The 103358-nt window shown below is 36.8% G+C and overlaps 3 protein-coding genes across 7 annotated transcripts; all 3 read right to left on the reverse strand.

The window, feature by feature from the left end:
* Positions 1–17732: 17732 nt before the first annotated feature.
* On the reverse strand, positions 17733–66286 carry LOC140158760 (uncharacterized). 5 transcript variants are annotated; one of them, XM_072181969.1, is made up of 13 exons: positions 66095–66286; positions 55807–55995; positions 48188–48242; positions 46896–47119; positions 39640–39849; positions 31106–31296; positions 30227–30261; positions 29445–29729; positions 28764–28843; positions 27781–27835; positions 24853–24894; positions 19152–19286; positions 17733–17968 (listed from the first exon to the last, which is right to left on the reverse strand). In XM_072181969.1, the coding sequence occupies exons 1-13, from the start codon at positions 66269–66271 to the stop codon at positions 17859–17861; spliced, it is 1788 nt and encodes a 595-aa protein (XP_072038070.1). In that variant the 5' UTR covers positions 66272–66286; the 3' UTR covers positions 17733–17858. The 5 variants fall into 5 exon arrangements, with proteins under 5 accessions (XP_072038070.1, XP_072038069.1, XP_072038071.1 ...); XM_072181968.1 differs by lacking the exon at positions 19152–19286 and adding an exon at positions 20371–20523; XM_072181970.1 differs by lacking the exons at positions 19152–19286; positions 24853–24894 and adding an exon at positions 20371–20523.
* Positions 66287–80187: 13901 nt separating this feature from the next.
* On the reverse strand, positions 80188–83186 carry LOC140158237 (uncharacterized). Its single transcript, XM_072181351.1, has 2 exons — positions 82565–83186; positions 80188–80597 (listed from the first exon to the last, which is right to left on the reverse strand). The coding sequence occupies exons 1-2, from the start codon at positions 83087–83089 to the stop codon at positions 80574–80576; spliced, it is 549 nt and encodes a 182-aa protein (XP_072037452.1). The 5' UTR covers positions 83090–83186; the 3' UTR covers positions 80188–80573.
* A 10717-nt stretch (positions 83187–93903) lies between these two features.
* LOC140158763 (uncharacterized) lies at positions 93904–99127 on the reverse strand. The gene is made up of 3 exons (XM_072181974.1): positions 98559–99127; positions 97931–97977; positions 93904–95970 (listed from the first exon to the last, which is right to left on the reverse strand). The coding sequence occupies exons 1-3, from the start codon at positions 98943–98945 to the stop codon at positions 95799–95801; spliced, it is 606 nt and encodes a 201-aa protein (XP_072038075.1). The 5' UTR covers positions 98946–99127; the 3' UTR covers positions 93904–95798.
* Between the last annotated feature and the right edge of the window lie 4231 nt (positions 99128–103358).

Here is a 103358-nt window from a genome sequence, read left to right on the forward strand (position 1 = left end):
GCTATTTTAATACCTATAATAACCAAGGTTGTTAACAGTTCTCTGTTTTCTGGAACATTCCCTGACACTCTTAAGCAATCTATAATAACACCTGTTCTAAAGAAATCAAACCTTGATCATAACATTCTTAAGCACTATAGGCCCGTGGCCAATATCAAGTTCTTGTCAAAGGTCATCGAGAAAGCGGCGTCATGTCAAGTAGGTAGCCATATAGACAGGAATGATCTGGGCGAAAGAAATCAGTCTTCCTACAAAAAGTTTCATAGCACGGAAACTGCTCTGCTAAAGGTGAAGAACGACCTTCTTCAGTACGTTGACGACAGCAAGACTGTACTGTTGGTGCTACTTGACATGTCGGCCGCTTTCGATCTGGTTGACCACCCCATTCTCCTTCAGAGGCTTAGAGATAGGTTTGGAATGTGTGATTCCGTTGTTTCCTGGTTTCGATCTTATTTTGAAAACCGTACCACCAGGGTGTCCATAAAGAATGCCTTATCCAATGAACACGTCCTCACTTATTCTCTGCCTCAAGGGTCTATCATAGGTCCTCAAGGTTTTATATTGTATATTTCACCAATACGGGATATAATTAGCCGTCATAATATTAGTTTTCACTGCTATGCAGATGACATCCAATTATATGCTGCTTTTGATCATAAAGTCCCGGGGAGCGTGAGCGGACCATGGATCGTATTACCAATTGCATATCTGATCTTAATATGTGGATGTTGCGCAACAAACTGCAATTGAACCAAGAAAAAACTGAGTTTTTTGTTGTTGCGGGCCCAAGAGTGTTAAATTTAGTGTCTGATATCCAACTGAAGCTCGATGGTAAAACAATTGAGCCTTCAATCTCTGTTAAGAACCTGGGTGTAACCTTTGACGGTGTAATGAACATGTCCATCCATATTAGTACCCTGTGTAAAACTATCAATTTCCACATTCGCAATCTGTGGCGCATACGTCGTTTTATTTCTCAGGAAGCCTGTCATCATGCCGTTAGAGCACTTGTCCTGTCCCGCATAGACTATGCTAATTCTCTTTTGTTTGGTGCTCGCGAGGCCGACCTCAAACGGCTACAACGTGTCCAAAATAAAAGGCGGCCAGGCTAGTTTTTGCTTGTGGACGGGACAGGTGCTCTCATGGATCTCCTGAACTCCTTGCATTGGCTTCAAGTGAAGGATAGAATACAGTTTAAAATATTGTTGTATGTCTATAAGTGTTTGATGAATGTCGCTCCACCATATTTATGTGACCTGCTTACCTTGCTCAGCGACACGTAGCATTATTTAAAATAGGCCCAGACTCCGCTCCTCTTCAGATACCACAAGGCTCTTGGTTCCACGATCAAATAAGAGAGCTGGTGATCATTAGTTTGCTGTTGCCTCTCCACGGCTCTGGAATGAGTTGCCTATCCAGTTGAGGGAGGCGGTGTCTGTGCCTGCTTTCAAGCGGTTGCTTAAAACACATTTGTATTAATGTTGGTTGTATTTATTTCTTGCTTCATTTTGCCTGTATATTTTGTAAGGCGCTGTGCTCTTTGTTAGAGCGCCATATAAGTGTTGATTAATAATAATAATAATAATAATAATAATTAAAAACAAGAAGTATTTCCATTTAAATTCAGTCCAGAAACGCACAATTTTCAAACTGTAGGGAAAATGGAGGAAGAGCCCATGAAAAAAAAATAGGATCAACCTACCGACCCTCCCGAATTTTTGTCCTGGAAGGGCAACCAAACAATTTGTTTTTGGGCTTAGGTACTGAGCAAGTTAGTAATGGTAATTAACTCAGATTTCCTACTTTGGTCCAAGTGGATCAGATTCAGAGAATTTAATGCATTGCTCCCATTTTAATTTCCTGTACTGATTCTAGTACAACATGGGTCGATAGTAATGAAATGTACCTCGATGAACAGAGCACATTAATATCTTGCAAATATGTTTATTTCTTGACTATCAACCCATTTTAAGCAGCATACTCTCAAATTGAAAACAAAGGGAAACTGTACAAAGTAATGGGATGAAATGTCTCGTCCAGGGGATGTCTAGTAAATTATGCCCAATTCAATTTTAGCAGCTTCTTATATTTATTACAATATATCATACTGATAGGTCTTATTTGTGTGTGAATGTTTGTGTCTTTTATGTTTTTTATTTATTTATGTTGTTCTCCTGTTTGTTCTTCTTTCATTTAATTCTAATTCTCGCATTTCACAATACGATGCGCCGCCAGCGGTTGCTCTTGGCAGTCAAATTTTTGACTCCAGAGTTGACATTGTTGTTCTAGTTGCTATTGAATTTTCACGCAAGTGTGATAATAATATTGTTGAAAACAGCTCCACGAAGGATTCCCTGTGATCAATAGATAGAATATGGATCTACTAGTACTATAATTGTAAATTGTTGTTTTAGTGAGCATTCGCATGTAACATCATTATAATGACATTTAAACCCACAATGATGTATGTTCCTGTATTGTATTTGTATTACGCGGGCTTTGGATGTCGACATTTTCCCATGATGCACTGTGTATTCTGGCCTCAACCCAGCAGGCGCATCGTATTGTGAAACGTGAGAATTGGTCATATCTCTAAATATTCAATTATTGTTGTTGAGGAGACAGCACTTCAGGTTCAACACTTTTGGAGAAGTATCACATCATTTTTGTGTATGTTGTATAACTTGTATATTAATAGCCATCATGTTTTATAATATTTTGATACCATTTGTACAAAGAGTAGTATTATCCCTGTACAGTTAGAATCTGTAAACCATAATCTTCATTTATTTCTGCAAGCAACGAATGAGCTCATCAAGCATATAACTTTCTTCAATAGCTATCATCTCTGATGCATTGCATATATTTGACTCTTTCTATAAACAGTATTGCTGACAATTTGTCTGGAGTGAATGTTAATGCTCTGCATGCTAGCCTAGGCTTCAACATAAAAAAGTCAAAATTTTGAGGTATTTTCTGAAAATATCAAGAGCTATCCAAAGAACCACTGAACCAATACTAGGCTTGTTTGTACTGTTTTAATGCATTTTGCATGCTGATTCCAAATATGGCCATGGGCGCATGGAGAGTTAATTAATTACCAGCAAACCATAATTATATGTACCTTGCTAATTACCATTTATGACTCTGTGGTACAGGTTGTCCCTGAAAGAAATGTGCCGTCAGAAACTTATTTTGGGGCCAAAATCAAACATGACCCAATACTTTATGCATTTGCAAAGTAAAACAGCTTTCATAATAATGAATAATGAAATATGCAAAAACAAGGGGGGAAAAACAGTAAAAACCTTTGAAAAGTGGGCATTATATAAAGTTTGTTACTTTGCAACCAAGTATGCCAGCCTAACAGAGACTAACATGACTAAAGGATTTCAACATCAGTAAGCTTATGCAAAAAAAAAAAGAAGTTTGGTTGCCCTCAGAGTCCGACCCAAAATGTTAGAAACCTTGGGTCATTTTATTTCCCAATCACTTTTTTAGAAGAAACCTTAAATTTGAACAGAATCAAGGATACTTTGTAGGCCTACTTGTTTTTCACTCATCTTTTCACTCATATTTGATTAAAAACAAGAAGTATTTCCATTTAAATTCAGTCCAGAAACGCACAATTTTCAAACTGTAGGGAAAATGGAGGAAGAGCCCATGAAAAAAAAAATAGGATCAACCTACCGACCCTCCCGAATTTTTGTCCTGGAAGGGCAACCAAACAATTTGTTTTTGGCCTTAGGTACTGAGCAAGTTAGTAATGGTAATTAACTCAGATTTCCTACTTTGGTCCAAGTGGATCAGATTCAGAGAATTTAATGCATTGCTCCCATTTTAATTTCCTGTACTGATTCTAGTACAACATGGGTCGATAGTAATGAAATGTACCTCGATGAACAGAGCACATTAATATCTTGCAAATATGTTTATTTCTTGACTATCGACCCATTTTAAGCAGCATACTCTCAAATTGAAAACAAAGGGAAACTGTACAAAGTAATGGGATGAAATGAGGTGATATATCATGTTGCAAGGGATTCTGGGAAGGGTAAGATATCTTTTCTCGATCAGATCATGTCTCGTCCAGGGGATGTCTAGTAAATTATGCCCAATTCAATTTTAGCAGCTTCTTATATTTATTACAATATATCATACTGATAGGTCTTATTTGTGTGTGAATGTTTGTGTCTTTTATGTTTTTTATTTATTTATGTTGTTCTCCTGTTTGTTCTTCTTTCATTTAATTCTAATTCTCGCATTTCACAATACGATGCGCCGCCAGCGGTTGCTCTTGGCAGTCAAATTTTTGACTCCCGAGTTGACATTGTTGTTCTAGTTGCTATTGAATTTTCACATAAGTGTGATAATAATATTGTTGAAAACAGCTCCACGAAGGATTCCCTGTGATCAATAGATAGAATATGGATCTACTAGTACTATAATTGTAAATTGTTGTTTTAGTGAGCATTCGCATGTAACATCATTATAATGACATTTAAACCCACAATGATGTATGTTCCTGTATTGTATTTGTATTACGCGGGCTTTGGATGTCGACATTTTCCCATGATGCACTGTGTATTCTGGCCTCAACCCAGCAGGCGCATCGTATTGTGAAACGTGAGAATTGGTCATATCTCTAAATATTCAATTATTGTTGTTGAGGAGACAGCACTTCAGGTTCAACACTTTTGGAGAAGTATCACATCATTTTTGTGTATGTTGTATAACTTGTATATTAATAGCCATCATGTTTTATAATATTTTGATACCATTTGTACAGTAGTATTATCCCTGTATGTGCAGTTAGAATCTGTGCAAACCATATTATCTTTTTTATTTCTGCATGCAACGAATGAGCTCATCAAGCATATAACTTTCTTCAATAGCTATCATCTCTGATGCATTGCATATATTTGACTCTTTCTATAAACAGTATTGCTGACAATTTGTCTGGAGTGAATGTTAATGCTCTGCATGCTAGCCTAGGCTTCAACATAAAAAAAGTCAAAATTTTGAGGTATTTTCTGAAAATATCAAGAGCTATCCAAAGAACCACTGAACCAATACTAGGCTTGTTTGTACTCGTTTTAATGCATTTTGCATGCTGATTCCAAATATGGCCATGGGCGCATGGAGAGTTAATTAATTACCAGCAAACCATAATTATATGTACCTTGCTAATTACCATTTATGACTCTGTGGTACAGGTTGTCCCTGAAAGAAATGTGCCATCAGAAACTTATTTTGGGGCCAAAATCAAACATGACCCAATACTTTATGCATTTGCAAAGTAAAACAGCTTTCATAATACTTTTTAAGTTTTATAAATTGATTGTTTCAATCTTGAAATATAATACTGGTAGGAAACACCTGTTTTCAGTCCGTTCCATGGATTCAAATATCAACCAAGCATTGAGTATGAGGCATCTATTGTCATGATGGCTCAATATAGTTTGTTGTACTCATGGAATGGATTATAAAAATGAGGTGTGATTTGCAAATTGTTAAAATTCAAGAGCAGTGTGGCCATATGTGACACAATCAAGGGAAATGCTAATATTGATTTTGAGATATTGGCAAAGAAATTGTTAAAAATTCTTTTGTTTTATATTGTTTTCACCGGTTGATTAATTGACGTAACTTCGTAAAGAGAAGTCAAATCAACATAGGGTTTTCAGTTTCTGAAAGCTTTAAAAGGGTACTACACCTCTGCCCAATTTTGTGCCTATTTTTTTATTTTTCTCAAAAATTATAGCACATTGGTGACAAGTAAGATATGTATATTATAGGGGCAAGGGCTAAAACTACTGCACTGAAAATTTTATTTCAGCACAGACAACAGTTGTGGAGTTACAGTCAAAAATGAGGGAAACCCAATATTTGATCAATAAATCAATAACTACTTGTCTTGACAGTAGTTGTAATCCTTGCCCCTATGATATACATATCTTACTTGTCACCAATGCGCTATTATTTTTGAGAAAAATGCAAAAATAGGCACAGTCCTCTATAGAATAAAATGTAAAACTCATTTTCGACCAGGGTCGACATGTGACTCATTCCCCTTGATCATGTCACAAAAATCAGAAGTTCCTTCAGGGACACCCTGCAGTGTGTGCATTATTGATTTAGGCAACAATCTCATGTTTAATTTGCCATAATATTGCATGTATAAATACTTCCATATTAGCAGTGCATCATTGAGGGCAATCTCATCTACAGTAAGCCAAATAATTAAGGTACCAGTTATGTTCACCCCTTGTATATACACCAGGCACAAAAAGAAACTCGTCAGTTATATTCATCCTCGCTGTTCAATAACTTGATAATGTTGGATTATTCTGAAATATACATTTTGTTAATTGGACTTTTCTTTCTCATTTGACACCCTGTTAAGTGAACATTGAGCAAGAATTGACCAAGATATGCGCCTCAAACTCTCAAACCCCAAAATGAAAAGTTGCAATTTAACGATTCAATTGTGCCTGTTACACTGTGTGCTTTATTGATTGGCCCGTGGTGCTTGTGTGCAATACAACGATGCGTTCCCATTGAAAATCGTTGAAAATGCAACTTTTGATTTTGGGGTTTTAAGCTTTGGAGGCGCATATCTTGGTCAATTCTTGGTCGTTTTTCACGAACAGGGTGTCAAATGAGAAAGCAAAGTCCAATTAACAAAATGTTTATTTCAGAATAATCCAAAATTATCAAGTTATTGAACAGCAAGGATGAATATAACTGACGAGTTTCTTTTTGTGCCTGGTGTATATCCTAAACAAAGACAGATATGTCATAATTGGAACCAGCAGCCAATAGCTACATCTTTTAGCTCGAATTTAAGACCTCATTTGTTGAAATTGTTCAAGAAATAAACACACGACAATGCCAATTTAAAAGTTGCAGTTTGTCTATATGATGCCCTATTGATTTGTACACAGCGCGTTCGTGAGCAAGCGAACCGCGCCGTGCTTCCATTGATTAGCATGTTAAAACTAGCGTTGTGCTTTTGTGATTAGAACACAAAAGTGCAACTTTTGATTTCGTTTCTTCATTAGGTTTTAGATCACTTTAACTTTAATTCTCAACCAATTTCAACAAATAAGGTCTTAAATCAGAGCTAAAGAGTACAGGTATTGGCGGCTTGTTTTAATTTTGACATATTTGTCTTTATATAGTATATACAGGGGTGAACACAACAGGTACCATAATTTTTTGGCTTACTGTATAGTATACAGTGTATACCACCCACGATGTCTTACAAACTAGTCACTGGGTAAAGATGTATGTACATTATTACAAGTTGCATTTTCTTCCATAAGCTAGGGAGTCAAAGTAAACAGGGCATATAAGATGAGATTGCCTAATTTAGTTTGGAATTATTGAGTAGCAAACAACTAACATATTATAAGAACTAGAATAGAACCCACATTTTATAGGAAATAATAGCACTTTGCTGTACCATGCCAGCATTATTATTATTATGCCCTGCATGTTTTGTAATGATTGTTGCAACATATACCGTATTCATTCCAATAAGCGCCCAGGGCGCTTATCAAAGTCATTTTGTGTGGGCGCTTATTTTTTACTTGGTTTACCAAATTTTTTCATACGGGGCGTTTATTAGAGACAAATTGACGTAGGTTATAAAAGGGTCCCGAGACGTTCTAGTAGCTTTTCTGATGCAGAAAATGTATTGCAAGTTTACACAGGACTTGTAGTCCTGTATCGGACCTGTATCGACGTCTATCTGTGGGTGGGCGCTTATTGGGGCATGGGCGCTTATTGGAATGAATACGGAGTAATGAGTACATTGAAATATACATATTTAGGTAATTGTTTCTGGATTGCTATTGTACCACTATTGAACCTCTTAATACCGACACTTTTAGCATAAATAGCACATATCAAAAACACCTTGAACCATTTTGAACAGGGTTGGAATACTTTGTAATATTTGGTTTTAGGGATTATTTATGCATATATACTGCATGGGACTGCATGCCTGTAGTGTTACCAATCACCCCATTAATTCTCATAATGGCATTAATCAATTTGTACTTAAAGGTGAAATCAGAGTAAAAAGTCCACTTTTTAGCAACTTAAGCACATTTTTGCATCATGTGTTTAGATTCTTTTGTATGATACCAGCCTATCATGTCATTGCAACCATAACAGATTTATAATAATCTGTAAATATGATCATGCATGCCAAATGTAAACTGAAGTAAATCAATTTGCAATGGAGCTAGCCACCCATCATATTTTGATGCTGGGATGGCCAAAATAATGTCCTTGACAGATGCTAAATTTTAATTATAGCTTAGAAACATATTTATCTACCTCGGATTTATTTTGTTTTGAAATGGGAGGACATAACAAGACATTTGAATGCATTGAAACCCAAGTACAGTAGGCAGGTGATGCATGGTTAATGATGGTTTCATACTTTCTGCCGCTTGCAGCTGAGTGGTGCGACGTTTCATCATGCTGCTTGTACTTTTCTGCAAGTGGAGCGCCACACCATCAACGAGCAGCAGCGGCATGACTATGAAAGCCAATGTTGCCACTTAGCACTGCGGTTATCTGTTCCCAGCTGTGATTTTCCACTCAAGTAAATAGCAAGACATGAACAAAACATCAAGAAATTCATCACATCAAGACCAGTCTTCTGGCCGTTTCATCAACCATCGGTTGACTTAATCAGCAGTGTTGCTCTTTTGATGTGCAGTATTGATCCGGCAACCCTCAGAGCATCATTGCCTGTGTCAAAGTTCTTGTGCAACATAATGATTGTACAGTATCACTGCTGATGAAGTCAACTGATTGGAGATGAAACGGCCAGAAACGCAAGTTTTGACTGGTCTCGATGTGATGAGTTTCTTGATGTTTGTTTGTTTTATTTCTTATTTTGCCTGGGTTACTTACTCGGATGTTTTAAGGTATCCTCTGTTCTTCCATGAGGTTTATGTTAATATAAACTATAGACCTGATGAATTTAAATGCAAGTAAATCTATTATATTATTCAAGTATGTTTGAACATAAATAAACAAGTAAACATCAACTTTTCTTAGAGTGAGACTCTTCTGTTTTATTATGACAAGCAATACAAGTACAGAATTATAAAGGTGATGAAAAAAATCATTAACTAATTTCCCAATAACCAAAAGAATGTTCAAAATCTATAGCAATTTACAGATATGATTTGTTTTAAATATTTATAGTATAATTATATTAACAGCCCTAACTTGCCCTCAAGGTTACCAATTTATTATCCTAGATATTACAGATTCTATTAATATATCATATTGGTCTGTTATATCATACACTAACTGCCTGACCCCATCATAGCTCTCAAACCAAACATTTTGTTGGTTGTGCAAGCTTATGGTTAGGGTTTGAATGTATTTCATATCTTAATTCAAATCTTAACTGAAAAAAAAACCCTTGTATTACAAAAATAAACACTACCCAGTCAGATAAAATATGAACGTCATTAATCGGACATCCACCCATCAATATTTTTTATACAAAATGATCGCATAAACATAATTGCACCACGAATCAACACATAATTACTGAACTGTCAAACAAATAAATTATAATTTAGACTGATCACTCCTGAAAAAGCATTTAATACATTTATGATTACACTGGTAACAGTGCTATGCATTCCCATTTTAATTGACTGGATAGTATATTAGATTTTGCAAAGAGACAAATCTCGTCCAAGTACAGGTTCGGTTAGCAAGATACCATCCTGAATGCTTTGAAAAGTATACATAGAGGCTATTACTATGATGTATGATGTTGAAAACCCAATTTAAATAACCTCTTTATGGGAATGCTTACATTCATTGTGTGATAGTCTTTTCCCAATCTTTAAATCACCTATGAGCATTCCCATAATGCATCTTGATCACAAGTTACTATTTCCAGACCCCCGATTGGTTGCTACTATGTTGGTATCCACCTACTTTTGTAAACATAGCTTTCTGGCATAACAAGTGTTACTTATGGAACACATGCATATTTGCACATGCCAATCAAAATTCATCCTTGTGAGTTTTGTCACTTTGCAAAAATCGGATGATATGATTATTAACAACATATTATGCATACAACGATAAACTGAATCGCATGCTGAGCTGAATATTCTCAGAATTCTAATTCTTATTATCCCATATCATATTATTGGTATATAAAAAGACAACATTCACTGGTATCCAGCAGAACAAGTTAGACATTATTTATAAGTTATTTACAAGAAAGAGGATTTTCATTAAATCCACTTTTTAACATACTCATTACTTATTACTGCTTGCACAGGGTCAATAATGTAACATTTTTTGCAAGAAAGCTAGGACCAATTTGTGACAAGGATTTTGAATGAACTTTATAGGTGGCCATATGAGTTGTGTATTTCTGACTGCAAAATTGAGACTCCTAGCCCTTACACTGCAACTGAGGGAAAAGAAAGAAGGATGAAAGAAAGGAGATGAAGGGCAAGGTTGGTTGCCCCAGTCCAGTTTCAAATCACAGACCCCTAAGTGTCACAGACAACATAGTAAACCACAAGTGTTGACATGGGCTGACTTCAAGTGGACAATATCCACTTCCCATTTCTATGTATTATTTCATTTCTCTAAAAAATTTCAATAACATACTTGTCACAAATTTATCATAGTTTTCAAATAACCATTAAAACATTGCAATATCGCCCTTCAATACACACATGCAGTAATACTACTCCCAGCAAGCACAAAACGATTTACACAAGCATTTAAATGTCAGGTTATAAAGAGGGTACAAAAATGTTGTAATAACATTCAAAAACATTTGTTTGAAATCTTCTAAAATTTTTTTAAAGTGTTGCCCAAATATATTTGCCAATAATAATTTGACATTTTTCAAATGATGTTGTGTTTTTTCACTATATAAAATGTCTTAAAAACATTTTCATGACCTTTATATAACTTGCCATTTAAATGTTATTAAAACATTGTGACCAAAACAAAAATATGTTTATAACATTTATCAACATTTTTGTGTTTGCTGGGACTATTATCTATTCAGTAGAACATCTCACAAGAATAAAATAAATTGCACTCAATAAGTAGCCACCTACAAATTACTACAATGACAAAATAGCGAAAACTACACCTGTTTTCCCATGTTTCCAAACATGCGCTATTCCAGGGGGTCCCATCACTATAACTACATGTATCATTCTCATCTTCATAAAATTGATGAAAATACAATAGTAATAGATTAATAGTAAGGATATATGACAGAAGCATGTCCCTGGAATAGTGCAGGATAGGATGTATGTAAAACGGTATAAAATAATCAAATCTGCCGTTTCCTGATAAATAAAAAATCAATACTGTGACCTTGCTGTGACACAGTTGTGAGTTTCATTCACTACACAATGTGTCTGTGCCAATGGGCTATTCCAGTTGACATCCATACACCCCTATGGAAGACATGGCCTTAATCTTCCACATAGGGAGTGTGAGTTTCAAATTGGGTTACCTGAATGTGTGACTCCATAAGAAATCTACAACCCCTGTGTGGGAGACCAAGGTCATGGTTTCCATAGGAATAGCCTAATGTTCAAGGAGGATGCATGATTGAATCAAAAGCTCATCCCCATTTTCCATCAATGGAAAGCACATATTTTTGCCAAGCGCCATTGGTACCTATCAGGGTACCAATAGCGCTATAGAACCAAACTGCAAACGGTACCTAGTTATGGATTCCAACACGTCTTTTAACCCTGACTGTGTTCTGTGGCTGATGATAGCATTGCCTTTACAGGCACCCCTTATTTTTTAAGTAGAATTTGGACCAGGAAAGATGTGTCTATATACAGGGACAAGCTGAGAAGCGTTCTAGACAAACACACACTATAAAGTCCAAAAAAAATTAAATTTAGAACTTTAAATTAAATAGGACAAAACTTTAGATAAATTCAGATATGGACCAATTTACAGAATAACATGGTTAACTTAAATATTATCTTGTGTTGTTAAAAAAGAAGTTACAATATCAGTTGAAGGAATAACAGATTTTGGAACACTTCACTGTGTTTGAAAGTGACTTCACAGTTCAATGCCATTCCACCCTACAGAATTATTCATGTCTAGCAGGTGTATCAGCAAGTAGGCTTGTTCAGGCGGGCATAGAGTTAAGTTTGTGTTAGGCTAACACTTAATGCTGGTGCCTGTCTGCACAAGTATTGTGTTATGAAACGCAAGCTTAATATGAAAGATATATCACAAAAAATCTTGGCGGTAGGGCGCAAGACATGTTCAGTGTTACCGGAGTGCTCAGAGTTAATGACTGTGTGGAGGGACCATGTGGACACGTATCTGTGTTAATGATGACCTTACACTACCTCTGTGTTAAGGTAACACGGAGGTATTAGCTCCCATCTGAACAAGCCTAGAATCATATAGCCAAAGCAACACTGTAATTATTTATCAATCCTGTAATAAAGCCATATATGACAGCAATGGAAGTACAAGAGCTTAGTCTCACACATATTCACATGTCAGTGGTGTGCAACATAAACACATACAGTGACATACTTGAGCAATTCACTGATAATTAATGTTCGTTCTAATGGTCCCCATACAACTGCTACAGGAAATTGTTGATAAATACTATTAAAATAATACATTCAAATCAAAAACACACATACAATGAATTATAAGAAACAATTTTACATCTCATTACAATAATTTCACAATTTCCTACTAGTTCTGAGCACCAACTATATGAAAATGGTTACACAATGTTCCAAAATGGAGCATACTTCATATATCTGCAGCAGCACTATAGCTCACCTCACTCCCACATATACACTTCCCATCATGCACCAATTATATTAATGCATCATGGGAAGTATAAACTTTTCATATATTTCTGACAGATCAACCTCCATATTTTTTGTAGCTCAACCATAAATCCAGTAGGTGTAATACTAGTATGCTTTTTCATATTTTTCATTTTTTTTTTCAATTTTATTTTGTTAATATATATTGCTAAGAACTATACCCTCTACTTCATTAATTTATTTCATAAATTCTCTCACACTCTCATGTTCCAACATTTTCTTCAGCAGTTCAATCAGTATATTCTTCAGGTGAAGCTGCATCACTGATTCACACATTCATTACTTCATTCAACCTTATTATTCTAAAGACTAGTTATTCCGGATATTCTTAAAGAAGAAGCCCCGCCAGAGTAGTTCTTCTGGGTTGAACCAAACCTGCCTGGCTATCAGATTAATCCGTGACAAGGTTATCTCTGAATTTGACAGGTGTTAATTAATGCAATGACATTATAATATCAATTAGCACCTGTCAAATTCAGAGATAACCTGTCACTGATTAATGTGATAACCAGGCAGGTTTGTTTCACCCCAGAAAACTGCTCTGGTGGGGCTTCCTCTTTAATTTTAAATTACATAAAGGTTTCGTCATTCTGAAAGTTAATATTCTAATCATCTACCAGATTTTCAGAATTGCAAATTTTGTAAAGTTAAACCAAATGTAAATATGTGACCATCCTCCACAACTGAGCCCGGATGTCGCCAGTGCCACTATTGAAATGTGCTCCATCGAACTTAACAATAAACAATAGGAAACAAAGGATTTATTGACTGTTTTATTGATTTTTCACTACTTAAATGTCAAGTACTATAGATATGATATACATCATTTTAAAGCTAATTTCAAGCAGAATATTTTGGTTGAATATCTCAAAAATGATGATTGGCGACTTCAGGGCTCAGTTGTGCTGAGGGTCACATATCATAATTATGACCCTCTGGAATAATGAATCTTTAAAATTGCATCAACATCTCTGAATCACTCAGCTCTCAAACAGAAAGACAAATTTGTCAAAGTAATAAAGCAAACTAATTGCCCATAATTTTTCATAATACAAGTGCAACTTTAAAAATTATACCATATTCTTAATTTCTCTGTGCAAATTATGAAAGTTATATAATGCTCCCGGGGGTGCCACTCATATACCATTGCATGTTGTCATCACTGACCAGACACTTTTATTTTTCACCCAAAACACTGACATGCCCAAGGGCTGAAAGGTAACCCTTACCACTGACCTGCTATGAAAAAGGATACCCAAATCACTGACCACAGCCATGGTGCAAACAAAGGTACCCATATCACTGACCTTACATGTCCCAATGACCCTTTTCACTGACGAAGGTAGAAAGCAATATTTACCTAGTGTATTTCCAATCCCTTTACATACAATTTCTGTTATAATATGAAATAGCCTGGAATATCATCCTTAACACAAAATTGTGGTCATACACAACAAGCTGCAATCATTTCATTGGTATCCAATTAGTACAAGTACATCCCGCGCTAAGCTCTGAAATCTGAAATATAAAGCACTTTTTTTCCCCGTTTAACTTCGGTTTTGCGCGGTGACAAACAGCGATGGCAAATGTCACTTCACGATTTCCAAAAGGCATGGTTCCTGTCATATCTGGTTCAGCAGTCAAACGTATGTCGTAATCCATTCCGATTACACAGTATCTGTACCTTGTACAAAATTAAGTAGTCTCTACGCCCGTCTCTCACGCAGCCCGCTTCGGCAGCATGCACAAACATCACCGAGTTTTAATCATGGTACAAGACCGGGCACAAGACTAATATATTACACTTACAGACCCGAAGTAAGAAGTTGTTTACAAGCAGGAACTAAACCAGCGGCTGACGTCAAATGCTGGACTTTGATTTTTCATGAACCCAAAACGCCGACATATCTATTGTAAAAAAGGTACCCTTTTTTCCAGAAAACACCAAAATTGAGACCCTTTTAGCGCGTCCCAGCGGGCGTAGCCTATGCTTAAAAAGATACCCTTTTACCGCTGAAATTTTGGTCGGTGATGACTTCATTGACGGTTCAACTGGCACCCCCGGGATAATGCCACAATGATAGCAATTCTCATCGTAAATCTTGCTCAAGCCATGTATGCTTACTTTAGATATCCCCAGCTCTGAGGAGTTGCCATTGTGTATATATATAAATTAGGCAACACTTGGTTTATTGCTCAACAAGGACAAATTATAATTTCACGACTGCAGATTCCTGAATGAAATGAAATCATAGTCTTACTCATTCATCATAGCACCGAGTACTAACATACAATACTTCATAACTCACTATTGGATGGAATTTTATGAAAATGCAACACATATTATAATACTCTCCATTTTATAATGCTTCTTTTTATGATCATTTGTGATCACTTCCTCAGTTGGCCACATCGTTGTAAAAATGAGACTGGTTCAAGCATATATCTGCAACCATTGGGCTATTCCATTTGATATCCACACTACCCCTGTGGAAGATTTTGGAAATATCTTTCACAGGGGGAGTATGAATTGCAAATGGAATTAACATATAAACAGCTCCATTTGAATTTCATACACCCTCTGAGAAAGATTCAATGTGAATCTTCCACTGAGGGAGAGCGAGATTCAAATGGAGCTGTTTATATGTTCATTCTATTTGAAATTCATACTCCCCCTGTGGAAGGTATTTCCAAAATCTTCCACAGGGGTAGTATGGATTTTAAATGGAATAGCCCATTGTGGTTCTTAATCAATTTCATAAAATATGCACTATTGCACTATTCCAGTTATAATCCATACATCCCCCTATATGGAAGAAATGACCTTAATCTTCTACAATCTACACAGGGAGTGTGAATTTCAAATGGATTGACCTTAATTTCAACTGGAATACCCCAATAGCAAAATACATCTCACTTAATGTAATATTCATATTCATCCTGGCATCTGGCCAGATTCTATTCTACTAAATGTGATGTGAATATTGTGTACTACCTTACTGTAAGCCAACTCATAGTTAGCCTTAGACAGGGATTCTATACAGCTTACATAAAAAAGCTGTCTAATGGCTTGGATTACAAATGCCTCATTCCCCATTAGGCGACGAAAAAAAGAAACCCTGTTCTACGGACGGACAGACCTTTCAAGTAGGGTCGGTCGGTTGGCCTTTTTTTGTTGTTGAAATGATCCAAAAAATCACCAAAATCTGTAAATAATTTACAATTTGAGAAAAAAAAAAATTTATTCTTGAAATTTCTGAAATTTGGGTCGGCAGTCATTTGTACAGGAAATTTGTTTTCCCAATTTGTTCAAAATCTGGGTCGATCGGGCCTGTAGAACAGGGTTCTCTTTTTTCATCACCTTATGTTGCCTTTCAACTCCATAAACATGCAAATATACAAAAAAAGAGCTGTGAGACACCAGATTACATATTTCTTTTATCCATGCCAACCATTTGTTTGAGAAACATACTAACAGAAAACACAGAATTTGTCTGCTGGATATTTCACATGAACCAGATATAGTACGTAAGTAGTTACTTTAGTTTGGCAATAGCTACATTTCATACATTCATTAATTGATAATAATGGTACACTTTGGTATCAGAAAACATAATAACCAAATTAAGTTAGAAATTGTATAGGGGAAATAATCAAATTATTTAGTCAATCTCACAGCCAATTCACAAATTATTTGACTATTTTTCAAGAATCTTTCTTCCTATTCAGATTCTCATTAACTATATCATGATGGAATTTGTTTGTATGAGTGATAGTGTGTGTTGCTGTTGTGTATGCATTTGTATGCATGTTTGCACAATCTTGTCAGTCGGGTTATGTGTGTGAGGGGGTGGGGAGAGTGTGTACATACTGTGTATGGATGTACATGTATTTGAAGTCGTCTACAACTTAGTACTTTGTCACAGATGTAAATAGGAGATGCTATCACATGCTGTAGGCTATACCGCAGGTTAAAATGGCTCTCCTTTTCATCACTATGCAGAAAAGGTTCAAAACAGGAACTATTAATTCAGCAATGTAATGGATAACCACGGATGAAACAGGGAACTTTTGTACAGGGAAGATCCAAGCAAAATTTCCTGGAATCAGGAAATTTTCTGAAGATTTACATCCCTGGATAGCAGAAACCTGAATGTAAGGCATGCTTGTTGTACACCAGTAAAATATGTCAAAATATGTCACTCTTAAGAGTTCATTCAGGTTAATTTTGCCCATACTATTTCTGAACAATGATTGTCTGTTGTACATTATAACCTTTTCTTACTTACATCAGTACTACAGGTTGGTGTTAAATTGTTGAGATTTAACCTGATTATTACCAGCTTAATGCAGCCGTGGGGGAAATTAGGGGCCTACAGGAATGTTTGGAATAGATGTCAATTTGCTCAATAGCTAAGAGTTAAAATAGTCCCATTTTCCCCCAATAGCAATGTATACATTGTCCTTTTATTTCATTTATGTATACATTGACATACGAAATAAAAGGACAAGGAACCATTAACCTCCTTTCTAAAGCTGTGACCAAGGGATGATTTAATTACTACCCAGCACCTGCTGGTAAACTGTGTTGCAAGCTCAATGCAGTCAACCAGATAAGAAAAGTCACTTGTACGCCCGGCATAAATATGCATGGTTGAAATTGAATTACTGTGTAAACATCAGTCATAAGAATTTATCTGATCCATAGTGTGCAGTATCATCCATTGTTCTATCAATTGCATGGGCACACTGTGACAATTCCAAAATATTCAATCAAATTCAATCTGATAGTTGAAATCCTGGTGATAACATTTTTGCAGTGCATTATGGGTAGTTCTTAAATCATCCTCTGATCTGTGACATACAACAGTCAATACAGAATCATAGCGATTCCTTAACATAAGAAACCATTAATAATGTACCAGTAGTAGCCCCCAGCTTACTGACTCATCACTTGTAATGTTGCTTCAAGTTCTCGTCCTCCTCTTCTTCGTCATCATCTGCTTCGTCATCCTCATTGTTGCCGTTTTGGTAGTTCTGGTTCTGGTCTAAATCATTAGCTGATGATTCCAATGAAGGTGATAATGATGATGTGAAAGAAATGATGGAGAGGGGGAGGAAGGATGGTTGGGTATAGAGAAAATGAAGGTATGAGAGGGGGAAATAAGAAAACAGGAAGTGCATGTTAGTTAAAGACAATTATACCATCACCACTTTTTAATAACATTTACACCACTATCATTTCCCAAACATGAAACTAATACAATGCAACATTAAAAGTTGGAACCTGAAAGTCGTTCAACTGTGCACAATGATATTGAAGTGTCATTTTGATAGTTGTGAGTACTAGTTATGAGACATCTGTGAGCCCAAGGTTTCACATAAATATGAAGACATGTGGTGCCTATACTTTTAACATTTTCACTACAGCTGCAATAGACAAACAATGTCAGTAATAATCAATATTATAATGGATTTTATATTACATTGGGGCATTGGAAAAAGGTTAAGAGTCACCGGACCTGATCATCATGCATCACTTCTGATCAACATGGAGATAACAAGTCCCTCAATTGATTTGTGAAAGCCTTCCTACACTTCCAATGACAAGGACAGAGTAATTTCAAGGAAAAGTGGGGCAGGTGTATTTTTAAACGGTCACCTCGTTCGGAGACACACTTTGGTCCTGATGGGACCACGCTCAAACAAAATGCACAAGACAAACAAAAAAGACTATACTATGATCAGCTCGTAATAGGAGAGAATTATTTGTTTTTTGTTATTGCGCGAGTCAATGAAGTTCCAATTTACGCCCACGTAAATTCACGCAGCGCATGTCAGTCACGCAATATGCAAAGTGCAATTCGTGTAGCCGCTGCACCCAGCTGTGTGCACACCTTTGTATTACGAGCTGATTAGAGTGTTCAACATGGCTTGTTACTGACCTGGAACTTGTGGATGGGACTTTCAGTCTTTTAAAATGCTTAGTCTAAACTGATAGACATGCACAATCCCCCCTCCCCTACCAAACAAGGTGAATTTAATTCAATACCAAATCCTAGCCTGCAGCAGTATGAATCTATAATGTCTATCAAACACCTAACATGACCAACAAATAGCTCCAGCCATCTTTTTGTTAAAAACTTCCAGTAATTAATCATGGAATTAAATGATTCTACTGCTGATTTTGATATTCTGACTAACTAACTACAAGAGTCATGCATGTGTACATCTACTTATTACTGGTAGGTCCAATAGGAAGGGGTTGTACATCAGCGATTCCAGCTGGAGGACCACCATACTGGGGAGTATCTCTGCCAACATTCTGTTGCTCCAAACTGATGTTGTCAATCTTTTCATCAGTGGGTTTGCTTTTATCTAGAGGAGTTTCAATAAGGAAATAAGTGGGTGATGAGTTTCAGTGCAGGATTTGGTGCAGTTTGATGTACCGTAGTGCCACACATGCATCACTTCAGTTTCATACAAATCACGGTAATCACTCGTACCGATTTGTAAGTTGGTATCACTTACTACAAGGGTTAGTTTGGTATGTGCACAAACTGTTAATACTGCCACACATGCATCACATGCTTTGCGATAACACATTTTGCTTTCTACACATACATGTAGCTCAATGATGGTTATATAGTCTCTGCTCTTACTTAAATCTAATGGCAGTATATAAACAGCTTTTGTAGAAAAGTATGTTAGACTGGTATGAGCACATTGGGTTACAGAAATGATAAGAAAAGTGGTCAAAATCATAAATCCAATGTAGAACACAACAACAACAAATACTATGACAAAAGGGAACCATTTGATTAGATTGGATCAATATTATGAAAGAATTTAGCTGATACCCAGTGACATGACATGATAAGGGGCCATTGGAATGTTGTAGAAATGGTCTGGTCATCAAACATTTGAAATAAACATTTTACACTATTGGTCATCCATGGGAAAGAATCAGAATGAAACATAAAGGAAACAAAAATTACAAAAGTAAGTACAAAACATGAGAAATTGTAAGTGCCTTGTTGCCGTGAATGATTTGATTTAACATGTATCAATGCAGTGATGATCACATCAGGGTTGATTTTAATCATTAAATTTAGATACCAAGCAATTATTACTGTTATATCAGTTTTAGATTCAGAGCACCATCAAATCAGATGAGTCCAAATATTAATATGCATATCTGTGTAATTAACTAAACATGATTAAAACAATGGTTAAAAAATTAATATCAGAAGCGTTTGTTATCACTATATCCTTTACCATTAACATTGAAAGACTGTTCACAATTACAATTAATTAGGGATACGATTGCTTCATATCTTCATATCCAGATTTTGCAATGCAGCATATTTTTTATCATTCCTCTCATTTGATGATGATAAAAACTAAAACTGATCATCATAATGACTAGGTATTGGATTCCTCTCAAAATCATGATCCTGACCCATATCATATTGCTGACGTAAATTATCGGCGACTTTGTTTGAATCGAGTTGCTGGGCATCCTCCTCCTCCTCGTCATCGGCATCTCTATCATAGTCCTGACTACCAGGACCTTTGTCAGCTCCTCCGTCACCATCTTCTCCTTCGTCTTGAGCTAACATGCAAAGAGAAAAACATATGACTAACTAATGCAGGCTTGGATGTCATCTACTTGTGTGTCCAGTTAGTAGGAGAAAGTACTAGTTGATGTTCAAAGGCTGTTTTTATGTAGTAAGTAGCAATTTCACCGCAAAACTATAGAAAAATTAAAGAGATGATTAGTAAGGGATGATGTTACAAGACTTCAAGCTATTTGTCCAATCAATATTTTCCAACCAAACTATAATCATGATAATATATTATAAGTGATTGATATTAGCATGCTTATTAGTATATTAAGCAACTTTTGTTGTGAGCCAAGTAAAAGGAGGAAACAGTACATGTAGAACTGAAATATACATCCCAACAGTTTCCCACATAAACTACAACTACCCAGTACTACCAATGAGTGCATTCAGTTTCCAAATCACCAATGAAAAATCAATCTACTTATAGTATGTCCATACGTTTAGCTAAAATATCACCAAAGAAACTGAAAGTAGTTAGTCAAACAGACACCGCTTTATTGTTTTTTTTCATGCATATTCATTTAAAATTTTGTAATAACTTTTCAAAAATAATGTGAACCTATGCACTTGCTTAAATCTCTTTAGGATTCTCAAACTATACAATGAGTATCTTTTGTTGGAAGTACTGTATTCAACATAATTAACACCCCTCCACTAATAAGCATGCCGATTTTCTTAACTTGCATTTATTCAAATGCCCCTTCTGTGCACTTTTATCATCAAAAATGGTAAAAATGCATAGACAGGTGTGACATGGGTATTCTTTATTCTTGACCGACAACAATGCATGAAAAATATCTAATTGATATTCAAAATGTGATAAGTTCCCTTCAAATGACTAACTGCACTAATTAGGTCAGATATCTAGTAAGAATAAGATTTCTAGCATGCTAACTCAAACAATATCACACATGCAAATCAGTAATTCAAACAGCAATCCCAATAGTGCAGGTACAAAAAGATAGGAGTTGCTCGGCTTGAGGGATGAGTGCAATATATTTAATTTAAAATGACTACTTCAAACTTGTCCTTATTCTGCTCGATAGGCTCACATTTGTATTCAATTAGTAGGCTGAAAGGACGTTTGAATCATTTTTTAAAGATAAAAAAGAAGAAAACCTGAAACAGAAAATGTTGTTATTAAAGAATGGAGTGAAAATAAAAAGTTTGAAAGGATGAGATGTTGGAATGCCTTTGGAATAAGAAAGTAAGGAAAGGAATTCTCTGTTAGTATACTGTTTATAAACTATGCTATGTATAACTCTATGTGTATTTTGTAGTACCTTGAGCTCCATCTAATGTGTCGACAATTATACTTTGTCCCATGCGAGTTGAGAGCGATGTACATGTCTATTTTGCTGGTCGCTGTATCGAATCATGTGTGGATACACAGAGCCTATACAAATGCGTACCAGAACAGCTGTTGGCAAGCTTGCGACATAAAAGCGTAAAAGCACTGACGTCACTCTTAACTCCCAGTGGGACAAAGTATAGAAATGTGCACTTCATGAAGGAGTTAATTCTGATTGATAACAATTATTTAAAAACTAGAGATAGACCAGGTACTACTTGTAACTTTAAAACAGTGAATTACAACAAGACGGGGAAGGAAAAGCTGTTTAACGCGGCTGTGTACTATAGACATTGTTTCTTTCGCGAAATTGAGTTTTTTTGATATGTTTGTATTTTGTTATGTTTTTTATAAATACAAGGAATGAAAATCCAGATTTGTAAACGCCAACTGCAATATTTTAAGGATTTAGTTCACTATTCCACTCGTGTTTGAAATTGAAAAGAAAAGAAAATCTTTGTTGTACCAGCCAAGGTACACGCGCGCAACAGCGCATCGCGTCGCGGATCGCGCAATTTGTTAACGCACAAATCGCTTTCACGCATACTGCGACGCTTATCTGCATCTTGGGCGCATCTTATGGAAACACCACGGAAGCACTGATTTCACAAAAACCTAGTGGTCAAATGGCTCCGTTTTAGTTGATAAAATGTGGGTTTATTCAAGCAGTCCCACGATTTAAATATCAAGTTATGAATGGTTTTAGCTAAAACTTCTCAAGGGGCAGTGGATTTACCCGATGTTCATGTAATGTAAGGTAGAAAACGAAAACTGCCGCATTCTCCTGTGAGATTCGATGAAAGTGCAAAATGTGACCACTTTAAACTTCAACGGCCATTATTTCAATGTTCATTTTCTCGGTAAAATGACGATTTAGGTACTACGATAACTCAATAAATACAGCATCTATAGGTAAGCAAATATGATCATTGTAAAAGCATGATCGACTCAAGAAACGGTTTTCTCATTTTTTTATATTTTGGTCTATTTCCGATTTTAGGCATCACTTTGTGCAAATAGGCGTTTGTGAATTTTAAAAGTTCAATTTGATGCCTTATATGGTCAATATCTCAAAAAATAAGGCCAATATCAAAAAAATAAAAAAACCGTTTTTTGGAATGGAGCCTCAAGATTGAGCTAAAAACAAAATAAAATATTTTGGAAAGAGTGTTTTTTGTTATGATGTACCTAACAAATATTGCCAAAAACTCACTTTTTGTGATTTTCTTCAGAATTGTTGTTTTTACCCCAAATCTGTATTTATATTAAGATTTATTGATGTCTTGCCTTCATAAAATGTATACTTTTATATGTCTTATGCGATGAATTACAAAGTTATTGCACTTTTGCTACATGCATGTCTGAGAGTACACAGCCACCTTAAATCTAATTCTGTTCTAATTCTTGTTTATACTTACATCATTGATTAACTTTGAGCAATATAAACTTTTTAAGCACACTTTGTTTTAGTATTTTTAATAGTATGGATATTGGTAGGCCAGTTGACGGCTAACTACTGCTCAGCTACTGTGGCATCTTGCTACACCTGCTTGAGTTGTTGAGTGCTGAAACTAGCAACTATATAAGTGTTACTGGCCTGAGCTCCATCCATAGCATTAGTGTGTAAGGATGATTGGTATAAGTCTTATATAATGTAACTTGTATGTATGCCAAGGGAAGCAGGTACAATGTTACTGGCATTATGCATTGTTCACTATATCCTAGCATGATTGATATAATATATACTATTATATTGCTACCTATAGATAGAGGAATTCAGTTAGTAGTGACTTTCGATCTTGTGGTTAGTACAAGTACACTCTGCATCAGCCAAGTGATTTCTTCACAGGAAAGTCATGAAGTATCATGGGAAACAAATTTGATAAGAGCACATAAAGGCTCCTATATGGTCAAATTCGCGTGCGTTTTTGTTTCTTGTATCTGATCTTGTTTTTACGTTAATTCATAAGAATTCAAGTACTTAATTTTGTGGGTTTTATCCCTTGCTTTTATATTAATTCATAAAGATCCAGCATGTGGTTATGATGGGCTGTGGCACATCAAATAGGATTGGGTAAAAGATACTGCATAACAGTTTGTGAACTCCAGACCCAAACTGAGTAAACTAATAATAACCAGGACATTTGTTTCCCCTGATATCTTCAGGACTTGTGTGTGATAGAAGTCAACCAATCAATCAGTCAAGCAGCCAGCTAGCCAAGATGCTGCAAGGGGATTTTTGAAGGTTAAGATAGATCCTAAGAACAACATAATGGTGTCATTAAATTTCTGACAAGCCAACGTTATGCAAGGAAGTAAGCAGGTTTCAGACAAATTGCCTGTAATGGTCAAAACATGTATCTTATTAGATTTTGAAGAATATCTCAATAAAATCAGAACAAACTTGGAACACAAATGAAATTGTATAAATATGAAAGTTTTTCATCATCATTATGCGATTATTTGTGAACCATGATATTTTTTGTACCTTCATGAGTTTCTTCTACATACTGTTGTACATTGTTGAATACATTATCCACCATTCCAGTAATTGATTAAAAAATAAATATTTAGTGCCCTCCCCAAATAAGCTCACTACTGAATTTAAAGTGAGAACCCTTTTCAATGCACCTATAAAACTAAATTCCATAAGATTTCGAAATAAGATTACCATCTAAGCCTTCCAACTTTGGATCATGATGATTATGACTTCAGATACATTGTATTTTTAATGGTTATGTGTGAAAATGCCCAATTTTGATTTTCATATCATCACTTTAAGAAGCACTCCTCACAGAAAGTGACCGACTTCTTTCCATGAGATCTAATGATCAAGTGTCATACCTGCTTATATTTAAATGAATCATGGCCTAAAGATTCAACCACATGTATTATGTTGTTCTTTGAACCACTAGGGGGCAATGTTAAGTATCAAGCTAGGAGTATAAAACAGAAATGCATTTACAGAATGAGTCTCCATCTTGGTTCTGCACAGATGACGGTTGATCTGTAACAAAGAAACACAGCAATCAATAACACACCATCAACGCAAGTTATCACATCAATAGTTTTTCAAGTGTTTCTAGATTTATATTCACTGACCTCATGTAAAGTAAAATTCCTCACTCCTTACATAAAAGTGACAGTAACTTTTGCATTTTAATCCGAGATCCAATTGCATATAGCAAAATGCACTGAAGCTATCCACACACCCTATGTTAGACATTACTTTAATCTCCCACACAGAGGGTGTAGATTTCAAAGAGTCACCCATTCAGGTAACCCCATTTGAAATTTCCACTCCCTGTGCATGTGTGTGAAAGATTAATGTCATGTCTTCCATAGGAGGTATATGGATTTCAACTGGGATAGCCCAATATTGTGCTGGATATCAAGACTTCCATAAAATTTAATTTGATATCGAAGTATATAATGTCATCTGTAATTTACCAATTTTGTTGCACATTAATTTGTATTTACTTGTCGTAAGTTTCTTCACCTGAAAGTTGCTTTAGTGATGATGTTGAGTTCACTCTCTCCATACTGGCATATATGAAACATAAACATACACAAATGCCTGCATCCACCCCTACACACATATATATTCAGTGTGCACCGGCAGAGTCTTAGCCAGAAATCAGAAACCACCCGTCCAAGCAGATAGCAAAATTTGACCCTCAAATATAAAACAACTTGTCTATACCCATGGAAAGGTCACTAGGGTCAAATATGTTCTGATTTGGCCTTTACATGTCACTCTGAATTAGTCTCAAGTTCATACAACCTTAAAATCATCTGTTTTAGAGCTATCACATCTGTAAAATCCATTAAATCCACCCGTCTAAAATTAGATTAGGCCGTCTTAAAGACAGGTGGACGCATGGCTGGCTAAGACCTTGTGCACCGGTACTTGTGGACCATGTGTAATGCTATCCAAATAAGGATGTTTGAATTGGTTTTTCATTAACATACCAAAGACAAATGGTGGGTTTTGTGTCTATGGCTGTGTATGATACACAATACGATATATGCTCAGCAACTGCAGTCGCTAGTTAAGCTGTGACAAGTATGCAGAACTCTTGCCACATTAATGACTTCACATAATCACTACTTGATAGATTTGAAAATGTGTAAACATGAATGACAAAGGGGGGGGGGGCAAATATCAAATCCATTTCAAAAGAAAAGCAGACCGAAATATATGCCAATCTGCTAAAGATCACTATATCCTTTGAAGGATCCAAGTACTTACAACTGCTGTGTGCTAAGCTGCACAAACTGTTAAACAATTGATGTTCAATCTCTTAGTAAGCCTCAAATGTTTGAAATATCTTTAAGAGGCACATTTATGCAAGACCTTTGTGTTTCACAGATATTGCACTTTTTGTTCCATAATATTTGAAAATTAACATTTGAAATAATTCCTCCAGCATAGTTAGGGAGAGCCACATGAATCAATACCACAACTGCACCTGTTATCTGTCATGATGATGTAAAAATAAGTGTTGTGTTGACCCTACATGAACAGTTTTGATAGGATTGGGCATTTTCCTTTTGCACACACTCTATCTCTCTTTTTGTATACCAACTCAACCACCTACAATGAGAAGTCAATATGTTTTTTAAACTGTAACAAATAGAGGAAAACACATTGTTGGCTGCATTTTCTATTCAGGTTGTTTCAGCAACAAATATTTGATCAGATTGTGGCACTTTAGCCATGCATTAGTGATTTTTCTCAATTTTGTTGCTGAATTTTTAAAATTTCTTTTAACCAAAACTATATTTTTTAACTGCCGACCCATTGGTTTTCAAAAATCAGGTCAGTCAGGTAAGGGCAACACAGCAATATTTTGTTGTTACCTAAATTAAGTAGTCATGCAATCACACTTGTTTTTCACCTTTAATTGTTATAACAATAAAACTATAATCCATGCACTAGGTACCACACCATACATCCACCTCCCATAAGATGAAATCTAGTTGATGCTAATCAAAATAATACAATTTACACTGAAGGTATACCACAGTTAACTCTGCAAAAGCATTTAATTTTAGTCTCGCCTGTTTTAGTTGTGGATAAATTATTGGCAATATGAAAAAAGTAACTGCAGAAGTTAGTGCCATGGTGACCGAAGACAGAGTAATAAATATTCTTGAAGAGTAATGTAACTTGAGTTTTACTGTAAATGAGATTATACCCAACTTGAGTACCGGCTCAAAACTGCCCTTGTGTAATGCTATAGTAATCCGCCATTTTAGTTTGTTGCTCATGGAGGGCAAAGATTGTACCTCCTTTGGCCTGAAACCAAGCAATAATTTGTGTCTTTAAGCTAGAGTATTGCAAAAAAAGTTTGCGTATATAGCACTTGCATATTTGGCACAACATGTTACACACAGACCCCATACAATAACACACTTAAATTTGAATCAAAGCTTGCCGGAGGTACACTATTTGCCCTCCATGAGCGACAAGCAAACACGGCAGTCGATACTCTTTGATTGTACCTCATTGGGAGGTACACTATTTGCCCTCCATGAGTGACATGCAAATACGGCAATTGGTACTCTTTGGTTCTACCTCATTGGGAGGTACACTATTTGCCCTCCATGAGCAACAATCATTGGCAGGTACACACTATTTGCCCTCCATGAGCAACAAACAAACATTGCAGTTGGTACTCTTTGGTGCTACCTCATTGGGAGGTACATTATTTGCCCTCCATAAGCGACATGCAAATACGGCAGTTGGTACTCCTTGGTTCTACTTCATTAGATTGAAGAGTAATAATAACTTGATTGTCTTTTGAAGTAATTAGAATGGCAAGTTCTTAGCATCACATCTGCTTTTAATGGCTAATGATGCCTGAAACAGTACATTGGTACTACTTACCGTTTCCTCCATCAATATTGTTTTCTCTCATTATTGGAATGTGTTTGCCTGGTTCCTAAAAAGAGGGAAAAATACATCAAAACACATCAATGATTAACAGTGCTTGCCGTAAGGATTTTTTTGTATAGCAATATTGCTATGCAAATGGGCATACCGTACCATGTCCTTTTTTGACTTCAGATTTTGGTCTTCATCATATTATTTCATGTTTGCAATGTGTCTGTTATGCTTGTTCCAAAAATGCACACAAATCTGTATGTTCTGCTTCAGCAAGTCACTGATAGTCCCTTTATTCAGGAAAAAATAAGTTGCAAAACTTACGGTCATGAAAACTCCCCTTATATTAAAATGAACGAAACCTTGTTTACCAATTCACTTGCGCGTAGTGTGTGGCTTATTACGCACTACGCTTACAACACACAAGTTATGCACAGCTAGTGCACAGCTAGCCTCGACAAGCGTGTTCCGTAACAATGTGGACCATATTCTCTTCCGCGTGATAGACGACATGCAAGAGCTAATGAAATTCAGCACCTGCAGTCTAAACCACAGCCACTGACTAATGAAAGCTAAACAGAATCCACAAATTGTTCAATCGGGATAATTTCTAAATAATTATCAAGCCAGCAAAATGATGTAATCATGTGCTAGTACAGGGTACACTATATGACTGATATTGGCAGATTGCCTCAAAGGCTACTCTGGGACTTGTGGTCACAAACCCTCACACCTCCACCTACAACTAGAATGTATTGACCTTCTGCGCAGTCATCTCTAAACAAGCTTCTACCCACAAATTGTGTTATGTGTGCGTACACCTGCCAAACATGTGCTTTAATTACCACTTTGCAAAAGCCTTCTGACACGTTGCTAGAAAAGCGTGAGAAATTAAAATGTACTTTTTGTGCATGCATTAGCAGGGAGAACCTCGTTTTGGTAGCAAGGTGGCGGATCCGTGCAAAGGGCGAATAGTTTTAACTTACATCATTTTGTGTGTCATCACCCTCTGGGCCCTCCTCTTCCTCGTCATTGCCAGCATCACCATATTGCCCTTCACCTTGACCTAAGTAAAAATGATTACACAACTGTTAAGAATGGCTTGTGTTTAAGTTTGTTCGGCTTATAATATGCGCAAAATATAAGACAAGTAACATCCGTGTATCGATATAGAATGACATGCACACAATTGGTATGCACTTATGCTAGTTGGGCGTTGCATAATGCATGACTGGCGCACGCTTTTGCAAGCCTGAGTTGGGACTTTATTCAGGTGTGCAGTAACATAAACCTAATCATTTTCCACTATTATAAGCCGAACAAACTTTAGACTTGTTATAAACATTGCAAGTAATGGATACTGCCAGTGCCAACTTCTCATGTCAGTAATACTATGTTTAAAACCATAGTTTCCAATTTTGACAGCCTCACGCATTTGTGAATTAAAGTATGATACACTTCTATTCTCCCTTCAGGTTAAATGTCAGATTATGTGTTTATTGTATTTTATTTCACTTAAATTATTTGTACGGTTTAACATATTTAGCCATGTTCCAAAAAAGGCCACATTCTGAATATTAATTATAGGGTACTCTGGTTGATCACATCACAGACTGTCCCTTAAGTTTTTGATTTTTCCAACCAACAATATCACTCTTATAACTCACCAGGGGCATGCACCTGTGCACCCACATCTTCCTCATCTTCCCCGTCATCCAATGGCTCCTCTATCTGGACCCTCTGTTCTTCATCCTGTTCTTTTTGAAAGAACTCCTTCTGCTCCTGTCCAATGCCATCATCTAAGTCGTGTCCATCATTTTCACCTCCATGCCCACCATCTGTCTCCTCATCACCATTCTCTTCTTGGTTTTCTTGTTGTCCGCCTTCTTGATTACCATCCTTTGGCTGCTGCTCCTCGTCAGCTTCCATCTGGAGAATGCCGGGATCTTGATCTGTACAAAATTACCACAAACTTGAAATGTATTTTAAGGTAAATAACTCTTTTAAATGTCTTTTAGAAATATCAAAAGAAAGTGGAATAAAATACCATGATATATCACACAATGTCCCACTACTGCTGTGTTTAATCAAAACTGAACTCGAAACCAACTTTACGCTGAGTTCGTGGTAGCAGGTCACATGTGTTGCACTTTTGTTTTCCCTTTTCTTGTTTGTGGTATAGGCAGGTGAACACATTAAGATTTCCTGCACCAACAAGTTTACCATCCTCATAGTACAGTCATTCTGACCAGTGCATCGCCAATCTTTTGGCTCCTTCATTAATGCTCTATCTACCTTGGAATACGTTTGGAACTTGGGGGAGGGGAGGGGAGGGGAAGTTATCTAACATGCAGCATGTTTTGCCCTTTGCTAAACTTCAACAAGTCCTTATTATATTTATGATCAGTTGTAACGACAAGTGGAAATAGAAAAATGCTGCAATACATACCTTTAACTACTTCGTCATTCCCTCCTTCTGCCTCTCTGTAAAACAAAAATAAAATTACATGATATCAAAACAAAAAACAAAATTACAAAATATCAAAAAAAAATCCACCTTCAAAATGAAAGGTGCTTTTAATGCTTATTTTGGAAACCACACCCACTGGGATAACCTAGAGTCCGAAGTTTTCCGTTTTACAGAAAACAGAAAAAAATCACGGAATCGGAGGTACAACACTGAAAATGACATTTTTGTATGATGTGACAAAAATTGTTAAAAGATAAGAGAAATAAATGTTAAAAACAATCATGAGTTGTGTGGCTCAATTTTTATTATAAAAATACTGTTTAATGATACCGAAATAAAGGTATATTACCAAATCATGAGCCCCCTATATCCCTCCAAATATCGTAATAGTCGGCCTATTATCGTGAGAATATTCCAATCAGAGCATATTGATCACAATATTGAACACTTTATTATGACATTAATATCACTGTTTATACATTTTAAGCTTTATTCATGACGAAATTTTACAACATGGATTACAACACGGAAAATGGATTTTAGAAAACGGTAAACTTAGGACTCTAGGATAACCTGTTTATAATGTAAGGTCAAAATTAAACTTAAAGAAGAAAAACACGAATCAGATAGATAACAACTAAAAATAATTAACTTTTAAGCTGATAATTGACCAAAGATTAAAATACAACTTAAATTACCAGCAAGTCATTAGAAAAGATTAGGATTGCAAAAACAGAATAACGTGGTTTTCATTTTTTTAATATAGTGCTGCAGTTTCCTAACATCTTGACTAATACCAATACATGTACTTTGTAAAATAAACAAACAAACATAGAACAAACATAATTCTTCACTTACTGCTTTGCTCCTTCTTGATCTCCTTCCTGTAAAAAGTTTTGCTGTTCTTGCTGTTCCTGATTTGAGTTTACAACTTGCTGTTGCTGGAATCTTTGATTTTGTTGCTGTTGCTGTACATCCAGTCCTTGCTGTCTAAACTGTGGCTGTTGCTGACCTTGTTGATATTGTAGTCTGTTTCCTTGCTGCTGACCCTAGGTATTAGAACATAAATTGGTATAAAGAATTATTACGATAATTATACAATGTACTGTTTTTGAAGAAAATGGTTACTTAGATGTCAAAAACCCTGTTCTACATGCCAAGATTAACCAAATTTTGCTTTTGGAGGATTTTATTAGTTACATACAATTAAAAGCAGCCATTTTTGGCCAAAGTGGATTGCTTTTGAGTGAAATGTTTTGAAAAAAAAATTGCAAAACATATTTTCAAATTTTTCCAGCCTTCTTTATACCAGCTGACTGACCTTACTTGGCATGTCTGTCTGTAGAACAGGTTTTTTTTTCTAAATGTAATTTTCACAAATCTTTTGCACTGCATTACACTACACTGCACTACAATAAGCCAAAGAATTAAGGTACCAGTTATGTTCTCCCCCTGTATATCCAAAACAAAGACAGATATGGTATAATTGAAACCAGCAGCTAGCCAATAGCTGCATCTTTTAGCTCGAATTCAAGACCTTGTTTGTTGAAATTGTTCAAGAAATAAAGACACAACAAGCCAAAAATCCAAGGAAGATGCCAATTTAAAAGTTGCAGTTTGCTCCATTGCATGCCCTTTTGATTTGTACACAAAGCGATCGCGAACGAGAGAACTAGCGTCGTACTTCCATTGATAAGTACATTAAAACTATGGTTGTGCTTTCATTGATTAGAACACAAAAGTGAAACTTTTGATTTCGTTTATTCATTAGGTTTTAGATCAACATTTCTTTAATTCTCAACCAATTTCAACAAATAAGGTCTTAAATCAGAGCTAAAGACTACAGGTATTGGCTGCTTGTTTTAATTTTGACATATTTGTCTTTATACAGGATATACAGGGGTGAACACAACTGGTACCTTAATTCTTTGGCTTACTGTATGTTGATGATATATCAGGAGAATGCAAATCAAAGAACTTAGATTCATAGGCCTACTCAGCCATGTTTGTGTGTCACTCATGGAGGAGACAATAGTGTAGCTCAGATTTATTTTGACATGCCAAAACCAATTTTTAGTGTATGCTTGTTTAAATTGATAACCATTTGTAATCTTTGTAATGATATTGCACTTTACTGGGTCAATTTTAAGTTTAGGAGAAAATCAGTCAGGAAGTTAAACTGATTTAAAAGGTTATTAAGGAATTCATGGTCCACAGGAATTGCACAGACAAACAGATATCACATCTTTCGACAGTTTACCTGCTGAACAAAAAACAAACACCACATAGGGCTAGTCATTGTATTGTGAAATCATGCTGATTTCTTTGCCTTAAAGCCATATTTATTATAACATTTCTGTAAAAATAGATTAGTATTTATTTTCCATAAAAATGTTAGCTTTTACTGTCAGATATGTCCCCTTTTAATTTTGAGCTGAACAAGTGAGGTAAAGCATAGAAAATTGGAATTTACTACTACCGCCCGTGCACGTTACTCCCGCGGTTGTAATACGGTACAATCCTCTGGGTGTGTGTGTATGTATCCTGCACGCCCGTGTGTAATGCGTACTGTGCATACGTGTTCGACTAATATTTCCATCGTAATAATAAAATCCCGGTTCCAGCGTTTTATTCAAAATCTCGGATTTTAACAAAACTACAGCACCTAAAGTCTTGATTTTTGCAGAGTATCTTTATTGACTAAAGTACATTACAATCGTGTAAAAACAGAATTAAAAAATAATTGAGGGCATTCTCCTCGGCAAATGTTATAATATGGCTTTAAATGCAAGAAGTTCTTGATGTTGTCATTCTAATCAAATTGTAGATGATATTGAATCGTATTAAACAAAACATAAGTACAGTTGAAGAGATGGTATTAATAGTTCATTTGATAGAATTGAAGAAAACGGAATTGGCAATCATATGTATGGGTTACTTTGTATGAAGATTTTTGCCTACATGATTACAAAATGCTATGTGGACATTCATGAGTGAATGTGTATGTGACATGGATGACCTGATGGGTGTGAAGCAATGTTTTGAAATGCCCTTCTAATGTTTTAGGTGTTGTGCCTCATTTTTTAATTGTTTTACAGTAAGAATTCCAAATGAATTTGCCATTTCTGATGAACACATACAGTTTGATCAGCGCTTGTGATTGGCGGGCCTCATAACATCGCAGATTAATATATCAATTGATATATTTTATTTTCAGAATTGTCTTGTTATATCTTGCCAGAAGTATCACAAGTTATTCATTGAAGTCATAAACTTTGTCTACTTTAACACGCAAAATATACACCATACAGGTCAACTATCTCACTTTAAACATCGGTCTACTTTTCGGCATAGTGGTAAAAGCCTAACAATTCCCGCCGATTAAGAGCTGATCAAAGTATAAGTACATGTGTCCAGTAAGCATTCGGTAACCTTCCTGTGGGTTTATTGACATGGTTGAGTTGCGGAAACGCAGGCCTTTGTCATGTTGCATTCATTCATTTGAAATTCTTCCTGTAATTTCATGTACATCAGAGAGAATGAGAGAGGGTGTATGTAGCATGCATGCAAACATGCAGGGGGGTGTACATGTGTGCATGCATGGTATGTGTGCAGATAGCAAGGCTCAAAGAACTTAGACCATTTACTACATGAAAGAAACAATACAATATAGGTAGGCTTAGAGAAAAAATTTTGACCAGAAATGGGAGATGGCAACAAAATTGGCGAAAATCATTTCTTTCTTTTTTGGTTTTTGACTCCATAACCAAAACAAATACCTAACCGGACTGTCATCAAAAATACACAAATATCGTCCTCATAAATCAGCTTAAAAGGTCAATATACTGAAAGGTTTGAGTAGTAAATAAAAAATATTACTTGTGTTGTTGCTTGGATGTGCCACAAATTGGACCATTTTTGTAAATTCAGGCTGGAAAGTCAGGTCAAAGCTTAAGCTTTTTTAGTTGCAATGATTTTCAAATTCGGTAACCATGCGCCACAGAAATCTTTTAAACGCGAGAAAAGCACTAAAATGCAAGATTCATGGCGAGAAAAGCGAGATTGCATTTTCTCTCGAAGCCTAAATATAGGCCATTTGTGAATTCATATGTTTACAGGTGCTACTTCAATTTAAAGAGTGTCTCATTTTGGTGATTAAATAATTAATGATTTTAACAGGGTTAATTATGTCATTTTTCATTTTTTTTTTCTTGCCAATGACACACATTTTGCCTACAGGTTATTAAATCAAAATATGGCACAAAGCACCCTAATGCCCCATGTTCTTTCACTCTTGGTGTGGTGTGTGTCTAGTTTACAAATGTGAAAAATAATCATGTGTTGTAAGTAAAGTAAAGGTAAAGGTAAAGGAGGCGATCCTGTATATAAACAGCGATTGAAGTGCCCATCTCTCATTCATGGCGATTGGGCCAGACTCCTCCATGTATTATGTTGCTCCTCCACATTACCTTCCCAGCATTTAAGAATGCCGGTACCCATTTATACACCTGGGTGGAGAGGAGTAATTGAGATAAAGTGCCTTACTCAATGGCACAACACGATGGCATCGCCAGGGTTCAAACCCGCAACCTTAGGATTATGAGTCGGAGCCCGTTCCGCTCGACCACCATGCTCCCATGCGTTCAACATATTGATAAAATTACATAATAGCATACTTAGGATTAAGTATACTAATTACCTGTAAATTTGCCAAAAAAAACCACCATTTTTATGTTGAAAGAAGTTCTCTTCCCTAAAGGTAGGACCAAGTAAAGAATGTGCAACTCTTATCAGCGTTGGTCATAGCCGATATCGCGGAGCAAAATGCTACTCAATTTTGATCACTTTGCTACACAATTTGGAAATGTGTAGCAATTTTATACCATAGAATATACAGTGAAGTATGCAAATGTAACAAAAATCAAGAAGTGCAAGCTGATAATGCTACACGTAAAAAAGTCTAATGTCCAACGCTGACCATTATGTTGGAGTAGTTTTCTCCCAAAATAGATCAAGGGCACCTCTCAGAGAGTACTTGTAAACATGATTATAATTGGAGACTGAATTAACAAGACTAAATCTGAGGATCTAGTACCTACAAAGATTCCCATAAAGCACACACGTATGCACCTCCACCGCTGTTCCTCCACCGCTGTTCCGCCACCACTGAATACTTATTAACTGTTGCATGGCTATTTACGAATAATATTTTTAATGGAGTTAAAAAACAGAATTTACTACCAACTTAGTCAGGGTTCAAAATACACAGGGCTAAGTATGATTTGACCCTCTATATAGCTCCACCGCTGAATACTTTGTTTCTGATATTAACTGTTGCATGGCTATTTACGAATAATATTTTTAATGGAGTTAAAAAACAGAATTTTCTACCAACTGAGTCAGGGCTCAAAATACACAGGGGTAAGTATGATTCAACCCTCTATATAGCTCCACCGCCGTTCCTCCATCGCTGAATACTGATATTAACTGTTGCATTACTATTTACGAATAATATTTTTAATAAACAGAATTTTCTACCCACTTAAGCAGGGCTCAAAATACACAGGGCTAATTATGATTCGACCCTCTATATAGCTGCCATGAAATATAGCTGTCAACAGGAAAGATTACAAACAAGGGCTACTTTTCAAAGTTTAGGCCAAAAAAAAGGTTTGATTGCCCTTTGGAAATGTAGCTTTTTTAACATTTGGAAGGAGTTCTCAGCACTAAATATTGGTGAAATTTGGATCTGAAAAGGTGTAAACACCCAATATATTAACCTATAAACATCAATGAATGCTGTATATTTAAAACAAATACTATATTATTTTCTTGAACTGCATGAAATTTTAGTCATACAGTTCATGTACATACTGTTAAAGTTGCCTCAGTGTTACTGACCAAGACCAAGATCTGTTTGCTGAAAGTCTTACACAACAGCCTGTGCCTGCAAACAAGCTAGAATTAAATACTGTAAATGTTTCTCATTGACCAAATGGTCCATGGCAAGCTGTAGATACCACAGAATACTTTGGGATCTTAAACTTGGGACCTACTGAATCAAATAAATTTTGTGCTGAAAGGGCAAACAGACATTATATTTTGGCCTTATGTTCAAAATAGCCTTCATAATCACCAAGATTTATTTTGAGCACGGGTCCTTTAAAGTTTCTATACTTAAAGTTTGTAGATAAAGTAAAACAAACACTATGTTCTGCTGATTTTGATCCATACAAATTGTATTTGGACATTATATCTTTTCAAGCTGTCCAAGTTTGTGATTGCCGATCTCAAGCACGGGAGAACAAGTCGCTGGCTAAGCCCTTGCTGCACAATGAATTTGTTTCATTCTCAGCTTACACGGTTACCCATTTATGCTCCTAATTAAGCAAACACAAAATAGAGAGCATGTATCAGGCCCTGTACTGTGAAGTATACAAATTAAGTCAGCACTGCAAAAATACTGATATTTACTGCTTGTCAAATTATGTGACAAACAAATACCGACTTATACGAGCCTCAAACATGTTTGTTTCACTTTCCTTACACTATACAATATACACCATACAAACATGAACAAAAACAATGAAAACATTATGTTATCACCCAGAAGTCATGAAAAATTGAGGTGTTACTTTGTATACAAATAAGGCAGGCAGTATAGTATACCTGAACCGCTCAACTTGTTACCTGCACTCGTTTAAAACAATTTCCCTCAAAATTGTTTCATGAATTCTATACCATTTTCATACAATTTTCTAAAAATGTTCTAAAAAATGTTCTAAAAATGTTCTAAAAATTTTTTCTAAAACATTTTCTAAAACATTTTCTGAACAATTTTCTAAAAACATTTTCTAAAAATTTTTTAAAATTTTTTTTCTAAAGCAAGGAAAGGGGAAAGAATAAGGTAAAGCCAAGAATTCTCCATTGCAGGAAATTCCAAAATCGCGAATTCAGAGGTAAAGCGGAAAACCCATTTCTGAGAAAAAAATATACAAAATAAGCAAAAATTACCTAGAAAAAGAAAAAAAATACAATTGAAAAGAAATAAATAAAATACTAAATGAAATGGGTCTTCAAAATTCATCAAAATAAAGTAAAATCCGTCATAGATTTACCGATAACGCTTTCGAGTATCCCACAATCCTTTATGCTACCCGACTAAAAAGTAAGATGCTTGTGAAATTTTATTATGTCAGAAATGTGCTAAAATTACAAAGCGGAGAAAAGCGGAATTTAGCATTTGTAAAGCAGAAAATTCTTGGCTTTAGAATAAGGATGTAACGAAAAAAAAAAAAATGAGATGAAGTGAAAGACTTGGCACCATTATCTTTATCATGAAGTAAATGTAAGCTACATGCTGCTGTGTCACCCAAATTTTGGGCATTTCTATACCTCATCGGGATTTTCAGTAACGTTACTTTGCGTAACTATACTTGTCGTTTTGCCACCCGTGCTACTTTGCGTAACTACACTTGTCGTTTTGCCACCCGTGCATTTTCTATGCGTAACTACACTTGTCGTTTGCCACCTGTACTTTGCGTGAACTACACTTGTCGTTTGCCACCCGCATTTTGCGTAATTTTACTTGCCGCTTTGCCACTTGGTGTAATGTTACTTGATGTTTTGTTGCTTGTCTCTTTATCTGCCTTGGCTGCTGTCGTATTGGTTACCACCTGGTTCATATTAAAATATATTGGATTGATTGTCTCATTTGATTGATTGATTGGTTATTGATTGCTTGACTATTGATTGTACTGATTTTAAAATTGAGAACCCGCACTGATTTCAATGATTGCAATGATTTGATTGAATGCAATGACATGACTGAGTGGCATTGATTTCAATGGCTGCTATTATTTCAATGAATTGATTGCACAGCTTTTAATGATCACACAGATTCAAATTGATCCACTGCAGCTACTCAATTGGCTTGACTTGTTTGTTTGTTTGTTTGTTTATTTCTTCTTTATACTGGGTCCATATTCAGGGGAAAATTTAAGTGTTACCCTGTTCTTCCATATGGCCCAGTTAAAAGTAAAAGTTTGACTTGGTTTAACCCCATGAGAACTACCTTCATTATCAATTGGCCCAATCAGCAATTGTTAGAATAATTTCACCACACAAAAAAATTGGGGTGAATTCTTTGCAAAGCTCCATTCTGATTGGTGATTAAAGTGAAGATATCATGTAATTGACCAATCAGAGGCAATGTTAGATCGGCAGGTAGTGCTCAGTGATTGATGATGATCACAACTGATTAACTGAATGATTGGCCTAACTGGTTTGACAGATTTCTTCCAAAAATTGAACTTACCCATTCCCCTTCTTGGGCAAACTTGTACAAATTATAGTGTTGATCCATCCCTTGTTGCTGTATTAATATTGCAATCAATCCATTGAAATACAACATAAATGTTTTCTTACTACTTGACAATTTACACAAACACTTGAAAAATATTACTTAGAATTACAATTTTGCTTTGGGTTGCTTAAATCGGAAAGATATTACCCAGGGGGCCATTCAATTTTCACAGTGTACACATGGACAGCGTTCAAATTTTGGTTGTCCGCCGTTGCCGGGACAACTAAAAAGTCACCGGACAACCAAAAATATGATTCGGTTGTCCATCGGACAACCATAAATCTAGCCAAAAGTCACATTTGTAGGCCTACAGACAACCAAAAACTTAGACGGACAACCAGAAATTGTAAATCTGGTTGTCCGTGGGACAACCATATATTTTTCCTAAATTCGAACACTGCACATGGATGGCCAGATATTTTCAAAACATACCCAAAACAGGATTTACCCTTTTGAGCAAAATGCACCCCTAAACAGGAATTTAGGGAAGTTTCATAACAAATTTGTGGCAAATTTTACCCCCTGAACAGGATACGATTGTACATACCTAAAAGATACCCAAAGCATTATTTTATCTGTGAGGTACCCTTACAGGTTTTTGATAAAATAAACCCTTACAGTACTTTTTTTTCCTCTAATTTTCTAATATTTATGTTTAGGTGATGGTATTGATGCAAAACATGCCAGGGAAACAAGCTTTGAGAAAAAGCGGGATCCTTAAAATTACCCCTAAATGCACCAACTAGAGGTTTAAAAATAACCCTTTTCTTGAAAACAGGCATTTTAGACCCCCTACATGTGATTCCCACGATTCACATTCATTCTCTGAGACGGACCTTTTATTCACATTTGCTGGCCACGTATGTGTACACTTTGAAACTTGAGTGGTCCGCCCCGGACCGGGAGATATTATAACATTTTATCACCATTTTGTGAGATATCCAAGTTGACAGATTTAACTTTAACTCTGTAAAAAAACCAAGACAATTAATGTAAATTATTGAAACCAATAAACATGTTGTCTTACCCCTTGCTGCTGGGCCAATAGTTGCTGGCGTTGACGTTCTTGCATGAGCTGATATAGATGCTGCTGCTGTTGTGGATCCTGTTGTTGCTGTATTCCTTGACCCTGCTGTTGCTGCCAGCGATTTTGGAATGGCTGTTGCTGTTGTTGTTGCTGCTGTTGTTGTTGCTGTTGTTGTTGCCCCTGTGGTTGTCTCTGTTGACCATAATAATTCTGAAATTACAATAACAAATAAGGACGTTTAAATCAAAGTGCAGATTACATTACCTATTTACTGTCAACTAAAAATGGAGAAATTGCAGCTCCCCATCAAGAGGGATCTATAACAATTATATATAGGCTGATTAAATAGTTGGGTGTAAATTGCTATTCTCTGTGTCTACTGCTAGTGCTGTATCATGTCAAATTCAACAGCCTTGTTGTTTGCCATTGTCTGCTTCAATAGCAAATAGATTTTATACTTGTTTCAAAAATCTGGGTTTTTGATGAATTTTGGAGTGTTCTTTTTCACTGAATAAGCTAATAAGCTTTCTCATCATTTTGCAGCATTTTCTTTTACCAGCGCCTGTGGTTCATTTAGCACAATTCATTCTTTTGCAAACAATTAGACATGGATTATGACCTGCTCTACAGTTTATTATGTTGTGAAGTGTTGAGCACAGGAGTCCTGCTTAAGATTATTAGAGAACATTTTACGCAATTCTTTTTAATAATTTTAGATTTGGTTAAGATTCCCTCCCTCCCTATTTAACAAACCAAATTCAGAAATTAGTTAATAAAGGTTCATTAACACAAATCAATTTACGCATGGAAACCCCAACCAAGGCAATGTAAAATGTTTTAAATCAGTCTTGCATGAGTGATTTTCACAGATTTTGCATGAGTGATTTTCACAAATTTTGCATTGACTTTCACTGATTTTGCATGAGTGATATCACAGATTTTGCATGAGTGATTTTCACAAATTTGCATTGACTTTCACTGATTTTGCATGAGTGATTTTCACAGATTTTGCATGAGTGATTTTCACAGATTTTGCATGAGTGATTTTCACAAATTTTGCATGAGTGATTTTCACAAATTTTGCATTGACTTTCACTGATTTTGCATGAGTGATCGCAGATTTTGCATGAGTGGTTTTCACAGATTTTGCATGAGTGATTTTCACAGATTTTGCATTGACTTTCACTGATTTTGCATGAGTGATATCACAGATATTGCATGAGTGGTTTTCACAAATTTTGCATTGACTTTCACTGATTTTGCATGAGTGATATCACAGATTTTGCATGAGTGATTTTCACAGATTTTGCATTGACTTTCACTGATTTTGCATGAGTGATATCACAGATTTTGCATGAGCGATTATCACAGATATTGCATGGGTGATTTTCACAGATTTTGCACGTTCATGTTGGTAGCAATTATAACTCACAATTGCTAAAAGTACAACTCCTTATGACTTGAAAATGTTGCTTGATAATGCATGGATAAATTTATGGTTGCTTTTATTATAATCATTTGCAGTAAACCTTTGACGAGCGCATATTTTAAGCATACATCGCGTACTGACTGCGTTGGACGCACTTGTCTCTGATTGGCTGCTGAGGCGATCTGCCGTTGCCGAGTGGAAATTTATGAATGAACTACGCGTTGTTAGCTCAGAATTTACAACATCACGGTAGTCGCGCTTGTCAAAGGTTTACTGCAAAATATTATACCGTATTCATTCCAATAAGCACCCAGGGCGCTTAACAAAGTCATTTTGCGTGGGCGCTTATTTTTTACCTGGTTTACCTAATTTTTTTCGTAAGGGGCGTTTATTAGAGACAAATTGACGTAGGTTATAAAAGGGTCCTGAGACGTTCTAGTAGCTTTTCTGATACAGAAAATGTATTGCAAGTTTACACAGGACTTGTAGTCCTCCAGCTATTTCACTGTATCAACGTCTACCTGTCACTTCAACATAAATGGTACCCTTTAGCAAATTGAAAATACCCTGGGTGGGCGCTTATTGGGGCATGGGCGCTTATTGGAATGAATACGGTACTTTATTTTCATTCAACTTCATTCTGCAACTAAAATTAGAACTTTTGGCTCCTTTTCCAAACTTCTATAAGTTAAATGCACATAATGGAGAGTCTAGATGTGAATGTATGTATTGCAAAAATATGGCCAATGTTATGGCAAACAGCTATGTTTAAATGCTGCATATTGTATTTACATACATGTATGTTGGCCCTCTCATGTAAATATCCAGTATTTACTTTGTTCATTACCAGCACACAGTTCAGTTTATTGAGTTGGGAGTACGTGTAGACCAAAAACTAACAGTAACACTTGGATTTTTTCACTGAACACAGACACAATCCAATATACAAACAATGGATGGAAAACTGCAATTTATCAATTGTGTTACATGCTGTTGCAACATAAAAATGTAATGCTAACAAAAAAATACAAAATAAATTATAGATTGAGAATAAATATTATGCAATAGCTATGGAAGGCTTCTATGAAAGATGATATCTTGACGCAACTAACTCTCATTCTGGATGTAGTATATCACTACTATACGAGTGACAAACAATCTGCTCCAGTGGCACAGACCAAGACAGACAGGCACCCATACTCATGCAGGTATATTTGTGTGTCTGTGAGACTTGGGTGACTTTTCTTGTGTCTTTTTGACCCGACCGACATGTGACGGACGCCTGACGGACCTCTTGTGTGTCTTTTTTTCCCATCTTGTGTGTCTTTGTTGTTGTTGTCACTGGTTGTTGCTTGTGTGCCTTTTTCAATGCCCTTGAAAATGACCTCTACACCCCCTCTATACCCCCCTGCAAGATCTTACTTCTGTGCCTAGACACACAAGAAAAAATTGACACACAAGCTAGTATTGTACACAAAAAAAGGCACACAAGCATGCCCTCGTGAGAACAGGTAGACAGACAGAGTGATAGAGCCACAGACACAAAGCCAGAGAATCCTTGACATAAGCTTTTGGTACATCCTGGTAAGTGGTTGTATGGCGTGTTTGGATTTGGCTTTTCACTTCATAACAACATGATCTTGATGTAAATACACCCTGGATCTCCATTCATACTTGCCGGAATCAAGCAACCTCTTCGCAAAATATGCAGACAGAGATAAACATTGCTTACTTGCTGCTTAACCCCATGAGAACTACCTGCCTATTGGTCAAAAAGAAGTTTTCATTATCAATTGGACCAATCAGCAACATTGTTAGAATAATATCACTAACCAAAAAATAAGGGGTGAATTATTTGCAATGCTCCATTCTGATTGGTGATTAAAATGAAGATATTATGTAATTGACCAATCAGAGGCAATGTTAGATCGGCAGGTAGTGCTCAGGAGATTAATGAAATGTTTGAATGAACAACTTATACAATGTATACACATTAGGCAAAACTTGTAATGACATCTGATTCAATGTTGCTTGCTACATCGTTAGCAGTGAGGAATGACTTCATATTAAGTCTGGTAATGATGCATGATTGCATGACCTTTCACATTCCAAAAGTCTTGGTACAATAAAAGCGGTGAAGATAATGAAGTAATGATGGTAGTATCATACTTGTATCTTGCCACATATTACCTCCAGTGTGTCTTCACATGTCTCTTTCTGAGCCTTCAAATTGCTCATTTCAATCTGTAGTTCTATGATCTCTTCATTCTGAGTCTGGCATTCACATTCCAAGTCGTCATTCACAATCCCTTCTTTTATTTGTTGCTCCAATCTAACAATATCTGAAGTTTGCTCTTCATGGGCTTTCACACACCGCTCTAAGGCGGATGATAATGTTTCATGATGACCTGCCTTTTCTTGATGATTTCCAATTTCTGCTTTCAAGCTATTGATTTCAGCTTGCATTTCTATTATAGCGGTGCTCCGTTCCAAATTGGCATCTTCGCAATCTTGTAAATTTCTCTCTAGCAAGGCATTCTGTTCTGTCTGTTGATCCTGTCTCATACATGTATAATAAAAGTCAGAATACTAGTTTGTGTTTGATGTCACCTGGCTATCAAACTCAGAGATGTTTATTAGCGATTTGTCATGTTGGTTGAAATTACTGATCACAGAGGAAAAACACTGTGCTCTGTTTTGCACCTCCAAACATTTTATGTGCTACAAACTAAGTAAGGGCCGTGGGGGTTTGATTAACAGGAGGATCAGACATAAACTAGTATCTTTATTTCTTACGTTTATTATAGTGTTTGCTTAAAAAGTTACCTTTTTCAGAGTTTTGGTTAGCAGCGACGTAGCTTGCGACACCATCACAGAGTCTTCATTCAGCGGCAGTGTTTACAATTCTCCGGTCACCTGACCACCAGATGGGTGGTCAAGTGTCAGCAGATCATTGTACATGTAGATGGCGGGCAGGTCGTATCCGGCATCAATGTTGAGTGTAGGTTTTAGTGTCTATATCTTCCAAGAACTTTCTGTTCCAGAAATGATCCTCCCTGCCGATGATTTCCACAATGCCATACTGATGTCATATTTGTTATCAGCTTTGTGGTCACCGACTGCTGTTCGTGGGATGGTGGTTCTAGTGTGTTCTTTGAACCGGGTGCCTAGAGTTCTACTTGTCTCGCCAACATAAGTGTTCTCACATTCGGGGTAGCTGATTTTATAAATTACACCACATTTGTTGGAGGTTGGGGTGGTCAGGTAACCGGAGGATTGTAAACACTACGCTGAATGAAGAAGACACTGTGATGGTGTCGCAAGCTGCTAACAAAGACTCTGAAAAAGGTAACTTTTTAAGCAAATGTCAAAATGACAAGAGTCCAATATCAGTATCCATGCTGCTGTTTATTATTAATAGTGGTTTTGTAAGCCAGCTCTGTTATCTGCAGAAATTATTATGAAACATGTGAGGCTAGTTTGTTTGTTTTTACAATGCCCATACCTATTAGGGCTCATATTGAAATTCCCTTACATCCGTTTTATGACCGAGCTTTCCTGAGGCGATCGCTTAGCGAGGGGAATCCTGACTTCTTTCTGTGTGAAAACGTGGTAGGGTATTTCAATATGAGCCCTTACAACTACTTCAACTGCATTTTGAGATGTTGCAATCCTTTTACTACCAGCGACATTGTCTTGTGATTGAATCAGTCTCGTCATACATGTACAAATTTTCTTAGAAAGTCCGAAATTTGGCTATAATCTGAGAATCCATTCTCCAACTATATTTGTGCAAATCTAGGTAAATTCTTGTAATTACATTACTTTTGCACAGTTAGTTACATGGAAAAATCAAAAGATTCTCAAGAAATCCATTTGCCAAAATCCCTATGGTTTTGAAAAGTATGTAGTGATATTCTGACCTAAAGGTCCTTCTTCAGAAGCTGCAATGATGTATTTCATGGACTCTGATATGTTTATCCTTCTTCATGGAGGATAATTCTTTCACAATATGACTAGGACAACAATATGTGGGGTTTTTTTGTTCAATCTGACTGCCCAATGCTTCGTGCAATTCATGTGCGCTGCATGCAAACCTTTGTACTCATGTTTTAAGAATAAGATGCACATTCATTGCTCAATGATGTGATTCATCAAAAACACCACTCTGTACACATCATGAAAGTGAATCAGTTGACACTTTTTCAATCTGTTAATTTCCAACCTGAGTACAATGCCTTGTGCAATCCATGTGTGCTGAGTGCAACCTTTTGCACTCACGTTTTAAGAATATGGCCATCATTGATCAATGTCTTTCACCACTCTGTACACATTATGAAAGCGAATCAGTTGACATTATATTTTCAATCGGTCAATTTCCAATCTGAGTGCAATGTATTGTGCAATCCATGTGTGCTGAGTGCAACTTTTTGCACTCACATTTTAAGCAAGATGCTCATCATTGATCAATGATGTCATTCACCAAAGAACACTACTCTGCACACATCATACAAGTTTAAATCAGTTGACATTACAATCTGTTAATTTCCAATCTGAGTGCAATGCCTTGTGCAATCCGTGCGTGTTGAGTGCAACTTTTTGCACTCACGTTTTAAGAATACGATGACCATCATTTATCAATGATATCAATCACCAAACACCACTCTGCACACATCATGCAAGTTTAAATCAGATGACATTACAATCTGTTAATTCCAATCTGAGTGCAATGCCTTGTGCAATCCATGTGTGCTGAGTGCAATCTTATAAACTCACATTTTAAGTATAACTTAAGATACTCATCATTGATCAATGATGTCAATCACCAAACACCACTATGCACACATCATGCAAGTTTAAATCAGATGACATTACAATCTGTTAATTCCAATCTGAGTGCAATGCCTTGTGCAATCCATGTGTGCTGAGTGCAATCTTTTGCACTCACATTTTAAGAATACGATGACCATCATTTATCAATGATGTCAATCATCAAAAAACACTACTCTGCACACATCATGCAAGTTTAAATCAGATGACATTACAATCTGTTAATTCCAATCTGAGTGCAATGCCTTGTGCAATCCGTGTGTGTTGAGTGCAATCTTTTGCACTCACGTTTTAAGAATACAATGACCATCATTTAACAATGATGTCAATCATCAAAAAACACCACTCTGCACACATCATGCAAGTTTAAATCAGATGACATTACAATCTGTTAATTCCAATCTGAGTGCAATGCCTTGTGCAATCCATGTGTGCTGAGTGCAATCTTTTGCACTCACATTGTAAGAATAAGATGCCCATTCATTGATCAACAATGTCATTCACCAAAACAAGAGCGGTTTTTGCACCGCAAACTGCTGGACCGAGCTAATCCTATCCAGTTGACCACATATGACCTTTGACCTCGGTTGACTTCTGTCTGATGACCTTTGACCTCGGATGACATTAATTAATTTATAATTTTTTATTCAATTATTTTATGTTTTATTTATTTAACTGATTATACGCTTTCTTTCTTCATTCAAAGGGTTAATATAATGCGTCCCTATTGCACAAAATTGATTTGGCAAGTTGCCACATATATGTCCTAACCTGTTAGCCACACAGCTGCACTGAATTGAAGCTCACTTGCATCTTTTGCCATGGGAGGGGGAGGGGGGGGGTAGAAAATAGATGCAACAGGCAGCCATCCACACAGACAACCATGACTATTTGGATGGTAACATACATGTAAGCCCCACATATGTGTGGGGCCAAAAAAAAGTCCATTGTCTCACACTTTCTGTCAGTCAGACCTAAATATTTATCATTTGCTTACCTGTAGTTGTTGTTGACAAGTCTGGAATTGCATCTGTAGTCTTTCTACCTGTGTTTTATAGCCTTGTACCATCCCCTCTAATTGCTGTGTCTGCTCAGAGGCTGTATGTAGATTGTCGGTTAGTACTTTCTGTTGCTCGTGAAGATCTTGTATCATACGATCCTTTTCACTTAGCGTGTTCTTTTGCAACACCTCGTGTGTCATTTTTAATTGCTCATATTGCTCTGCAGGAACAAATGGTAGGAAGAGGTCAGGTGTTATTTTTGTGAATATTTCATCTTTATCCGCAAATGATCCAGAATATAACAAATATGTTTGGTAACATACCCAAATTTGTGCACATAAAGAAAGCTCATTTTACACAATAACTTCTTTAAAAAGTGTTATCATGTTTAGATTACAAGTATTTCTACTATCTCGACAATTTTATCCCAATGCCCAACATAAATATGTCCTATTAACATATGTTACGTTTAGATCTTCTTCATGAGCCAAATGACAACCTGGAACAAAATTTATTGAACATTTAGGATTTGAACCTGGGACCTTCAGTGCACAAATGTACTGGTCACACATCAGGTCAGAGATGCTGTTTTTAATGCCATTGATGGAAGAACAGGTCTGCACAAATAGCCTGTGATATGATTGAAGCTACACTGGTGTTGGTTGCAATCAACATTTAGTCTGGCCAACCAGCACACAATGTCTTGCCAACTGCATGGAAATGGAGAAAATTTTACTTTTGTTCCTCAAAATAGCTGCAAATATGACAATATTTCAACCAGCATTTTAATTTACGCTATCTGCAGCACTGAAACAAATGAAGTGCAGGCAATCTTGTTTGAATCACATTGGATGAAAACTTACAAAAGCACTCTACTGTGACATGAATTTCAATTAATTTATCTGTACTATGCATAGACATTAACATTGTGGTCTTTGAAAGTTTATCATTCCATCCCGCCACATCAATAAATTTGTGTTACCATGGCAACATGTTGATTCTTTGGACTATTTTTCTTATGTGTGAAAGTAGTCTATAACTTACTTGTTTTTATTTAAAGAACATAAACTAAGAATCCATAAAATAGACAGGTACCGGTACAGAGCTACAATTCAAAAGGTCTATCAAAATTCTGTCCCACCACAAACGGGAATTTTGGCAGTTCTTGGGGGATAATGGATTTGGGAATGGATTATATTGGCATTGACACATCTCTACATGACTACATGTATATGTCCCTTTAAATTATTCTGTTCCCCCACCATCAGTTAATGCATAAGAAACTCACCTTTTTGGTCTGCTAAAAGTTTTATAGTTTGTGTTGCATTTAATTTCTCTTTTTCCTGAAACAAGGTAGAGAAACATAATTATTAAAGTACAATTTATAGAGATTTCTATAAGTGTGTGGGGTGTGTGTGTGTCCTTGTTTGCCTGAATTTACCAAAGCACACACTTACACCATCACATCAAAACCAACCACTTGGCTTCAAAAATGAAAATGGAGATTTAAACACTGGGATGAACTGCTGTTGTTTAGCTTTAAAATGACACCTTACTTGTTGAAATCAGATATAGTAAAAATGTTTTATGAGCCAAAATAAGCTCAAATTTCTTTTTATTTCCTTTATATTTTCTCATCGTCTTTCATTGTTATCTGCCAATGACGCCAGCTGCAAAGTGGTCGGTTTTGATGTGATGGGTCATATAATCATCTAATACTGTCTAATACTGTCTGGGTCATATAATCATCTAATACTGTCCATGAAACCATAATTTGCACCTGTTACCATGCCACATCACAACTCATGATGCATGTAGGCATCACTTTTTGCATGTCATTACCACACTTTAGTGTAAACACAATTATTGACTGAAAAATGATAATCTACACCATCTGTTCCCTAATGAGAGAATATTAAATATGGTATTAAATTCCTCAGATGGACGCAACAAAAGCTACACCATAAAATATATATGTACACGTATTATACAAGACAAACACATTGTGCAATTCTGGTTCAATACTGCATGCTAGCCATTGTTATGTTAGAATCATACAAGTGTAAGCATACATTATTATGACAGTATGATATAACTTGACCTGGTGTTCAGTGATGGCAAACTAAAGTACCCTACCTCCAAACTCACACCGCTACAAAATATACAATGTACATGCTCCAAACTAATCATATATAATAACTAACTATCCTTTCTGACTTTCACAAAACATTACAGCCTGGGCGCCTCCCTTCATCGGGGAAGAACAGGCAATACATAGGGCACCTTCAAACAAACCAATCTTACGGTGTTAGGGTTAATGATATTTTTTTTAATTTCATAAATTGGAACAGATTCTTCCTAGGAAATGTTGCTTCTTTTCAACAGAGATTGTAGGAAATGTTGCTTTCTCTCATTAGAAATTCTCATCTTTTGAATGAATGAATGAATGAATAGGCATGTTTATAAAGCGCATTTCGTCAAAATGACCCCAATGCGCTGTACAAAAATCTTACACTACAACTTAAAACTACACATAATAGTGAAACGGATGTGCCTTGGCCTACAAATATAAATATGGACTAAATATGGTAGCGTGAAAGTCCCAAAGGATCGATGTGAAATATAGGCCTAAATGTCAGGATCATGAATAGCATAAATACCTGGTCGTTAATTATGAAAATGGTTGTAAGATTGATTGTGATTTGCCACGGATTGTGAATTAATTGATTTAAGTAACTTAATTAAAGAAATGAGATCAATAAAGGTGACTCATGACAACATATAAAATTATCAATATTATATTGTACTGGTTTCCCAGCGTAAACTATAAGCTTCACAATGCACAACAATATATTCAATATTCACGTATCAAGTTTACAATTCCAATCTCATTACTGAAATTATCAGCAAAATAACGACATTATTTAATCATTAAAACCAGTCACTTCATCCTGTAAAAGTCACGAGTGCATCGGCATAAAAGCTTAAATCATCGTGGGTTTGTTTACAAATAAACAGCTGATTAGTAACTGCTGTAATTTCCCACGCTCAAATTGATGATGAAAATTAGAGTATCGGACTCTATCGCCGATCTCTCAAATACATTTATTATATTATTTATTTATTAAAAGGCCGACGTATTATTGATTAGAAAATCGTGACAATTAATGAGATGAATTAACTAAAGAAATTAATGATTTATGTATTATCGACGATGCGTATTTTATTTATCTGACTGAACTCACTGAAGTTAAAAATAGAAAAGCCAAAAACCTGATCACGCCATAAGCGAGAACTCACTCGGAATTAATCCGCCCTTACTGAGTCTCCGTGATCCAAAAGTATACAAAAATTACAAGTAAATTAATAAGCACATTTCTAGTCAGATATTATTTTAAATACGAATCATTACGAATTATTACAACACTCACGTAGCTGATCCTAAAAAGGATCAGCGAATCTAGTATCAGAATGTCCGAGTGCCGAAGTGCGAGTTGCAAGACATGAAAAACACGTCCACCCGGTACAAAGCCTGGGCCGCAACTCACCCGTTCCAAAACAACACGATCGGCATTTCATTTCTATATCGCGCCAAGTAATTAGGTCGCGCAATTTATGTCTGCGCTGCGCCTGCAAAGCAAGCACGCGATACCTAAGCAAAAGAAATAAAGATTTAAATGACTAGATTATAAAATATGATAAACATATGATTAGCGCTGCCGAAGTTTAAATGATGGTTTTCAATATTAGCAATAGTAGGCCTACTGAGGTGCCTACTGGGGGTTCCGTTACATTACCCCCTTCTAAGAAAACATTTTGTCCTCAAAATACGAGGTAATATTGAAAAGATATATACATATAAAAAAATAGACACCAGTTATCAGACTATAGATCTACTGTCACATTATACAAAACCAAGTCCTACATCACAATTACCAGTAATGCCATTCCTGAGCAAAGGAATCCACCATTATCCAATCTCATCTCCGGAATCAGGACTATTTACGGACATCCAACATCATAATGTCACTGGATAGCAAATCTACAGTCATCTCCTGGTTCATCGTAAATTACATTGACATTCAGATATAATTTTTAAGCTTACCAAAAAAATAAGACAACAGTATAAAAAGTCATGAAGAATGAGAGTTAATAAGTGCTTACGTTAACTTTCTGGGTAAACCATCAACTCAGTTGAATTTCGTTAAATGCACACGAGAACTGTATCCAGAATTATGAAATACACGGATGATTGAAACAATAATAAAACAGTTCATGCACAAATTATTTCCAATGTTTACATGCACGCAAAATGTTTGAGCTGCTACTGACAGCCCGTATCCCATAAGCAGGAACTACTTTCGGCGTTTTTAGAATTTGCAAAATTGAGCAGCCAAAATAATGAATTCTGGTACGAATTCTGATTCTCACATCCACATAAACACATTTTTAAACGTGTTTGCAAAACCGGTGATAATTTATAAGAAACTCTCCTTTCATGGTGAGGAATAGCACATATTTTAAACATGTGAGATAATTTTATCTCCAGAAACATTTAATTTGCGCTATTTACCTTGGAAACAAACATGTACAGTTGTAAACATGTACACACATGTGCGTCAGCATGAAGAGTTCGTCGCACACGTACATGTCATTTCATTCATTGAATCAGCTGTTCGCCAAACAAAACATTTGAAAATCGATAATGAACTGTCAAAACAGTTGTACGATATTTACAATAGAAATGTACCGACTGTTGTGGCGAGCAATTAAATTTTTACATCAACAAATTTGCATGGTTGATGTTCAACCATAATAATTTAAAGATTTCCAGCAATGTTTTCCAGCCAGGATTATAATTTTATAAACAACAAAAATGCGAAATTTTCAACACTGCTTGATGACGTCCATCCATGTCTCTGTGGAATATTATAATGTCTCTCTGTGTAAACGTTGACTGACTACAGAATGGTATTTTAACATGGTGAAACATTGAAGACTGAAAGGTAAAGTGGTGACAAATTAATGCAATTGTGTCTACAGTTTATGCAGACATGCATGACATGTAAGCTTATAAAATACAAATTCATTTCATCAAGCAATATAAAAAGGTTTATCCATCCTTCCTGGTTGATGATGACTGTCACTGTGTCAGGGCAGGCTGTGTCCAATCTTGAAACTGTCAATCTTCAGGTAGGAACTGTATAACTGGAACACTTGCACTGAAGTTGTAATCTCCTTCGCCAATGTCTTTGACTTCGTCGTTGTCTTCGTTGCCACTCCAATGCACTTCTATCAGGAATTACACAACACAAGAAGAAATTATTTAAGCTCATGAGTTCTGCAATTAAATGATAAATTGTTCTTGTTCTTGGTAGTTTCCTCTTCTGCTTGCAGTTGTAGTGCATGGCTTGTAGATGCTTTATTTAGAGTTCTCAGTTTTTGAGGTTTCCACAGTAATTTTAAAATGTCTGTGAAAATGTCTGTGAGAATGAGTCGAGAACAGCCTGCTTTCAAACTTCGTCTTCATAGATTGAGTCGGTAGAACTGGTCGAACATCCATCTGGAAACATCACACCATCGTTGTCGCCTGGTAGTTTTAAACATCTGATGCCAGTGAGGTGCCACATGAATGTCGAAAGTAATTTTGGTTTGTTACTTTCTGTATTCTATGACAATATCTGAGGGTTTTATGTCTGCTGTAGTGTTAGATTAGAGAGTTCTTGACTCTCTTGATGAGTCAGCGGACACCTCAAATTTCAGTTTAGTCTGCTCAATCGCATAATGTATGCTTTGTTGTGTCCATACAACAGGTCTATGGCTATGCATACAAAATTACACTGAAGCCATGTAGCTTCAGTCATTTTTAGAGCAGCAGTATTATACAGGTAAGTTAAATTACCATTTGCAATCAAATTATTGCAAGTTTTGGTGTACAATGAAAATCTTGTACAAATCTGATGAGGTTAAATTATAAAATACATTGTTCTTGTTGTTTTTGAACAATATTGTTTGTTCAAAAGCATTTTATACTTTTGAACTGCATCATACCAAATCAAAAGAAAAATCATGCCATTACCGGGGCCCTCGGTAAGTGCACTCTTCAACCTTTGATTTGCTATTAATTAATTATAGTGACAATTCTTAACATGAAATACATCATGAAACTCGTGCTACTTTCCACATGTGAAGTCACTAAACCTCTTTTCATTATTTCTTGTGGTGACAATTCTTAACATGGTTTGAGGTGTAACCATGAAACTCGTGTAACTGCGCATGTTACACATGTGAAGCCACCAAATGTTTCATCAAATTAACGGATAGCTCGCCTGTTCCAGGCTCGCCTTTGAGCTGAAGGAGATTTTCTCTTTGCTCGTTCAGGAGTTATTTGTACCTGATTTATTTCCTTCGAAATGTCATCTATCATGTCAATAATTGTTTTGTCAATGATAGTTTTTGACTCTACATGTACATGACATTTTCTGAGTTCTTCAGCCTTGTAAAAGACTCAGTTTCCACTGCTATTTGTATCATGGCATTAAAAGAGGCAGGTTTGGCATGTAAAATGTTCAGTCTTACCCGGCTATCTTGTATTGCATTTACAAAGTATTTCTTTGCCAATGCTTGTGTGGAAGAATCCGGCATTGTAGGAAAGACTATTTTAACCATTGTGCGAATATCATGAGCCAGATCAGGTAAAGTTTCATTAGGATTTCTGACTCTATTATTTAATTTCATCCAAAATAATTCTTCCTGGTTTTCATGACCAAACCTTAGGTTCAAGGAAGTTACCAGTGATTGGAAGTTGTGTCTTTTTGAAACGTTCACGTCACTTAATACTCCCTGTGCCGTACCTCTTAAATTTGCAGCTAAATGCATAGCTTTATCATAATCGTTCCAATTATAGTATTCTGCTATCAGTTCGAATTGTAGCAGGTAATTGGACCATGATGTTGTACCATCATATTTATCTAGTTTGATGTCAGGCTTGTTTGGTGCATGCTCATAGTCATTAGACTGAGAGTGTGCAGTGGCTTCACTGAATGATGCCATGTTATCCTGCTTGTTACTATTTTGGTACTTTGAAGCCGACACATTTGGATCACTGAAACGAGCCTCAGTCAACATTTTGACAATGCATTCTATAGCTGCTTCAATCTGACCAACTTTACTGTGTAAAGAGGCTATGTGCCATTGTTCATGCTTTTCTTGCATGTCTGAGTCCGAAGACTCGTTGCAATTGGCAGTGGTGACTGTCATGGCATTAGTTCAATTTTCTTGACTTCAGCCAAATTATTTGACAGATTCTGTATGCTCTTGGCATGAAGGGTTTGACCTGCTTATTTACAGTATTGTCGTCAAATGCCCTTAACTTTGTGTCAAGTCGGTATCAAAGAACACCTCATTGTGATCTCGATTCCGATTTTCAAGTTTCGAGTCACGTGTCGACTTTCGAAGTTGATTTTCGAGTTTCGAAGTTGTTGAGGTTAATTGCTCTTTAACATGAGGTTTTTATGCTTAACTTATTGATCCATCGTTTAAATCTCCTTGATCCTTTACTAACACTATTTGTAGCCAATTTTATAATAATGCAGGTCGAAAATCTGATAAAAAGACTTTCTATCCCACCGCTGCCACCAAATGAAACGGATGTGCCTTGGCCTACAAATATAAATATGGACTAAATATGGTAGCGTGAAAGTCCCAAAGGATCGATGTGAAATATAGGCCTAAATGTCAGGATCATGAATAGCATAAATACCTGGTCGTTAATTATGAAAATGGTTGTAAGATTGATTGTGATTTGCCACGGATTGTGAATTAATTGATTTAAGTAACTTAATTAAAGAAATGAGATCAATAAAGGTGACTCATGACAACATATAAAATTATCAATATTATATTGTACTGGTTTCCCAGCGTAAACTATAAGCTTCACAATGCACAACAATATATTCAATATTCACGTATCAAGTTTACAATTCCAATCTCATTACTGAAATTATCAGCAAAATAACGACATTATTTAATCATTAAAACCAGTCACTTCATCCTGTAAAAGTCACGAGTGCATCGGCATAAAAGCTTAAATCATCGTGGGTTTGTTTACAAATAAACAGCTGATTAGTAACTGCTGTAATTTCCCACGCTCAAATTGATGATGAAAATTAGAGTATCGGACTCTATCGCCGATCTCTCAAATACATTTATTATATTATTTATTTATTAAAAGGCCGACGTATTGATTAGAAAATCGTGACAATTAATGAGATGAATTAACTAAAGAAATTAATGATTTATGTATTATCGACGATGCGTATTTTATTTATCTGACTGAACTCACTGAAGTTAAAAATAGAAAAGCCAAAAACCTGATCACGCCATAAGCGAGAACTCACTCGAAATTAATCCGCCCTTACTGAGTCTCCGTGATCCAAAAGTATACAAAAATTACAAGTAAATTAATAAGCACATTTCTAGTCAGATATTATTTTAAATACGAATCATTACTTAATTATTACAACACTCACGTAGCTGATCCTAAAAAGGATCAGCGAATCTAGTATCAGAATGTCCGAGTGCGAAGTGCGAGTTGCAAGACATGAAAAACACGTCCACCCGGTACAAAGCCTGGGCAAGCAACTCACCCGCTCCAAAACAACACGATCGGCATTTCATTTCTATATCGCGCAAGTAATTAGGTCGCGCAATTTGCGTACGCGCTGCGCCTGCAAAGCAAGCACGCGATACCTAAGCAAAAGAAATAAAGATTTAAATGACTAGATTATAAAATATGATAAACATATGATTAGCGCTGCCGAAGTTTAAATGATGGTTTTCAATATTAGCAATAGTAGGCCTACTGAGGTGCCTACTGGGGGTTCCGTTACAATAGTAGATACTTACTAAAGTTTCTAATAAAGCATTTTTATCATTCATAGCTAATAGTAGCCTTTCAGCTATGTCAGAATTTTCTCGTTTAGTCAATTCTGTCTCCTTATCACACGTCTCCTTCTGTTGTCTGAGATTGGTATTGGCATGGTTAGCATCAGCAATCTGACTCTGTAAGGCTTCACTTCTCTTCTCTAGATGTACCTGAAAGCAGAAATAATAAAAACCATGCTAGTTAAAGGCCCATTCAGTGATTTGCTCATCCGGACGATCATAAAAATCATCAAAATTCAGATGTTGGTACCTTTGTCATTGTCATAGATGTGCTAACATAGCCTGCGAGTGATTCAGCCGAAATGCGTGTGTATAGGACAAAATAAGACATTTTACACGAATTTAGATGTGTATTTGAATGGCGCTTCAACTTTGTCAGTACTGCTGTTTTCTTCGTTTTTTGCCAAATTTGTCATTTCAAAAATACCAAATGACAATTTGAATGACTTATCCTTCACTTTTAAGCAATTTATAAACAATTTGATTTTTTTTCACTAGCGCTGGGATCACTGAATGGGTCTTTAAGCTGACATGTTCAGTCCTTAAATTTGTATTTTCCAAATTTTGAAGATATAGTCCTTTCATCACTTCCTTTCCAAAAATATATACTTTCGTATTTCCTGCCAAATGCTTTTTAAGGTTGTGGGATATCGTTGGCTACAATATTTTTGCATATATATCATAATGGCAATAATTCGCTATGCTTTCAACAGTGTACTTACCACTTAAATATATGATGTATAGCAATTTTCATATTCTTGAAAATACTAAAAATGCAATGCGCGACCCTAAAGTAGTAGTCGCTAATCCATAACGGCGACATACAATATTAACAGTAGTGCGATCAGAATTTCCAAAGTAATAAATTCACTAATTTGAAAGTACATTTTATGAAATCTTAGATACCATCTAAAACATACTTGCATTTAGTCCATCTTAATTAAATCCTGAGGCTGAATCTCAAAGCATGCCGGCGCATCAGTAAAATCATGCACATTGTCCTCTTTGAAAATCGTTTTTTATGTTTTTTTAACAAAAGGGAAAATAAAATTCCTATGCACAAAATGCTTGCCACAAAGCCAGTACTGACACATAAATAATAACAACAACAACAACAACAACGATAACAACAACAACAACAACAACAACAACAACAACAACAACAACAACAACAATAAAAATAGCCCATGTGATTTGTTTATCCATACATAGGGGGGTTGAAAAGTTTTGAAAATTGAAGGTCCATGAATCCAATTGAAACCATTTGGTGCATCATTTTTACACTTTCGTTCCGGGTCTTTAAAAACAGGACACATAATTTCAGGATAAATTACTACAAATTTGAACCAAGGCAAGGAAGCTTACTTTAAAAAAAAAAGTTTAGGGCAACAATGACATGGTAAATGAAACAGTCCTTGAGTTATTACCAAAAAGGTCAATGGATATTACATTTCTTGGTGTACACAGGGTCAGAATTTCGGCGAGAATCCGCGAATCGATTCTCATTAACAGATTTGCGTGAATCAAGTTGATTCTTGCAAACTTTTGTAGTTTACACAGAAGTTGATTGGCAAGAATCCAATGATTCCTGCAAATTTATTCTGCAAGAATCAAGATTGATTCTCGCACTGTGAAACAAAATTCTGACCCTGGTGTACATTTGAAATGTAATTTCTGGTCTTTGTTCATGGACTTCATGTCATTCCAATAATTGAAACTCACGGCTCTGCCCTGAAGTTTTAGTTGCCCTAAGAAGTGCTGTGTACATGTGTTGCTGCGGTTTAGTTTACATTCACAATGTCATCGGAACGAAGAAATCTTTGCTATACAAATGATTGCAAATTTATACACATTTGTAATCATTTTTCACCACAAAATATGATATGAAAACACAGGTAAGCAACATAGGAATATATCAGGCATGAGATTGAGTAATTCTCAAAAAAGAGGAAAATGGCGACTAGAGTGTCGCCCCTTAGGAGTGGGTGGGGGTCGAGGGCTAAAATCCCTGAAGCCAGAGGGTTTCTACACATTTTACACTACAGGAGACACCATTTTTGAGGGGCAATTACAACCAAATGGATTAAAAAATAAGATTATTTTGAGAAAACAAGCCTAGATAACAGCCTTGAAGAATATCTATGTAAAATTCTTCAAGGCTGTTATCTTGGCTTGTTTTCTCAAAATTATATACCGTAAAATATGCAAATTAGGTACATGTACCTAAGCCCAGGCAATTTTAGCAGATTTAGCACGCCAAAATAGGCCATTTTTGACATAAAAACCTGTTTTAAACTATACAAGTGGATATTCATACGTAGTGGTAGTTAAACTATTTTGAAAAAATGCTTCCTTCATCATAAAAAAAAGTGGTTTTTAATGTTCAGTTTCCTGTACGAAGTATTTTTTAAACTTTTGCACTGACTTCATTACATGATCTATGCATCTGACTTACACTATAAGCATAATGTAAAACTAACAAGTAGACCGCCTAACGTGTCGTACATGTACGCTATTTTGTGCGGTCTATATTGCAAGGAGATCACTGGCTTGTACAACGCTATTTTGTGTGGTTTGCATAATTCATTGACCTACAATTTACCAATAGACTAATTTGCAGTCAACAGGATTTTTACCGTTTTTGTTGTTGTCGTTTTGGGGAAATTATCGCACAAACGAACTACCCCCATTCACGCTGTACGAAGTTAGAAATAAAGGATCCAATTAGCACGCCAGGCGCCACTAAGCATGCAAAGTGCATAGCATCGTGCTGCTCATTAAATATTCATGAACCCAACACGTCATAAACATGTGGTCTTATTCGCCCAATCAGAATCGTTGCAATTGACCTGATATGGTTTTTTTTTTATGAATGAATTTATGACCTTTACAGGGCTCAGACATATGCATATTCATTTATTTTGTAATATTCAAGATGGCTGCTCGGCCCTGGCAATGACAGAATGAAAATCAATGGTTCCGTTTGGTAAATATTGCCGTTTGAAAATGGACTTTTTTCTGGCGTCAAACGAATAAATATATCAATGACTGAAGAAAATTCAAATTTCATTTATCTGTAATTTTGGTTACCGTATAATTTTTGTTGGACATGGTATATTTTTTTCTGACTTAGCTGGAAGCTTATTTCAAGTGGTCATGATGAATTTTACTGAGGAGGATACAGTTTTTCAACGGAGACGGACAATATGCATGAGGTGTTTTTTTATTTTACCAAATTTTACAAAAATTTCACAGATCCTACGCACACGAATCGTCAGTTCTGTGCATGTGATGTCATGCAGTGGGTGCGTGGGGCAGTGCTAGGAAATTTGCATAATTTTAACGTAAGAAGTTTGATTGTGTATCGGACTGTTCTGATTTTTACAACTTTTATTTTTTTAAAGTAAAAATCAGAACAAATCCTATTGTATTCCGAAAGAAATTCCTGTAATCATCTTCAATGATACCCTGAGTAAAGATAAACACTTGTGCTGAGCATCAAATTGGTCACTTATCGCTCACTGTTCAAAATGTGACATCTACACCAATTACAGTCCCTGAAACTGTCTACTTTTTAGCCGACCTCAATTCCGAAACATTTAGTGATAGTTAAAAATGCGATCCCCAACCCTTTGGTTACCTTTGGGCGAATTTGCAGAAATCTCCATGAGTCTCCGTGTCTGAAATTCCCCGGTACAAACATCGAAAATGTTGCATTTCTCAGTCCCGTGATGATACTATATCCGCATCCCTGTTTTCATACATGAATATGCATATCTCTGACCCCTGTAAGGTCAAAAAACGTGGCGTTGATTTCAACCAATCCGATTCACCGATTGTGACCTTTTCATGAATATTTAATAAGCAGCTTGATACTGACGTCCTATCTGAGGTGACAGCAGGCCTCCAGAAAATTTTCTGCTGTCTGGGAACTTAATGACAAGTGCTGAAAATTTTCTGTGAAATAGCTGAAATAGGCCTATGTGCGCGTAGCGAACATCACGAGCGCCGGCCTTGAAATCCTAACGGCGGGGTCCAGGGCCCGCTTAAGGGCCCTGGAAGCTCTCAGGGTTTAGATGCTCTCTCGTGCAATCTGAGCCTTATTTTGGAACAGTTTTCTATAAAAATTTACATCCTTTTTCACAAAAAAACACAATTTAAAATTTCAAAGTATTACTGTCAAAACTCAAAACAATTTTTTATTTATTTTTTAACATTTTTTAGAAGTATTTTGCAACTTTGAAGAACCACTGAACCTATTCTGAAGGGTTAGGATTATTCACAGATAATTTGAAAAAAAAAATGGAAAAAAATTTACAGTTTGTTATCCTTAATATGCAAACCATTAACTTGTGTTTACCTCTTCATCTATCACATATTATAAATGCATGGAAAACCAATGCATCTATAATATGTGATAGATTTTTTTCTGATTTTTTAAAATTTTTTTAAAATTAACTGTGAATGATCCTGAAGTTTCATAATAGGTCCAGTGGTTCTCCAAATCTCCAAGGTCGCCTTTTTTTTTTTTTTTGCAATTTTTTTTCTGTGACCTCTGTGACCTTTCTGGGAACGCGGTTTTTGGAGGCCTGGGTGACAGGAGGCAGCAGATACCATTTTGGTCAACTGAACTCGACTCGTGCGTTCCTTTGGTTGACATAAATCGAACAAAATTTTCAATAACGGGTAATAGTAGGATTTCTATTTTTTTATTAATGAAGTTACCGTACTTGTAGTTTTGAGGAATGACAAAGTTGTTTTTGGAAACTTAGATGTTTGTTTCAACTGATGATATAGGATCGCAAGGTGAGTGAATTCGTGAAGAGATTTGCTTGTTTGAGTGGTAGTAGGATACGGGACGTAGGCTAGTCCTCTGTGTTTGACCGGCTCCGACATCTCAATTCACGCGGAATTATTCGTACCTGCTAACCAGACAGCAATACTACGTATTGCTGTATGGAACCATATGCCTGGTCGAGCACCCTCACAGACCCGAACGGAGTGAGGGTGTTTGGTATATCCCCCATGTTTCAAATACATGGATGGCCAGCATAATGGCCCGCAATTTTAAGCTTTATGAGAAGCCTATTTTAGTTGCAAAATGAGAACACAGAGTGGCTTATCTTTAACCCACATTCTCAATCTCAAATTATCAAAAGATCATAAATTTAATTTCTTGAAACGTGCCGGCGAAACGATTTGTTTACAAGTAACAATCCTTGTTCCGACACCGATACCGTTCATTCGGCAAACCATGTGATCACTCAGGTGAACTAGGATTGGACGATCGATTGCGTTAAATTTTATCCAGGTTACCGGGCCATACCTAATGGCGATACTCGCATCTTGGAAATATTTTTCAACCACGTTGCAAAATGATCGGAAATACACCATCAAGGCAACTCGATCGGTAAGCATCATTGAAACTAAGCAATATTTAGTATTTCTTCTTTTGATTTTTTCGATAAAATTGTAGTTTACAGTTTTGATTAGTTTGATGATGATGGATTTAAAAACCAGTCCACTAGTACTACGTTGTAATTGACAGTTTGACAGTTCCGCCGGAGGATAATGTGAATCCATAAGATGTGGCGATCAATTTCACGATTAAAATCTTTCCTTTGGGGCGATTTCCATTTCTTGCTATCATTTAAAGCCTGAAAGCATCAATACTAAAGATAGGCTATCAGTCGCTTGTGCAGATATATGTTTTAAACATTGGATTCCATTTCTTGTTTATTGTGATTTGTTCACTGTATGGAAAAGCCTGTTCGGTTGTATCTTGTATTGGTTGTATTTCCTACGTATGGAACCAGACATACTTGCTTCAATGATCTTGTCCCCTTTTTTCTGTAATGATAATGACACAATGCCATAATATAAAGGATACTAAATTGATTTAAAAAATGATACCCCTCCCCCCCCCCCCCAATTTGACATTACAACCCGGGATTACAATTAATACATAACGTTCTATGTTCACGTTCATCAATTGTGAACATTTACAATTATGGAAACTAAATAACTAATGATCCGTTTTTTAATGTGTTCTGCATGCATAATTTAGTATGATATAAATTGCGTTGCACTAGCTTTATCCCATACCGTTGTGCAGAGCTACGGAGCAGGGGTAGCGTTTTAATAGGGATAACCATCAAAATTTTATGTTGCCCCTATTGCTACAAAATATTGTGTTCTGGATAGAACTCATCAATAGAAGTATTTTGGTGGTTAAATGGTCAAAATCGGTCAAAAACTTTTCAATTATGAATTTTCAAAGTTTCCCATTCTGACCGGTCATTGGAGCGAAATAAAATGACAAGGTCCAAAAATATCAATTGGGAGCAAAATTGGCATAAGCATATATTTACCTTTATATATTTCTTTATTTTAACATATGCAAACATGAAACAAGCATATTGTGAAAGTATCAAAGGGGTTTCTTATGAAATGGCACTTTACTAGTCAATGGCATAAATTATTTTTTCAAACCGAGGAATTGAAATCATGCATTTAGAGAACATTTTGCCAAAAATCATCCAAGATGGCTGATATGGCACAAAATCAAAATTGCACTAAGTCCAGGTAAACTTTTCTTTTTTTTCACAACCAAAAATTTCAATGTTATTGGGTTTAATATGACCAATTAGTAGGTGTATGCAAATTAAATCTTAAGTGTCATTGAAGGTCATTGACTCATTCACAACAATAGGTTATCCACTTCACTCATCATGCTCATGTGTGACTTCTAACAAAAGGTGCTGGTTCCCGTAGTATTCCTCATTCAAAACAATTCAATACATGACCTCGGAGTTACCTGCATGACTTTCATGGGCTATTTTGAAACAGTTATGGTTGCACATTCAGGTACTTCTTTTGAAAGTTCTAAACAAGGTATAGCCAGCAGCAAGTTGTATATGGTATAGGCCTAAATATAAGAAAACGTTTAGGGTTGAAATCAGGTGAAAAATACATCAAATGGGCACGAAACTTCACATTTATGTTCAGAAAGGTGTCTTCTTAGCCTGATTCGAAAGGAGTATGGAAATTCCAAAGGGAAGCTGGTGATTTAATTTGTAACTCGAGATCTACGTGTTCAATTTTTTTTCCTTTTTACAGAGGGTATGATAGAGGTATTACTGGCAACTCTGCCAAATTACAGCTCAGTAGGCCACGTTTTTCACCTGAAATTATTGACATGAATATTTTGTGCCATTCTTGAGCAGGGCTGAACTCAGCCACTGGCAATTAAGCGCACTGTGGCGATGGACCAATTTTGACTCGACCTTACAGGAAAATGAAATAAGTTATGTTGCTGTAATTTGCAAGATAGTTACAAAATATAATTGGCATTAACTTCCCCAATTTTTACAGACAAATATTGAAAAATAAAAGAATGAGATCAATTTAGAAATGTCTGTGCAAGCAGTGCACAGTTGAGCTCCCTGCATGTCTATGGGAGTGTTCTAATCAAGTTGATGGTTCATTGGTCATCCCTTGTTTTAAGGGTAGATGCGGTATTGGTGGTCGAAGCAGCCAAAATAAATCGATTTTCATTGTCTAAATCAATACATTATTGAAACATAACACTTTGATGTTTTGCAAAAGGTCATTCTACAAATCATATGCTTTAAAAACGTGCTTAATTTATTGTTGTTAATGAGTTATGTACTTTTTGCAAAAGTGTTGTTGTTTCAGCCCTCTTTACAACATAACTCAAGAACCACAGGACCTACAAAAGTATATCTGTGATATTTGAATTCTTCTACACACTCGCTAAGAATTGAGCAATGCAATTTTTGCCAACGCTCACTACCATTCGCAAGATGCTGTGAACTACCAAATCACAACAGTTCAAGATTGTGTATAGCCTTAAGGGGTCTTGGGGTCCAGGACTAGACGTTCGCTTTTCGTATCTCTTTCCTTGTTGTTAAGGTATAACGTTGAGGAGATAGGAACATGTACCGTCATCCGGGACCTACTCTGCCATGTTTGGCTGAGTAACGGCAGTACATGAACACGGTCTTTTGTGCCTATGTAAATTAGTCATTGTGTAAAGCTGTGTTTATACCCATGGGTTGCTCATCATCAGACTGAATCCTTGACCGAGTGTCAATATAGGCTTACGTGTCGCTTTTGAAAAACAGCGATTCATGCGCATGCTCAGCAGGCAAATACGACGGCGATTTAGTACACTGATCATGCGTGCGATTCAGATTTCTGCAAAAGCGATTGAGTATAAATGCGTCTTTAGAAATGACTGGCGATTGTGTGTTCTCAAGTGGGTTTTATCATGTTAATTAGTGACCTGACACACATTTGTATTGGTTCGATCAAGCATTGATTTTTTGTACTGGATCGTCCAAGCATCTCCAACAAATTTTTCAATGTAAGTGCCTCTGGCCCTAGTGGAAGTAAAAACGGATACTATGGCCAGAGGACTAGGGCTAGTCCAGGACTCCTTGATTTGGCAGGTCCCCGTGATTTGGACCCCTTAATTTTGTGCGTCTGTGTAGAATTAGATGCCTGGACCCCTTTATTTGCCAATTTGGACCCCTGGACTCAGCAGGTCACCGCTAACCCTGCTACGGAGTATGGTCTGGATTCCCTACCTACCTAACATGCCTAATAATATGCAGAGGCACTTACATTTCCACCAACATGCAAGAAACCTTGGTAGATTGTGTTCCTTCCAAAATGTCTACCACTCGCTTCAACCAGCCGTGGATCAATATTTTTAAAAAAGGCGATAAACACAAACCAGAGAACTACCGTCCCATATCATTAACTTCCATCATCTGTAAGCTCATGGAACATATCCTTCACAGCCAGATAATACACCATCTTGATGAACATGGTATACTTACCAGTAAGCAATTTGGCTTCAGGAAGAGGCATTCGTGTGAGTCTCAGCTTCTGCTTACCATCCAAGACCTGGCCGAGGGCCTTCGCGATAAAGAACAAGTTGATGCCATCCTACTAGATTTTTCCAAGGCCTTCGACCGGGTTCCCCACGAACGACTCCTACTGAAACTCCACCATGTCGGCGTGCGCGGACATCTCCTGTCCTGGATTCGTGACTTCAGGTAAAAAGAGCTGCACATCAGAGGTCACATCTGGCGTCCCACAGGGGACAGTGCTAGGTCCCCTCCTCTTTTTGGTTTTTATAAACGACCTACCAGAAGCCGTCACATCCAACATACGTCTTTTTGCCGACGATGCACTCTTGTATCGACCAATCAGATCGGACCATGATGCTTCTGCCCTTCAGGATGACCTGGCTCGTCTTCAGACATGGGAGAAGACATGGCAGATGGCTTTCAACCCAGACAAGTGCGAGGTGCTTGAATTACCAACAAGAAGAAAGTTGTTAACGCCCAGTATTCTATCCATGGAACAACTCTCCGCACCGTTGATGAAGCCAAATACTTAGGTGTCACCATTCATAAAAACCTAAGCTGGAAACCTCACGTCAATAATATCTGCAAGAAGGCAAATAGTACCGGAGGGTTCTTACAAAGGAATCTCAGGAAGTGTCCAGCCAAGATCAAGGAACAAGCTTACAACGCCTATGTTCGCCCTACTCTGGAATTCGCTTCATCAGTCTGGGACCCCCATCCAAAGGATCTCGTGACCCGGTTAGACATGGTTCAACGAAGAGCTGCCCGATTCGTTAAATCTGACTACCACCAGAGGCACAGTGTTACCAAAATGCTAGAAGACCTGCAATGGAAAACACTCTATGAAAGACGAGCCCATAACAAAGTGATCATGCTTTACCGCATCGTCTATGGGCTTGTGGCCATTCCATCCGGCCCACCTCTCTTCATTCCATCCACCGTGTCAACCAGAGGTCACCCGATGCAATTTAAGCAACAGCACTGCAGGATCTTAGCCTACCAGCACTCCTTCTTTCCCAGCACCATCTGCCTGTGGAACCAACTTCCTGCCTCGGTAGTGTCAGCCGAATCCTGGATTCCTTCAGGAGTAGGCTGAACCCGCTGACACTCCGCTAACCGCCCAGTGGTTTTGGTTTTACTTGCACCCTATTCTGCACCTGTAAATAGTTTCTCCAAGAGCATCACTGGAAGTCGTGTTCCTGCTCGCCACATTTGCACTGCACACAGTACGACAATACTCTCGTAGAGAGGACTGTACTTCAAAGGAAGAAGAAGAAGAAGAAGAAGACCAGAGTTCTAGGCTAAATTCAATTACGATGACCGACATGATGACGTTAATCGTTATTTACCTTTTTCATTGCGAGCTCTTCTAGCGTCCCAGTCATCTCTTGAACTTGTTTCTGAAGAAGCTTACTTCTTGAAGAAACATTCCAATAGTTAAATGCTAGAATACAAATTACTACAAGAAGCCCAAAAGTGAGAAATTGAGGTGTTCTTCCCCTCTCGGATAGCCCTTCCGATCCCATTTGACGCCATTTTGATTTTGCCAAATGGACACACATAGAATAAGTTTATTCATCATTAAAGGATACGGCATTAGCCGGTGACCGAGTTTAAAATAAATACACTTAGGCTATGTAACCATAACGTGCATTTCCTTATCTACCAGTCGCTTTACTGTTTAAATTAATTGTCAAGCACACCCAGATATGTGACGACGTGATAAAATATTGCGTTGGGACCTTCACTTTTTCTTTAATTCTTTTTGGACAGTATTTTTTGTGGCCGGGACATGAGAGCACATCAGGCATATCGAATTGCATTCTGAATACGAAGAATGTCCTTCTGATATCAAATAAGTTTGATTTTTTGAAATTCAATAATAGGCATTTTATGGCAAATGATTTAAAAATGATATTTTTGATATTTAACAGTCCTCGAAGTAAACTTAATAAATCTAATGATCATATGTACTTAGGAAGTGTATGTAGCTGGGAAGAAAAGCCGAAGATCAATTCTCGCTATTCGCATAGACATACCACCTAGACCTATTACTGCCCATCCTTTACCACAGCGGGAGGTGAAGCTAGACCACAGAATTAGAGAAGGAGAACCGGGACTCCCTATACCGCCACGTACAATCGCGCCGTCAGCTATGGGGAGAAAATTGGGGGTATTCGGGTCCTTGCCGACGGTGCGCGGAGACAAACGAAAACAATTCTGCGTCTCATCTGAAGCGTCTTGGTACTCAAGCGTGCAGGTCGCATCAAGTGCGTCTCTCAAATGCGCCCATCATCCATGTCGCGCTTGCATGACAACGAATGCCTCGAGCGCATTCCGAGGAAACCGAATACCCCAATTTTGCTCCATGCCTGTATCAAGATGGCGGTCGAGTCCTGGTTCTCTGGTTTTAATTCTGTGAGCTAGACTAATTCCAATCAGCCGTCTACATTTCGCATGTACTGTGTATGCTTCGTAGTGACGACTGATTATCTTACAGCCAATATCATGACGGACTTCTGAAAACTATTCAATGCGACTTCAGTTGTGCGCCGTAGCGCGACTGACTAGCGGCGCCCGCGTACCGCGTCGCTGTACCGCGCCGCGGTGACAAGATCGCGCTCTGAACTTCTAAAAACAACAAACTCGGTCAAAAGGTCAATTTGGACACAACTGCGCATGCTCTATGCCACAGGAATCCTGTTGCAAAATCCGTCACTTTTCCATGTAGTTTTCTCAGTCGTCAATCCAGACGGTTGACGACTGAGGGCAGCAGTCTAAGGTGAAGCCATAGACATACCACCTAGACCTGTAACTGCCCATCCCTAACCGTGGCAGTAGGTGAAGCCACGTATCCAAGGTGATTTTGGTCGGGTGGTCGGACGCGGAGAAATAAGCGTTCATGTCTGGAACGAAAAACGCGATCGTTTGCGTGATTGCTGCGCCGTTATCGCCCGCGTCAAATGCAACGTGTTCTGTAGACGCGAACATGTCTGCTTGTTTGCGTCCGGGTTGCGTCCTTGTCAAAATCGTTGCTAAGCAGTGTTGACTTCACTACACAAACCAAAGTTATAGGTCTAGGTTCTTGTTTGTCTGGGGGTGAAGCCCCGTATCCAAGGTGATATTGACGGATTGACGGGGTAACTAGGCGCGGAGAAATATCGCAAACATGTTTGACGCGCTCGTTTGCGTGATTACTGCGCCGTTATCGCCGCGTCAAATGCAACATGTTCCATAGACGCGAACATGTCTGCTTGTTTGCGTCCGGGTATGCGTCCTTGTCAAATTCGTTGCTAAGCAGTGTCGGCTTCACTACGCGAGTAAAAGTCATAGGTCTAGGTTCTCGTTTGTCTGGGGCTATTCGCATAGACATACCACCTAGACCTGTAACTGCCCATCCCTAACCATGGCAGTAGGTGAAGCCACGTATCCAAGGTGATTTTGGTCGGGTGGTCGGACGCGGAGAAATAAGCGTTCATGTCTGGAACGAAAAACGCGATCGTTTGCGTGATTGCTGCGCCGTTATCGCCCGCGTCAAATGCAACATGTTCTGTAGACGCGAACATGTCAGCTTTTTTGCGTCCGGGTTGCGTCCTTGTCAAAATCGTTGCTAAGCAGTGTTGACTTCACTACGCAAACCAAAGTTATAGGTCTAGGTTCTTGTTTGTCTGGGGCTATTCGCAATAAGGGCGCCGCTAGCGGTTTGCGATGTAATCGTGATGTATCATGGGAAAATCGTGATGTATCATGGGAAAAGGTCGACATCCAAGTCCGCGCAATACGAATATTACCATGCTATTACATAGGAACACGTGACAATATTTTTCATGTGTAAACATTACAAATATGCAAAAAAAAATCAGGTTTGAAAAAAAATAACCAATTTCATATTATAAGAGTGTGTTCGACTTACAATTCAAAGTGCACTTATGCTGCACAGCAAACATGATTCGACCTTTGCAGTACTTAAACCTGGTTTAATAACATGGAATTACTCCAGCCAAATCAATCGATAAGTCTAGTCTATCCTCCACATTGAATGGTTGCCTGCACTTATGCCCAAATATGTCACTTGTCAATCAATAATCACCCACTTGAAATCCCCTGGCTCGCTGCACTGACCAAAGTTATGGACAGATATGGGAGCTGTTTTTACTGTTATCTGTCATTTACTGTTATCTGTCATCAGGGAAGTACGAATATTTGCAGATGCCCCACCTACTCAGTTTTTAGCCTACGTAATGTAGGCCTATACATTATTCTTGATTGACGTCAAGTACAAAAAATATCCGTCAGTGGTTTAGCTTTAATGCCCTTCGGAAGAGAGCGGTCTACAAGTGAGTGATAGTCACTAAAAGTTGCATTCGATTTACACAGGGAATTTTGCAGGCATGCTGTGCCCTTCCTTACTAAAACACCAAAGTGCGAATATTTCCAAATATCTAAATTGGGTAAAAATTTAGGACATATTACAAAACTATATTTTCTAGAATTTCAGAGAGTAGGCCTACTAACAATATTGGCTAGTTATTTTTCACACAGTGACGTTAACTAGACAATGGCCTATACCTCTAACATACGGGTAGACTGTTTGTAGAGGTCACGCGTCAATGGTGAGATCACTGTGTATTGTGTATTAAAATGAGCAGTAACTGTAACGAATTTATTGCATACATTCTTTATATCCAATAATAAATAATTGAAAAAAACCCGTCAGTGAGACTTACGGTCAGACTGAAGGGATACAATTTGAAAGGTTATCAAGTCACGATTTAATCTTTTATCGGAATCGTGAAAGGTTTTTTGATGATATCGTAGCTTATCTTTTTCTTAGCTCTGATCCAGACTAAACGTGCTAAATGAGTTTTAAAAAAATGATGCCACGATTTGACATTTTTATCGGAAATAGGGCTGCCTTTAAAAATGACACATAACTAAAGTGAAGCCACTTCCTATCTTTTTTATTTGAGTCATAAAGTTACATTCAACAAAATAATTGAAGACTGAGAAAACACACAACGCAGATAGGTAAGATGCTATGTCCATAGCTTTCCAGGAGTTCAGAAAAATACAGTTTAAAAGTGAAGTGATCAGTCCTTTATAATTATATAAATGTGCTTGCCACTATCTACTTTATAGTAAACTATATTGCGAATTAAAGGGGCATTTCGTGATCCACAGCCTCATCCCCCACTTTTCCCAAAAAAGTTGAGATTTTTACACCACTGGATACCTCTGGCTACATAATGTTTATGTACCAAATATTTCTTGCAGATTAATTCGTTTAGCAAAAATATCGCCAAATTTGAATTTCGTTCTGATGCACCAAAACGAAATTACAAGACATTGTCTATGGAGCACTGTAATAAACATAATCATGCATAACTCGCAAACGCAAAATCGGAATCAACTGAAATTGTGGAAATAAGCTTTTTTCGTGGATATCTACTGAAAAATGTCATAAAAAGAGGATGCTAGGATCACGAAATCCTCCTTTAATATCAAATTATTTTAAAATAAAATGCGCATGTAAGGTGAGTTTATATAGCGAATTAACTAACAACTGCTTTTCTTAATATTAATAATAAGCATGATGAGTAAAAAGCAGAACAGACAAAAAATACAGAACAATATGGAGTATAATGAGTTGCAGGAGTTATAGGAGTTAGTGTTTTTTGCTGTTTCAGTATGCATGTTCTCATCATGTCATATAACATGGATGTCCTAAAAATGCCTTTCACGGTGACCCAAACTAATGACAAGACCTCTTCTACATTGAGGCTGGCTTCCCGTTTTAGAGCGAATTTTTATTTATAGGTCCGGCCACACAATGACACAATTTTGCCATCAAAATCATGTTATAAGTTATAAAATAAGGCAGAATATACATACATAGACATGGGGGTGGGGGGGGGGGGGGGGAACATATTTTTTGGGGTAACCTGGCTGTTAATATCGGGGGAATAAATAAGGATTTTAAAATCCTCCCTATAGCCCTCCTCCCTTTAAATCTGAGAATTCTAATCTCAGCTTTTATGAACGGTTCCTTAGCCTATACGGGCTGGTGGCGAGCGGCATGATAGACAAGGTGGCAAAACCATTCCATTATTCCAATATTAATATATTTGGAATATCCACTCAACAGATTCCATACACTCATAAACGCGGAAGTGAATTTCGCAGCTGCCGTGATTACTGCCCGGGGGCACTCCAACTTTGGAGGTGACGCGTATGTAGGGCTGTTAAGACCCCCTTTTTCAGCATTGCTGTCACCCAAAGACCCCATATTTTTTTACGAACACATGCTCGCTCCACCCGAAGACCCCCTATTTTTCCATTTGATCTGTCACCCAAAGACCCTTACAAGTTCAATTTGAACAGCAACTTTTATTTATCACTGATTTTGTTACTTATTTTGAAAAAATAAAGAAATTTGAAGCCATTTAGAACTAGAAATTCGATTTTCGAGGTTTTTGTGGCGCTGTTTTGTTTCTCACCCAAAGATTCCATTTAAAAAAAGGTCATGTTCTCACCCAATGACCCCATATTTTTTACATTTTGCTCTCACCGAATGCCATAAATCATGCTCTCACCCAATGACCCCATAATTTTTACATGTTGCTCTCACCGAATGCCCGTGCGAAAGCGCCAGCCCTACACCTATATCCATTTCATATTGAAGTGCCCCCCGGGGATTTATACTGGCACGGTGCACAGCGAGTGAGGGTTAGTTTGTGGGGTTCACTATCGAACCCAATGGGTTTAGCTAAAATTAGCTTGTATTGATATTATTGATTGGTTTGTGATATTGGAAGCATTTTAAAATTTCAAAATAATTCAATTACACGGCCGACAAAGGAAAATTCCTGAATTTAGTAAATTCGTGCCGCACACCACCTGTGTATGGGCAACGCTGATCAAGTAACGTGTGCAAATTTTGACTCGATGCCAGCTCAAGGTCTGCGACTATTGTGAAATGATATAGCTGATAATGCCCTTGGTTTTGACATCAAAGCACATGATCAAAAGCTATCAAATCATGACGTATATTGTTTGGCGAGCGAAAGCAACTATTGACGCACCAATAGATATTATCGGGAGGGGGGGAGGGCTAGGGAGGGGCTGGGGAGTTTGGGTCAAGCAGATTTTTTTTTTTTTTTTTTTCAAAACTATTCGGTGAGAGTCTAAGATATTTCTGTGAGACTGGCAGTGGGGGAAATCTTACCGAAAAACGGGGGTCTTTCCGTGAGATTGGGAAAAATTTGGGTTAAATATAAAAATTTCAAAAAGGTCATCAATTGAAAATTGAAGAAAACTAATGAAAAAACGGGGTCATTCGGCAGAAAATTCCCCACAATTTTGAAAAGGAGGTCTTTAGGTGACAGGAAAAAAAGGGATCATTGGGTGAGAGGGAGTTCAATAAAACAAAAGGGGGTCATTGGTAGTGGAGTTGAAAAATGCGGTCAATGTGGCCGCACATACCCGTCACCCATTTTTAGAGAGCCCCCGGCTCCCCCCGGCTCAGTACCCCAGGTTTCTGCCCAACGCTCCCACAATTTGCATAATCCGAAGTGATCTTTTTCTTTTGTCTTTCCTCATAGAATCAGCTGTGTGTATAATCATGACAGGAGTTGGCAACTACAGGTTTACTTCCGAGTCACGTGCTTCCGAGTAGGCCTATATAGGTTTCGAAAATAACAAGGTCGAGTGCCCGGCTCAAAGTATATGTGTGACCTACATTAAATTTTGCTGAAATTAACCCCTAATATAGACCATTCCTATAATTGGAAATGTCCTGTCGCAGTGATTTGGTAGAGTATGCCATAGTCGATTTTTGATAAATAATACGTTTTTAATAATGAGGAACGCATTCCGTTGAACTCAAAGTTATAGATGTTTATCATGTTTATTAGAATTAAAATCATAGGCGTAGATGGGGGGGATTTTGCCAAAGGTGATGGTCCATACAATCACCCCCCCATGTTGACGCCTGTATGTGGGTTTCTGACCAAATTAACCGGCTTATTAGCACCCAAAGTGCCAATTTTTGCGCGCGTCGCGCGAATTTATTCCACTTTTGCACTATATTTTACCAGTTTAGCTTCACATGGCAAGTTTTTTTAAGCTCGCTTCCCGCGCATTTGTAGAAAAAAGGGGTTTCTTGCGCCAAAAGATGCTGGATTCACTATACTTCAAGTCCCCCCCCCCCCAAAAAAAAAGAAATCTACGCCACTAAATAGTAAGTAAATGGTCATAAAAAAGTTTATATAATTAATGACAGTATAAAATTATTGAATGCAACATATCTTGGCTCACTTCAATACTGAACAACTCTGATCGCGACGGAAAGCCCGAGTGAACGCAGTGACTGAAAAGATCAGATGTGAAAATTTACATTTGCACACAAATTTTTATACAAATCAGAGTTTTATGCTTGATATAATCATGATAATGTGTAATAGCATATGGTAATAGCAAGAAGCTGCAAGAGTAGGCCTAGGCCCCTATGTGCACAATGGACTAGTGGACTACGGAGAACTTGAGTCTCTTGATTTGGTGAACATCGATATCACAGGGCTGAGCTGGATATCTAAGGTATGTCTAGGCCTATGTGTATTAGGCCTACACTGCTCCATAGACAAGAACGAAATTCAAATTTGACGATATTTTTGCTAAACGAATTAATCTGCAAGAAATTTTGGCCAATAAACTTTATGTAGCCAGAGGTTTCCAGTTGTATAAAAATCTCATTTTTTTAGAAAAGTGGGGGATGAGACTGTGGATCACGAAATGCCCTTTTAAAATGAAGAGAACCCATTCCTGGCAGATCTTACAAATATCAGTAGGTCTACAGCATTTTGAATAAAGAATAATAAAATTCAAATTTGATTAGCTGAAAATAAAAATTCGAGTGTATTGTGTAAATAGCCTATGCCCTTTTTTTTAAAGGGAATTGTAAGTTGCGCTATTAAAGCTATTTTTAGCATCAAATCAGGGAAATCCCGTGTGCAGCGATAAACATAATCTCATCCCAGCTGGTTTATAACCTTTGCTCAATAGTTACCTAAATAGCGAAAGGACACAGATCTCTGAGATTGAGACACCGGTAAATATTGCACACGGTACCACAATGTCATGCGAAATATATAAACGAAGGAAACCCGTGTACGCCAAACAACACGTCGCCATACTTGTCATTTACACTGCTAGTGCAAGTGATTTTTCTTTATCTCAGAATTATTTTGTTGCGAACGATTTACCATGCCTGACACCAAATGCAAATGCTGTGTTGGTAAGTTGATTTGTGTTTATGTTATTCATAGCCTATGTTACATTTTTATATAGGCCTATAGGCCCTATCACTCAGTATCAAAGACATTTCACATAAAGGATGTCTTTTTCCCGTACTGTTTTCCCATTTAAGCCTTTTGGAGCATTTTATTTAAAAGGCGCCCCATGAAAAAACGTGCCAAAAATCACTTCCCCCCCTCTCGGCTTGCCACAAATATTGCTTGCCCAACCCCCTTTTCGGCTCGCCAAAATTTCTCCCCCCCTATACCCTCCCATCACCATGCCCAAGGCTCATAACCCGGGGCTCATAATTATTGCACAGCCCCTTAGTTTATTTGACTTAACAGTTAACAGGACAAAATTGCCCCTGAGAAAATTGTGCTCTAACAGTAACAGGCTAACAAAATGTAAACACTGCCCATTTTGTGCACATTCACACACATTTTATCCTGTTCAAATCAGTTTGGGAATGGTTCATCACTGAAGCTGCCCCCCCCCCCATGTTGGAACACTTGGTATACCACTGTGCGGGGAAGACTTAGCAATGAACATGTTCTCAGTCTTCAATTCATTTAGCGGTGGTGCAATAAAGTGTACATGAGTAGGGTGGTGAATTAGGGAGGGTGAAGATTTTTGGGCAGGTCAAGGAGGTTGGGGGCAGAGCAAGAGCCTCAGGGGCCCATGGACAAGGTGCACTGCAGGGATCTTACATCTTCTTTATCAGCCCTATTCCTTCTCTTTTCCCCCTTATTTCATTTTCACTTTTTCTTGGGCCCCTGGATTTCGTCCACCCACTTGCTACGCCCCTGGGTGAGGCCGAGGGCAATGTTTGGCACACATAGTTTGGGCATAGTTTTGATATCACACCCTATAAAGGTGCAGAAACATGTCCTGTTCACTGCGCTTGCATCACATGATTAGACAATTTAAGGTTCTTACCCAAATCTGGCATGTGTAAGGGGGGGGGGCAAACTTCGGCAAAGGTTTGTTGGCACATCAAAAGGGGGGGCAAAGATTCTTTGGTACTGCTATTAAAGGAGCAAGCAATTTTAGCAGATCATTTTGAGAATTCACCACTAGGGTACAATACACATAATTATTGTTACATTTCTCACCGGATTTTAACTTACTGTAATTTCATGTTGCTATTCACAGAGGGAAAGCAATGCGCCTGTGCAGGGAAGGCATGTTGTGAAGATGGAAGCTGTTGTACTGCAGATGGCTGCAAAGGATGTGCCCCATCATCAGCATGTGCAAGTAAGTGCCAAAATGATATTAATAAATGTAGCAGTACTTTTAACCCTAACACCCATAGAGATCACAAAATACCAGGGGCTGCGATGATGCAAGCGCCCTAAGTGTTAAATGCTCACGGAATTGCCCCGTGTAGCTACCGGTCCATGATCGTGTTCTATATGCGGGGGGTCTAAGGTTCGAATCCCGGGGTGCCAAGTGACTTTGTTCATCTTCTCTCCTTGTTCGTATCTTCTTTAACTTCCGATAGCAAAAAGCAGGGTTGGGTGTTAGGGTTAATACCATCAGGCGGCCTGGTTCAGGATTGGCTCTACCACGGAGTCAGATGGGTCCAGGCCCATAGCCCAAAATCCCCAGGGGGGCTGCTGCTGCTGGTCATTGACAGGTATCATGTATGACCAAAGGTTGGAAGGAATTGCTCTTGTCACCTTGTTTAGAGACATGTGTAGGCCTATGTTTAGGATGCTTTTTGAGACCCCTATAAGAAATGACCAGTGCCCCCCCCCCACCACCACCATCACCACAACCACCAGGGGGCATTTTTGTGACCTGTTGCCAATATACAAATTTTCAAATTTGTTTGTTTTTCAATCTATTCATGGCCAACAAGAAATGTCTTTAAAAAGACAACACCATGGATGAAGTTCATGTTTCATAATTTTACATTGACAAGTACTTTTTTGTGTGTGGAAAATATGGCTGATTTTAAATGCAGACAGCAAATTAGCTCAAGAATATTTGATACATTATTGAAAAACACGCTTCATGCACACTGTAGTAACACAATATCCATGATCATGATGAGAAGACCTATCATTGATGTTGCATATTAGCGCATGTTGAAGGGAATATTTCCCCACCATCTGCCTTTCATTCAAAGAATCATATTATACACTGTGTGCTTCCTGGGTTTGTTAGAGGTGTGAGGCAAAACAGGGGTGATAATTGTGGTGGTTTGAAATAGGAATTTGATAACATTTTATCATTATTAATTAATATTATCATTAATTAATATAGTGACTGTTTTTAAAATTTTGTATTATTCTTATCATTAAGGGTGTATGAGGTATTGTTGGTCGAAGCAGCCAAAAAAAAATTGATTTTCATTATCTGAATCAATATATTAGGACCTACAAAAGTATATCTGTGATATTTGAATTATTATTATTATTATTATTATTATTATTATTATTATTATTATTATTTTTATTGTTATTATTATTATTATTATTATTTTCAGATTCAGCATGTACAAACTGCAAGTGTGGGGCTGACTGCAAATGTGAAGCTGGCAAATGCTCTTGTTAAAAACTACCTTTGTCCTCCGTTGTATAAATGTATCTATATTGTAAGTAAAGCAGTATTCAGACTTTTTATTGTACGTACAATATTGTATGCAACATATCTACGTTGTTTAATCTATTGCCATTCTATTTCCAGTAATGTTTAAGTTCTATCGAATGTTTGATGACGTAAAATCGATAATATATTTCTACTAGATATTACATGTAACATATTATCGATTTTTCGTCATCAAACATTCAGCTTTCAGACAAACACCCCACCCCAACCGTCGTCCACTACCACCCTGCAGTATACTTAACATATCTCACTGTACATAATACTGATTTAATGACCCCTCATGTCCTCATTCCCATTTTGTACTCATCAAAACTGAGATTTTGATATCAGAAGAAAGTTCATATTTTTCACATTACCCCTAGAATTTAATGTGGTAAATTGTGGTAACCACACTGGAAGTGTATAATATCCTATGAGGCATTGTTATACACATTTTTGCTTCTCATATCAAAACCACCTGGAGAAAATACAACTCAAAAGTTGGAAACATGTTATTTTTATTGGGAGGTCTCAATGTAAGTTAGAAAACAGAATATGAAAAAATTGGCGCAGAAAATTGGACCATGCCCCTGTAAATGCAGACATTTTGTAGAGTAAAATGAACAACAGACACAATAATGTTTACAAACTTATTAATTGTATTTTATTTCTCTTATCTCTTTTCAGGTCTGATATCAAATATAATGCCAAGGTCAACTGAAGAGATGCAGTTCACCATATTTAAATATTAAAACTGTATATTAGTGATTGGCAAGCACAATATATCAGAAACATGGGTCATCAGATATCTTGTCAGAAGTTCAGAACACATCTGATAACATCTGATAAATTACAAATGACTTATGCACTCATGCTTGTTAGTTGCTGATTGTATCAAAAAGTTTACTGAAATACATATCTCTATTACGTTTTGCATGCACTCTCACTACAGAAGGACACTACTGACAAAATACCAGACTAACTATTGATACATTGGTTACATTTAGGGGTTGATCATGTTTATAGGGTAAAATTTGGAATATTTCAAATTAATACTATAACAACATGGAATCATGTCAGTTGTGCCTTTTTGTTGTGACAGGGCAGTATACTTTCTTTGATAGGAAATAAGCGGCTGTGCATTATTTATGTGTACCCCTGGGTGGTGAATTCTCAAAATGGTTTGCTAAATATTGCTTGCCTCCCCTCCCCCCTGGCTGTGCCAAAAAAATCTTGCCCCCTTTTTTGATATGCCAAAACCCTTTCCCCCCTCGTGTTTTGTAATCTTGTTCATGCAAGATTTTTGGGGAGCCAAATTTAAAACTTTATATTATCTTATCATATAATGTGAGCACAGATATTTGCACACTATTTGAACATTTTCATACACCTTTTTAATGCGTAATATAGAAACGGTGCCCAAAACATCTTTGCCAAAAATCGCTTTCTCCCCTTTCGACCTGCCAAAAATCACTTCTCTCCCCCTTTTGACCTGTCAATCTGTCTCCCCACATGCACAGCTCCTCCTATAATTAAAAAACCTGGGGTACACATAATTCTTGCTCCACCTGTAATATGGTTAGGCTACACATCTATTGATTACATCATGTAGGTATTATTACAGGGGGATACATCCCCCTATAGACCTTTCTCTCTGTATCCCATCATGCTTCACTCCAGGGGACCAGTACTCTCATCTCCGCTAACGAGTTTGATAGAGGTGCGTGAAGTCTGACATGCATATTCGGTTATGCGAATATCACTTGGAAATACATGTACACTCTGGAATGGAGCTGTGTGGGGTGTAGGAAAAAAGTCTTTTGTTTCATGACATTGACAATGAAGCTTATTGTTTTAGACAATACAGTAAAGTATAAAGGTCACTAACTGATAAACACAGGGTTTACTACATATAAATCACTATAATAATTTATAGTTTGTATGTAACTGATAAGATCCTAATAGTCTATTGTAGACAATATCATTTGTGGAATTTTAAATTCGTTTATTAATTGTACTTGGACAGAATAGTGATAATACTTGCGATCAAGTTCATATTTAATTATTAATCTGAAATATTAATTTGTAATTATAAAAGTATTACATGTACTTCATAGAATCCTACAGGATCATAATATTGAGACCAACATTTTGTATACAAAAGCAGCATAGTGACATTCCATATTTCTTTAGCCCAACTTTACATACGGTACTATTATGAATAAGGTTAGAGAGAGCTTTTTATTCCAAAACTTGACATTTCATAATTATCAGAAGAAACATAACATTATGCAATAAAACACAACTTTCTGTTTATGTAAACAAGTGGCAAGAATTGTGTATACAGGGTGTGTCAAAATAAATTGTACCCAACATTTGGTCAAGACTGTCAAATCAAAATGAAGCATAAGATCCTCCTAATTTGTAGATGTATTATGCAAAGGGTCATAAGACTACAAATTCTGGTATGTTTAATTTATCAAGAGGATTCAATGTTACATTTGGAAGAAGCAGGCTTTTAAATAAATATCAAAAATGTTTGGTACCTGTCATTGAGATACACCCTGCACACACACATATTGGTGAAACAAACTTTTTCATCCACAAATTAATGGCAAAGTAGTTTTAAAAACTTAAATCATGCTAAAAACATAGAAACTGTTCACCGGTGTTTACTGTTAAGGATTCAGTTTACGTCATGTATATGAAAAAAGTGGATTTGTTTTAATAAAAACTAATCTTCGGAAATAATATGTAATTGGATGCGTTTGAGTTTGTTGAGTGACATGTGTAAAAGCCTAAGATACGCTTTATCCGTCCGATTAAAAATATATTGGCGTTGATACATTTTGTCAAAGAGAGCATTTCGGCTGCGTGGAGCACATCAAAAAGTGTAAGCCATAATGTATGATTTTGGTCAAATTTTAATTTTCTTATTCTTTGCCAAACATTATTACGTAATACTTATTTAGAAACAACTGTCAAAAGCTTTCTGATCATTTAAAGCCGAAATAATGGGTAACGAAAATGAAAGAAACCACTTAGCCGATTACTGTGGAGATTTATAGGAATTGGTGAATAAAACTGGGACTCCTGTTTTGAGCAGTGGTATAAAAACAAAGATGGTATAAACAGTGCTGTCCAGAAAAACAAAAGGCTTAGTCTTTTACGTGGTATATTAGTACACCACTGGGCATTATGATTAGGGGCTGTGCAATAATTATGTGTACCCCGGGTGGTGAATTTTAAAATGGTCTGCCAAAATCGCTTGCCCCCCCCCCTTTGGCCGTGCCAAAAAATCGCAGCGAGCAGTAAATTTTGCATATTCGAATGTGTTCCTAACGTTTTCCTACACCTTTTTAGGGCGTAATATAGAAATGGTGCCCAAAATATCTATGCCAGGATAGAATAGCTTGCCTCCCCTTTCGACCTGCCAAAAATTGCTTGCCCCCCCTTTTGGCCTGCCAAAATCTTAGCCCCCCTATTATTCACCAGACCGGGGGTACACATAATTATTGCACCACCCCTTATGCAAAAAGTAGAAATCCGAGTAAAATTGAGGGCGTCGCTGTGAAGCAAATCACACACAGATGGCTTTAAATAAAATTCTGCCCTCCGTCCGCGGGACGTCCGTGAGTTTAAATCTTGCATGTGCAAAGGGGGCGGGGTACAATATCTATGAATACACACAAACAAAATTTTCATGTGATGGACGGCGTTTCCTCCCAGTTAAATACACTTTAAGTACAAATCATGATTCATATAAAGTTTTGAATTGTGCAATTTGGCGTGTCTGATCGATCTTCCGTGCTCTCCGGGCCCCCGATAACAATATCCACAATGCACTATCAGTTGAATGTCTTCCAAAATCTTGTAAGCTCCGACCGGTCAGAATATAAAACTTCCATCAAACGGGTAACTAAAATACATCCATGATGTCACTCATCTGATTCCTCGCAATGACTCCTGCAAATTAAACATCAAAATAATGATATTATCAACAATCAATGTAGGCCTACAATATGTATACATACCCGTAAAATGGGGTAACTTCGATCAGCGGGGTAACTTTGGTCGGTCAAATATATATTTTTAAATGGTCATATTTTCGTACAGCAATATTGTTTTTAGTCATATTTAGTGTCAATTTCTTAAGAAATATATTTGGAAGAAAAAATAGTCGCTCATGTCCAATTTCCTCGAAATTTACGAAAAAATCGGGATTTTTGACCAAAAATGAGCATTTTTTTACATTTTTTGCAGAAAAAATACAAATCGATATTTGTGAGCAAGGATGTGTGCTTGATTAATTTTGCAAGGGGTCAAATGTCACAAAAAAACCACAACTTGCCCATATACAGCGAAGATCATTTTTTTTCTTCATGGAATGTAGGCCTAATACTCTGACCAAAGTTGCCCCAAATGCGGGGTAACTTTGGTCGGGCTATTTTTAACCCCTAGGGAACCCTTACAAAATTATTGAAAAATCTATTTTAACTTCAAGGTGTAGAAGGGAACCCTAATGTCATAAAAAAGATCAATAATTGGTTTTATTTGGAAGCAGTGGTTTAAAAACTCTGAAAAGTGCCCAAAGTTACCCCATTTTACGGTATATATAAATACACACACCTATACACCTATACAGACTCATACACAAACACCCGCCCACCCCAGCCTTTCATAATCACTGCCCCCCCACAACACCCCAACCCTAAGTTCCCCCATAGTTTGACATTCCGGTTGCAGCAAGCTTGATGCAACGTGTATAGTAAGCCAACGGTGTCATATCGTGAAGCTAGCTGCGCGCAGCTTATTTTCAGATATAGGCCCCCTACGTGCAGCTATTTGACCAATCTGAAACGTGATATGAATCACACGTTTGAGTAGTGAGCCGCACGTAGTATAATAGTGCTATCGAGCCACCATGGGCTTGCCTTTGGGGAGAATTCTCTTCTTCTCCCAAAATGTTCCATATAAAGTCGGACATCATCCTGCAATTGGATAATTCTTCTCACCCCATACACACGTGCAGATATGGGTAGTGTGTGTGCGACGTCTCGTGGTTCGGAAGTCACGTAAAGATGTTGGTCCCGTGTACAGGAAGAGTCAAACCGTTAAGTTTCAGAGCCATTCGAAAAGAAAAGGGTACCATCCCGGTTCTGATATCTACAATCAATCCTAGGTTTCAGGATCGTGCATAGGTAAACTGTGCACGTAAAGCCCGTGAGGTACAATTGAGGTAAGCTCGTAGAAAGGAAGGAAGGAAGGAAGGAAAAAAGGAAGGAAGAAAAATATTCAAACCAATAATTATCCTCATCTTACTCAAAAAAAGTTGAAATAATCTGATGATATTTGCATGCATCACTTTTTTTTGCAGATTCGGTCATTTGACAAAAACATCGTCCATCGACAAATGGAAATTACACACAATAATGTCCGAATCAACACCAGTTCGTGGATTAATAAACCATTACCATATATACCCTAAAAAGAGGATGCTAAAACCACGAAATGCCTCTTTAAAAAGATTTTCAGAGATCCATCAAGAACCAACAAAAATCTGTAACATTTGTTTTTTTGATTTGCACGGGAATTCCTTTATAATACCCGGATATAAGCTAGGAATAACGATTTTCTCTCTTATTGTGAAAACGTCTAGCGTATTCAATAACTGGTAAAGTGCAAAATATGTGATTAGCGCAATATCTGCAATGTCCCTTTAAGTTTAAACATAATCTATACTCAATATACCTTATTTCATTAATGACAGATTGGTGATTATGTATCATGACATGCCGTATACAAACAAAACTAATCAAAGCCACCTGCTTCCGAAACAATTTGGGAAATAGTCATATCATACGACGTGTCGCAGCCTGCCTATAAACATGCATGCGAACATAATTATTATTACATGTATAGGCATTTCTTACCAATTGTTTTTTCAAAGACTCATTTTCTTCTTTTAATTTCTTCTTCACTGCCTCATTTGCAGCGCGTTCTTCATCCATTAGTTTTTGCAATTCCTGCATTCTCATAATCTCGGATTTGAAATGGTCTATACTTTTCTTCAGTTCCAAATACCTCTTCCGCTCTTGTTGTAGTTCAGCATCTTTCTGATCAGCTCTTTGCGAATGTTCTCGAGCAGCTTTCTCAACTTCAAGTTTCTGTTGTTGTATTTCTATCATCTTATCAATCGCAAGGTTCCTTGCCCTGTGTATCTTGCTATTTGCTGCGTGGACATAATTCAACTTGGATTGAAGATCCTTACCGACATCGGCAACTTTCACTGGCTTGCCTTTTTTGTGAAAATCTGAAATCCAATCTATATCTTCCTCTTGTTGCCTGAAAACTAGTCCCCAAAGTCCAAGTGCAATAACAAACGCGACGAGAAAAATTATCATGTAGGGTGCTATTAGCCGCAAACTCATTCTCCGAGGTAGACAATTCTGCAACATTTTGAGGTGTATACGGTGTGGTTTACCCAACTTTACATAAAAATCACTTCATTCAGTTTAAACAATATTCAATTGAAGTATCACAAAGTAATTCAAGTACAAATTAGAACCATAACATATCTATTTATTGGCGATATGTAGGCCTACTAACGTAGTCTCAAATGTAAATTATTTTATTCTAATTATGAAATTGCTTCGCATTATTTTACAAAATATCAATAATTTATTGCCAAAAATGTCTGCCAGATGTTAATATTATCATACATTGTAACCGAAAATCGTACACGGTGTGCACGGTACAAGTTCACACTTGATAATCGATTGTTGCTCTTTTAGATGTGTATTGAACTGAACAAAAATCAATCGACTAGATATCAACGCTTGAATTTATAATAATTATGGAAATGTGATCTAATAATATAGCACCAAAAATCAGTGTCCAATTCCGATTATCAAATAAATTTATCATCATGCTATAATTGGTTAACATGGCATCGCTCTGCAGGAAAAACTTCCCGTGTGAATTAGCACTTGAAATCAAAACCTCCCATGTAGAATGTGCATTAGTCTCCTATGTGCAAAATTTGATGATTTAGCATTGAGCATGTTGAAAAAAACCTCTCTTCAACAACAAATCGTGTGGATTGTAAACATTTGAGCTCATTTTGACACTTACATCCAATGTAGTTCATAGAGCGCTTTCGAAAAACAATTTTTTTTTTCCTTTTCCTGGAGCGCCGTCGAGGAATACTTTGAAAACAATGATGATTTTGTTGTTCATGTAGCGTGGTCTAGAAACGCAAATTTGAAAGCAATCCCATTTTCCTGTTGAGTCCACACCACCAAATCACACCACCAAGGTAAATGGCCGGTAAAAAAATCAGTGTTTTTATTGTGAGAACCACACCAGGGTTGATTTAATGGAAAAAAAGTTAGAAAGAAGGCTGATGTGCCTATTTTTTTGTGATAGCTGTACTTTGTGGGTGGTTTTCTTATTATCTAAGTATAAAAAGATTACATTTGTCACAATTCTGAAATTTGAGGCACGTTTTTTGTTCTTCTTCGCCAGATGACGTCACTACATAGAATCAGTGTGCTGTAAGATTGACAGGATGTACATAGTTTTCGACGCATCACTGCGAAAAATCAAGCCGCTTACGGTTTACTACCCAATATTTGTTGGTTATATGGTAGAAAATATCATAAACAATAGGTAAAATGGTGTTTTGAATGAACCAGGGAGGTTTAACAATGAGAAAACGACCAATTCCTCCATACCTTTTAACACATAAATGAATAGGAACTCTATTTGGTGGCGTGGAACCTGTATTTGACATGTATGACAGACACTCTAGAAACATGCACTGTCTGGCAATGCGCTATATTTAGATCACCGAGCAAGATAAAATTCAAATTGTGGAATAGTATATAGGCCCTAACCAGATTTGTCTGTTTTGGGGTAAGTTTTTTGCTAAATTGCATTACCTGGGGGTGGGGGTGGGGCTAGATAAATGAATAGGAACTCTATTTGGTGGCGTGGAACCTGTACTTGGAGCGCTCAAGTTTAAAAGTAATGCTATTTTTCCTGTCCCTGGGGCGCTGTTTAGAAACTCAACATTAAAATCAATGTTTTCCCTATTTCTGGAGCGCCGTCCAGGAATACAACTTTGAAAGCAATGTCAGTTTTCTTGTTTCTGGAGTACCGTCTCGGAACACAATTTGGAAAGCGGTGGCTGCAATGCCATGTAGCCCGTTCCTGGAGCGCTGATAGGTACACAACTTTGAAAGCAATGTAATTTGTCCTGTTCCTGCAGGGCTGTCGAGGAATACTGATTTTAAAGTTCTTTTTTTCTGTTTCTGAAGTGCTGTGGAGGAACATTGGTTTGCAAAGAAGGTCGTTTTCCTGTCCATTGGGTGCGGCGAGGTTGTTGTTTTTTTATTGTTCCTATCGGTTATCACTAATTTCAAATTCAGCAAACGCCGTTCAGGTAGACCTATTATATGAGAAAAAAAGAACCTAGCCTTTTATATTTTTCTTGAAGTGCCGTTTAGGGCCACTTATTTATACAAACAATGTTGTTCCTGTTACTAGAGCGTCTTCGCAATGCAGGTTTTCTTGTTCCTGGAGCAACGTTTAGAAATACAACTTTGAAAGCAATACCGGTTTTCCTGTTCCTGGAGCGCCGTTTAGAAATACAACTTTGAACGCAATACCGGTTTTCCTGTTCCTGGAGCGCCGTTAAGGAATACAACTTTGAAAGCAATGTCGTTTTTCCTGTTCTTGGATAGCCAACTAGTAACACAACTTAAAATAATGCCATATTTCATGTTCCTGGAGCTCCGTGTAAAAACACAACATTGAAAGCAATGTAGTTTTTCTTGTTCATTGAGCGCCGTTTAGGAATATAACTTTGAAAGCAATGTCGGTTTTCCTGTTCCTGGAGCGCCGTTTAGGAACACAACATTGAAAGCAATGCATTGTTTTCTGTTCCTGGATTGCCGTTTAGGAGTACAACTTTGAAAGCATGCAATTTTTCCTGTTCCTGGAGCGCCATTTAGAAATACAATTTTGAAAGCAATGCATTTTTCCTGTTTCTGGAGCGCCGTTTAGGAACACAGCATTGAAAGCAATGCCGGTTTTCCTCTTCCTGGAGCGCCGTTAAGAAATACAATTTTGAAAGCAATACCGGTTTTCCTGTTCCTGGAGCGCCGTTAAGGAATACAACTTTGAAAGCAATGTCATTTTTCCTGTTCCTGGATAGTCAACTGGTAACTTAAAAAATAATGCCATATTTCATGTTCCTGGAGCGCCGTGTAAAAACACAACATTGAAAGCAATACCGGTTTTCCTGTTCCGGGAGCGCCGTTTAGGAATACAACTTTGAACGCAATACCGGTTTTTCTGTTCCTGGAGCGCCATTTAGGAATACAACTTTGAAAGCAATGCCAGTTTTCCTGTTCCTAGAGCGCCGTTTAGGAATAAAACTTTGAACGCAATGCCAGTTTTCCTGTTCCTGGAGCGCCATTTAGGAATACAACTTTGAAAGCAATGCAGTTTTTCCTGTTCCTGGAGCGCCATTTAGGAATACAACTTTGAAAGCAATGCCAGTTTTCCTGTTCCTAGAGCGCCGTTTAGGAATATATCTTTGAAAGCAATGTCTGATTTCCTGTTCCTGGAGCGCCGTTTAGGAATACAAGTTTAAAAGCAATGCAATTTTCACTGTTCATGGAGCGGTGTTTAGGAGTACAACTATGAAAGAAATGGAATTTTTCTTGTTCCTGGAGCCCCGTTTAGAAATTCAACTTTGAAAGCAATGCACTTTTTCCTGTTCCTGAAGCGCAGTTTGGGAAAACAACTATGAAAGTAATGCAATTTGCCTGTTCCTTGAGCAGTTTAAGAATACAACATTGAAAGCAATGGAATTTGTTCTGTTTCTGGAGCGCCGTTTAGGAATGCAACTTTGAAAGCAATACCTATTTTTCCTTTTCCTGGAGCACCGCTTAGTAATATACAACTTTAAAAGCAATGCAATTTTCAATGTTCCTGGAGCGCCATTTAGGAATACAACATTGAAAACAATGTCAGTTTCCCAGTTCCAGGAGCGCCGTTTAGGAATATCGAATCTGGGAGCGCCATTTAGGAATACAACTTTTAAAGTAATGCAATGCAATTTTTCCTGGTCCTGGCGTGCCGTTTAAAATACAACTTTAAAAGCAATACCGGTTTTTCTGTTCCTGGAGCGCCATTTAGGAAGACAACTTTGAAAGCAATGCCAGTTTTCCTGTTCCTAGAGCGCCGTTTAGGAATACATCTTTGAAGGCAATGTCGGATATCCTGTTCCTTGAGTGCCGTTTAGGAATACAATTTTGAAAGCAATGCAATTTTCACTGTTCATGGAGCGGTGTTTAGGAGTACAACTATGAAAGCAATGGAATTTTTCTTGTTCCTGGAGCCCCGTTTAGAAATTCAACTTTGAAAGCAATGCACTTTTTCCTGTTCCTGAAGCGCAGTTTGGGAGTACAACTATGAAAGTAATGCAATTTGCCTGTTCCTTGAGCACAGTTTAAGAATACAACATTGAAAGCAATGAAATTTGTCCTGTTCCTGGAGCGCCGTTTAGGAATACAACTTTGAAAGCAATACCAGTTTCCCTGTTCCGGGAGCGCCGATTAGGAATACAACTTTGAAAGTATTGCATTTTTTCCTGTTCCTGGAGCGTCGTTTAGAAATACAACTTTGAAAGCAATGTACTTTTTCCTGTTCCTGGAGCGCCATTTAGGAATACAACTTTGAGAGCAATGCAATTTTTCCTGTTCTGGAGCGCCGTTTAGAAATATAACTATGAAAGTAATGCAATTTGCCTGTTCCTTGAGCACATTTTAAGAATACAACATTGAAAGCAATGGAATTTGTCCTGTTCCTGGAGCGCCGTTTAGGAATACAACTTTGAAAGTAATACCAGTTTCCCTGTTCCGGGAGCGCCGATAAGGAATACAACTTAGAAAGTATTGCATTTTTTGTTGTTCCTGGAACGTCGTTTAGAAATACAACTTTGAAAGCAATGTACTTTTTCCTGTTCCTGGTGGTATACAACTTTGAAAGCAATGCAATTTATTTTTCCTGTTCTGGAGCGCCGTTTAGAAATACAACTTGAAAAGCAATGCGCCGTTTAGGAATACAACATTGAAAGCAATGAAATTTGTCCTGTTCTTGGAGCGCCGTTTAGGAATACAACTTTGAAAGCAATGCAATTTTTCCTGTTCTGGAGCGCCGTTTCACGGTTTAGAAATACAACTTGGAAAGCAATGCAGGTTTTCCTGTCCCTGGAGCGCCGTTTAGGAATACAGCTTTGAAAGCAATACCGGTTTTCCCGTTCCTTGAGCGCCGTGTAGGAATAAAATTTTGAAAGCAATGTCGGTTTTCCTGTTTAGGAAACAGTTTAGGAATATCGATTACAACTTTGAAAGCAATGTATACTTTTTCCTGTTTCTGGAGCGCCATTTAGGAATATAACTTTGAAAGCAGAGTCGGTTTTCCTGTTCTTGGAGCGCCGTTTAGGAGAACAACTTTGAAAGCAATGCAAATGTTCTTGTTTCTGTAGCACCGTTTAGAAATACAACTTTGAACGCAATACAATTTTTCCTGCCCCTGAAGCGCCGTTTAGGAATACAACTTTGAAAGTATTGCATTTTTTCCTGTTCCTGGAGCGTCGTTTAGAAATACAACTTTGAAGGCAATGTACTTTTTCCTGTTCCTGGTGGTATACAACTTTGAAAGCAATGCAATTTATTTTTCCTGTTCTGGAGCGCCGTTTAGAAATACAACTTGAAAAGCAATGCGCTGTTTAGGAATACAACATTGAAAGCAATGGAATTTGTCCTGTTCTCGGAGCGCCGTTTAGGAATACAACTTTGAAAGTATTGCATTTTGTCCTGTTCCTGGAGCGCCGTTTAGGAATACAACTTGGAGAGCAATGCAGATTTCCCTGTCCCTAGAGGGCCATTTAGGAATACAACTTTGATACCGGTTTTCCCGTTCCTTGAGCGCCGTGTAGGAATACAATTTTGAAAGCAATGTCGGTTTCCTGTTCCTGGATCGCCGTTTAGGAATATCGATTACAACTTTGAAAGCAATGTACTTTTTCCTGTTTCTGGAGCGCCATTTAGGAATAAAACTTTGAAAGCAGTGTCGCTTTTCCTGTTCTTGGAGCGCCGTTTAGGAGAACAACTTTGAAAGCAATGCAAATGTTCTTGTTTCTGTAGCGCCGTTTAAAAATACAACTTTGAAAGCAATGCAATTTTTCCTGTTCCTGGAGCGCCGTTTAGAAATACAACTTTGAAAGCAATGCAGGTTTTCCTGTTCCTGCACTGCAAAAACAAGTGTTTATATTTAAACACCATATTGTGTTTATCAGAGCAACACTTAATAAACACATAATTCATGTTAATGGTCTAACACTAATGTTCATAAATTAACACTTGGTGTTATATTACAAACACTAATGTTTATAATATAACACCAAGTGTTAATTTATGAACATTAGTGTTAGAAAAATTAACATTAGTGTTAGACCATTAACATGAATTATGTGTTTATTAAGTGTTGCTCTGATAAACACAATATGGTGTTTAAATATAAACACTTGTTTTTGCAGTGTGGAGTGCCGTGTAGGAATACAACTTTGAAAGCAATGCCGGTTTTCCTGTTCCTGGAGCGCCGTTTAGGAATAAAACTTTGAAAGCAATGTCGTTTTTCCTGTTCCTGGAGCGCCCTTTAGAAAGACAACATTGAAAACAATGCCAGTTTTCCTGTTCCTGGAGCACCGTTTAGGATTACAAATTTGAAAGCAATACACATTTTCCTGTTCCTAAAGCGCCGTTTGGAAATACAACATTGTATTTTACCATCAGGTAACACATTGAAATAAGCATGGCGATTATGAAATACACAATATAGAAGCATTACAAAAATGTCTATTTACAATTATTGCAAATCGGACGCGAGTATAGATATTTCAGCCATGTTGCACGGTTTATGTATGGTTTGTGACGAGTAACAGGTAGCATAGATGTACATGTAGGCTATAATTGGGCAAAAATGGTTTATTCCAGAAAATTATGAATACATGTACTATATAGAATATTATAAAGGGGTAATTTTAATTCCAAGCCTACTTCCGCAACACCTGCAATACTAATTATCATTGAAATTCAATCCAATGTATCAGAAATCGTAGATAGACTGTCTTTGTTGGAATAATTATGTAAGCATGGTAAGTTCGCGTAAAAGCTGACAAGTGACAACCCAATTATTTTTGCTAATTTGGGCATGCCGAATTCAAATATTTTGTCTGCCAAGCTGTTTTTGAACCCCTCTTATTTTTGGGCAGGATAATATACAATATTTTCATAAATTCATATATTTTTTTATCATAGTAATTTTGATGTCATCTCGTGAAGTCAGATGTCGATCTCCATTTATAATAAAATGCTTTCAACACTATACTATCCAGGCACTTATCTTACAGGCCTGGAAATTATTCTATTTTGGTAACATTGATGTAAGTATACAAAATACTTAACTCTTGTTTCAAACCAGATGCAAATAATGATGTTGTTTGTGCATAAAATACAGAATACAGATACAATTAATTGATTTTGTTGTCTGTCTATGAATGGTTGAATTCATCAACAATTCATTCAATTAAAAACACCTGACAGTGACACGCGAATTATCGAACAAAATGCATTTACACATAATTGTTCAAATGTTAGCAAGGTGTTTCAAACAAGCAACAGAAATAAAAGCAAATTAACCAAATATACGAACAACAGTCTTTATTAAACATATCGTTAGACAATCACAAAACCCAACTATAGGCCATGATTAATATGCATGCAATCAATACTGTAAGTGTAACTGCTGTTTTCGTCGTATCGTGTCAAATTTTTAATTAAAAACAATACCCAATGACAACTTTAATGACTTATACCCTTCACTTTTAGGCAAATTTATACGGTTACATTTTTTATAGTTTCGCTGGGATAACTGAATGGGCTCTTTAATACACCGTTGATCTTTGCATTTTCCTGTTATAGGCCTAAGCTAGCCCCTATTCATGCAGGCTGTATCAAAATGATTGGTACCCATCAGTTTTCATTGATATATGGACATGATTGCCACATCAAAATGCAACATAGGAATCAACATATTTCATTGATTAATGTGATAAACAGTCATGTAACTATTTTATTTGTAGAATATCTGACGTTTTATTTGGAAGAAGCAGACTTTTCAATGACCATCAATACTGATGGGTACCAATCATTTGGATACAGCCGATCTGTACCAAATCATCGTATTTACAAAGATAAACGTGTTATCACAATTTACACATAAAACAGTTACGTTATAGCCTATTGGCCTATACGTTATACATTTTTTTCCTCTAAGAGAGTGTTTGTTTGTTCAACTGTCGCTCCGTTCGGAGGCACACTTGGGTCCTGATGGAACCAGGAAAAGGCTTAAGTCTGGCTAAAAACCTTATATCAGCACGTTAGCATATAGAAGGAGAAGAGAGAAACAGAATTGAAGATATGGAACTGGAACAGAAAGCCACTTCCAACAATCAAGTGAACAATTAATTTACTGCCAGTCTTTGGATCTCAACTGCCACAGATGCTAGTTTTGTTTCGGAGCTAGTATATTCTTTAACTATATTAATTGATTTCGGGTAAATTCTTTCGTTGTTGAACGGCAAACACTAAATAGAAAAGAATACGATTCGATGTTCAATTCAGAAGATCAACTGCAGATCCGTCGGATAACACTTTTTCAATGGGAAATGAACTTTGCTGCTTGGATGATGTCACGATGAGGTTAGCATTTATTCCGTATTGAAAAGCGTGTTCCGACGGATCTGCACTCGACCGGCATCATAACGTTCAAACAGGACAATATAGATGCATTGGGGGGTAGTGCAAGAATACTATATCTGCAATAGCTGCTTTTTATTTTACAAAATGCATTATACTATAATTTATAGGCCTACATACGACACCTGTCAGCTATCATACACCCCGTCATACCATGGTCATACACACCTGGTAGCTATCGCAGATCGGGTATTGCACTAAAATCTTATCTAATCAGCTTTCCAAAATGAGTACCACTTACCATAATAAGCTTTACGAAAAACTCGTACAAAACTGACTCGACTGTAAAAATATGGAACTTTGATGACATTGGGAGCTAGCTATATAACCTTTGCACACTTTTAAGTGTTTGCATGTATACTATATTACATTTGCACATATCAATATTCAAAGACTTACACTAAACCTAATAAGCTTTCCAAAATGAGTAAAACTTACGAAAAAGTCTTATGAATTAAACTGACTCGACTATAAATATGGAACTTTTATGACATTGCGATCTATAGGGAATTATTACATATCATACATGCACACGTAGGCCTACATATCAATATTCAAGCCCTGAAACCTGAGAAATTGAATTTTTCAGGGCGTTTCAACACTAAAAAAATTACACACACCCCGACACACACATGTCTGAATTACATAAGCACTTCCGACCAGTGGCTTCCGAAAACTTCATATAGAGGAAAATGCCTATTATGGTTCTAAATTGAATGTTTTATGGAGTTTTCACCGAGTATACTAGATTACTTGGATCTGAAAAAGAACCTTCTCTACTTTAATAATTATGTCCACCATGTCAATAAAAAGAATTATTATGTTTTGATGAATCCAAGTGTGTGAAAATATTGGATCCAAAACATAATAATGATAAAATTTGAATGTTTTACGCCCCATATTTATTGGTCTCGCTATTAGTTTTAAAATATTGAACTCGACTACGTCTCGTCCAATATTTAAAAACTCATAGCTCGACCAATAAACATGGGCTCAATTGATCCAATTTTATATCAATATTTTGCCTTTTTGCAATTATAACTAAACATAATGTAGGCCTATCTAGGCACCTATACGTATAGCCCAATATTTTCTCGATCTATCGAACGATAAGGTATTAATTTGATAACAAGAAAAGTGCAAGGTGATGATATGTCATTCTCATAGAAATGAAGGTTCAACCTAAGTTATAGAATCCTATTTTCACAGGAAGTACCTGGGAGGAAGTACCACAATATTTGCGTTACCTTTTCTGAAAATGAGAAATGAGAAATCGACTTCTTACAATACTAATACATTACCGTATATTATTTGCCTGAGCCCACAAATTGTTTTAATGTTTAATATCCAAAATGATTATCTAGAGTTATAATATACAACATACCCTATACGGAAATCCTTTCAGAGTCTGCGATTCCCAAAACCAAGAACTGTCTTTAAAAAAGACAACCACAGATGAAGATCATGTTTCATGTTCTGTGTGGAATTATAATTAGATTTATATATAGGCCCTATTTGATATATAATTATAATATAAATAATTATATGTAATATAAATGTAGATTTCAAAATCGTGCACAGAACCCGTGCGCAGAGAGCTAATGAGAGTAGGCCTATATGGCTGCGACACTGGGTCGTGAAGTGACACTGGATGAGTATCATGCTCTATGTGGAATAAAATAATGACAAAATGTCCATAAATTTATAGAGAAGTCATATCACAATAAACGGGATTTTTTACAGCAGTACAACCAGGTATAACATTTTGGGTCATATAATCTCCTAAATGTTCTAAAATGAAACTGAAGTATAAGCCTCACACACAATTTCTTTGTATAGCAAAATCACAAATCACAGTTCTATCAAAATGTCTCAAATGTGTCATAATACTCAGTATTACTAATAGTAACTTGCTTAATGTACTGTACAATAGAATTTTAGAGGCATGTCGGACACAATATGATGGATGGCGCTGCACGAAGTGGATAAAGTCTTTTGAATTTGGCGGGTTTTACCCATATTGAATACTGCCTCATATTGTGTACGCCATACTTCAAAAAGGCTATGCATGAATCGTATCTTATATGCCCTGGTTATAATCGCTTTGAAAGATTAATAGTATGCCCATTTGTCATTTTGGTTTCCATTCATTATCAAGACTGCTACATCAAAATACAACATAGCCTATATACGGTCTATAAACCTAATTTTTAGATTATCATGTTATACAGGAGTCCAATTTTTACCATAGCGGAGACTAAATATGCTATCCAATTCTGGTCATTGCAAGAGGATCCCATGTTGCAGTTTGAAGAAGCAGGCTTTTCAATAAACGTCAAATACCAATCATTTTTATGTCGATCATGTCGAATTGTCGATACAGCTTGTATGTACATACATAGCTATATTAATTACACACAATGTCACAAAATATACACACATTTGCACAGGTCAAAGAAATTGACACATAAATTAAGAAAAGTTGCCATAAAAATCTAGTGTTTTCTACTACCAGGTAAAGTGAATATATACAAATTGTGGATGGAAGTCTCTTCGAATGTAAATTATTTATATCATCTTCAAATTACTGACAAACGTTGTAGATTCAATAACGGGTGATGATCACTGGTGAATATATACTTGTACAATCACCATGCATGCAGTGATCGTTATGATCATCAATTTACTGTCGATTGTCAATGACCCAAACTATAATCAGAGTTATGTTGACATACCGTATAACCTCGTCTACAAGCATAGTGTTTTTGATGAAAGCTAAATGAATACGAAACAAGCGTATGCCAATACAATAGATTGGTCTTACAATAATACTTGTTTGTATATGCTTGAATCTGTAATTTATTTGCTCAAACTCCAAAATGGTGCCTGGATTAGTTTAGCTTTCATCAGAAGCACTCTATATGCTTGTAGACGATGTTTTACGGTATATGCAGCATATCTGATGTTCAACGCTGAATATCAGTGCTAATCATCACTGATCGAAGATTGACTTGCTGCGGATGATCAATGTATCATCGATGATCACAAGGTGATGGAATCAAATCACTAACGAGCAACGTTCAAAATCACTGCTGATGATAATGCATTGCTGATATCATTTGCAGATGATCATTGTTGACTACTGATGACCATTTCTGATGCTGGAAGTGTTGCTAATAATAACCATCAATGATCCGTAGCATAATAATCTGATCATCAACGATCACTGCATGAGCGACAGTCATATAGATTTTATTAGATTAATGATCAAGGTATGTTTTTGATATCAATGTTCATACATAAACATTAATTTTGGTGTCACCAATGATTATAGCCCTGATCATATGCTGGTGATATAAAATCAACAATCATCAATGTTCACTGCTGATTTACTGATATATTGCAGCTGGTCATTGTTGACTGCTGATGATCACTGTCTGTCATGGTTGTTGACTTCATCATTAGTCACCAATGATCATTGGTGACTAATGATGATCATTGGTGACTAATGATCATTGGTGACTAATGATGATCACTGCTGACTAATGATGATCATTGCCGACTAATGATGATCATTGTTGACTAATGATGATCATTGTTGACTACTGATGATCATTGTTGACTAACGATGATCATTGTTGACTAACGATGATCATTGTTGACTAACGATGATCATTGTTGACTAACGATGATCATTGTTGACTAACGATGATCATTGTTGACTAACGATGATCATTGTTGACAAACGATGATCATTGCTGACTAATGATGATCATTGCTGACTAATGATGATCATTGTTGACTAATGATGATCATTGTTGACTAATGATGATCATTGTTGACTAATGATGATCATTGTTGACTAATGATGATCATTGTTGACTAATGATGATCATTGTTGACTAATGATGATCATTGTTGACTAATGATGATCATTGTTGACTAATGATGATCATTGTTGACTAATGATGATCATTGTTGACTAATGATGATCATTGTTGACTAATGATGATCATTGTTGACTAATGATGATCATTGTTGACTAATGATGATCATTGTTGACTAATGATGATCATTGTTGACTAATGTTGATCATTGTTGACTAATGTTGATCATTGTTGACTAATGATGATCATTGTTGACTAATGATGATCATTGTTGACTAATGATGATCATTGCTGACTAATGATGCTCACTCCTGAAGATCATTGCTGTTGATATGATCGAAGTTGATAGATAATATTGACTCATCTTTTCCAATCGTCGTTGGCAATCACTCCTTTTTTTCTGGGGCCTTTTCTGCGGCTTTTTCTTTAGATTCGGCGGGTTTTGCTGGTACAGCCGCTTCAGCTGGCTTTGCAGCAGCAGCAGCAGCCGCTTTCTCCTGAAGTTCTTTTTCTTTTTGCTGTAATTGTTTGGCCTGAGCTTCTTGTTTTACAACAGTGCTGAGGAATAAAACGAAAACAACAGAGAAGTTTATAAAATACCATTTGCTTCATCACATCCATTTACTTCATGACTATTTCATTGTTAACTAAATTTTATTTTATATCATCATAGTCATTCTTTTCTGTTAATCATTACCTCAAAGTGTCATTTCAAAGTTGTTTATCATTGCTCTTATACTTATACTTATAAATCGGTGTTTAAAAATTGTTATTAGGGCCTACTCACCGTACAATTTCATATAGGCCTAAATTAAATGATTCGTTATATATATTTTCCCGATATTTTTGTTTACGAATTTCTAGCTACAGTACCCTGATTTTCTTAGTATAATTTAATTATACGGGGTGCAACCTCCATCGTGTTGTATTTTTAAAATAATGTATTTTTGTTGTTCATTTTTGATGGAAATAAATAAATTGACATTCAACAATCATCTACACGCAGGGGTAGCGCAAGCACAAAAAATCAAGGGGTCCAATTTAATTTTTCTGGACCCTTTGGTACCGCAAAACCAACATTTAAGGGGTCCGATGACAATTTAAGGAGTCCATTATTTTGTCCGAAATTCTAAACTTTGGCACTAACTTGTCAAATATTCCAGTGAAATTAATATTATAGTGTTGTTGGCCTATGGTGATTCAAAAGATTTACTGATCTTTTTATTTTTAATTGATGATTTATGCCTCCATGCACCGTGAAATTAAGGAGTCCATACAGTTTTTATCGGACCCTTTAGTCACTTTCAACTTGAGATTTAAGGAGTCCAAAATGGGCAAAATCAAAAAATAAGGAGTCCCTGGACGCGCAAACTCCTTAAATGCGACCCCCTGCCTACACGTATCTCTTCCAAATGTGAAAGACTGAATTTTGAGCTAGGCCTATTTAACTTCAAAAGAGTGTAACGAGTGGACAAATCCAATGGCGTGAATTGCAAAAAATGGCGTACCTCTTTATGATATTTGCAATTCAAATTATGTAGGCTCCCTAATAGGACAGTGAACTTGACTCTCAAAAGAGTGACATTTCACTAGTATTAACATTGTGATTAGAGATAGCTACTCGATCCATCACGAGTACATTTTCACTCTTTTATAATAGAAAAAATGTATAGACATTTAAAATTTAATTTAATAGGCCTTTTGAGATTTTTAAAACAATTTCTCATTTATAATGGTAAGCTATTATACTAGCCTACATATGCCCTACATGTGCAAGGGTGAAAATACTCAATTGAATACCTGGGTGGAAGAAGGGCCCAACTCCATCAAATCTGTTTTGAGATATTACGAAATAAAAATTCCTTTAAAAAAGGAATGTGGCGCCCAATGTGAGCTGGACGGGATATGGTGAATTCCATGGTGATTAGATTTAATATTATAATGATTTTTTAGGCAAGTGTAGAAGATGATCAAAGACGAGAGAAATGCTTCATGGAATGAAGCTTTCGTGTCAATTTGCGACTATGTGGGGTGGGAGTTCTGTTTTGGGGGGCCTATTGTAGTGAGGATATTGCTTTGGATATTGAATATTGTTACTTAATATTTGGAAACGTTTTAGAGACATGTTTTCATCTTCATGAACATACATAATTACCGTATACATGATGTCTCCATGACAAGTGCTATAGTTCCATAAGCAGATGTGTTATAAATAGCTGCATACATTTGTTAATTATATATATAATTGTACAAGTTGAAGCATGTAATGTGATAACAAGAAAGTTTATTGTAGTGAAAAGCAGATTTCATGAATAAAACTAAACTCCACTTTATCCCATGAGTGATTAAATGTACTTGCAAGTGCTTGCAAAACTATTTAGTGAGAGAATTTGGGCCCTTCTTTCACACACAAGGAAGAACAGTCTGCTGGCAATTTAATGTTCATTTTTGTAAAAAAGTGGAGTTGGACCCTTCTTCATGACTAAGGTATTCAATTGTCAAATATCAGTACACTTACTCATTTAAAGTCTTACTGAGGTCGGTGACCTTCGATCTTAATGTTAGCTGTAAGAAATGAGACAGACATTTAATTAGTATAGGCCAATTTTGTAGCCTTTTTGTACATTGTACAACCCTTAAAACTATAGACATTTACCATCCGACAATCGGCGTGAATTGTCAAAAACAGGCCCGGGGTGCCGATTTTGAAAAAGTGGACTTTTTTCCGGGGCAGTGTGTGAAAAGTGGACTTTTTCCCCAAATGTTGACCTTTTTTTGAACAAAAAAGCCTTAAAAAAACAAATGTTTTGGCTCGCTTTTATACGCTCGCAAATTCTTAAATTTTGGTACTTTTGTATACTTTTGCAAATTGGGGGGGTGCCTGGTCAAAAACTGGTTGAAAAGAACTAAAATAGGTCATTTTGTCGAAACTTGGGGCGGGAGCGATTGACGCCCATCGCAAATGTAGCAAATACTAAGTAGGCCTACTCGCCCAAATACAATCAGTAGGGCATACATGTAAATGAATGGAGGGATCATGAAGCATTTAACTAACATGCATTTTCATGGATTGAAGAATAAAAATAGCATACGAGCTGTCTATAGCAAGAAGAAGAAATCACGACAAATAATTTTTGTTTAATTACCACTTCATCGTTTAAATTCTTTTTATCCTGATTAGCTGCGTCCGTATCCTTCTTCATTTTCTCATTCATTTCTTTTAATGCATTTAATTGCTGATTCAATGCTTCGGTTTCTTTTTTCATTTGAGTTTGGTCTTGTAGCGATAGTTTCAATTCTCCTTTTTCGTGTTCTAATGTCTCAATCTGCCCATTTACTTCTTCTAATTGCTTTTTTAATTGATCTGCAGCCTCAGATAGTTTCATTTGAGCAGTAGCTGCTATTTTGGCTTGGTCCCTGACTTGTTCTCTCAATACTATTCTGTCCGTGGAAGCCCTCCAATAGCCTCCTAAAAGAAAGGCTACAGCTACTACAAAACCAACAAATAATGCAAATGTTGTTCTGTTCGACATTATTGCTTTGCACGTACCCGTGCCTGATCAGCCTGTACATATATCACAGTATTCACACTAATGTAGTGTTTTATATTAATCCACAGCTGCAGTGCATATATCCGCTATCCACGAACACAACATGAAGAGTGTGCACACATGTCGAATTATGGTCCAACGTGCAATTTGCACAGCTCCAACATTCAGTTGCGCACGAGTACTATTAAAAACACAAGTTATTTTTTTTATTGTACACGTAGGCCTATAATTCCATAGCAGGTCAAGTGTAGTCACATGCTGGTGTTGCTGTGTTTCCTATATTAATAGCCTGGCCACGTAATGTGTGCGAAAGGAAGCTTATACTAATAGCCTTTTTGTATCATATTGACTAGTCAGCCTCGCTTTCATTGTAAACATCAACATAATTTTATAAGGGACCGTTCACAAACACTTGTAGGGGGGGCCTGATGCAAAAAGGGGCCCTGAAATTTTTGACCCTCCTAAGGGGGGGCCTGAAAAAATGTCCACAAATTTCCTGGAAAAATTGAGTTTATATGCTTTTCTATGGGGGTGACCCATAATGTTCATATCAAAAAGGGGGGGGCTGAAATTTTCGAGGTTTGTAAAGGGGGGCCTGAAAAATGTTCGCAATAAATTTTTTTTTTGCATCAGGCCCCCCCCTTACAAGTGTTTGTGAACGGTCCCTAAAGGAAAGAGGCTATATCCTACATAATATGTCACTTAGGCCTATAATCATTTTAATTTTTATAGGCCCCATTGGAGGCATATGGCAGTGGTGGCATGGCACGGGAGGGGGGAGAGCAAGGGGGACATTCTCCCCCAGGCCCGTACGCAGGATTTTTTTTGGGGTGCTGATCTTGAAAAAGTGGACTTTTTTTCCAGGGGGGCAATTTTGTGAAAAGTGGACTTTTCCCCTCAGATTTGGACCCTTTTTGACCAAAAAAACGTAAAAAAAACCCCGATTTTTTTTGCTCGCTACGCTCGCATATAAGCTTACGTATCAGTTTTATTAATCAATCAAGTATTTGAAAATAACTGCACTGAATTTCTCAGTATTTTTTCATACACATTGGTCAGAATGAAATAAGGCAGGTAACACCGTGTAATAATGTATGCATTTATAATAAATTTAGAGAAAACTCACCTCACAATTGAAGAATATTTGCCCAACTATGTTTGGCAAATATTTTGCTTAATAGTTAAGCAAAAAATAAACCAACGTATGAACCAATAATGTGTAAAATGCCCAACAGTTTAATCAAATTGTGTCCAACAATTGGTCCAATCAACTAGATTAGTTATTTTGCCCAACAGTTTTATCAAATATTGCCCAACAATTAGTGAAAAATATTTACCCAACTATGTTGGTCAAATATTTTGCTTAACAGTTATGCAAAAATAAACCAACATATGAACCAATACCATGTAAAATGCCCAACAGTTTGATCAAATTTTGAACAATAATTGGTAAAATAATTGGTAAAAAATATAACTGCTGGTCATAATTTTTGGACAACTCTTGTTGGTCAAATTTTGACCAACTGTTTCATGTGTTGTATATAGACCAAACTGTTGGTCATTTTTTTGACCAACATTTTTTGCAGTGTAACAACTCGAAAAGACCGCCAATTGCCAATACATAGGCCTACCTCCAGCATAAAAGTATAGGGGCCTAACTTTGCGAATCTCAATTCAACATTTGCTAAAATTACAGAATTACTGTGAAATTTTCAGCCACTGTAGCATGCATCGATATTAACTTTTTTTCTGAATTAATTCAAAATAAAAAAATCTGAAAAAGGTCCCAGCTGCAATGCATGATGGCACCATCTGGCGTTTTAACACGTCCCAAAGTGTAACCACCCCCTCTATTTAGTTTCAGACTGAGACAAGCCTCACACATTACCAGCCTCTTTCTGGAGAGAAGTTCCAGAACACTTCGTATAACAGTTTTCACGTGTTTTTGCTTACTAGACTCGGACAAAATGCTCAAGCCGGGCTAAAAAAAGAAAGAAACATCAATTTGAAGAGAATTAGTATAGCCTAAATAGTACCTCAATTAAAAATAAATAAATAAATAAATAAACAGAAAAGAAGACCACTGCCACAAATCTTCCCGGCAAATCATGTGAAAACAATTTTTATGGTTAGTCTTTGGGTCAAGAGACAGAAGAAACAACAACATATGACATTGACAACAAGTATAAATTAGAGCCTATTATTTAATATCCAAAATATCTTTTAAGAATATCCAAATCCTAAATAGCCAAAGGCCTAATATCTAAATTTTCCTAACTAGGCCTATGAATATCCAAATGATTTTGAAATATCCAAATTATCCTAATTAGCTATAATAATATCCAAATTAAAATATCCAAATATCTGAGATATAAAAATAGCCATTATAGCCATTATAGCCTTAATATCCTAATTATCTAAAATATCCAAATATCTAAAATATCAATAGATGCAACTATAGTATCCATAATATCCAAATGTCTTAAATATCGAAATAGCTTAATAGGTAAAGCTAATTGTCAGGATAATTTAGATTGTTACAATCCAGCGCCTTTATTAAAATGCCCTTCAGGGTCCATGATGAACATCTATAGATGGACCCGGCAAGATTTTGTTGACCATATCAGGGCCGTAGCAAGGTTGAAAAATGTGGGGCGGCCATCACAAATGTGGGGCGGCCAAATTACAAATATATGCCCAAATTAATAAAAACATAACAAATTTCTCAAAAAGAGGGCGGCCATGGCATCCCCGGCCGCCCCGCTTGCTACGGCCCTGGACCATATCAATCATCAATAGTGCATATTTGTTATGGTCAATATAAATTTTAACGTTCTTCTCTCTCAGGAGGTGGTTCCGTGTTTTACATCTATTATATTAAATACAACAATACATTGTATGTTAATATCATAGACCCAGTATAATATAGGTTTTCCAAAATACAGCAAGCTGGTTATTGGGTTTTTTTTTTTATTAAAAAAATATTATTTTGTTCTGCCAAAGGGCCAAATGAAACATAGACAAATATAAATTTAATATATTTGAAATTTGAGGGAAAATGAGCCAAAAACATGCAATTTTGCTTGTTTTCTTACAATTGTGGGCACAAAAATCAAAGACTTGGCACAAGTCTAAGCCTCTGAGTCTAAGCATTCAAAATCTTGAGCTGGTCTCGCCTATTGGCCATCATTTATTTAATATGGCTAAGAGTTCATAATTATTTCATTTTAATAATTATTTTATGTTAGTTTTGATATTGTGAAAAAGATTAGAAATGTGCCCGGGGGGGTCACTCCCATTGTGGCCTGTACACCATCCGCGATAATCAACTTTTGAAAAGCACCCTAAACAAGGATTTAACCCTTGGCTAAAACGACACCCTAAACAGGGATTTCATTCCTAACATCAAATTTCATACCCTAAATTTCATTTACGCGTATTTAGCAATTGCAATTTTGCTACCCTTTTTTCCAATTTTTCATGTTTTTGACACCCTAAACGCGATACGCGCGGATCGTGCCTACCCACGAAAAACGACCCTTTTACGCGTTTTCATTATCGCGGATGGTGTACAGGCCACAATGGGAGTGACCCCCCGGGGAAATGTGTTTAGGCCTATCAGAATAACTTGATATTTATTCTTTGTACAAGCCATGGGCCTGATTGTCACAGGATAGGCTTACGCCATGCATATTTTGCCCCCGGTGGGTTCAGTTTGTATTTAAAGGTAGGACGTATGACCGTTCCAGGATTTGAAAATGACCCCTATTTCACGGGGAATCGAGGACATTTGCAGCAATTTTACCCCTATTTTGCGCGAAATCAAGGAAAATTTGCCCCCAAATACCTCCCCTATTTTTATCATTTTGAGGACGCATTTTCATTTCACCCCCTTATCACGAGGAATCGAGGACATTTTTCCGAAATAAATACCCCTATTTTAACAATTTCAAGGACGCTTTTGAATTTTCCCCCTATTTCACGGGAAATGAGAACAATAACGAAAACTGTAGCGGTAAAACGCGGATGAAAGTCCTAGAAATACACCCTATTTTTCATTTCAAGGACAATTTTGCTCCAAAACACCCCTAATTTGGACAATCGCGAACAATTTTGTCCTCGAAAATTCCGCGGACATTTCTTGAAAAGTACCCCTAATTGGAACCATCATGCGTACACATCGTCAGTGAAGACTGAACCCACCGGGATTTTGCCCTAATATTTCCAAAAATTGATCAAATATTAAAATGTGGCTTTCATTGCCACCCGGGCATTGCCACTCCCAGTAAGAACTAACTGAAGGATTAGGATTACGCCTAAATAGCTTTCATGTGGTGAAACAAGATAATATTTTTTTAATCCAAATTTTTTTTTTGGAACTCGGCAGTAGGCCTA

The sequence above is a fragment of the Amphiura filiformis genome, chromosome 8 (assembly GCF_039555335.1).
Source record: "Amphiura filiformis chromosome 8, Afil_fr2py, whole genome shotgun sequence".
NCBI classification, from domain to species: domain Eukaryota; kingdom Metazoa; phylum Echinodermata; class Ophiuroidea; order Amphilepidida; family Amphiuridae; genus Amphiura; species Amphiura filiformis.

Coding starts and splice junctions, on each gene's coding strand:
- LOC140158760 (XM_072181968.1), bottom strand. CDS start 66,271: ATGGGATCGGAAGGGCTATCCGAGAGGGGAAGAACACCTCAATTTCTC. Junction 55,996..66,094: donor AAGAGCTCGCAATGAAAAAG/GTAAATAACGAT, acceptor TTCTGCTTTCAG/GTACATCTAGAGAAGAGAAG. Junction 24,895..27,780: donor CAATATTGATGGAGGAAACG/GTAAGTAGTACC, acceptor TCTTTGTTACAG/ATCAACCGTCATCTGTGCAG.
- LOC140158237 (XM_072181351.1), bottom strand. CDS start 83,089: ATGTTGCAGAATTGTCTACCTCGGAGAATGAGTTTGCGGCTAATAGCA. Junction 80,598..82,564: donor AGTCTTTGAAAAAACAATTG/GTAAGAAATGCC, acceptor TTTAATTTGCAG/GAGTCATTGCGAGGAATCAG.
- LOC140158763 (XM_072181974.1), bottom strand. CDS start 98,945: ATGTCGAACAGAACAACATTTGCATTATTTGTTGGTTTTGTAGTAGCT. Junction 97,978..98,558: donor AGAATTTAAACGATGAAGTG/GTAATTAAACAA, acceptor CATTTCTTACAG/CTAACATTAAGATCGAAGGT. Junction 95,971..97,930: donor CTCAGTAAGACTTTAAATGA/GTAAGTGTACTG, acceptor TTTATTCCTCAG/CACTGTTGTAAAACAAGAAG.